This window comes from Notamacropus eugenii, chromosome 4, assembly GCF_028372415.1.
Source record: "Notamacropus eugenii isolate mMacEug1 chromosome 4, mMacEug1.pri_v2, whole genome shotgun sequence".
Lineage (NCBI taxonomy): Eukaryota > Metazoa > Chordata > Mammalia > Diprotodontia > Macropodidae > Notamacropus > Notamacropus eugenii.
Window position 1 is genome coordinate 276,922,412 of NC_092875.1, and position 144,179 is coordinate 277,066,590.

The window sequence follows — 144,179 nt, forward strand, 5'->3', positions numbered from 1 at the left end:
TTGACTATTGACTTCTCTGACTCCCTTTAAGTGACAACTAATATCTCATCTTCTACAGAAAATCTTCCTTAACCTCCTCTATTCCAGTGCTTTCTTTCTCATTATTTCCTACTTATCCTGTATATAGCTTTCTTTGCATAGATTTGTTTGCATTGTTGTCTCTCCCATTTTGATTATAAACTCCTTGGAGATGGGAACTTTCTTTTTCCTCTTTTTTGTGTATCCCCAGTACTTAGCACTGTTCCTGGCACATAGTAGGTACTTAATAAATGTTTATTGATTGATTGGTTCAGGTACTTATTACCTTATGCCTGTGCTATTGCAATACCCTGCTATTCTTGTCATAAGTCTCTCTCCCCCTCCTGTCCATTCTTCTTTCAGCTGTCATAATGATCTTCCTAAAGCCCAGGTAATATCTATGCCACTTCACTCCTTAATAAACTCCAGTGGCTTCCTATCCTGTCCAGGATCAAATATAAAATCCTCTACCATTAAAATCTTCATAACCTGACCCCCTCCACTGCCTTTTCAAGAAATGGTGGGAACTGAGCAAACCACAAACTCTATCTTATGATTCAATTCTGGATGTAGCTCATGGACCTAGGTTTCTGTTCAGTTATGGATCTAGTTCAATTTCTGTCTTGTGAAAAAAAAAAAAATAACAAGCCTATATGGGAATTGTGAGAAAACTTGACTGCACTGTTTGAACCTAGTCTGCACAGCTGGGTAGCTGAACCACCTCTACCTGTTTCTTAGAGACCCTTAACTAAGGACCTAGGTTATGCTAGGCAGAAACCTAGCCAAATTCAAAGATCAGTGCAAGGAGTTTTCTCACAAATATACATCTCAAGCAACTCATACATCTTATTTGAAAACTCATCTTGTTCTGGTCAATCAATTATTGTTTCCTCTGTTGCTTTGATTGAATCCAGACTCTTGGGGGAGTAGGACACCCCTTTTGCTTATTTCAGGAAACTATACTTGATCACTGTCCCCTTTGTACCTCAGAAAGCCCCTAATCTTTCCTCCAATTAGAAATCAAATGACCTAATTTTGTATCCTGGTTATTTTCTTTTAATTAATTGGTCTTATTTGATTAATTGTTTTTCATGTATAAAAATTTGTACCTGTACCTTTATTTGGGTCCAGGACCAAAGTTGAAGAAGGCCTGGTCCCATTTTGTTATGTAATTGACATGCATTGCTTAATAAAACAATGTGCTCAGAAGCTTGAACCTTTGTTTCCTCAATTATTTCATCTTTCACTTGCCACACTCTCCAGTCTTCTTATACCTTATGAAGATCTCCTCCCTTCTTCCTCCCAAGCAATCTTCCATCCAGCGACCCTAGTCTCCTTGCTGTTCCTGGAACAAAACACTCCATCTCCTGACTGGGCATTTTCATTGACTATTTCCATGCCTATAATGCTCTCCCTCCTCATCTCCCCTATCTAGCTTCCCTGGCTTCCTTCAAACCCCAGCTAAAATCCTGCCTTCAACAGGAAGCCCCTTAATTCTAATGCCTTACCTCTGTTGATTATTTCTGATTTATCTAGTATATAGCTCATTTGTATATGGTTTTTTTGGTATATTATCTCCCCTACCAGACTATGAGTTCCTTGAGGACAGGAATTGTCTTTTACCTTTCTTTGTATTCCCAGTGCTGCCTGGTACAGTGTAGGAATTTATTAAATGTTTACCTACTGATTGACTCAGGTTGGAAAAAGCCTATCTATACTAATATCACTGATGTCCCAACCTTGCTTACAGAAACCAGGAAGGTCCTTTCTCCCTTTGAATGGTAAGTTTACTGCCAGGGAACAGTCTGACCAAGCCAAAGTAGCCATGAGGACATTAAATGGTCAGGTAGCTGGATCTTCTGCTACTTGGCTACTTTCTACAAAGTGGCCTGAGCTTCTGATACCCCTCAAATCAGCATTTTTAATCTTGGGTAAGATCTTTTTTAAAATGTTATAGGATATTATAGTTATTTTTTAATGGCTAGCTTCACAGAGGAAAAAAGAATAAACCAGAAATCCTAATAGATAGGGATCAGGGCTAAGAGTTTCAGTGACTACCCAAGTGCCCCATAACTAATCAAAGTTTTTTCAAGAAATCTCAATAGATATTTACCTAGGACTGCATTTCTCCTATTATCACTTCAGTAGGATATGTCCCAGATAAAGTCTACCTGCCCCCAAAGGTTATGAAAATAAGTTTTGTAAACAAAGAAGAATAAAAGCAGGAAGGATTAAAAAGTGTAATAGAAAGAGTACTAGCTCTGAGGCCAGAAGGTCTAGGTTCAAATTCTTCCTTTGACACATTAGTTATATGACAAGTTACTCAGCTTCTCTGTACCTCAGTTTCCTCAGCTGTAAAACACAAGGGTTGGATTAGACAGAATCTAAGATCCCTTCCAATTCTAGATCTGTGATCTGATTCTCTATGTGAATATCTAAAAATTTAAAATTAAGGAGTGTGAGAGGAATATATTGGGAGAAGGAGAAAAGGAGAAATAGAACACTAAAACTTACTTCTCACATAAATGAGGCAAGAAAAAGCTTTTTCAATGAAGGGGAAGTGGGGAGGTGAGAGAGAAAGAGTGAATCTTATTCTCATCAGATTTGGCTTAAGGAGGGAATAACATGTACACTCAATTTTGTATGAAAATCTATCTTACGCTACAGGAAAGTAGGGGGAAAGAGGATAAATGGGGGTTGGGAGGATGATAGAGCAGAGGGCAAATGGGAGGAAGGGGTAATTAGAAGTAAATATTTTTGAATAGGAACAGGGTCAAAAAAGAGAATAGAATAAATGGGGGGCAGGATAGGGTGGAGGGAAGTATAGTTAGTCTTTCATAACATGACTGTTATGGAAGTGCTTTACATGACTACACATGTATCACCTATATAGAATTGCTTACCTTCTCAGTGGGGATGGGTGGGAAGGGAGGAAGGGAGAGAAGTTGAAAGGCAAAGTTTTAAAAACGAACGTTAAAAATTGTTTTTACATGCAACTGGGAAATAAGATATGCAGGCAATGAGGTATAGAAATCTATCTTGCCCTACAAGAAATAGAGGTGAAGTGGATGAGAGCAGAGAGGGGTATGATAGAAGGGAGGGCAGATGAGGGGAAGTGGTAATCGGAATGCATGATATCCTAGGGTGGGCAGAGGGGAGAGATGGGGAGAAAATTTGGAACTCAAAATCTTGTGGAAGTGAATGTTGAAAACTAAAAATAAATTAATTAATTTTTAAAAAAAGAAATTAAATGGGATTTTGGGGAAGTTTCATGGAAATCACAAACGAAGGCCAGTGGACGACACAGAAAAAGTTTACAAGCTAAGAAATATATGAAATATATGTATAGTATTATATAGTGTCAACGTATTTTATCTCTTAATACCATAATAATTCAAACTTCTTCTCTGGTACAAAGAGAAGGCCAAAAAATTTTATGCAGATTTTCCAGATTGAGGGGAGGAGCCTTGCCCCTAACTCCTGTAATGTGAAAGGGATAACTGTACTAAATAAAGAAATATTTTATCCATTCAATTTTGCTAAGTTCTAACTGGTGGAGAGAATGCTTATGCAATGTTTCTGGTATCTTTTTGTTTAAGTTCTTTACATTCAGCTCTCAGCAAAGTAGTGCCTCTTCTCCAATCAGCACAGCTCAGCAAAGCAGATGCAAAACCTGCCTCTTCCCCTCTGCTTCTACCTCTCAAGCCATAGAAGGCAGTAAAGAGAAACAAAGGCCAGGCACTTAAAGGTTTCCCCTCTGGCTGTAGATGGCAGAAAAGATTACTTTTCACATGCCACTTTCCTCCAAAGAGCTCCTAGCTGCTCCTAGCCTAAGTCTGTTTGTCTTCACTTGGTTCTCTCAGTCAATTCTGCCCAAAGCAGTGACTTTTATACTCTAAGTCTCCCCCGCTCTCCTTCTTTCAAACAGTAAGGGGTAGTCTCCAATACTAGCTTCCTTCTTCCAGCAGCTGCTGTGACTTTTCCTCCTGTTTCTCATATTCTCATGTCCTTATAGCTTCTAACACTCAAGTCAATGCCTCCTTGTAAATCTCTAACAGGTTAAAAAAATCCACAGTTCAATTAAGTATAACAGGGAAGGAAAAGGAGAAAAACATTTATATGGTGCCTACCCTGTGCCAGACACTGTGCTAAGCACTTTACAAATATTATATCGTTTGATCCTCACAACTCTGGGAGGTAGATGCCTTATCGTTATCCCCCTTTTACAGTTGGGGAAACTGAAGCAAACAGAAGCTAAATGACTTGCCCAGTCAAACAGCCAGTAAGTATCTGAGATCGGATTTTAACTCGGGCCATCCTGACTCTAGATTTGGCTAACATTCCCCTTGTCTCTAAACAGTCCTGTTATTCTAAACAGTTCTTTTAAAAAGCTGCAAAACTGAAAACAGTCACACGTAAATGAACTTATGGACATCGGTGCCTAGCAACCATCTCCATCTTTGAGCTGCTTTCAAATAGGTTTTGTTGGTAGTACATTTATCTGAAGGACAATTTTATCTCAGATTCTCAGAACTGTCTCAAGTTCCTTTTTTCACACAAATACCCTTTTCTTCTGCCCCTTCCAATGAATAAAATGTCCATATACAGAAGAAGCAGTTCCTTAAATAAATAACTACACAATATCCCTTACAGAAAAACAGATGTTAAATAATTAGAGAACTGTTCATTGTCATAGTTGGGCAATGCTAACATGTTAAAACGGTGATTTGTGCTGATTCACTTTATAAATTTAATATTATAGTATTTGATATTATACTAATCTAGTTACCAAAGGGATATCATATAGAAACTGATAAAACAAAAACAAAACTTTTTGGAAGAACAAAAGTTTTAGAATCTCAAAGAGAATAATAAAAAAAGAAGGAATGAGGATATACGCCATTACTGGATGGCAAACTATAATAAGTAATTATCAAAATAATTTGGTACTGGTTAAAAAAGACAGAAAAGTAGATCAGTGGAATAGGATTCTCAATGAAATCAATCTAAAATTATAAGACAAAGCAGTACTGATATGTGAAATTTGTACTGTATAGTCAATTCAACAACAACCAATGTTATCACAAGCAATGTCCAGTTGCTTTACACACTTCTCATGTTGTCAAAAGTTAAAAGAAGCAAGATCTCCATTTCTACACAAATTTGCAGCAGATAGATTTTCTGAGCTCATTCTACAGTTCCAGCTGTGTTTCTCAGACCTCCATGAAAATGTAAAGGAAATTTCCATATTTTAAAATCCATTTAACTGTGCATTTGAGGAGCTCCCACCTAACCTTCACTTGGAAGAGATTAATTTGTAATGGAATGACATGCTAAAAAACAATATCAAGAGAAGAATCTCATAGAATTCTATAAATGCCTTCCAAATGATGAATATGTTCAATTAAAATCATATGTTCATAGACTGATGTAAGTATTTGGCAGCACCAATCTGTGTGAAAAGGCATTTTCAAAGATGGAATACATAAAATTACATTAATGATCAGCATTAACAGATGAACATTTGCGATCAATTGATGATAAGGAACACTAACTTTAAGTCCCAGTTAAGCAAAATATTATCTTCCAAAAAAGAGTTCCATCCTTCACATCAGTAATCCTGTCTTACCCCCCCCAAAAAAAAACTTGTGCTCAATTATTATATTTTGAATTTTTCAATAAAAAATTTATAGAAATTTGTTTTGTCTCTTATTATGTAAGTACTTGGATAATGTCCTTGATTTTGCCTCTTGCACCACAAAACCTAAATATTTATTTTCTGAATCTTTCCAAAAATTTTTTTTACTGATCCTTGCTCTATTGACACATTAATTAATTGTTTTTCTTTGTTAAAAGGGAAAGGTAGGATTTCTAGAAATAAGTGTGACATAAAAACAAAAGTCAGCAAAAACCTTAGTTTATAATTAAAACTTATTTTTAAAACATATCTTCTCTATATTCTACCCAACCACAGATCACCAAACCTTTTCTTAAAACTCCAGTGAAAGGGAAAGTGACTAGTCCTTAGAATAGCTCATTCTACTTTTGGATGGCTTTAATTGTTGGGAATATTTTCCCACAAATTAAGCCTAAATTTACCTCTGGTACTTCCAACCACTGTTCCTAAGTCTACCTTTTGGAGATAAGAACAAATGTAATACCTCTTCCAAATGATAGTCCTGAAAATATTTGAAGATAGCCATCATGTTCCCTTAGTATTCTCTTCTGCAGCCTAAGCAACTAGGAATCCTTTCAATGATCCTCAATTGTATAGAGCATCCTGGATGCTGTCTCTGGACACTCACCAGCTTATCAATGCCTTTCCCAATATTCTATACCTAGAACTGATTCCAATTAACGTGACCAGGGCAAAGTACAGAGGGACTATCACTTTCCTAGAGACACTGTCTCCTGATGTAGCCTAAAAATGCATTGTTTTTCTTGGCTGACATATTATTGTGCTGACTCCTACTGAGCTTATAGCACACTAAAGAGACCATATTTTTATCAGACTAACTGTTGTCTATCTTTTGTGCCTGGATAAAATCTAGAAAAACCCTTCAAATTGGTAAAAATGACAAAAATGGAAACAATCATTGTAAAAAGAGCTGAGGAGGCAGAGTATGATAAATAGCATTTTTTCATCTTTCACCCTCCTGCATTATCAACTTACATGCTTCATTTTCTTTTGAAGTGTCAGAGCTTGTATGATCTCAGTCTTTCCTACTCTAATTTAAATATCCACCAAGAGCACATAAAGGAGAGCTCTGTTAATATCTGGCAATTTTTTCTGCATCCGAGTGATCTGGAATTTTCCCACAGTTAACTTCAGCTGTGCTGAGGGCTTTTCTGCCACTACTGTTTATTCTTGATTCTGATGTTTCTTATGTTTAATACAGTTTCCTCAACTCCAGTATAGTCTCCCTACCATCCCACCTCTCTCAGCAGGACATTTCTTTTATCCAACCCCACCCAAGGAGAGTTTTTTTTAATTTAATTTTTTTAATTAACAAAAATTTATTTTCTCTCTCTCCCCTCTTTTTCCCCTCTTAGAAAACAAACCCTTTTTCAGTGTGGAAGCTTATTAAAATTCACCTTTTTAATTTCTTTAGAAATATTAACAATACATATACACATTAACAATACAGTCCACACATGAAATATTTTTCTTTAAAGGCCTTTCTTTAAAAGCTGTAGAAAGCTCTTTGGAAAGGTGATAATAGCTAAAATAACAAAAAGGGGTTTTTTATGTAAATATGTAAGGATGACAACCAAATCGCCCCACTACCTGAAGTGATTGGCAGGCTAATAGTATCCATCCTTGTCCATTAAGAAAAGATTTAGGTTTTTCATAGGAAGTAGAAGGTCCCTTTAACTCTAGAAGTGAGGAAGTAGTCCAGGAGATATGAGATAATGATTTCCTTGTTCAGTTCTAAAATGGGAGCCCTGGCTATATTTTTAAATGTCTTTTTTTTTAATTCAAAATTCCTAAAAAGGTTCCCTGAAATCTTCTTGGAGTGGGTCATGTCAGAGGGCCTGGGGATCTATGCCACCTTGAACATCTCTACTGGCTAGAGCTTGGATATACTTTAAATTGAATTTTTTTCAGGCAGACTTAAGACTAAGTTACAGAGAACTACAATATTATTATCAATTTTTTCTTTAACTCTACAAATATATATATGATCAAGGAAAACAAATTCCTACATTGGCCATGTCCCAAAAATATGGCCATAAAGGAAAGCCATAGTTTTTAGGAGGTACTTAACCATGGGGAACGGAAGACCAGAGCTCCCCTAAACTGGAAGACATATTGCTGGAGTAACAGACTTTGCGTTTCATTCCCAGTGAGGAAACCAGATCTTTTCCCTGGGATTTCATTCTTTCACTAGATGAACTATTCTGGCACTAGATCACAAGGGAATATAAGCACAGCTTCTCACTTTATTATTAACTACTAGATTTTTTTTGTGACATACCATGTGGTACACATATGAAAGCTACAAGAATATACCTGCTATGTTACCTTAGTCAGCTACTGTGTCACAGCCCCACTCTGGTCTCTGAAAGATGAAACAGCACAAGATAGTTTCAGGAAACTAGCCTCACCAAGACTGGCTAGATTTGAGTGGCTTCTCTGCTTTTACTAAGCAGTCCCCAGATACCCATTCATTACATTCAGTTCAATGTGGTGGTTCGCTGTTGACTGCAGAATAAAATACAAAGCAATTGCTTGGCATTTAAAGCCCTTTACAAAAAATGTCTCAACCAATCTTTCCAGGTTGATTACACATTACTGCCAGAACACATTTAGTAGTCTAATAAAATTGGCCTATGCTCTTCCCCCTCAGCATTTCATTTCCTAAGGCTGGGATTACACAGATTGTTTCCTCTACCTAGAATGCTTTATTTTCTTGACCTTGCTTCTTGGAAGCTCTTTCTCCCATAAAGGCTCAACTCAACATCTCAAAAGACATGCCCTGATTGTTCCAAGTATTCTCCCTCCCCCAATTACTTTGTATATATTTCGTGATTATTTATGTTTATATGTTGAATTCAAATAGTTAAGTTATAATCATCAATAAAAAAGAGACAAAAATCATCATTATTTGCAGAAAATCTCATGATGTGCTTAGGAAACTCTAGAAAATTATCAAAAGAAACTGATTGAGATTAAAAACAACAAGAATAGAGGAGCCAAGATGGTGGAGTAGAAGGATTGACCTGCTGAAGTCTTCCCCCCCACAGCCCATAAAATTCCTGTAAAAAATGACTCCAAACAAATTCCAGAGCAACAGAAGCCACAAAACAACAGAGTGAGAGAATTCCACCCAAGGCAGCCAGGAAGGACAACAGGAAAGGTCTATTGCACCAGGTGTGGAGTAGAGTGCAGCAGAGCACAGCTTTGGCCAGGTCACATGGCAGGGAAAAGACTGGAGCAGACCTCAGGGAGCAGAATGCCATTAGCACCTGCAGTTCCCAGATTTCTCAACACACAAACACCAAAGACAGCTTCAAAAGTCAGTGAGAAAACTCTTTCACCTGGGTGAGAGGTCTGCCCCTGCCCCAGGAGGCAGCAGAGTCCGTTTTTGTAGGCCTCCACTTAATGACCCTGAGGGAATCAAGTAGCTGATATGGGTCTCAGCCCTGAGTGGTGGCCCTAGGGTGAAGAGGAACACTGGCTGGAGTGGTGAATCTGGTGGAGGCTCTGCAGAGGGAATTCTACACACAGATCCTGGGCAGAAAAGCTTGTGGCTGCTTCCAGACCAGAGTGCAGGCCAGGAAAGACGTTTGATTGTGCCACCTTGGAGGAACTGAGAACTTACAGGTCCCTAGAGTATACCTTCCTCTTGACAAAGGACTCAAAAGTCAAGTAACTGACTGGGAAAAATGCTTTAAAAAAAGAAAAAATAAGACTATGGAAGGCTACTTCCTTGGTGAAAAGGTATTTTCTTCCATCCTTTCTCATGAGAAAGAACAATGCATATCATTAGGGGAAGACATAAAAGTCAAGGCTTCTGCATCCAAAACCTCCAAAATAAATATGCAATGGTCCTAGGTCATGGAAGAGCTCCAAAAAAGGATTTTGAAAATCAAGCAAGACAGGTGGAGGAAAAATTGGAAAGAGAAATGAGAGTGATGGAAGAAAATCATGAAAAACAAGTCAACAGCTTGCTAAAGGAGACCCAAAAAATGCTGAAGAAAATAACATCTTTAAAAATAGACTGACTCAAATGGAAAAGGAGGTCCAAAAAGCCAATGAGGAGAAGACTGTTTCAAAAAGCAGAATTAGTCAAATGGAAAAGGAGGTTCAAAAGTTCACTGAACAAAATAGTTCTTTAAACATTAGAATGGAGCAGATGAAAACTAATGACTTTATGAAAAACCGAGAAATTACAAAACAAAACTAAAAGAATGAAAAAATAGAAGACAATGTGAAATATCTCATTGCAAAAACAACTGACCTGGAAAAGAGATCCAGGAGAGACAATTTAAAAATGATGGTACTACCTGAAAGCCATGATCAAAAATAGAGCATAGACATCATCTTTCATGAAATTATCAAGGAAAATTGTCCTGATATTCTAGAATCAGAAGGTAAAATGAATATTGAAAAAAACCACCAATCACCTCCTGAAAGAGTTTTGAAAAGCAAAACTCCTAGGAATATTGTAGTCAAATTCCAGAGTTCCCAGGTCAAGGAGAAAATATTGCAAGCAGTCAGAAAGAAGCAATTTTAGTATTGTGGAAATACAATTAGGATAACACAAAACTAGCAGCTTCTACATTAAGGAATCAAAGGATGCGGAATATGATATTCCAGAAGTCAAAGGAACTAGGATTAAAACCAAGAATCACCTACACAGCAAAAGTGAGCATAATACTTCAGAGGAAAAAATGGTTATTCAATGAAATATTAGACTTTCTGGCATTCTTGATGAAAAAGACCAGAGTTTAATAAAAAATTTGACTTTCAAACACAAGAATCAAGAGAAGCATGAAAAGGTAAACAGGAAAGAAAAATCATAAGGGACTTACTAAAGTTGAACTGTTTACATTCCTACATGGAAAGATAATATTTGTAACTCTTGAAACTTTTCTCAATATTTGGGTAGTTGGAGGGTTTACACACAAACACACACACACACACACACACACACATACACAGAGGGCACAGGATGAGTTGAATAGGAAAGAATGATATCTAAAAAATAAAATTAAGGGGTGACAGAGGAATATATTGGGAGGAGAAATGGAATGGGGCAAATTATCTCTCATAAAAGAGGCAAGAAAAAGCTTTTCCAATGAAGGAAGAAAAGGGAGAGGTGAGAGGGAAAAAGTGAATCTTACTCTCATCAGATTTGGCTTAAGGAGGGAATAACATGCATACTCAATTTGGCATGAAAATCTATCTTACACTACATAAAAGCAGGGGAGAAGGGGAGAAGGGGAGAAGTGGGGTGGAGGAATGATAGAAGGGAGGGCAAATGAGAAGAGGGAGTAATTAGAAGTAAACACTTTAGGGGAAGGATAAGGTCAAAAGAGAGAATAGAATAAATGAGGGACAGGAGAGGGTGGAGGGAAATATAGTTAGTCTTTCACAATATGACTATTATGGAAGTCTTTTGCAAAACTGCACATATATAGCCTATATCGAATTGCTTGCCTTCTCAGTGGGGATGGGTGGGGAGGGAGGAAGGGAGAGAAGTTGGAACTCAAAGTATTAGGAACATATGTTGAGAATTGTTTTTGCATACAACTGGGAAAAAAGAAATATAAGTAATGGGGTATAGAAATCTATCTTGACCTATAAGAAAAGAGAGAAGATGGGGATAAGGGAATGGAGGGATGTGATAGAAGGGAGGGCAGATTGGGGGAAGAGGTAATCAGAATGCATGGTGTTTTAGGGTGGGGGAAGGTGAGAGATGGGGAGAAAATTTGGAACTCAAATCTTGTGGAAATGAATATTGAAAAGTAAAAATAAATAAATTTTTAAAAAAATAAAATCAATCCCATCAAAAAATAAAAATAAAGAAATAAAAATTTGCAAAATAAAATTAAAAAAATAAAAACAAGAAAAAAGCATTTATAATATGCAAAGTATTTTACATATATTAGTTCACTTGATCCTCATAACTAACCTATCAATATGTATGCCAGATATATATGGGTATGACTATGTGTATTAGCAAGCATCCTGGCACACCCAGGTTGGCTTGCTACCACAAGTTCTTTAATTTGCTTTGCTAAAGGAAAGACAACTTTTAAAGAAGTCAACAGTCTTACTTTAATTACATTCACTAGTTCAGAAGAAAGGCCAGCACCCTGAACAAGGAGAAAATATAAGCAGAGAAATTAACACAAAGATCAACAGACAGGGCTCCTACTGCCTGAACAAAGCAATACAACCACCTACATACACCGCTGGATGAGAGAGCACCTCTGAATAGACAAGGGCTCTTTACAAATGGCTATTCAGAGTCCTCACCATGGAATCAAAAGGTCCTTCTCATAAGCAAATTCCCAAAGCAAAATACCAACTTTCCAATATATATGGTTTTCAACTAATAGACTCAGAGCCAGAAGACTTCACAACCCACCTGACTCAGCACAGCTATGAATGACCAAGGTTATCCTTCACATGTTTACAATTTAACTTGAGCCAGTAAAACTGAACTCCAAGAAGAAAACAACAAAAAATCCCACTTTGCTTGGGCTTACACTATGTAACATTAATTATGGGAATACAGACCTCAACAGAAAGCTATTCAGTAGAGTGTCATTATTTTGTGACCCAGATTTTTCTTTGTAATTTTGAGGTATTCTTTTTCTATTTTTATGGCTATTGTATTTTTATTCACATTATTGTAGTCATCATTATATTCTTTTCTTACTTCTTCTTACTTCACTTTGTATCAGTTCATGTAAGTCTCTTCATGCTTCTCTGTACTCATATTTGTCCTTTCTTACAACAGTAGTTTTTCATTAGGGCAACTAGGTAGCTCAGTGGCTGAAGACCTGGGTCTGGAGTCAGTTAAGACTTGAGTTCAAATTTGATTTCAGATACTTACTAGCTTGTGAACCTGGACAAGTTACTTAACCTCTATTCGCCTTAATCCGCTGGAGAAGGAAATGTAAACAATACCAGTATCTTTGCCCAGAAAAATCTCATAGATAGTATTGATATGCTAGTGTCACAAAGAGTTGGACACAACTGAATAGCCACACTATTTTCTTATGTTCATGTACCACAATTTATTTAGGCACTTCTTATTCAGTAGGTACCTGCCTTGCAGTTCTTTGCTTCCACAAGATGAATTGCTATAAATATTTTGGTTCACATGATGGAGACGTTCTGTCAGTGACTTCTTTAATGTATATGCTTAGCAGAGGAATCTCTGGGTGAAATAGCATAGAAATTGTAGCCATTCTATTTGCATAATTCTATACTACTCTCAAGAACAATTGTACTAATGCTTTTCTTTCCACAACTCCTCCAACATCGACTATTACCATCTTTTGTCATCTTTGCCAGGTTGATGAATGTGAGCTGAAATCTCAGAGTTGTTTTGATGTACATTTCTCTTATTATTAATGATTTGGAGTATACAGAATATATAGAGAGTTGGAGCAACAAGAGCCTATTAGACAAATAGAACGGTTGAACCCTCAACAGAAACAAGAAAGGTGATGAGTAGTTTTGGACATGAATTTGAGATACTGGTGGTACATCCAGATGGAGAGGTATAGCATGTGTGAGGTAGTTAATAAGAGAGATTAGGTATAGATATATAAATTTTGGAGTCATCTGAATAAAAATTATAATTGAACACATAAGACATAAGCTTATTGAGGTAAATTGTATAGAGAAAACCTATGACAAAGAATTAGAGGGAAACTACCATTTAGTGATTATGATATACCCAAAGAGATTGTTTTAAAGAGTGGCCAGACAGGTAAGTGGAAAGAAAAGTGTGAACATTTTCAAGGAAGCCAAGGGGGAGAAAAATATCTTCAGGAGGAGAAAACTGTCAGCAGTGTTAAAAGCTGAAGAGATAGCAGGGAGAATAAAGAGTAAGAAAAGTTCAGAAGATTTAGCAGCACAGGGAGATAGTAATGTTAAATGCAAAACAAGAGCTAAAGTTTTATTGACTGATATACATAACAAGGGCAAGAATGGGTTAAAAAAAATAGACCTCACCATCTTTGCTTTTTATTTTAGCTTAAATTAATTTGCCTTCTCCACCAGAGAGAATTTTGGGAATTTCCAAACTTATCAGATAATTATCTGGGACAAAGGATCTCTTCCAGAGGGATTAAAAGAAAAGATTTAATCTTAGCCTGGGGTCACTCTGCCTGGCTTTTAAGAATGAAAGAACTATCAGCCTGCTGTCCCAGTCAATGTTTCCTAGCAAACTGAAGCTGGAATGGTCCCAAGTCGCCCTGAAGAGATAAAACCCCCGAAGCTGGTGGCAGCTAACTGCACTATCCAGTAGAAAGTGCATCCCCAGCAAACATAAGAACTAGAGTAATGGTCAGCTGACACTATGAGCCCAGCAATCAGTATGTCATCGTAAGAACAAATAATATAGCAGAAAACAGTGAAAATGCAGCACCTAAGAACAGGCCCAGTGAGTGCAGCATGACATCTTCACCAGAGGATTGGTGATTCTACAAAGTGGATAGTAGCCCTTCATATTTACCACAATGCAGGAATCACAGAGGTAAAAACCTAGGTCTTATTATTATGTTCAAGCAGAGGGTTAGGCCTCAGTGAAAACCTGAACAATCATGAAGATTTTGAAAAGGCTTCTTATAGCAAAGATAACGTCAGGATGACAGAAAAATAATTCTTTTATATAATGCAGTCTTGTGCACTCATTGCTTTTAAGCTATAAAAGTTAAAGAAAAGAAAGACCAATAATCTCATATTGTTTTCAATGTCATAAAAGTTAAACTTAGTTAAACAGGCATAGTCCCATACATCCCTAAGGAAACAAACTTGACCAAACAAACTCTATGGGTAAACTGAGTCAGGTTACAGATTACATTTGGAGGATTCACAATAGACTAATTGGGGAGGATGATTTACACATTTACATATACATCTACTGTAAATGTGACTTTTGTTCTGCCACTGGACTTCGATGACTCAGAAAGAGAGAATGAAACTGATGACTTTAGGCAACTCTGCCTCAATCAAATCCAATATATGCTTAAATCAAGAGATTACCTGTGATGTCACTGGACCTCTTCAAAGAACAAAAAACAACATTTCCTAGGAGCCTGGGAAAGTTGAGATTTCTCCTCTGACTTCTTATCTAAGGCTTATGGTACATAAGTAAAATTTAGTATTCCACATGGCAGGTTTTGATCGGGTGAGATTAATATTTAGATAAACTTAGTTAACCAAAATTTGCAAGGGTAATGGCCCTGAATCCCAAATAACAAAAGAAAATTAAAAATTCCCCTAACAGGAAGAATATTCTATTACTATAGTTCCTACTGTGTTACTTCATTAATGCCTTTGCTTTGAATTAATTGTGTCCTTCGAATGACTAGGGGAAAAAAATGAAACAAGAACAGGAGTAGAGGCTTAATTTGAGTGACTCCAGGTATTTAACCCTAAATTTGGGTTAGGTATTCTTTGGGAACTGTATGTGAGTGAAGGGGATTCTAACCTTCAAGATAACAGCTTTAGATTTGTGGTGATGGTGAGCCAGATTACAAGAAGTTGTAGAATGGGGTGATGAGTGATTAGAGGCAGCAAATGAAAATACTTAAAAAATACTGACTGAATGAATGATATAGAATGATAGGATGATAGAACTAGATAAATTTAGAAGGTAGCTCAGGTCATATAATCCAATCCCTTGATCTTACACATGAGGAAACTGAGATCCAAGGAAATTAATAGACTTTGCCCAAAGTCACAGGCATTAATAATCAGAAATGAGATTTGAACTTAGTTCTTCTGCCTCCGGAGTCCATGCTTGTTCCATTGTAGTAAACTAAGATATTTTTCTTTTTTTTTTCCTTACATACACATATGAGAGTAGCTGTTAAACTTGATAGTAGTTCTTTCTGTACAGAGAAACTGAAAATAGAGAAGAGGAAGACGACACCCCTTCTGGTATATTTTAAAGGTTGTAGCTGAAGTCATTTTCAGAAATACTGTAATTTTTTAAAAATTATTTTAAAGCTATTTTGTCTATACTAATTGATTCTCCTGTGATAGCATTAATCAATCAACATTTAAGAAGCACTTACTATGTTCCTAGTACTGTGCTAAACCAGGGGTACAAAAAAAGGCAAAAGTCCCTATCCTTATAGAGCTTGTAATCTAATGGGACACAAGAAAGCAAATATGTACAAAGAAGCTACATACAGGCTAAGTACAAAATAATTAACAGAGGAAGACATTGGAATTAAGAAGGACCAGGAAAAGCTTTCATTAGAAAGGTGGGATTTTATTTGAGAATGGAAGTCACTAGTCAGAGCAGAAGAGGGAGAAAATTTCAGTCATGGGGGACAGTCAGACAAAATGTCTGAGAGATGGGGTGGGGGTGCTGTGATCAATGCCTGGTTCTGCTCAGCATCTAGTACCAAATACTATACTGTCAATACTCAGCCCAACCTGTCATACCCAACAAACAACAATAGAGGGCAGTGTAGTGGTACCTTTGAAGCAGGCTTTGTTTTTCTCCTAAGAGGAAGTTACCGTTTTGTTTTACCTTGTGGTGGAGTGACATTTATTTCTTTTTCTCTCTCTTCCTCTCTCATTAGGGGTTTGCATAGATAACCTAATCAAATTAATTGCTCAACTTTCATCCTATTTGGAAATTGGTTCTTATGTTTCTCTTAAGGTTCCTATGAAATCATGTTTGTAATATAGTCTTTCTAATCACAAAAATTGAAATTAATCAAAGTAAGTTAACATCAGAGAGTTTTCTTTCATTTCCCATATGAATCCTCCAGTGACAGGTAGCGTAGAAGCTAGGCTCCACTACCCATTCACTCCTAGGAGTAGCCAGCAAGGATGTTTGTTCAGGGGTTTTTAACTAATAGTTTTAAAAAAACAACTCCACTATCAGTTATTAGACTTGTCATTGATGCAATGCAGAAATCTCAGACCCTCCGAGACTCTTCAGATGATGGTGTGGCATGAGCAAGCAGGGCAGTACCAGGCATTGAGGACAGAGCCTTTCCCAGTCCCTTTCTTTTCTTTTCTCCCTGCTAGCTCATAAACTCTGAAGTTGGGATACATATTCAGATCTCCTAATTGCAAGCCCACTGTCTTGCCACTACAAAATAAAGACATAAATGTAGGTCATTACACCTTTGCATCTTTGCTCAGGTTACTCTCCTATCCTGGAATATCTTAATATAATTTTGTCATTTATGAAAAAATAACATTTGTATGCTAAAAGACAAAATAGCTAATATGAAATTCTCTAACTAGAATCTAGTAAGAACTCATTCATTTTACTGTCATACCCTTAATAAACTATTATTAAACCCATAACCAACCTCAATCAAGCTCATTCATCTAATAAGTTTCCATATAAAACATCAAGGGTTTGCTGAAGTAGGACAAAAATTCCCAAATAAACCCATGGATGTTTTCAATGCCTTTTTATTTCTAGCTTTTAGAAATTAGCACCAGCTATACAAAGCCAATTGGTCCAGAATTTCTTCCAAAGTATAAAAGTTTAGCTGATGAGTATTTCTAGGGTCAACATTCATTTTCCTTTCTTGAAAGGCTGGCAATCTAGGTGTATGTTCTTTTCTGGATTCTGCAAAAGTAATGATAACTACCACTGCTTTTTCCAATTCATCAAGTACTTTAATATGGAAGGTGTCAAACACAGCCCCTCCCAAAACCTGACAAAAATGGCATTGGAAAGGATTACCTCCCATTTACACTGTATATATCTTCTATAAGCAGTTAGATGACATAGGGGTTAGAATGCTAGACCCGTAGTCAAGAAGACTTTGTCTTCCTGAGTTCAAATTGGTCCTCAGACACTTACTAGCTGTGTGACCCTGGGCAAGTCACTTAATCCTGTTGCCTCAGTTTTCTTATCTGTAAAATGAACTAGAGAAGGGAAGGGCAAACCATTTCTCTGTCAAGAAAACCTCAAATGATGTCATGAAGTTATACACAACTGAAATAACTCAACAACAAAATATACATATCTAGATTTTTGCACATTTTCTTTCCCATTGCCCCCCCCCCCCCTTCAGGGCAAGGGTCTTATTTTTGCCTTTCTTTGTATCCCCAGTGCCTGACACAAAGCACAAAGAATAAATGTCTGATGATTGATTTATTGGGTTCAAATCTTGCCTCTGATGTTTTCTACCTGCATGACTTTGAACAAGTTATTTAACTCCTACTTGAATTTTTTCCAAATGTATATCACTCCAAGTCCCTGAGTCCATTGATATAGGACTCTTTTTTCATTGATAGAGACCAATGGATTTGGTGAAAGACGAGCATTTCAAACTCTTTGGGAGTCTCTTCTGATCTCTTTAGTCTCTTCAAGTCACTTTAGATTCCTCTGATTTCCAGACTCCAGCTTTGAGGGAGACAGACAAGGTTGGTTTGGTGTCATTATCTTCTCTCTTAAAGTTATAAGTCAGAAACCTTGAACTCTTGAAGAGACTGAAGCTCTCCTCATTCTGCTCTCGCCAATTCAGCCATACTCCTCCAAGAAGGCAGAGGACATTGATCTCTACCAATGAAGAGAGTCCTATCCCAGTGAACTTTAGAGTTACCTGTAAAATTAGTGAGTTGAACTAGATAACCTCTAAGGTTCTTTTGATAGGAATAAATGTGTTAACATAAGAGAAACAACTCCATTTTGGTTTTAGCTACCATTTTGTGACTGCAGGGAAAAAATAAGTGTTAATACTTTAATAAGACAGTAGGAATAAGTTTGTGAACTTAGCATAACTAATTCCATTTTGTTTCAGCCTCTGTTTTGTGAGAGAGTTGTTTCCCTATAAGTTGTTCACCAACAATAGGATAAATACCTGTGTAATATAATGTAGTAAACAACATGTGTGTATTCTTAAACAATAAACATATATAAGAGAGTTAAGAGAGACTACCAATGGAAAAAAAATTATAAATGACTTCATCAGTAGTTCATGTAATAAACTACCAATCAAATTACGTGGTAAACAACTTAGGAACATCCTTAGCTAAAAGACTAAAAATTCACCTGAGGCCCTAGATATCAGCCTGCTTGCATAAGTGCTGACAAGGAGACCTTGTTTCAACTTGGCTATGAAAGAAGCTTACTGGAACTTCTAAGAATCAAGCTGGTGATTTGCTCTTAGACGAGAATATTATTTTTAGTCTTTGATTAATGAAGTTTAATTGCTTGCATTAAGAAGGATAAGTCTAAATAGTATTTCATTCTCCTAATTAGCATAAATAAAGGTAAATCATCAGCTAAGGGTGGACCCTATGTTAGTTGGTTGGTTGTTGTCCTTTGTTCTCAAAAGGGACCAAAATAGCATCACCAATGTAACGTGAGGTTTCAGTGTGTCCAACAGTGGCTGATCACATCAATATGAGCTTGGAATGCTCTACCACAGACTAGGAACAAATAGTCTGTATGAATACTTGCGGTGGTTACTCCAAATTTGCACATCCTACATTTCCTTTGTGCTGTCTCAAGTCTGTTTTGCTTATCGAGGACAGCACCTTTTCTGATGTGGGCATATCATGCTGAGCAGTCCTGTGCCAGTGTCTCCCATGTTGCACAGTCAAATCCAAAGTTCTTGAGAGAGACCTTGAGAGTGTCCTTATATCACTTCTTCTGATCACCATATGATTGCCTGCCCCATGTGAGCTCTCCATAAAATAGTCTTTTTGGTAAGCCTACATTTTGCATTCAAACAACATGGCCAGTCCATCAGAGTTGCCCTCTCTGAAGCATAGTTTGAATGCTTGACAGTTCAACTAGAGCAAGGACTTCAGTGTCTAGTACCTAATCCTGCCAGGTGATCCTCAGAATCTTCTTAAAACAGTTCAAATGGAAGCAATTCAGTTTCCTGGCATGGCACTGGTAGACTATCCATATTTCACAGGCAGACAACAATGAGGTTAGCCCAATGGCTCCGCAGACCTTCAGTTTGGTAGACAGTCTAATATCCTCCCAAACTTTTCTTTGGAGCCTCCCAAACATTGAGATAGCTCTGGCAACACATGCGTCAACCTCACTGTCAATGTGTATATCCCTGGAAAGCACACTACCAAGGTAAGTGAACTTATCCAGAGCATTCAAAACTTCTCCATTTGTTGCAACTGATGGTTCCACATATAGATGGTGTGGTGGTGGCTGATGGAGCACCTGTGTTTTCTTGGTGTTAATTATTAGGCCAAATTTAGCACAGGCAGCAGAAAATTGATCCATACTTTGTTGCATCTCAGCTTCAGAGGCTGCATTGAGTGCACAATCATCTGCAAACAGAAAATCATGCACCAGTACTCCCTCCACTAAGTAGCTGTTATGTAAGCTGTTTTTCTATAATAAGATAAGACTTGTGTACTAAGTTTGGCCGTGACATGTGTCACCCAAATTTGGTAAATAATTTCTAATGACATATACCCCCTAGACTGATAAACACCTGCTAATAACTATGCATATATCACAATTCTGGGAAAAAACTGATAATCACTTGCTAATGACATTAAATTTGATAGTTTTCTTTCATCATAAACTTATGCAATCAACCATTAGTCAGACTCCTGAATTGTCCACACTTGGAAATGCCAGAATCCTGTTCTTTCAATAGAGCTAATTAACAATCTTGCCAACATGCTCCCCCAAAAGGAGATACACAGCCTCAAGCTAAGTAAAGACAGAATCTTGTCATGAACATCCATCGAAGACATGTTCACCTGGACCTTCAGCCATCAGGTGGGTGTTTTGTTCCTACAGAGTTTGATGTTTGTATTATGGAATAGTCAGTAAATCTTGATTGCATGCATTGATGAGTGTAAAACTTTACTCAAAGGTTCAAGTCTTAACTCAAAGGTTATCTCCTTTTTGAAGATTAAATCACTTTTCAACTCTTTAAGGAAACTGCGATGTGGCCTGGGGATACCTTGGACTAATATTCATGTTTCTACCCTATGTGAGTCTCTTTAGGGGATTGTTCTGAGTGCTCATAGCTGTATGCTAAAGTAATTTCTAAAGCCGGATTTGACCCACTACAGTTTTGCAATGATAAAAGGCCTGTCCCAAAGGCCTGTTCATCTCTTATGTGCTTGCTAAGACCAAATACAACAGAAACTGAACATTTTTTTGCCCAATTAAAGTATAACCAATAGAAAGTTAAATATTTTAGCAAGTACTATTTGTACAGAAATATCTACATAATTAGCTTTTTTCCCCTTAAATAAGCACTTTAATCTCATAGCTCTAAGAACCTCATTTCAGGTGCTCAGTTTCCTCCCCTGAGCCCTGAGCTTTCATGGCAAATGGGAGAAATTTTGGCAGAGGATATAGACCAAGTATTCCTCCCCTCACCAAAAATATGCACAATCTAGGTAAGACTCAAACAAAGGCATTCAGCCAGATAGTTTCTGCTCAGAAAAGATTTATATGCAAAACAGTATATGTGAAGGTTGGAAGTTCAATTCCGTGTAGACGGTCTCAGGCGGGTAAAGGTGGGAGCTTCTAAATCTTAGAGTTCTCACGAGGCCCCCCAGGAAAACAGCAGGGAATCGAGAAGGTCAGACCGAGCTAGCTCGGCTAGCTCGGGTATTTCCGCCTCTTCCCGGGAGATACGTGATGGGTGGAGCCTCCCTGCTCTTGAGGCTGTCCCGGATTGGACACACCTGTTGTCTCCTAACAGGCTCGATATTGATATGTAAACTACGCGACAGAGGGCTTAAGTAGGTCCAGGAAAGCCTGAAAAAGTCTCTTGGGGGAGGGCCACGTGTGAGCTTACTAGGCTCTCCATTTTCCTCTCTCTTCTCTCCCCTCCCCCTCTCTCCTCACTTATACTTCTACTTCCAATCTCTTATTGTAAGATCTTTGCCTCCTTGGGAGATCCCTCTCTCTCTCCCTCCTAAGGAAGAATCCCCTGCACTTGTAACCAAGACCCTGAGATAAAGCTCAATCCTTGTTCGACTCTGGAACGTCCTTTCCGGCGTGGCCAGCCGAAGACCTCGGGAGGTGAGGTAAGAAAGACTCGGGTAGCCCACAGGCCTCTAGGTCTGGCAAGTATATTTCATTATTAAACAATCAAATACATTTATTCAAGGGCAGATAAATGTCAATAGATTTAACTGTATTAACAAAGTAGCACTATTCAAAATTGAAAGATTATTACAGAACTGAGTAAAGATAACATAACACTACACATAATGCTACACAGACTGAACTCTGCAAAAGGACATATCAGGAGCGTGTATTAATAGATTTTACAAAGGAAGAGAATTCTAAATTACATGTAAGTGAATCCAAGCAAACTTTAGGAAATCCCAGACTAGTATCTGTAAGAATAAATCCATCCATCAGTCACAGTCAACAGAGAGAATTATACCTGGAGCCAAGAAGACCCCAATTCAAATCTGACCCCAGACCCTGGGCAACTCACTCTCAACCTCTGTCTGTCTTAGTTTCCTCAATTATAAAATAGGAATAATAATAGCACCTACCTCATAAGATTGTTGTGATGATCAAATAAGATATTTGATCACTTTGCAAACCTTAGAGAACTATATAAATGCTATCTAACATTAGGTGTAGTGAAATCAATTCAGTTTCATAACATTCTAATCCTGAGTGCAGGAATGGAAAATTTATCTGGGGGCAAGAAGGAAGAACCACAGATAAGTATTAGGAGGTTTGTAATGGTAGAAGATGAGAGGGACAAAGGATTTCATTGTAGTGGAAAGAGTGGCAGAACATGCACGATGTCAAAAATTGGTGTAGAAGCAAGTGAAGTGAGGCAGTCCTTCAAGGCTCCAAAGATCATGAGTAGGTATAATGTGACTGAGCAGAGGGGAGAAGTAGGACTGAAGACTGTAGTCAAAGAAAAGGATTTAAAAGTTCATGATTCTGTAGGTGTTTCATTCCCATAAAATGAAGGGAAATTTGTTACGACTATGAAAATGTGCAGCTGAATTAGGGTAAAGAAGGACCACTGGAGATGAGAAGGTTGAAGAATTATATGAGCCAAGGAATAGGATGGTTAATAATAAGATAGGTTATCAACATGAACACTAAAATCTCGTGGGTGATGGCAAGGGACAGGCTGTAGAGGAAAACTATGAGGCAGATAAAGTCATGGAAGAGATCTGTAGGTCTCCAGGTAGATGACAGTAATAAGGATGAGAAAGGGTGTTTGAATTGATTTCTCAGGAAGAAAAGTTATTGAAGGATAGAGGTAGAATGATTTGGAAGTGCCAGTGGGGCCAGAAATATACCAAATCCTTCATTTAATCCTGTGAATCTGAGTTTGTGGTAGAAGTGGTCACCAGTAAAGAATACTGCAGCCTTTAGTTGAAGCAAGAGCTAAAGGAAAGGGTAGAATGAATATGCAGGAGGTTTTGTTACAGATACTGGGAGGATTACCAAGAGTGCCTGCAGTGGGCTATGGTTCATCCTTTGTTATAAAGAGGCCAGATGACCTCATGAGGTGATGTCTTGACTTGTGTGTGATTAGGATTTAAGTAAGGCAGAGCGCACAAAGTTGTTGGCCTCACTCTTCCAGAGTCATCGAAGTCTACAGGCAAGACAAAGATGACTGGTGATGACCCAGGATGCAGCCAATGATCTGGGTGTTTTCGATGTTTGACTAACCTCTAAGTGCTCCACAGTACCTGCTTCAGCTGCCTTCATGGCTATTGGAACAAATTGTTTTTGTCCACCCATTCCACCAAGGAAAGTCTTGACATGCTTAGGGTAGACATCTCCTTATGTCACTGACCAGTCTGAGGTCTGCACAGCTCATCTGCTGAGAAGGTTGGGCTTGTTGTGCCTCTACACATGCTACAGCTTCTTGGGGCCACAGGTGAGAGTTGGGTGACAGGTGGACAGTAAATATGGATGAGCAGCCCTGAAAAGAGCTCAGCAAGCCCTCATAACAGTGGTGCTAATAATCCCTAAACACCTCAGATACCCCATGCAGTGGGCTATGGGAGGGAGAAACTATGATGAAATGGACCTGGGGAAGGCTGATCTCAGTAGGAAGTATAGTTTTAAGGGAAGACAGAGAGACACAAGTTGTATCTACTGGTATCTACTGATGTAGTCTCAGATCAAGGAGAAAATTAGTTTCTCTCTTTACATCCCCCTACTTTATTCTTCTGATAACAAAGCTAATGCTCATATAATAGAGTTAATCATATTAGAGAATGTGCCTTGGCCCTGTGGGAGATAAGACAGGTCTCAGGCTTCCAGCTGCCTGTTCTGCTTTGTCTTTCCTTACCTGGATAGAGGTAAACAAACAATCTTCTTGAGATGGGTGGTTCCAGTTATGTAAGCTTGGGTCCCTCAGTCAGAGCTGATTAGAAAGAGCAGAAGTTTTCAGCAGCTATATCCTTCTAAAAGGAGGATGAGCCCAAGCTATTTCTTATCTTTTCAGGAGATATGTATCTTGAGGAATTTATACTGAGAGTGTAGAACCAAGGTGAAGGTGAAAAGATTGTTTAGCAGTCTCAGTAAGAATCTCATGATTTGCTGTTTTAAATGTCAGCCTTCCAAGAGAGTATAATAGGTGTTAGGAATTACAGTTTCATATTTTAAGTCTCTGTCAATGCATGTTTATGAGTGTTTTGTGTTCAAAGTATTTCTTTCTTATGGAGAAAATAAAAAAAAACATCCCAGACCTAATCTACATTATAGATTACCCTCTGATCCCTTTTTGGGCCAACTTGAATCAACCCTAAGCTTTAAGAGATTTTCCCTAGGGCTCCAGGGTCAGGGAATAAAATGAAATCCAGAGAGGTCTCATTAAAGGCCAGGTTCCTCTAGGAAAGGATCCAGTCCTTATGTGTGCCCAAAGTTGAATATTCTTAGTGGGGAGGCTGTGTCCCCAGTAACTCTGGGTGAGTGCTCTTTTGTTACACTTGGTTACATTAATGAATTGTAGTCCAAAGAAAATCCAGAGTATCACATCACAGGAACATTCTGTACAAACACAAAAGGGTTGTTTGGCTTTATTTAACCTCAAAAAAAAAAAAAAGCAAGCCAAAAACTCAAGGAGGCAACATATCACAAAGATAAGATTTCCTACTTCCTTGAACCTTAGTTCTTTCAAGTGTCAAAGTACAGTAGCAGAAACACTGAATTGGCAATCAGGAGCCCTGGGTCTTAACGACCATTTATCAGTTATGTGACCCTTAGTAAATCTTTAGTAATCTTTCTGGGACTCAGCAAGTTAAGTCAGCAAACATTTATTAACAGCCTACCATGTGCCAGGCACTGTGCTAACTCCTGGGTGCACAAAGAAAGGCCAAAACAAAAACCCCACCAAGTCTCTGCTCTAAAGGACCCCAGTTTAACAGACGTAAGCAAACAGCCTTGTGCAAAGAGGATATATGCAGGGTAAATTATGTCATCAGCAGTAGGAAGGTATTAGCATTAAGGGCATCAAGAAAGGTTTCTTTCAGAAGCTGAGCTTTTACTGGGATTTGAAGAAAGTCAAGGAAGCTAGGAAGCATAAATGAGGAGAGAAAGAATTCTAGGCATTGGGAACAGCTAGCAAAAATACTTGGGTATCAGGAGATGGGAGTGTTTTATTTGAGGAAACGGCAAGACAGATTGCTGATCCAAAGACTCTGGCTCCTCTGAGTCATAGAATTGGGGGTGTGGTGTGTAAATATGGAATAAGGTGTAAAAAGATGAGGAAGACAGGAGAAAACAGGTTATAAAGAACTCAGAATGACATAGAGTTTCACATTTGATCTGGGAGGTTAAGTGAAGTCACTGGAATTTACTGACTACAGGGGTAACATAGTCATATCTGTGCTAAGGAAGATCACCTTGATAGCCTAGTGGAAGATGGGAAGGTTAAATTTGAGGCAAGGAAGTCAAACAACAGTCCAGGTATGAGGTGATGAAGGACTAGACCAAGGTAGTGGAACTTTTCTGCAAAGTTAGGGTTCTTAATTATCTTTAAGGTTCTTTCGAACTCGAAAAATTCTTTGATTTAAGAATTGCATCTTCTGGCTCTTTCACAATCTTACTTTTCTGACTTTGGGAATAAGGTGCAATTCTTTAATTAAGAGTAGTCTAAGACAGATTATTCACTATTTTCAGCCACGCATGCTAATGTTCTCCTCCATTATCATAGATAATTAGGAGTTAATCATATCCCAGTTAAGGTCCCTTTTTCAAAATTATTGCTACAAATGTGCACTGCAGATTTTTATTTCATAAAGCATTTTCCTTTCTTTTTCTCTCTGGAAAAATATAAATGAGATCATTTTAAAGTATTTAAGAAACCAAGAAACACATAGGTTAATTTTTCAAGTAGGAAAAAGAGCTGCCAAATTGTAATTAACTGCTCTAAAAATGTGTGAAGAAAGCATTGGCCATATTAATGTTATGCAAATGAAAGTGAGGGTGAAGGGTGCCAAATTTCTATTCCCAGATGTCTGGAACTCCATTAAACTTCCCTGAAAAGAAAATGTCATTTCCAGTGTAGGTAAGATTCATTTGTCAGTCTCAAAACTAGAAAGGGAAATCACAAGGGATAACAGTACAGAAAAAGGGACTTTTCTCTTAAGAAAGGGTCCTTCACCCTATTCAGCATTTAATATCTTAACAAACTGTTTCTTTTAGAATATCTACCAGTTGGTTGCCATCTATTCTAACTGATTACATCATTCAGCAGTAGAACCAGAAGTACAGTTTAGACAATAATAACATTGTAAAGAAAATAGCTTTGAAAAACTGAAAAACTCTCACTGATGTAATGACCAAGCTGGACTCCTAAGGACTGATGAAGAAGTATGTCACCCACCTTCTAAGAGAGGGGTGATAGAATCAAGGATCACAATGAGATAATTTTTGCACATGGCAAATAAGTAGGGCTTTTTTTTTTTGCTTCACTATGCTTTTCTGCTACAAGAATTGTAGGGGGTTTTTTTCTTTATCTGGGAGTTAGTTATAAAGGAGAGGGGAGCTAACAATAGTATTGTTAAAAAAAAAAAGGAAAGGAAGAAGATCATTGAAACATTTTAAAAATTCACAAAAGGAAACAGACAAGCAAAATAATTGAAAATAATGTGTTGAATTTGTTACGTACTTTTTTCAAAAGACCAGTTGTACATAATAGAAATTTGCAGCTTCACGTATAATTCTTTTTCTGTTCTATTTTGTATAAACATTTTTTTTAGTGTTCTTTAAATTCAGAATCTTTTTAGAGAATATTTTTAAAAAGAATAAAAAACTGTCTTGTTCAAGGGAACTAACATCCTTTCTCAGGCAAAAAAATGTAGTGTTCTGAGGGATGAATGAAAGTCTGTCTACCTTTTGTTCTTTTCAATCATCAAGCATTTATTAAATACCCACTATGTGAATGAATCAATGAATGAATGAAAAAGAAGGCAAAGAAGTCTGAGAAACAACAGTCACATAGGTAGAAAGGGAAGAAGGATGGATCTGTCATAGATTCCAAAGGAGAAAAGAGTATCCAGAAGGAGGAATGATTGACGGTGTCAACTGTTGTAGTAAAGTAAAGTAGCATGAGCACTGAGAAAAGACCACAGGATTGAGCATTTAAGAAAGTATTGGTAATCTGAAATCATCTTTAGTTGGATAGGCAGACTGCAAGGTGAGTGAGAAGTGAGACATAAGGAAGAAACAACAGATTTTCCCCAGGAATCTGGCTGTGAAAAGAAGAGACGTAGGGTGAGGGCTTGAGGGGGAGATGTCAAATCCAGTGAAGTCTTCAAAAGATGGGAGATTTTTGCCATATTTCTAGGGATATAAGAGGCATTATATTGGGAATAAAAGATTGAAACTAGAGAAACAGAGACACAAACGAAGACAGTTAATCATCTAAAAGGCCAACTCCTGTAGGAGATAGAAATGTTGGGGACCAAGGGCATCAGAAAAGGGGTTATCCTTGGTAAGGTGTCTTCCTAGACTACAGAGGAAGAGAGAATTGGGGGACAGGAGAGTTATTAGGTAAGGGGCAGGAAAGTGTACCTCAAATACTTTCTCCAAAAGTAACAGTTGGAGCCTACAGTTCAGAGAGATGAAAAGGGGTTGGCAAAAGGAGGTAAAGAAGTGGGGCTTGAAGAGAGAGTTGAAGGTGTGGTAATGTGAGTATGGTAACATCAAGGAAGAATTAAAAGATAAAATAAGAGAATAAAAGGTGCTACAATTTTGCGATAGAGAAGACCAACTTGAAGTTGCAGGGTTGTTGTGAGAAAAAAACTTTTGTAACTACTAAAAAGGTATATATTAAATTAGTTAAAGTAGCAAAGCAAATTAGTGAAGTCTAAAAATACAACTACTTTTAAGTTTGTTTGGTTGCCATGTTGCAACGTTAAGACAATAAGCTTGCAGTTCACAAAGACTTCCCAGGTTTAAATTTGTCTCAGACCCTGGTTCCATGATTATAAGTAAGTGACCTGATTTCTCAGAGCCTCAGTTTCTTCATCTGTAAATGAAGTTAGTAGAATTTAATCTACTTACCCCACAAAGTTATTATGAGAAAAGTGCCTGGCAAGTTTTTCTGCAGTGTTATATAAACATAAATGACATTGTATTATTAACTTCCGTACCTCAGCCAGAAATTACAACAAATCTTGGCAACAGATATTTATTAATTTTGCTGATTTCCAAACTCAAGGCACTGAGCTGCTATTTCCATTTATGATTCTGAGTTATCCAGTTTGCTTGTAAGTGAAAGGATAGGGTGATAAAAGCCACACAAAAAATCTTTTCCTCTCTGACCAGTTATATTGGCTCTGATATAATTCAAAAGAGGAGTACCTCACACATGGTTTTGTTATTGGATATTGTATCACAGCATCTGGTATACTGTGATAACATGGATAATGCTGTAAACACCCTAAAGGAGAGTAAAAATCTTTAGTTTGTTATTTAATTACTTAAAAGAGCTTGATTTTTTAAAAAATATCCTTGCAAAACAGATTATGTTTGTTTTTTAGAAAGGTGACATTATTAAGTAATCCTAAGACTATTTCACTTTCATACTCATATCCCCAGGATCTAGTATAGTGATGGGCACACAGTAGGCTCTTAATAAATACTTACTGATAAATCCAAATCATAGATCTGGGAATGGAGGTAAAGGGTAATACTTTTGTTTCCTCATCAGTCACCATCCCCAAACCCGTAGAAAGTGAGGAAAAGTGCTGAAACATTACTGTTATACATCAGATAAGGGGCTTTTCCTACATTAAAAAGGAAAGTTGAAGAGTCGTCTTTGAGGATCACAGCCTTCCTAAGGTGACCTATGACCATAGGCACCTAGCTACTCCCCAAAAGATCAGATACATGATGCAGAACAAAAGAACCCCAACATTCCCCCCTTTCTCTCTACTTACTTAGGAAACTTCTGGGGCTGCCCCCCAAAAAAAATCCTTCCACAAACCTCATTAGAATAAGTTTTGCTTTTCCAGAATGCTACTCACTCATTTAGCGAGCTTGTAATAACAGCTAGTATTTAAATAGCATTTTGAGGTTTGAAAAGCCATTACAAACCTTATCTCATTTAAATTGGATGCCTTTATTTTACAGATGAGACAACTGAAGCTGAGAAGTTAGGGCATTTACCCAAGGTCATACAGCTTAGTAAGTGTCTAAAGGCAGGACTTTGACTTAAGTAGAACACTGATTCCAAGTCCAAATTCTATATATTGAGCTACCTAGCTTTTGCTGCTAAATGATGATTGCCTCTCCTGCACCTCTAAGAGCCCTCTGAATGCCAAAGTTAAATGAATGTCACCCCTGAGATGTTAAATAATAAGGACAAGGTCTCCAGCTAGTTGGGGAGATTTTATATGGAGCATAGAAAGGAAAACATAAACAAGATCACTAGATTGAGTCCCCTCACTTACATTCATTGATCCACCAAAGTATCACATTTATATAATACTTAAGATAGATTATCTTATTTGATATTTACAATAATGCTATGGCTAAATATATTATTATGTCCATTTTATAGACAGAAACTGTGTGGCCTTAGTCTAAATAGTATAATGGACAGAGAGATGGATTTGTAATCCAGACAAACCTGAAATCAAATCCTGCCTCTGATGCTGACTAGCTGTGTGATCCTGGGCAAGTCACTTTATATCTCTCAGACTTGTTTTCCTCATATGTCAAATAGTAATAACTAATCTTAAAGGGTTCTTGTGACAAACAATTCAGACACATGTAAAGTATTTTGCAGACAGAGATAAAGGAAAGATAAAGGGAAGGAAGAAGGAATGAAAGAATGAACAAAGGAAGGAAGAAAAAAGAAACTGCCCCTGTATTATTATTATTTTATTAATCTATCCCTCTTTGCATTACTGAAGTTTATTTGTGTTGGTGGTTAAATTGATTATTATTTCAGGTAAATCCCAATTCGAATGAGTCACATTAAGTACATACAGAAGTCACATAGTCAGTCCTAATCACAGGTGAGTAAGCTTTGCTTTCTGATACAACAGACAAACAGTACCAGTATACATTGAAAATGTTCTTTATTATCACATTCCTTTTATGTCTCTTTTAGGGTCTATTCTCAGGGGGGAGGACAGCTACCCAGACCCTCATCTGGCACCCAAACCTCCTTCCAAAGAAGCTCCCAAAGCAAAACCTCACCTCAGAGTATATATACACTTTTCTGAGGGCATATACTCCTGACTCAGTGCCTCATTAGCAATTAACAAAAGGTGTGGTCCTTCTGGAAAAACAAGACTCCCCTAATCTGAGGCCCATTGATGGGCAGGGAAGATCTTTCATTAACATAAATCTCATTAACATTACACCAAGCCAAAACTCATTATCACACCCCATTCAACACCCTCACCCCAAACCTCACAAAGTTCCCCATTTCTACTGATAGCCCAAATAGTCTCACAGGTAATCATGCTTAAAGCCTTAGAGTCACCTTTGAGTTTTCCTTCTTTCTCACTCTATACATCCATTAATTCATCAAAACCTGCCAATTCTATCTAGAGAGCTATTATGGTGTGAGTTACAACCTCCTTACCCTCAGTTTCCTCATAAGCAAAGTGGGAATGATAATGATACAGATAATGGTACAGAAATTCCTTTCACTGATGAAAATCAACAACTTTCTAATTTAGAGTCTCAGAGAATTTATTAGGCCATGCACAGAGTTAAGTAATTTAACCAGAATCATACAGCTAAAACATATTAGAGATAGACTTTGAAACACTTCTTTCTGACTCCAAGGCTAATTTTATGTACTATACCATGGTGCCTCTCTTATAAGGGTAACAGACATCTTGAAATTTTCAAAGGAAAAAATAAAAAGCAAAACAAAAAAGCTTTCAAAGCAGTCTATGTGTAATACATCTAAATACATTATTTCACTTAAGCCTCACAAAAACCTTGTGAAGAAAAAACTAAAGGGATTATTACTTCCATTTTACAGATGAGAAAAATGAGAAAAGTTAAGGGATTTATGCAGTCACACCAGTATCAGAAGTAGATTTTAAGCTGTCTCTCTTGACTCCAAATCCAGAATTTTTTTTATGATACCATTTTGCTTCTCTAATAATGATAACAAATATCTTACAGGGTTCTTATGGAGGCACAAATGAGCTATGCCTACTCTCTCAGTAATCTTATCAACTCCTATGGATTTAACTACCATCTCTAGGTAACTGACTTCCAGATATATGTTCAGTCCCAAGCTCTACCCCTAAGCTTCAGTCTCAATAAATGATTGCTTATTGGATGTTTCAAACTGTATGTCCATTCTTGTGAGCTCCTTGAGAGCAGGAACTTTTTCGGGATTGGGAGTTTGGGGGGGAAGGAGTACTGCTTTTCTTTGTATGCCCTGATGCTTAGGTAAAGTGCCTGGCACATAGTAGTCACTTAATAAATGCTTGTTGACTGACTAAATGGTACAAAATTGAATTCATTGCCTTTCCCCTTAAATTTTTTCCTTTAAGAGACTTCCCTATTTCTGTCAAAAGCATTTCCAGTTTTCCAGTCTCTTGGGTTCATAATGTCAACACCCCTTCATATACTTTTTTATTTCAGGCAAATTGGACTGCTTTCCACTCCCTTTGTCCTTTTTAAGTTCTTCTAACTCTAACTCATCATAACTCTTCATGCCTGGAAGAGACTCCTCCCCATCCTACTTCAACCCCATCCGTTTCAGTTGAAATCCCTTCCTTTAAGTTGTAGGTCAGGTGTTACCTTCTTCCTGAAGCCTTCCTAGATCCCTAAATTAAGTCTAGTCTGATAAGGCCTTTGATGAAAACAGATTGGCCAGGCTTATGACTCTTCGACTGTTCCCCTTAAGGCATGAATTACAGTCTCTTTTGGAGAAGGATGAACCAGATTCCAAAGAGATTTATGCCTCCGGGCAAACTATATTTAGACACTACCCTTGTGGATATATATAATCTTCATGGTTATGCAAGCAATTTATCTCTCCTCAAATCTCAGACTATTTCTGTACCACCACGCTACATCTTACTGTTATTTGTGTATTTATTTTTTTCCCCTCTACCCTTCTAAACTATAAGCTTTTTAATGGCAGGTAGTATGCCTTAATCTCTGTATCTTGTTGGAGCAGCTGGGTGGTGCAGTGGATAGAGTACCAGTGCATGAGTCAGAAGGACCTGAGTTCAAGTCTCACCTGTGTGACCTTGGGCGAGTCACTTAACTCCAATTGCCTCATCCTGGGTCATCTCCAGTCATCCTGATGAATATCTGGTCACTCAAAACAAAGTCAAGTGCAAGTCACGTCTTTATTTCTCTGATGGCATGGTCTTCTTTGGTAACAAAGGAGGAACACACACACAATTCAACTAGTACAGTGCCTTGCAGATAGAAAACATTTAAAAAAGAAAACATACTTGTTGATTAAAATTTTAAAATCAGTTTAATTAAAATTCAAAAAATGTAAACCCATTGAGAGTTGGGTTTCTTTGATTCTTTTTACTGGTACCTCCAGAGCCTAGTACAGTGTTTCGCACATCCATGTATCTAGACCTATCTCCTCAAAAATAATGTTTATGCTGGACAAAAATGATTGCTTTATTATTACCAGAAGCTAGAAACTATCTCTGGAATGGGTCCCTGCTTCCAGTATGGGAGCGTGTGCCTTGAAACCAGTTGAGGGGCTCTTTCTGTAATAGATATGTACGTATACACATATATATGTATATACACCCCACATACATACATCATGTATCTATAGCCGATTGCATTTTAACGTAATTGGCTACTTCTGTAACACAAATATTGCTCTGCGGAGTCCCTAGGCTTTACCCTACTGGTAAGTGTTACGGACCCTGCTCCAGAAGGTGAAAGCAGTTGTTACAGTATCAAACACCGAAGTCTGGACGTCCCGGCTCCTCGGCCCCTCTTAGCCGAGCTGGGCAGGAGCCCCGAGGGGGCGGGGCCCGGAGGCAGGTGGGGTGACGTCAGGGTTTGCGGGGTGTCCCCGCAGCCATCCTAGGAAGGAGCAAGCGTGTACTACGCTTCCCTCCCACCCACCCCGGGAAAAAGTAGGGAGCCGGAGCCCGACCCCGGGCCAGCTCCTCCAGCGCGGTGGAAGGGGAGGCGCGGCGGCGGGAGCAGGTGCGTCCTCGCCGGGTGGCGGCGGTTGCCCGGGTAACACGCTCCCCGGAAGTCCCCGGAGCCTCGAGGAGAGCGAGCCGGACCCGCGGCTGCACTGGTCCCAGCGGAAGATGGCGGAGGGCGGGGCAGCTCGCCCGGGCGAGGACCGGGAGGAGGAAACCGCGGCCACCCCGGCCTCGGCCCCGCCGACCCCGGGTGGGCATCGCCAGGAGAAGAGGCCTTCGGGGTCGCGGGCTGGGCCCAGGCCTCCCACCGCCCGCGATTTGCAGGTAGGGAAGGAAAGGAACGGCGGGGGCAGCCTGGGCGGAGCCGGGCCCAGCAGGGGGTCGGGGCCCGAGAGGAGGGGGGAGCGCTCCCGCCCATTCTCCGCACCTCCCCCACCAGCTGGTGCCCTGGGCGCCTCGTGCGGGAGGGGCTCGAGCTCTGAGGTCCCCAGCCCCGGGAGCCCCTCCCCGGCTCCCGCAGAAAAGAGGGCCCTGGTGGAGGAGTGGGCAACGGAGGAACGAGCGAGGGAGGCCGGGCCGGGGTCTCCGCTGGCTCCCCGAGCCTTTCCCGTGGTCACCGCGGGAAGGAGCCGCGTGTCTGGATGCACGAGGGTCAGTGGAAGTTAAAACTTGGTGGAGATTCGCTCCCGGACCTTATGGCCCTTCCCCTTCCTCCTCCTCCACTCCCAGCCTGTTTTCTCTCTGTCGAAACCCTGTTAGCACTCCTCTTTTGCAACGTCCGGGCTCTCTGGTGTTGTACACATCTTACCAGAAGAAAGCCATCGTGTAAAAGACGTTCACCCAGAAGCATGGCTACTTAAAAGAAATTCTCGTTTCCCTGCAGCCCTGGACTGTTTTAAAGAGCACAGATTTTAATAAATGTTTTATCTAGGAAAAGATAGCCTTTTGTTTCTTCCATCTTAATAGTGGTGGTTGTGACTTAACCCCTTTTCCTCGAGAGGCTGTTGAGTGGGTAGCCTGATCAATCAGCAAACATTTATTAAGTGTCCGCAGTGTGGCAGGCAGTGCTGGGGATACAAAATGTCTAAAGAGGGTTCCTGCGCTCAAAGAACTCACAACGTAGTGGAAGAGACGAACAAATACGGACGAACAAGCTATATGTAGGAAAAATAGAAAATAATTAAAAGAAGGAAGGCATTAGAATTCAGAAGGGTTGGAAAAGGCTTCCTGTAGAAGAAGATGAGACCCAAAGGAAGCCAGGAAAGGCAGTAGGCAGAAAAGTAGTGGACAGAGGTGGTAACTTTTGGTCAGGAAGATCTGAGTTCAAAGCTCACACTACTGAAATTCATTAGCTCAGTGACAGTCTTTGAGCCTCTATAGATCTTTTCACTATGCTGATAAATTTAGAAACGAAGTGAAAATATAAACAGTTGAAAAAAACATGGTTGTGCTGGAAAACATCCGAGAGAGAGAAACAATTTGATATAATAGATTGTTACATATACATGCCGTGTCCAGGAAAGCTCACACTCTAGTAAATTTCAATGCTTTACCTGCTGTGCCAGGCAAATACTAGTAAACACATGGGTATGTTTTCCATCCTTGAAAATCTGTATCATAGGAAAGAACATTCAGTCAAGGTCACTAAGCCATTTTAGAAATAGCTACAGTTTTTAAGTAAAAAAAAGGTTTAATTGATCTCATTAATATATATAATATGCATGTTTTCAACTCATCCAGCCCTTCTCGTCCCATGCAATTCTAATTACATCCTGTCATAAACCTGTCTTAGAGCATCTATCCAACTCATTGAAGATTCACAGTTATTGCCTGCCTTCACTATGATTGTCACACTTACTTTGCAAATAATACATTTCTTACAATCCCTGAATGATATCTTTTACACCATTCCTTGTGTAATTTTACATTCCTTTGCTTAATTAAAAATATTTTATTGATGCATTTCATGTTTTTTACACCACAAGCACTCCTCAAATAACCTTTTCTCCTCCATAATACTTTATTAAAAAATTAAGCATAACTGATTTAGCAACCAGGCCTCACATCATAAAGAGAATGTAGTATTCTGTACACATAGTCTACCAACTCCAAGAAAGAGGATCTTCCAACATCAGTTCTCAGTGAATAATGTTTGTTGCAGTATCTAGTCTGAATTACATTGTCTTCATTTACATTATGATTGTTCCTTTTACATTATATTCTCCTTGCATTATAATCATTTCTTTGTTCTGTATCTGTTCTTTGAAGTTTTCCCCGGTTTCTCTGAATTCCTCATATTCATTCTTTACAGCTCAGTAATATTTTAATAGTATTCAAATACGACAGTACATCCAGCTGTTCTTTCCATTGCCCTTTGGGCCACTCACAATTTTGATTCTTTGAAATTTATGATATTCTATGATTTATAGCTATATAGCATAGTATCAAACTAGAGTTTAGTAACTATTCTATTAGAGAATATCCTTTTTTAAAAATTTATTTTTGTGTCAAGAAACAGTTTTTCATTAAGGATACTGTATAATTTCCCAGAGGCATTCTTTTCTTCCTTCCATTGTATGGAAGATTGATTAGAGTAGGGAGACCCTTGAGTCAGATAAATTAGGAAGACATTGCAATGAGGTCCTGAACTAAAGTGCTGGCTGTGTGAATGGCAAGAAAGACATAAGTGGAAGCTCTTTTGTGGAGGTAGAAAAATAAGATTTGTCAGCTGGCTGGATATGGTGGGTGAGAAGGAGAGGGAGAAGTCAAGATTATGACCTTTAGAGAAAAGAAGGATGGTGGTACCTTCTCTAAAAATAGAGACACTTGGTAGAGATACATACAGGTTGCGGGGGGAGAGGAGGAAGATGATAAGTTCTGGTCTTTTTATGGAGTTTGGGACATCTATTTTGAAATATTCAACCAGCAGTTGATTATATTAGACTTATTGATATATGAGTCATCTGCATAGAGATGTTAATTAAAGTCTAGGGAGCTGATGAGGTCACTAAGGGAGAGTTTAGAAAAAGAAGAGTGAACTCAGGGATAATAAATGTAAAGTGAATCAGTGAGACACAGATGATAAGGAGACTGAGAAGGGAGCTAGTTGAATTGGTAGGAGAACGAAGAGAGCACTGTCATGAAAACCTAGAGAAGGTGGTCATCAAATCTTGCAGAGCAATCTAGAAGGATGAAGACTGAGAGAAGAACATAAAATGTGAGACTAAAGAAATGGTTATTAACTTTGGAAAAAGTAGTTTTGGTTGAGTGATGAGGTCATAAACCAAACTGCCAAAGGTTGAGAAATGAGTTAAAAGAAAGGAAATAGAGACTAATTTTAATAATGTATTATTAAATTCTTGTTGCATGATTGTTAAGGTATCAGTTTAATTTATGTGTATCCCAAAGCGGAACATTCCACTTTAAAATATATCTAATTACTAGAAATTGTACTGTTATATTAAATCTAAATCTGCCTGCTTTTAATTTCTACCTGTTACTTCTACTTTTGCCATCTGGGCCAAAACAGATTTAAGCCTAATCCCTCTTCCTGGGGACAACCATTCATATTGAAGAAGGCTGTCACATCCCCCACATCTTTTCTTCTTGTGGCTAAATTTCTTCTGTTCTTTCAACCAGGCATCTTATGGCATAATTTTAAGACTATTTGTCAGCCTTTTTGCCTCCTAAACATTCTCCAGCTGATCAATTTCTAATTAAAATGTGATGCCCAGGACTGAATATGATACTCTAGATGTGTTCTGATGAGGAAAGAGTGTCAGCAGCATTCATTTGGTAGTGGACGTCCTTCACATGGCTACTCAGTTTTCTTAATGTACCATATTGTAAAACCTTACAATGCAATGTGATTCCATTATGCTATAAACATAGTTATGTTACTCAATTTATTTTTATTTTACAAACTTGACACTTTGCAGTTATATCTCAAAAGTATTTATGGGAACTTGCTATTTAAACAGTCTTTGTGGCGAAATATTTTTCAAGCAAAGAAACTTTCTGTTCACTTCCTAATTTATTTTCTAAGTTCCAATTTTGGGGGTATTGTGTTTTGTTTAAGCAGGACACAGCAATTTACCAAGTCTCCATCATACTTAATATAGTATGTATATTATATATATACACATAATATAGTATGTATATAGTATAGTAGCTTAAATTTTTTTTTCTTTTAAGACTGTGTTTTGCCTAAATTTTGACTTCATCACTTTTAAATTGCCATTACTTTCTAATGACATAAAATGAAAGTGATTTAATCCAGGAATCTGATTCACTGTGGGAAACTACAATAAAGGAGCTCAGACTTTGAATTCAAGTGCTTCCTTAAGTGTTTAGTACAGTTTTAGTAATAATGAATAGTCTACTTGGATTGCTTTCCAACCTCCAGCACTGCAGAGGTAAGGGGGTAGAGGGAATTGGGGTTCAAGATATTTCTACTGGATTAAATGTTCTTTGAATAGATTTTTGGATTAGTTTTATCCAATCTATTATTATTAGATATCTGTATCTCTGTATATTTTGTTGTCATTTCAGTTGGGTCTGACTCTTTGTGACCCCATTTGGGGTTTTCTTGGCAAAGATACCAAAATGATTTGCCATTTCCTTCTCGATCTCATTTTGCAGATGAGGACAGAGACATACAGGGTTAAGTGACTTGCCCAGGGTCACACAGCTAGTAAGTCCGAGGCTGAGTTTGTACTCAGGTCCTCTTGACTACAGTAGGGTGAACACTCTATCCAGTGCACCAGCTAGCTGCCATATTATCATTACCATTTCCTATTGGACATTTTAAATTGGCTATGCTGGAGACTCTCAAATTCATTTAAAACTGAATTCATCCTCCCCCCCCCCAAAAAAAAAAAAAAACCTGTCCTCTCTTACAAACTTTCTTATTTGTCAAAGGCACTACCATCTTTCAATCAGGTTCATAATTTCAGCATTTTCTTCAATTCTTCACTCTCCCTCACCCATTTGGAACCTTTCTTGCTAACTAACTAGCTGTGTGAATTAGGGTAAGTCATCTGTGGGCCTCAGTTTCTTCCCCTGTTAAATAAGGAAGTCCAAGTAGATCTCTAAGTCTTCTCCCAGCACCAGAGTTCTATTTTCAGTTTCTTTTTTATATTTGTGTGTATACACACACGTATACATATATTTATATATATACACGTATGTATGTATACATACATGTATATACACATATGTACACACATATAGAAAACCTTTTGGAGTTTCAGTTTCAAAAACAAATTTATCTTTCCACTTGTAAATATTTGGATCCATTCACTCTACAAATATTTGTTAAGCAGTGACTGTGTACCTACTTTGCCAGGTGCTAGGGCTGCAATGATGAAAAAAATGACATAGTCCCTTTGTGCAAAGAATCTATTTTATGTTTGGTTGGAAGAGAAGTAAGAGATGTACATAGGTGAGTATTATACATGGTGTTGGAAATGGTAGGGGCAAAGGAGAGGTAAAGACGAAATGCGCTAGGAAAATTAGAAGAGGTAAGGAACACTTTTACCCGGGAGAATAAGGAGCCTACCCTTTCCATCCTCTGCTGTTCAGCCCAACTAGCCTTTTTGCTCATTGTCTCACAGGATCACATCTTCCACCTCCATGCCTTTGCCCTAGCTGTCCTCCACTCTTAGAATTCATTTTCTCCTGACTTCTGACTTTTAAAGTCCTTACAAGTTTCCTTCCAGGCTCAGCTCAAGCATCCTCAAATTACATTTATTTTGTATGTGTTTATAGGTACATGCTGGTTTCGCCAATAGAATGTGAGCTCCTTGAAGGCAGGTGTAGTTTTATTTTTTGCCTTTTATCCTCAGTGTCTGGTTCATGATAAATGCTTAATAACTGCTCGTTGACTGATTGAATTAGAATAAGGTGAAATAGGACTAGTAAATTAAGTGATAGCCAGATGGGGAGGTACTTAAATGTCTGCCAGGCTAAGAGGTTTCTGTTTGGTCTTATTAACTCAGGAACTTTGGAAGATTTTTTGAGCATAGGAGTACATAGTCAGATTCATACCATAGGAAGTTTCTTATTTTGGCAGCATTGTGAAAGAAAGGAGAAAAATTGAAGGAAGAGAGATCAGTTAGGAGTCTACTATAGCTATTTTAAGTTGAACTAGGCTATACTTTTGTGGTGAGATGGTGGTATGTTAGTTATAACTACATGTGTTATTAAATTCTTAATTACTTTCTTAAACTTAAATATAAGTGATACAGTATGATTAGTAAATAAAGCATAAGGAATTTGAACAATATAGTGTTACTACACTTCAGTAATTTAATAGCTTAGTTAAATGATTTTATAGAATTTAAGAAAAAAATTAAAATCTAGGAAAAAAATTTACAAAGGCATTTAAGGGAGTAAAAAGTTGTTTAATTTAATAAAAAGTATTATTCTTGCTTTTAGTGTTTGGAAACATTAAACAGAAAAATGAATATAATAGAATTTTTATAATTTTTTTCCTCATGGTCTATTCCTAAACTAACCCATTCAATAGTAATTCTATTTATATATTAAAGAAAAATGTCCCTTTCCTCCTTTATATAAATAGCATCAAGTATTCATGTTCTGATTGAAAAGGAACCTTTACCACTTCATTAGCAATACATATTTGCGTTTGTGTGTGTGTGTTTGACTTTTTACTTGACCAGAAGTTTTTTTTCTAGTGCTCCATATTTTTACAAGCCTTTTCTGTCTTGTAGTTGGCCTTAGCAGAATTATATGAAGATGAAGTTAAGTGCAGATCATCGTTTCAATCTGACAAACCCAAAGCTAAAGTATTTAAAAGCCCAAGAACACCACCTCAAAGGTAAGTGTTCTTTAAGTTCTGTGATCTTTTATTATTAATCATAAGTTTAGAGATTTAAACTAGAAAAAAATAACTTCAAATCACTTTTCACTATAGTATAATGAACATGAGTCATTCTCGTACCTTAAATTTTTGCATATGTTTTAACATTATTTCCTATAGGCAAAATATTTTTTCATTGTTTGTTTTAATCCGTTCAGTAATCCCTTTTCCTTTTGATATCAATCAATCAACATTTATTGAGCATCTTCTATGTGCCCAGCACTGTAAGTAGCATGAACACTTGACTCCCTCGCCTTCCTGCTTATTCCTAATATCGTTCTTGTTCTGGGATTGCTCCCTCCTTGTTGCTCTGATTTTGTTTTCTCTTCACTTGATGTGTATAGCTCATATTGATTTACTCTACTTAAGCCTCATTCAGTAGTTAACTCAAAAATATTGCTGTGGTTTTTAATTCCCCTGTGGTAATGTAATTGAGGGAACCCTTTCTTTCCACATTTGAAAAGTATACTTGTCAATTACAGCATGTATTACCCATACTGCATGAACAGTCAGGTGCCACAAAAGAGATAAGTAGTCCCCAAAGCCTCAGGAATAGCAGTTTTCCTAGACTCCTGTCCCTGCTTCCAGACTGGTCCTTGCAACATTAATCAAGGTTGTGACTCTGTGGAGAAGGGACCCCCAAAACAACTGACAGGTTAGCTGAAGCAGCAAAGCTCCTAAGTGCCAAGTGGATCAAACCACCTTCACCACCACATCCTCTCAGATTGTGATGAAAATAACCTAGTATCATAAGTCCAAGAGCCTCATAAATAGCAGTGCTCATCTTGAGACCACCCTTCCTCCCACTTGACCTCTGCAAATATGATTAAAGGTAGCCATCATTTTGGAAAAAGATCTCAATATCTCTACTAGCACCAACACCAGTTTCTAGTTAACTTCCACGAACACATAAGGAAGACCCCTGAGATCATCAGTACCATCTTGACCATCTGCCCTACTTCAAGCCTAACCCTTCCTTGCTGAGAGTTCTGTCCACTTGCAGTCTGCCCTTTATTGTAAGTATTTGGGGGAAATTTTCTTATCTGATTTCCTGAAATATCTTCTTTTCATTGTAGCATGGTGCTATAGAATGAGTGTTAATTTTGGAGTAAGTATCTACAGTGAGAATATCTGTAGTATCTATCTCCTTCAAAGGGTTGTTGTAATGAGAGATAATATGAAAATATATAGATCCTAGAGGAGAGATCCTGAACCCCTCTATTAAGGCACTGAGGACAAGCAGTCCCAACTAAAATTGAGTTTGGCCCTCATCTTGGTCCTTATCTTATGAATTGTAAAAACTTCATCCTATCTCATGGAGATCAGGCCCTTAGAACAAGATGAGCCCCCCCCCACTGCCATGCCTGAGACCCATCCTCTACACCCACACTCCAGAATTTTATCTCTTCCATGTTGTCCTATTTGTGAACAAGAATAAAGTAATTTGAAACAAGGTATTTTACCTTAACAAAAAGCTCCGAAAATATTATCCCATCATAATTTCAGAAACTATATGAGCTACTCGGCTGTCTTTTTAGTGCTGAAGAAGAGGCAGAACTATAGTAACTGTAGAAATAGCTTTTATTTTCAGTGCTGCTTCTTCAGGGTCATCAATTTCTTCATGGAAGCCATGGCCCCTGAAGCAGGAAAAGACTTTTTATGTGGCTCATGTAACCAAACCAGACCCCTGAGTAAGTGAGAAGAGAAGTCTCCCCTTAAAGCTCAGAGTAGAATAGTTCCTGAATTAATAATAGTGCCATATTTTACCTATCTAGGACTGTCTGCTAAAATAGTAAGAGAAGCATGATTGAATTAGAAATACAATTAGTGAGTAAGGAGGAATCTTATCTTTATTACCTTTAAATATAGCTCAACTTTAACACTAGGAACTGTGGAAGTAACCAGAACTCTTAACACTAGAAGAGAACCTTATTTGGACATCAGCCTAGATAGCCGTCATCAACCTTGGTTACAGGGACAGAAATACCCTAGTATTTGACCCCAGATTGGTCTTCCAGGAGAATGGTTAGATGGTAACCATAGTTCCTTGCCCAGGCCACTTACATGGGACTGTAATTGTCAAGTACTAAGAATGGAAAAAATATAAGAAGAGTTAGAAAAATAAATCAGTTAACTCTCTGTGATTTGGAAATAAATGCATAAATGAAGCCTCTGATCACTGCAGTCATATACCCAATTCTCATAGTAACACCTTGGAATTGTAAGAGGGTAAAGAGAACCTAGTCTGTCATACTCTGGCTCTAAACGAGAGGGCAGCTCAAGAGACTACCTTTCATTTTTCTGACCAGTTAGAATTCCTCTCTGACTGCCACATAGACACAGAGTTGTTCTTTCTACTTAAACGGACTGTGGATCCCTTTTTGGAGTTACATGATTTCCCTTGTACAGCACAGATGAACTCATGGATCCACCTTTGACCATCTGTGGCATAGAAGATATGGTATCTTTATAGCCAGTACCCATTTAAGGGATGAGGTGCTAATGACTATACCCCCTTGTCAGTTTGAGGCATGTAGACATTTCTGTGATGACTAAATGGATGTTTCTCAGGCTGTGAGCATGGTCAGATTCTCCTACATGGCTACTTCCCTCCCTATTTTGGAAATACTTTATTTGTTTATTATATTGTCCTGGAAACGCAAGGGGTGTGGGAGTAGAATAAAGATGAACCTGGGCCTGCCTCAACATTGATTAAGTTTCTAGAAACAGATTTCCTCAGACATGGGACCATGTAGGCCAATGTGTTTCCGTACCTCACCTTCCCACTCTCCACTTTCCCATCTCCATCTGGAGGTTCTGTGCAGTAGGATTCCTAGGGCCCAGCTAGGTCTTATTACCTCCCTTTGTACTGTGTCCTCCATTAGGTGAGAGATTGAATATTCTTCTACACTAGAGATGCAATAAAGAAATCTCGGTATATTTACTTCGTCAGGTTGTTCTAAAAAAAAGACAATGTATTGAAAGTGTTTTTCCGGCCTTAAAGTGCTATTTATGTAAATGTCAGAAGCTAATTATTACTTTTTTTCCCAAAAGTCTCAGTAATTCTTAAATTTTCCTCTTTTCTCTGTTTTTTAGAATTGGCACATTTGTATGTGCAGCTTTCACATCTCTATCTAGTGGGTTGATTTCCTGGGCTTATTTTTCCTGCTCCCTCTGTTATGCCTTCCATTCTAGTCTTCAGTGAAATAGTTTGTGTTTTGGGTTTTTTTTAGTAAATCTATTGTCCAAAGTTTTATTAATCATACTCCATTTTGTTTTTATTGTCTCATATTTTTGCTGATTTCACTTTAAATTCTTTTTCTTTTTCTGTTTTTTTTAGAGAACACTTTAACTCTGCTTTGGTGTTATTGTTGATGTTTCAGATATTTTTTCTACATTTTTGCTTCCATTTTTTTTTCTGGTATGAGGTGTGGGTGTGGGTGTGTTTATGTGCAAACCTGTGATTTCATTAGAGCATAGCTTCTGACATGTGAACATCAGTAATGCAGAGGAAGAATTCTTATTGGTCAAGAAGACTAAGAAATTTAGTCACTTTGCCATGGTTAAACAGATTGTTTATGTCAAAGGTAGGATTTGAACTCACATCTTTTTTATTCCAAGGTTGACCTTCTATCCATTATACCATACTGCTTCATTTCTTTTAATCCATACTGTTTATTTTTTTTCATCATAACAAAACTTTTGTTTGCTTATTTTGATCTTTCTCTTCCCCTCCCCTCCCCAAAGTACACTCTTAAAGTAAAATGGCCAGTGTTATGCAGTTTTTAGGTTTCTCTGTGAACACAGAGGAAAAAAATTTAGATTGGAATATGAATGCAGCCTTTTTTAGTGGGAGAAGAGTTTCAAGTAGATTTCTTGAGTCTTGTTCCGCTCACAACACACAGTTTTGCTCAAAAAACTTTCCTGAAGCTTACCTTCTGTGGTGTTTTTCAGAAGCTCCTTGGTAACAAATAAATTAATGAATTTTGGAGAAAAGAAAGAAAATAAGGAAAACTATTGTCACATTATTATCACTAAAATATTAATGTTTTCATTGAGAAAGGTGTTTTGTACTATTAATAAAATGAAAGAATATTTTTAAATGAAAAAATGTTTCTGCTAAATGTATTTCAATGTCAAACATGTGGCTGTAAATTTCTTGAACCCTGTAGTTATAATATCCCCGTTGTGTGTGTGGATTGAAGTTATATATCAGACAGCTCTGCAAATTCTCATGTTAGTGATAGTGGTATACCAACACTACCTCCCCTAATAATGTGTTGGATGCAAGAATCTGTTTGCTAGATCCCTATTAGTTCCCAGAACAGATATTCCATGCCCCATGCCTTCACATTCAGCACATCACCACCATCCTCAAAAAGACTCCCTTTCCCAGAGAGAGAGGTCTACATCTACCCCAAATGTCCATATGGTCAGCACTACCATGCCAGTCGGAGTATAGAAGATGTCATCGAAGTCTCAGTGAATCAGCCTCTGTGAATTTAGCTCTGTCCAGTAGTACAAACAACCTGAGTCCAACTGGCTGGTCTCAGTTCAAAACCCCTGTTCCAGCACACAAAGAAAGAGCCCCAGAATCCAGTACACAAAAGGGAAAAAAATTAGGCCACATGGATAGAGAGATTCAAGTTATTACAGAGAAATAGAAGCCAGTGAAGTCATGCTATCAATCAGAATAGGGTCAGGTTCGTTTGGGACAGAGTACAAGAGTAAATGGCACAGAGACGTTGCTGTGAAGCTAGTAAAGGTCATTGATCCAACCCCAGAGCAGTTTTAGGCTTTCAGGAACAAATGACCATCATAATGTTAACAATTCTGTTATTCATGGGCTATATGACTAAAGATAACCTGATAGTTGTGACACAGTGGTATCAGGGGAGCAGTCCTTAAAAATATCCCCTTGTCCAGGAGACCAAACTTCAAATGTCCATGTCCAGTTGCCATAGAATTAGTGTACAAAACCTCTGTTTCTCATCATGGTAGCTTTTAATTTTTTAAATATGGATTTTTATTAATATTTTGTTTTTAAATGATCTACATTTCCCTAATGCACAGTCCTACCCAGAGAACCATACCTTGTTAAGAAGAATAACAAGCCACCAGTACATCCAGAAAGGCTTCTATGCTCACAGTCCCCTACTTCCACAAAGAATTAAGCAATGCCTTCTCATCTCTTTGTGGCTAACTTTGATCATTATAATTTTTTAATATGAATTTTTGCTGTTATATTGTTTCAGCATTCCCAATACGTTCCTCTCACATCCCTTTATGTAGAGGGAAATAAGATCTTGCAAAACTAAACAACATATCAGGAAAAGTCCAATATCTTATACAGTATCATATATAAGGTCTCCCTACTTGTGCAAAGGAACAAAGGAAGGTAAATTCTCCTTTCTCTTAGTTAGAGCCAAGCTTGGTCATTATAATTTTACAGCATTCAGTTTCAGTTCCTTCCTATTGCATTATTGTAGTTGCCTGTATCTGTTGCGTATGTTGTTGTTGCATGTTTCCTGGATCTGCTTACTTCACTTGGTATCTGTTCGTGTAATAATAATGACCACAATTGCTAGCGTTTCATATGATGCTATGTTCCAGATGCTGTGCTAAGCACTTGACAATTCTCTCCTTTGGTCCTTTCAACAGTCTTTGCAGGTAGGTGCTGTTATCCCTCTTTTACAGACCAGGAAACGAAGGCACCTAGGTCAGGTGTCTTACAGTCACACAGCTAGCTAGTAAGTGTCTGAGGCTAAATTGGAATTCCGGTCTTCCAAATTCCAAGCCCAGTGCATATTGCACTACAGCAACCTCTAAGTGTCATAAATATGTCGTAAGTTCATATGTAAGTCTCATCATGCTTCTCTGTAGGACCACTTAACAGTACAGTAATACTCATAACATTCATGTATAACAGTTTATTTAGCCATTTCCTGGAAGATAGGCATCTGTTTGGTTTCCAGTTAAATTACCCCATGAATTTCATTCATTTCAGTTTAGTGGACATTTATTAAGGACTGTCTATACGCAGAGCACTTTGCTAGACACTAGGGAAGATGTAAAGACAAAACGGGGCCTGTGTTCATGGAGCCTGAAATTTCATAGGTAGGGACAATACAGAGATTATAACCACCTGAAACACTTAGTGCATTGGGCTCTGTTTTTGTGTGTCTTATTTAAGACTAAAGCGCGGAAGATCATCTCTTGACTGGAGGGATCAGAGAAGATTTCTTGGAGGAAATGGCATTTATTCTGAGGTTTAGACAGTGAGAGACTATTCCAAAGATCAGGACAGCATGCGCAAAAGTATGGAAGTCAGAAAGTGAGTGTCAGGGTGGGTAACCATCCTTTTTGGGTGGATCATAGGATTAATTATACAGAATGTGATTTTATACAAATGAAAGTTATTTGACATAATAAAGCAAATGACAAAATGAACATGTTTGAAAAAAAATTGGGAGTCCATTGGAAGGGAAGGGCTCAGAAGTTCATGCAAATTCTTCTGCTTCATGATGATTCTGAAGAAGTTCCAGGGGACTGCTTGTGGTACTCTAAAAGCTGGGCCTATAAAGGCCTATCCAATAGAAATTATCATGATTTCTATAGTCTTCCAATAGGAGAACTATAAGGAAGGCATTGGAATTTAAGATACAGTAAGTCCTGAATAATTCGAGTAATTTTTAACTTTTACATTCTCTACTTTTTGAAGATACAAATTACCAAAAAAAAAAAGTATCATAGATTCAGTTAAAAGTAGCAATTTCTGAAATATTGCTTAGAATCAGTATACATATAGCCTAATCTGTTATAAGGGAAATAGATTTTTTAGAATATAATTGCCATGCTCAAGCCTTTGGTTTTATTTAACTCCACCTCTGACCTCTGATCATCTCCCTCTATTAGAGTGTTAAGCAATTTTTTAAAAAAAGAAAAAGAGTTGACCCCCAAAGCTTTTATAATTAGAATCACTCAAATATTCCAAATAATTACGTTTGGCCACTGTTTTTATGTATTCACTTGACAAATTATGTATTTTGACACTTCCTTTTGAATAATGCTTTAGTTTCAGATTTTTATATTTTTGTGATTATGTCTACATGGAACTAATGAGTCAAATGCTTTGGTCAAAAAAAGTTTTGTTTTTGATGCTCTATGTACAGCAGCCAGAAAATGTGTGTGTTAATTTGTGTGTGGATGTGTATGAAGTTCTGTAGTCCTACGTTACAGAACTCTGCAGTATCTGAGTTTAAGCTACTTCAAGTAGAAATCTTATCTTTTTGAACCAAATAAGAGTTGTGCCTCTTTTCTGTATGAAGTGTATCTTTATGGCTCTGTGGTCTCATTGATGCCAGCAGTCTTTCTAACAGTGCAGCTTGGAGCCTGTCATCTGTGCCAACCCCATGCTCCTTCCCCCATTTTAAAGATGAGCAAACTCAGATTCCAAATGATGATAAGACTTGGTCCAGATCACCTCAGAGAAAAGCTGAATTTCCTTGCATGTTAAAGATAATTGTTTACGTAATTTTTAAAATGTGTGCACATTTATTAATGTGTGTATGCTATGTTCCTGACACACAGAAATCTTAATTTTGAGAATCAGCAAAAATAACAATTATAATAAGTGAAATTTATGCGATACTTTTAACATTTCTAAAAAGCTTTACATATATTATTTCATTTGGACCTACTGGCAGGCTTATGTGGTAGGTACTACAGATGTTAGTAAACCCCATTTTCCAGATGAGGATATTGTGGCTCAAAGATGTTAAGTGACTAGCCATTGGTTGTACAGCTGTTAAGTGTCAGAGATGGGATATAATAGTAATAATAAAAATAGCTAGCATTTATATGGCATTTACAGTGTGCTAGGCACTATGCTAAGCACTTTATAGTTACTATCTCATTTGATCCTCACAGCAACCCTGGCAGGTCGGTGGGATAATTATTGCCATTTTACAGATGAGGAAGACTGGGCAAACAGGTTAGGTGACTTGCTCAGGGTCATAGAGTTAGTGAGTGCCAGAGATGGGATATAAATACAGATCTTTTGACTTCCAAGTCTAGTCCTCTATCCACTGTACTGCATGAAAAATACTTCACCCAGACTTCCCTGACTTCTGGCTAGATGACCAACTATAAGAAATCATTAACTTCAAAGAAACAGGGATTGTACCAAATAGGAAAAAGCAGTAGTAGCAAAAAGCAAAGAACTTTATTATGGATACCATAGAGGGGAAAAAACAACAGAGGTTGATAAACAAGAAAAACGGCAAACAAATTAGGAAAGAAATCATTAAAATAAAATGCTCTAGTGTGAAAGAATAAGTGCAAGAAATCTCGGGTGCACAGGAAATTGTTTATAATAAATTATGACTATCAGGGTGAAAGAAATGAAAGATCTTGAAGAAACCAAAAAAGGCAAGGGAAAGAGTAGAGTGAACAATAAGAGAGAACCTCTCCAAAACAGTCAATTTCCTGAAAGAAGAAAACAGTTGATATGAAATTTAAAATATGCAGAGAGGGAAAGAAAAATTTAAGGAACAAAACTGGAAGATACAACTGGAAGAATGAATGCATGACTGTAGAGGGCACTACCGTCCTTGGTCCATCATGCTTACAATCTCGGAGTCATCCTGGATTCCTCACTCTCACCCCACCCAGAACCAATCTGTTGCTGAGTCCTGTTGATACCACTTTTGCAGCATTTCCCCAATCCTCCCTCTTCTCTCCTTCACTGACACCTCAGTCCTGCATTGCTGCAACATCCTACTGGTGGATTTGCCTGCTTCAAGCCTCTCCATAAACTCCGGTGACTTCCTCGTTCCTGTAGGAGCAAATACAAAGTGCTGTGTTTGGTATCCAAAGCCCTACAGAACCTTGTTCCCCTTTACCTTTCCAGGTCTTCTTACTTAATCCCCAGAATGTACTTTTCAGTCTAGTGATGTTGGCCTTCTGGGCTTTCCGTGGACAAGATACTCCACCTCTCAGCTCTAGACATTTTCTCTAGATGTCCTCCATGCCTTGAATGCTCTCCCTCATCAGCTCCAACTACTAACTTCTCTGGCTTCCTTAAACGCCCAACTAAAATCCCATTTTTACAGGAAGCCTTCCTTTTTAATTTCAGCACCTGCAGTTACTTCTGTTTGTCTTGTATATAGCCTGCTCTCTATATATTTGTTTGCATGTTGTCTCCTTTAGAGTATAAGTTCCTTGAGGGCAGAGGACTGTCTTTTGCCCTTTTGTGTCCTCTGTACTTAGCACAGTGCTGGCACATAGTGAGTTTTAATATTGATTGATTGACAACATCTTATAATCCAAGAAAACTAAGCTCAGTGGTAAGCTGATAATAAAGATTATTGAGAAACAGTGTGGTCAGTGTTCAGGAATAGTTACTGTCAAGTCACATAAAATGATTGCTTGTTTGCCAGAAATCAAAAGGAAAGAATTGTAATATATTCTGAAAAGCAAAAATCAGTTTCATCCCCAAATAATTTAGGCTATATATCTAAGTTGAGTCATCAAAGAAGAAGAAGTGCAGTTTCAAAGAGGAATTTCAGTCTTTTATTTAGAATTAATAAACTGATAGGAGCAAAGCATTAGACAAACTCTTCAAACAATAACCAGAAAGAAAAACCATAAAACTAAATGAATGTAGTTTTCAAAATACGTAATGAAGTCAATATTTGAGTGTTTTTTTGAAATTTTCATAGCTTAAGGGCAATTCTAAAAAACCAAAATTGCATATTTAGACAAAGAGGGTCAGAAGAAAAGGGAGAAGAAAGGAAGAATTTAATTCACCTTTCTTTAACTAGAAGCTAAATTCCCTCATTAGTGAATCAATATTTTGTGAGGCCTAATACACAAAAAGGGATTTTATAGTTTCTGTCTCCTACCACATCTTAGTTGATGTAATCACAGATGATGAGACATTAATGTTGTAATATGGTACTAGTACCTGGTCGTCAGTTTCATAGTAATAATAATTTTCTCTAAGTCAAAGTTGTGAGTAATTTTGGTGACAGCCATCTGCCAAAACAGAACTTGACCCCTGACCTGATCTTGGAAGTGGGAGGAAGAGATTTCTTTTTCACACCCACCCCTCATTGGCCATGGTTTCTGCATTCCAGAAATAAAGATAACATCCAGTAGTTGGAGGATCGGCTTCAAAAAGTCTGAGGCAAAGACACGCTCTCCTGACAGCCGGGGTGGGGGGGGAAGGGGTTGGGGCGAAGTGTGGGTGTGGGTATGGGGGTGTGTGTGTGTAGGCAATAACCTGACAGCATGATGAGGAACAAGCAAGAGAAGGGACATCGAGGCCCTGTAGTAGTATTGGAATTATGAATTGCCTTGGCCTCAAGCGTTCTCTGTGTATGCCCAATATTTCCACAGATACTACACATGTTTTGGGGAGAGTATATCCCACTCTTCCAGGGGGAAGATTTGGGGGAGAATGTTTCATTACTACTTCTCTTCTTGTGATATCTTAGTAAAAAATTTACTAAGACCAAATTGTGTCTCCTGGCTGATTGTTTATGGGAAGCTCTGGCTCATGAACTATAGTCTTGGGAGTTTACCTTGAACCTGAGGTTAGTAGCACTTTTTTGGGGACCAATCTACCAATGTTAGTTTGGATTGGGGGAGCATACCAGAGAGGTTTGCTGTATCCAGAAAGTCAGATGGTGGAGATAACCTGAGACTTGCCAAGGCAGAGTATGAGAAATGGCAGTATCTGGGGTGTGGGTGGGGGTTGGGCACTTCAGTATTGGAGCACAGTGTACGTAGGTTAATAGGTCCACTACTGAATCAAGACTGAAAAAGAGCTGCAGTATTAGACTGGGCCAACGGGGAGGAATGGAAGGACTCGAGATCATTGTGAGGACAAAGAATGAGTTTAGGAGGATTGCGCCAAAGGGAGAGAGAGAAGGATATTTTAGAGTTCAGTATTTTGGAGATAACGTAGTAATAGATGACATTTCTGGGTAACAGTTACCCTGAAGATGACACACCAACTATGGGTGATGGAAGTGAAATGAAGAGATGCAATGAATGTTCAGAAATGATATACCAGGATACTCAAGATCAAAGAGTTGAGCATCAGCATTGAAATTTTGAAATCTCCAAGTGGCAAAGCAGGCAGAACAAGGATCAGAACTCTGATAAAAGTGAGAACATGAGTCTGAAAGGATAAGAAGTTGTAAATATTTCATACCTTTTCAATAAAATATTGACCTTTTTCCTTTTTTGATTTAATGTCTTTTTCTGGTTCCTCAGACAGGTATAGTCTTGAATTTAATTTAATCTTTAAATCTTGTCTTGGTGTTAAACTCTCAGTTTGTTTCTGATAATCTGAATTCTTGCTTTGGCTTCCATAACTTTCTTAACATATTTTTACATGTCTGCATACACAGTGCCTCTTTAACATCAAACATCTGAATAAAAGCAAAAAAAAGCTATACTACTGAATATATTGCATAATTTTACCATCCGTTTGTGCCCTCTGTCAGCTCTCTACCCATTGAGTAAACTCAGAAAAGAATTCATTCGTTGTTCTTGTTATTTTCCTTACAGTCTTTAATAAACATTATCGTACATTACAAAGCTCCAAGAAAATCAGTGAAATGACTCTCCTTTTATGGAGGGATTGGTTATAGGTTAACATTTGATAATGTTATGCAAAATTAGGTGTTTTGATTAAAATGTGATTTACTTCCATTGTTAATAGTTTCTAACCATAGACAATATTTAAAGGTTATATTCAGGTGAACATGAGTACAGTGGGCTCCATATATCAGGACCTTCAAACACAACTGGAAAAATTGTGAACGAACTTTTCAAAGAGGCAAAGGAACATGGAGCAGTTCCTCTGAATGAAACCACAAGAGCTTCAGGTGATGGTAACAAATCTAAAGTAAGTGACACATACCATGTTTTCATTTAGAACTTAACTGAAATCTAGAAGTTACAAGATTTGCATTTTGATTACTTGCTCCACTTTTGTAATCTTTGTGCGTTGTAATGTAGGATCTTTATACTTATTTATTTCTTTTTTTATTCTTATAGATATTTAAAAGTTGATTTTGTTCAGATTGTCTCCAGTGGTTTCATAATTATTGAGAATGGGACATCATGGGCATTTCAAAGAGGAATACTTGTTATCTTCATGCTTGTATAATTTATATGATCCAAATGAAGCTTAAGTTTTAGTTTTCAGTTCACTACTAACAATCACACTGAAATATTCTATTAAGAGTTTTAAATAATTTCTTGTCAGTGTTGAAGAATAGCTAATGGAATTATGTGGTCTCAAGAAGATAATATTTAATATTAATCAGTAACCATTTTGAAGAATATGAATTATGAATATAAGATGGATGAATTCATTATGCATGCCATGTTTTTAGCTCATAAACGAAATTACCTTAAATTAGAAAAACTACAGATATAGCTGCAGATATATCTACAGATATGTCATACTCAAAAGTATTAAGTATGAGTTCAGTGCCTGTTCCCCAATATAATATGTACAACCACATGTAAAATTGAAGCTTTTCCTGTGGTATCTCCTTAAAATTTGATTGGGGTATTTATTCCTTATACCATTACTTTTAAAGTTTTTGTGATGAATTTAATTTGATGTACCATACATTTAATAAATGTCAGTGTTTACTCCATTCCCTTTTCTGTATTTAAGATTGTTTAAACTGAATCATCAGCTTTTAAGTCTCTTGGTTTTTCCTCCACAGAAAAATTAACTTATTGCTTTAGTTCTTTATACCACAGGGCCTCTGGTCTAATATTAAGCCTCCTTATTAATTAGATAAATAAGCCTAATTACAGATAATCTAGTTTTTAAATGGTTGTGTTAATTAACATTGAAACTAAATGAAATTTTAGCTTACACATTAATTTTTTTAGTCATTTTCGGGTGGTGGATATCGATTGGGTGACTCCTCTCGAAAGAGATCAGAATATGTCTATGGAGAAAATCAACTACAAGATGTAAGTGAAATATTTGAAATTTACAAATTTTTAAAAATTGACTTCTAGTTATCAGTATCTTACGGTTTAAGGAATATCGTGATTGTACTTCAGACGGAAGTTTTTTTGTTTGGTTGGGGGTTTTAGGGTTTTTTATATGTTTAAGAATGTTTATAGTAGTTTTCAGTTGTTCACAGGGTCTTAGAATCGTAGCTTTAGAGCTGGAAGAGATATTGTTGTTCCTCTTGTCACTAGAGCATTTCATTCCCTGTCATTTTACAGAAGAGGAAACAGGCCAAGGAGGATTAGTGACTCGCTAAAAGTCGTACTGGGAATAAGTGGAAAAGTTAGAATTTGGAACTTAGGCCTTTTTCTACAAACCTAGTACACTTTTCACTACATTACACTCTTCCTATAAAGCTTTATTTTGAATCCTTACCACTAACTCAGTCTCATTCTTCTTTAAATTGTTCAAAGTAAAATTTATAACTAAAAATAAACTTTAAACTGTGTACTCTGCAGGTCTGTTATTTATTCATTATTGATTGGGTCCAGTTTAAATAAGGCTTAAATAAGCACATCATAATCTCAGGCTGCCTGTTGATAGTGAGGTCCTTTTTTTTAGCTGTCATTTCACAGCCTTGACGCTAGCTGTTATTAGAACTTCAACGTTGCCATGATCTGCTTTCCCTCTGTAACAAAATCTATCAGGACCCTAAATGAAACTCAGAACATTAACTACAGAGATATTTTGAATAATTCAAAGGGAGGAGAAAAACTAATATTTTGAAGTTTTATGAATAAATCAACAAAAATATTTGGGAAAGACTATTTACAAATGCCTTATAGTGTTGCAAAAGGCAAAACCCCAGCTATTCACATCAATTACTGCAGTATTTTAAAAAATGATATCCAGTATTCATAGCACTTTTAAAGTTTATAAAGTCATGTTGTATGTGTGTGCATGCATCTGTGCGTGCGTGTGTGCATGCTTGTGCAGGGGTGTGTGTGGGTGTGGGTATGATTTGATCGTCACAAAAACTCTGTGAAATAAATGCTGGAGTTATGATTCTCATTTAACAACTGAGGAAATGAACTGACAAAGTTTAAATGAATTACATATACCTAAGCCAGTCTCAGAACTTGAGCCCAGAATTTCCTGATCTAATTCAAAACCAGTGCTCTATGAGTTGTGTTCTAAGGTCTTTAAAGTCACTTTGAACACTAATTCTATTGTGCTTAAATACATTTTCAAATTCCTCAATTTCTTGTTTGTAGCATCAAGCTGATTGATCTCATTTATTAATTATAAGGACTGTTATAGCAGATTGTTGGCTTGCCTTATAGTCTTCAACAGTTTGCATCTTCCTACAGTGAAGCTAGTAGGAAATAATGTATTATGTATTAAAAGCTGTTCATCCCAGAATATAAGCTATGAGAAAGAGATCCTGTTGTCACTATATTTTATGCAAATTCTACCATTTATCAAAATGGTTTTGAAACTGATGGCAGGAATTGCAAGTCTTGACATGGCATATTAGAGGACCCCTGGTTAGTTCTTAGGCCGAGTCATGGGCTCAGATTTAAGCTGGGCTTAAGATGCTTGAACATAACAGATGATGCTTTTAAGATATAGTGGCCCCCTCTTAACACTAAGTTATCACTGACCAGATGAATTGCAGACCTTTAAGGAATTTTAGGAACTTTATGATTCCTAAAGAAAACAATCACATTTTAATGTTCCAGTTAGGGAAGAATGTTAAGTGCAGTTTAGGAATGATATAAAGTTTGAATTTGTATGTTTGTACAATTTAAAATTATGCTCTGTTAAGGTAAATAAATGAACTATACAGATAACAGATACAGATTGTACAATTTAAAATTATGCTCTGTTAAGGTAAATAAGTGAACTATACAGATAACTGCTCCCATTTTCTCTAATTTTGATGCTAAGAAGCAAAAGGAAAAAAAATGTAAAAATTAGAGTGAAAAGAAGAGAGTTGGGGTGGGGGGGAACCTTGCATCTACAATCTTAATGATATCAATGTCATGCCAGTTCATGAGAATGTAGAAGTTCTTAGAACTGTTTTTAATTGCCCGTAATCACTGTTACAGGAAGTTACCTTAACTAGAACTTTCTGTACCATTAAAATCCCCCCTGCAAAAAATCCCTGTTCTACGTGTTCTATCTCCATTGACCCTCAGGGGCTTCATGTTAGAGTGGTGGGAACTAAGTTCCATAATGTGATGGATGGTTGTAGAAACTGCTCTTTGCTGTCTCCTTTCCAGTGTCATTCAGGGATTTTGAAAGGTGGTAGTGTGAGCAAGATGAAATATAGTTTACATAACTGATAAATTCTGCAGAAGAGGATATTATTCTTGTACTACCTGGTTCAGAGAATTGTGAGGGAATAATGTATAAATTATTAAAAACATATATGTGTGATATATCATCTGCTTCATTATTATGAATTGATAAGCTAGCTCTGAATAACACAAAGTTGAATGTTTACTCTTGATTGCTTGATTGCATTAAACAATTAACTTGAAACCATGAAGAATACTTGAAAAACTGAGTACATTTAGCTTAGTGGGTAAGACTTCGATGTATCCTAATATCTGCTTCAAATATTATAGTCAGCAAGGTGGTACATAGAGTGCTAGACTTGAAAGACCTGAGTTTGAATCCTCCTTTAGGTCATATACTAGCTGTGTGACCCTGGTTAAGTCATCTAACCTTTTGTGCCTCAGTTTCTTCATCTGTAAATGAAATAATAGTAGCACCTACCTTTTAGGATTGTTGTGAGGACCAGATGAGATGGCCTACATAAAGCACTTTGTAAAATCTTACGTGGTCATCCAGAAAAAGGATTAGACATTTTATGTAGCTGCAGAGGATAAGACTAAGGCTAATAGGTAAAAATCACGGAGAGACAGAAATAAGAAAGAACTCACTAACAATTAAGGCTATCCAGAAATGGAGTTGGCTTTCATGGCAAGGTTATGAACTTCTCATCGTTGCATCATAGATCTAGAACTGGAATGGACCTCGGACCATCAAGTCTGGTGCCTTTATTTACAGATGATGAGAGTGAGGCATAGGGAGATTAGTGACTTGCCTAAGGTAGCAATAAATTTCACAAATTTTGTACACGCTTACTATCGTAACACCTTCCCCTTCCATTATTCCTCCAGTTCCCACTCTGAAGGTGGAACCTAAAAGGATATCTACTGCCCTCAGATTCTAGGGATAACTTTATGGGGTTTTAACTTCTCCCCCTCAGTCCCTTGGACCCTCACTGGGGTGCTTCCCATTAACAAATAATTAGTAAGCTTAATTAGCTTTTAGGGAAAGTACTTACTAAAATGGTGTGGTAAGAACACTTGGCCTTACAGAATAGCAAATATACTCTACATCCATGGGAAGAGTAGATTGAAGCTTAGAGTTACAGTGGCAGTGAAGCACACAAGGAGGAGATACCTGTGGCCTGTGGGTAAATCACAACTTCTGGTACTACTGGTAGACCTTTCTTCCTTCACAGAATCCTTTTACAACTCTCCCTAAGTATGGATATCTGATGGACAGGCTACTCATCTGGGCCCCAAGGATGAATTTCTTTCTTAGGTCCATAACCAGTACTTTTCTCTGCCGTGAGGAGTGGTATTCACTGTAACAGCTCTTCTTTCTGCAGCCATCTGACTTCATTGTGTCTCTGTACCCACAGTTCAGACATTTCCCTTGTCATCAGCCACTGCCACGCAGTCCTACCCGAACATTTAGACCTCTGAGAACTTTTAAGATTGCCTGGACACTTCTAACTTGAGATGCTTATTTACCAAAATTCAAAAAATAATGAATACAGAGAGGTAGTAACATTCTTGGTGTTGCCATGGTCAGATGAAGGAATGAGGCTAACTAACTGTCCCTCCTTCCTGCCAAATTCTTGGTAAATAGCTAACTCACAGCCTTGAAGGAAAAAAACACTACAGAGAGGCAAGTTGCTCTTGTTGTGTATCTATTGAGTTCTGTTTCAGCAATCAGTTAGGGAACTCTCTGACATCTCCCATTGCAAACTCCTGAGTCATCTGCTCTTCCAGCTCAGTAGCCAAGTGCAGGACTCTTCATCATTTCACAGTATAAATCTTTCAATCACAAATGACCAAAAGTATGACCCCAAAGTGTCATGGGTAAACTGGACCAAAGCAGAGAATTTCTATACATGCTGTGTGGGCCAGGCTATCCAAATTATATGTTTCATATTTCAGGTATATCTACTAGAGTGCTCTCTGCCAAAAGTAGAAAGATTATTTACCCTAATCATTATTTCATCCTTCAAAAAACTGAAGTACAAACATCAATTTCTCTTGGATCTGCTTTACCACCAGGGAAGAACTAGTTGATCGGATAGAAATTATAAGACCTTGAGGGCAAATTGACTACATCATCTTAAGAGTTTGTGACAGAAAAAGAAAAAAAGCCTGGAAATGCCCTGATATGCACCCTGTATTTTGGAGAGCATATTTTAAAGGTTTCAAAGAAAGGGTAGGTACAATCCTATGACCTAACATTCTACAAGAGAATTTGGAGGTATGGGGACCTCTGAAGAACAAAATCCTCTAGACTTAAATAATTCTAATAAAGAGGAAATGGAGGAATTGTCTAAAGAAACCAGTGTGGTTGCATGGGGAATTCCTTATTCAAACTAGATTTTAAATAATTCAAATCTCTGATCACACTCTTTTGGAAGTTCCCTCCAATGAAGCAGATAGCTGCCCATGTATTCCTCTCTATCTTGTGCAAGTCTTGTCTTGCTCTCATATAAGTTTGCCATTGTCCACCCAAGCAACCTTCCTTACAGTCTCCTGGCAGTATGAGGATAGCAGTAAAGCATTCCTGCTGTCCATCTGCCATCCCTTGCTCTTGCCATATAACCAGACTATCTTCTTTCTTCTGTCAAACAATTCTTTGATGATGTCTTGTACTCCTGCTCTCCTCAAGTTCTTCATTGGTTATGTGTGGCGGCCTCTTCATATCTACCATGAGCATTTCCATTGCCGTTGTTGTAGTGTTCATTTTAATTCATTGGAGAATATCATATTCCATGTCTTACTCCTATATAGCAGCACTGGGTAGAATATAGATGTTGAAAAGATGTGCCTTTGCTTACATGGGAGCTTTGGGGTCAGTAAAGGAATTTTGCAGATTTTCTGAATGGTATCCAAGTTGCTCTCCTCCTGTTTAACTGTGAACCTCCTGTTTAACTCTGGGCATCTGTATTATCTGCTTCAGATGTAGATGTTGATGAACAAGCTCTATAGGTTGTTTGTCCAAATATGTTTTATAACCTGAGCAATAGACATTCTTCATCAACTTGGTTTTACCTATGTGCATAGTCAAGACAAATTCTCTTGAGTGATTGTAGATCTCTTCCAGGAGGCTCTGCAATGTTTTGGGGCTTGATGCAGTCAGCACAGTGTCAGTCTGCAAACAGGAGCATATGGAGGATCTCATCATCCCTAAGGAACTCCTCTTTGACCTGGACTCTGCACTAAATCTCTTCCTTCACAGTAGTGAATACTTTTGGTGAGCATACATCTCCCTGTTTTATGCCTCGCCTGATGTTTATTGTCAAATGACTATTGAAGAGGATTATTTCTTTTGTTATATCGTCCAGAGAGTCTTGAATGATTTTGATGAATGGAGGGAAAACAATATGTTATAAAAGAACCTGTAAGAAAGTGTTTGGTTCTGCTGATTGAAATGCTTTTTCATAATCAGCCTTCAGTAAGCACAGGGATCTAAGGGTCATCTGTTGTTGAATATCACTGCCATAAGCCTACTTGTTCCCAAATAATACCCTCAAGGACACCCTCAATTGTGTACAGATGACTCTCATAAGGCTTTTGTTTAGATAGGAAAATAGGGATATAATTGAATAGTTATTGATATTCTTTCAGTTGCGTCTTTTAGTATGAATAAAGTCTTAAAATTTTTTCCATTCTTTTCATTTTTTCTCCTCTTCCAGATACCTAGTATATAAACCTTCATTGCCCCATAATTACATCTCCTTCAGTCAGCATGGATCTCCCCCTCTATACATTGATATATTCCAGTTGCTTTCTCCATCTTTGTCCTCTATAATGCTATTTCTGTTTCCTTTAAAAGTATATCTGGGGCTGCAGTATTAGGGTTCAGAGGTGGTAGTTTCATTGTCCTTGCTGATGAAAATTATTAAATGATTTTTAAAGATCTTTTCTATTTTTCTTCTATTCATAGTCTTCCTTCTGCTTTCAATCCTTTAATGCACCTGAGATAATTTTGATAGATTGGATATCTTACCGAGCTTTCATTAAACTGGTTTTTATCCTACATTGCATCTCTTTGCTTTACTAAATGATACTGCTCATAATTATCCGTCATCTTCCATGAGATTTTACAATTTAGTTTTTATTCTTACTTAGTGTTGCCTTAGAGATGGTTGACATCCATCTCAGTTTGGCAAATAAGTCACATGTTGCTGACTAATGTGCTTTCTGGCCCCTTTTTGGTCTCTTTTTTGTGCCAATTTCTTTGCAGAATTAATTGAATTTCATTCTTAGCAACCAGTGTGTTAGATGAGCTGCAGCTATTTTCATAGTGTTCTTTTTGCAAGTATTTATCATTTGTGCTGTCATACATGGATAAAGTGTGTCTTATTACTTTGGGGCATATGATAAAATCTACTCCATCAAGTCCTTTCTTTGTATCTTCAGAAAGTATAGTAATGAACCATCTTTCCATTTTGCCACACTTTCCCCCTTTCTTCTACTTTCATTTACAGCAAGAATGTCTAGATCCTTTGGATTGGATATTTTCAGTAATATGTTCTTGTTAGTCGTTGGACAAGCATCTCACATTTAGAATACCAAAAGGCAAATTAAAGTTTATTGACAAAGCAGAAACTGATTTTTAGCACCCTTTAACACCTTTTACCTCTCTATCACCATTCCTGAAGATGTGGAAGCAGGGCTACAGAAAACTAAGAAGACACTTTTTTCTTTGTTTTATTGGTTGCTACCCCAAACAGATTTCATTACTAGTTGGCCAGCCTACTGATCTTTCCTTACTTGGCTAAACCGACACTCAGAAAACAGACTCATTCTTTTGTCAGACCTATGTGCTAAGCCTCTCCAACATAGTAGAGTCTACCAGAGCTTATGGTCTGCTTGCCTAGCCCTAAAGAATCCATAATCGCCTCTACATCAGAGTAGAACTTTGTGTTAAATGTTAAATGTTCAGGTACAAAAGGTAGAATGAACAACAGGAAACAGGTTCAATTGACAAACAAATCTGTATTCTGTAGCAGACCCTATCTTAGGCACTAGGGATATAAATACCAAAATTGAAGTAATCCTTATACTCAAGGAGAGTACATTCTAATGGAAGAGAAAAGGTATATATGTAAGTATGTACAGAGTATAAGGAGAATAAATACAAATAAATACATAGTAGTTAAGGAGGGAAGGCACTAGTAGTTGAGAGGATCAGGAAAGCTTTATGTAGAAGGTAGTACATGAGCATAAATGTATGGCATAATACTGTAATGGTAGTGTCAGGAACGCTGAAGCTCAGAATGAGCCAGGACTAATGGAGAAAACAAAGAACAACAAAGATGTTGGCGTTCTTTTCTCTTTGGGGGGCTAGAGTGTGTTTTGTTTTGGGGGTGTTTTTTAAAAAGTATTTTTCAAAGAAAAAATCAAATAAAGGGCAAGGACCATTTAAATTGAATGGAATAATAACTAGGGATTTTGAAGCGGAGGCAAATGACTAAGTCCTGTTACATTGTATAAGGAATTATTTTTCAGGTTTGCATTTTACTCGGTGGATATTAACGTCCCTTCCAACTCTGTTACACTGGAAAATTATGAATTTAAAAGTATGTGTATATTTCAGCACAGATTATATAAGGCACAGTACCCAAAAAAAGTGTCACTCATTTGACACAGTGCACATTTTATAAAATCTATCCTTATTAGCTATCTCCTCCAAGTTCTTGATTGTAAGACTGAAGTTGATATTAATTTCCTGAGTAAATTATATAGTTTATTATATGACCCACAAGTAATTTTGGCAATTTTAGATTATATAATCTGCCAAGCAGTAGAATGGTTTCTGATATGTTTTGTCTTTTGGCTGTGACAGAAATAGTAGTATGTCCTCTCTTAGATTAAATGAATGACTGTGTGTTGTTAGATAAGTTAATATTTGAAGTATAGTTATTTAGCCAAAGTGTTTTATTTTTACATGTTTAATTATTTGTTTTTGCTCAATAGGTTCAAATTTTGCTCAAACTTTGGAGCAATGGTTTCAGTTTAGATGATGGAGAATTAAGATCTTATACTGATCCAACAAATGCTCAGTTTCTGGAGTCTGTTAAAAGAGGGTAAGATATATATATATATATGTATATATATACATATTGGTGATCATCTATCTTTTGTGCAGTATTGAAAAAAATGGGGATTTTTTTAAAGAATTATTATGATCTAGTAGTATACTTAGAGTTTTCATGGAGTGGCTACTGAAATGTCAAACATTTGAGAATACTAGGAAAAATCATTATGTGTTTCTCCCTATTCAAGTGGTTACTTCCTGAATATGTAGTTTATTTTACTCTTTAATTTATTCATTATAAAGCTGTCAGTGTTTCAAATGCTTATGTGCTATAGGAACTCTTGTCAGAGTTTCTGGAATACCTTTGAGAAGTAGGATGGAGAATAATTGCCATTTCCTGAAAATTCACAACAAATTGTTTCATGAGAAGTGGTTTGTTTCTAAAGAGAGAGACTTTTGTTTATTTTGTGCCAAGTCTGTTTAATCTTGATGATTTAGTACTATTCACTAAATGGATTAGTATGTAGCTTCCCATACACTAAGCCACTGTCCTGCTTACTATTGACAGGGTGACTCTCAGTGCATGTATGCCTGAAATTCAGCAACTTATGTTAGAAATCTATTAAGTGGCATTTACTACTGGCAGAAGATTTCAAAAGGTTAGTGCGAGAAGAGGATAAACTCTAGGTATTTTCAGTTTCTTTTAAAGTATAAACAATCACATTATACTCAGATACTCTGCAGTTAGGGACTTCGTAGGGGGTTATTTTGAAGCCCTTATCAAGTATTAGTTGATAATAATATAATTTATATTGCACTATTTTTTTCATTGAATTCTATTTTATTTTTTTGTTTCAAATTCTCTCCCTCTTCCTCACAACCTATTCCATCCATTGAGAAGAAAATAAATAAAAAATCCATTGCAAATACAGTCATGCAAAACAAATTTCCACGTTAGCCATTTCTCCTCCCCCCAACAAGAGAGAGAGAGAGAAAAAATTAAGCTTCAATATGTATTCCATCAGTTCTCTATATGGATACGAATAGCCCTTTCCAGTGTGAGTGCTTTGGGATTGTGGTGGGTTATTGTGTTGGTAAGAATCAGTCTTTCATAGTTGATTATATTTACAAAATTATTGTTACTGTGTAGATCTGGTTCATATTTTTTCCTGAAACCATGACCTTCATCATTTTTTATAGCACAATTACATTCTGTCACATTATGTACCACAACTTGCTCAGACATTCCCTAATTGGTGGGTATCCTCTGAGTTTCCAGTTTTTTGCCACCACAGAAAAAGATGCTATGAATATTTTTGCACAAATGGGTACTTTTGCTCATTCTTTCATCCCTTTGGGTTATAAACCTTTTAGCAGTATTGCTGAGTTTTCATTGAATAATATCATAGCTTTTGGGACATAGTTCCAAATTGCTTTTCACAGTAGTTGGATTAGTTTACAGCTCCACCAGCAATGCATTAGTCTACCTATTTTCCTATATATCTTCCAGCATTTGTCATTTTCCTTTACTGTCATTTTTGCCAATCTGATGAGCGTGAAGTGGTACCTCAGAGTTTTTTTAATTTGTTTTTTCCCTGATTTTTAATGATTTAAAGTAGTTTTTCTTATGACTATTGATAGATTTGATTTTATCCTTTGAAAACCACCTACTCATGTCCTTTGACAACTTACTGGTTGGAGAATGGCTCTTAACTTGGTGCATTTCCCTATGAAATGAGACCTTTATCAGAGAAACTTATTGCAAAGATTCTTTTCCCAGTTTCCAGCTTTTCTTCTAATTTAGGCACATTGTTTTCGTTTGTGCAGAAGCTTTACTTTTATGTAATAAATATTATCCATTTTACCACCTTTGAAACTCTTGATTGTGTTGCACACTATTAAGCGCTTCATATGTGTGAGCTATATTTACTTTTGCTTTTTACAGAGCTATAACAGTATAAAATTGTATTTATCTCTAGAAAAAGTATCAAAATCAGACATTTTTCTGAAGGCTAAAGTGGTTTAAAATATTCTCTTGAAGCAGGAGAGAATTTATATAATCCCTCAACAGCTCTTATTGTATTCCTAGGATGCCACTAGAATATCAAAGGGGAGGAGACTTTGTATCAAAGAGGATAAGAGCCTAGAAGAGAATTTTAACTAAGTTTTCTTTACCTTGAAGAGTGAGAATGTTGAGAGACTAAAGAAATCCCTGACACAGTTGAGGTAATGCCAAGTCAAAAAAACTTGGCCCTTTTTCTGCAATATAATATAGTCACCTGCCTTCACTTGTGGGATACAGATGGAAATTTCCCATGGTTTTCAAGAGCAATGATTTTAGCCCCTTAGAAATGGCAGAAGTTTCCAAGGACACTTGCCAGGTTTCATATTATGAGTGATTGAGCTAGAATACTTTCTTTCCTTTCTTGATTACAGAAGAAGCCTTGGGACTTCCATCTAAAAAGTCACACACCTCAGTTGTTGACTAGTATTTGTCAGACTTCGTATTAATTTAGTTCCCAATCTTGTTGATTATATTCCTCAAAATCCCTTTGATTCATTACCTCTTCTGCTTACCCCAAACAAATCCTGGTCTAGACTGTCTCACTTCTTCTCTGAACTATTGCAACGTTCTCCTAATTGATCTCTGTGCTCTCCCCTCTGCAATTTATCCTCCAAACAGCTGCCAAATTGATACTCTTAAATTGCGTGTTTAATCATGCCGCTTCCCTAGTTTTTAGACTAAAATACGTCCTTCTGTTTGGTATTTTAAAAAGGCTTTTACAAATGGCTCCAACTATCTATCCCTTCTTTCTTAAAAAAAAATTTTTTTTAATTGCGTGTATCATTAACATTCATTTTTTAAAGTTTTGAGTTCAAATTTTTTCCTTTTTTCCCTCCTCTCACTCCTCATTGGGAAGGCAAGTAATTTGATGTAGGTTATACGTGGGCAGTCATACAAAATGTATTTCCAGATGAGTTGTGTTGTAAAAGAAAACACAGACCACAAAAAAAAAAAAACACTAGAAAAATAAAGTTAAAAAAAATGCTTCAGTCTGCATTCAGACCCCCTCAGTTCTTTCTGTGGAGGTGAATAGCGTTTTTCTCCATAAGTCCTCCAGAGCTGTCCTAGATCATTGTATTGCTGAGCACAGCAAAGCCGTTCACAGCGGATCGTCAAGCAGCGTGGCTGTTACTGTGTGCACTCTTCTCGTGGCTCTGCTCAGTTTGCATCAGTGCGTAGAAGGCTTTCCAGGTTTTTCTGAAGCGTCCTGCTCATCATTTCTTACAGCATCACCATCATCTGCAGCTTTTATACCCATTTCCCAGTTGATGGGCGTCCTCTCAATTTCCAGTCTTTGGCCATCACAGAAATAGCTGCTATAAATATTTTTATCCATCTAGATCCTTTTCCTTTTTTTTTTTTAATCTCTTTGGGAAACAGATCTAGTAGTGATATTGCTGAGTCAAAGGATACACAAGGTTTTCTAGCTCTTTGGGCATAGTTACCATTTATCAATTGGGGAATGACTTGTATTCATATAAATTTGACTGTTCTCTATCAGAGAAAACTCGCTGTGACCTTTTTTACAGTTATCAGTATTAACTCTGTATTTCTCTCTATTCTATTTTCACCCTGTTTATTTTCTCACCTCTCCCCTAGTCCCGCCACAGAAGTGTTTTGCTTCTGACCACCACTTCCCCCTGTTTTCCCTCTCTTATATCATTCCTTCCCTTTCTCTTATTTCCTTTCCTTCCTACTGCCTTGTAGGGTAACATAGATTTCTATATTTACCTGACTGTATATTATGTCCTCTTTGAGCCATTTCTGATGAGAATAAGATTCAGGCACTGTCCATAACCCCTCCCCCACCTTCCCCTCCACTGTAAAAGCTCTTTGTGATTCTTTTTGTAAGATAATGCACATCATTCTACCTCCGCCTTCTCCCGGTGCTTTCCTCTTTTTCACCCCTTCATTTTATTTTTTTAGTTATCCCATCATAGTCAGCTCATCCCCATGTCCTCTGTCTGTGTATAATGATAAAATTCTTAGGAGTTACAAGTAACATTTTCCCATGTAGGAATGTAAACAGTTTAACCTTGTTGAATCCCGTATGATTTCTCCTTCTTATTTACCTTTTTATGCTTCTCTTGAGTGTTGTATTTGAAAGTCAGATTTTCTATTCAGCTCTGGTCTTTTTATCAGGAATGCTTGAAAGTTCTCTATTTCAATAAATATCCATCTTTCCCCCTAAAGGATTATACTCAGTTTTGCTGGGTAGGTGATTCTTGGTTGTAATCCTAGCTTCTTCACATTCCAAGCTTTGTTTATCCTTTAAAGTAGAAACTGTAAATCTTGTGTTATCCTGACTATGGCTCCATGTTATTTAAATGATTCCTTTCTGGCTGCTTGCAATATTTTCTTCTTCATCTGGGAGCCCTGAAATTTGGCTGTAATATTTCTGAGAGTTTTCATTTCATTTCTTTCTGATGGGTCGGTGAATTCTTTCAATTTCTATTTTAGCTCTAGAGGATCAGGGCAATTTTCCTTAATTATTTCTTGAAATAAAATGTCTGGGCTCTTTTAAAATTTTTTATTGATCATGGCTTTCAGGTACTCCAAAAATTTGAAAGTATCTCTCCTCAGTCTGTTTACTTGGTCAGTTGTTTTTCCAGTGAAATATTTCACATTTTCTTCATTGTTTTGACTTTGATTTATTATTTCTTGAAATTTTGTGCAATCATTATATTCCACTTAACAATTCTAATTTTTAAGCAATTATTTTCTTCTGTGAACTTTTTAACATCTTTTTCCATTTAGCTAATTCTATTTTTTAATGAGTTCTTCTCTTAAGTAGATTTTTGTGCCTCTTCTCATTTGGCTTGTTCTGTTCTTAAGGTGTTATTTTCGTTATTTTTTGTACCTCCTTTACCAAGCTGTTGACTCTTTTTTCATAATTTTTTGCATCATTCTCATTTTTTTTCAATTTTTCCTCTCCCTCTCTTATTTGATTTCTAAAATCCTTTCTTAATTGTTTCAGGAATTCTTTTGGGGCCGGAGATGACTTCACATTTTTCTTTGAGTTTTTGGATGTAGCAGTTTTGACTTTTTTGTCTTCCAAGTTTGTGTTTTGAACTTTCCTGTCACCATAATAACTTTCTGTGTTCAGGTTCCTTTTTGTTTGCTCATTTTTTCAGCCTATTTCTTGACTTTCAAATTTATGTTAAAGTTAGGCTCTGCCCCCAGGGCACAAGCTTCAGGTTTTTCATGCTGCTGTTTTCAGAGCTAATTCGGTGGGGGCGGGGTCTGTAAGTTTTCAGTTCTTTCAAGGTAAGATGAACTGAGAAAAGGCATGATCATTGCTCTTCTGACGTATGCTCTGGTCCTTGAATGACCATAAGCACTTTTTCTGCCCTGGAACTATGACCAGGGTACCCACTTTTCTGCAGCCACAAATTCTCAAGTTCTAGGGCTCCTCCTCACTCCAAGACTATGACCTGGAACCAAGTATGGGCAATGCAGCAGAGTCCTGTACCTCATGTCAGCAGGGGGTCTACTGTAATCTGCTTCTGACCAGTTGTCCAACCCTCTTTACCATCTGTTTGCTCAGAGCTTTTGAAGCTTCTGTTGTTGATTCAGTCACCTCCAGGGCCTGCTACTGGCTTGCAAGGGCACAGCCTACGCTCCATTCTCACCACAGTGAGATGGACCTTTCTTACCAACCTTCTAAGTTGTCTTGGGCTAGAAAATTGTAGGTACTATCAGAAAAGGTGACATCTAGAATGCCAGTAATCCTGGGACAGAGAAGCATGGTTAGAGGTAGTATGGGTTAGTTTGAAGCCTGGAGTTTGCCTTCTTGTCATTATCAAGACTTCAGAAAATGGGAAAAATGTCCCCTTACTTTTATTATAGTTCATATTCCTTTTCCAAGCCCTTTAAGTTTTCTCTGTCACCTATGTGCTGTAAATACCCCCATTTTTAGCTTCATCTGTGTTACTGAAGAGCAATCAAATGGTCATAAACAGAATGTTAATTACTGTATGAAGAGTGGCCAAATCTGATGTCCTTTTCTGAATCCTCATGCTTCTTGAGCTCCCAGCAGCCTTTCATACTGTCATTCACCCTCTTCTTTATAGTCTTTTTAGGTTTTCATCACACTTCTCTTATCAGACTGACCACTCTTTGTTAATCTCATTTGCCAAATTTTCATCGTCTGTACATGATTTTCAGATCTCTTTATCCAGCTCATACTTCTCTTCTGATGTCTGGTCTAGCATCTCCAACTTCCTATAGATATCTCAAATTGCTTGTCCCATTGGTCTTAAACTTACTGTGTCCAAAACTGAACTCATTATCTTTACTCTTAAACCTTCTCCTCTTCCAAACTTCCTTCTTCCTCAATGTTGAGAGCACTACAACCTAGGTGAAATTTTCTACTCCTCATTCTTACCCATCTCCTACTCCTTATTCAGTCATTTGTCAAAGCCTGTTATTTCTACCTTCATACATCCCTCATACATGCCCCTTTCTTTCCTTTGACTGTGTCACCACTCTGCTCCAGGCCTTCTCTCCTCATATCTGTACGACTGCAATAGCTTTCTCTTTGGTCTCCTTGCCTCAAGTCCTTCCCCATTCCAGTGGGTTCTCTGCTCAGCTGTCAAGTTGATCTTCATTAAGCACAAGTCTGAACCTTTGCTTTGCTTTGCTTTGCACCACCTCATTGGTTTCTTATTGTCTCCAGATTAAATATAAAATCCTTGTTTGGCCTTTCTTCTTACACCCTGCCTACCTCCATGTACTCTGTGATTCAGTGACATTGGCTTCCTTACTGATCTTACACAGAATTCTCCATCTTCCAATTCTGAGCATTTTATGTGGCTGTTTCCCAGGCCTAGAACTCCCTCCTTCTTAGCTTCCCTGGCTTCCTTCAGGTCTCAGCTAAAGTCCTAACTTCTGCAAGAAGCCTTTCCCTGGGCCTCTTTTCTACGAGCACTTCTTCTCTGAGATGATCCCCAATTTATTCCGTATGTATCTTGTTTGTCCACAGTTGTTTGCATGTTGTTTCCCTCATGAGATGATGAGCTCCTTGAAATCAGGGATTGTCATTTTGTTGTCATGGTTTGTTTTCACTCTGTATCTTCATTGCTTGACACAGTGCCTGGAATGTTGTAGGTTTCAGATAGAAGTTTGTTGTCTGATTGAAAGTCTCTGCCCTCAAGAAACTTAGCCTTCAAATAGAGGGGGAATTCGAACAGGAAAGTCAAAGAGGATTGTGATTAGAGTTATAGGGGAGTATACTGACACATCCTTTTCCAGGAATGGTGTATAGATTTGATTTTTGCATTCCAAACTAGAGTTATACGGAAGACAAGGAGTGTGGGACATGGAATGGTATACCTATATGTTATAGAGATGTCTAGGAAGTAGCATGTTGGGTTTGGATCAGGCAACCTTAGATTATGCTTAAAATTCTTGCAGATCAGAAGGCCAGGGTCCCAGGAGTCAGAACTCACTTGAGTTAACAGCTTCCCAATTTCCCTAGAATAGCTTTTATTGCTCAAGATTGTTTTTAATCTTATCCTGACTTCAAGAGAGAGAGACCTTGGTAGAATCCTACCACAACAGCTTTACAATATAAACAAATATTAATAAGATATTTCCATTAACAATGAAGTGTTTATTTTTGGTAGTTTCTCAGATTGTTTTGCTTATTTGTATATTAAAGGAGCTTTAATTAAAATTTTATTCTAAAATATTAATAATTGAGTAACATGAAAAAAGAGAAAATAACTCCTAAATCAGCAATAAATTTATATTCAGTAAAATGAATGAGACAGAAATACAGGTTTGATAAAAAAAATTTAACTTTGTTAATACATACTTTTATCTACAAAACACAGAGAAAATACTTTTTATTTTAATATTTGATTGATTTATTTTTTATTTTATTTATTTAGATCTGCAGAACACAGTTTTTGTCAAACCTTACAGAATCATTGATTACAAACATTCCTGGAAATTCTTCCCTTGTTTCTTAGAGAATAGATAATTTTTAGTGTTTGTGTTAGTATGTCTTATGCAAGTGTCAAAATAAAAACCTTTGTGATCAGGGTCAGGTCATTTAGCTTCTGTGAACTTCAGCTAAAATAAATTGGCTAGACTTTCTGGCCTCTCAGGTTTCTAATACACTTCAACACCATGTCTCAGCTGCCTTCTCACTTTGGAATTTCTCCTTATGTCTGTTGTTCTCTTATCCCTAGAATATCCTTGTGGTCTTCTTTTTCTGTTGACCAATAATGTTTCATCACATTTATATACAATAATCTGTCTGGCCATTCCCCAGTTGATGGATACCCGTGGCCCCACAGCAGCCCAAGAAATCTATCAGCATCATGAGGGCACCAGTCCCAGTCAATACATAATACAATACATTATTGTATTATAAGAAACGATGAAGAAGATGGTTTCAGAGAAACCCAGGAAGACTTATATGAACTGGTGCAGAGGAAATGACCAAGGCCAGGAAAAACAATTAAAATACAGTGACAGCAGTATGGCAGAGATAAACAACTTTGAAAGAATTAGGAGCTCGGCGTAATGACCAATGACAGCTTAAAAGATTAATGATGAATTATCCTATTCACTTGCTAATAGAGGTGTGAAGGATTCAGAGTGCAGAATGAGACTGTTTTTCTTTTTACCATGGTTAACATAGAAATTTATGTTGCTCGACTGTACATGTTTATAACAGAAATTTTGTTTTCTTTCATTCTTAATTGGGAAGGGGAAGGTTGGGGGGCAGGGAGGTATTGTTTGTTTAGTTGTTTCAGTCGTGTCTGGCTCATCATGACTCCCTATGGGGTTTTCTTGGTAAAGATTCTGGAGTAGTTTGCCATTTCCTTCTCCAGCTCATCTTTGAAGATGAGGAAAATGGAATTAAGTGACTTGCCCAGTGTCACAACTAGCTAGCAGTTGAGGCCACAGTTGAACTCAGGAAGACTCTTCTCCCTTACTCTAGGCCCAGTCCTCTATTCACTCTACCACCTAGCTGCCATATTGGGAGGAGGAAGAACACACACACACACAAGTACACACACACACATGAACACGCACACACCCCTATACATACAGGTGTGTGTGTGTGTATATGTGTGTATTCATACATACATAGATTTATAAATTTTTTAAAGAGTACAAATTGGGGGCATTGGCCTGGAGAAAGATGGAAAGGACAATTTTTCTCTGAGACAGGAGGGAAGGAGATGAATGTATGTGAAGAAGATAAAAGTGAAATTTTGAAATGGGGATAAGTGTATACTTTTCTAAAGAATTAACTTTCATTAACATTTTGATGTTCTTTTTAAGAAACATCTGTCACTTCCTAGTGATGTCCTCTGCTACCACCTTCCCTTTTATCAAAGTACAGTTAGGCAGAATAAATGAAGACAGAACCCATATTTGACATTGATCTCATTCTATACCTACAGATTGTCACTTCTTAAGGAGGAGACATGATTAGTTATTCCTTTTGAGGTCAAGATTGAAAGCTGCATTGATTACTTTCAGTGTTGTTTTTTTCTTCCTCCTGTCATTGACCTCCATGGCCCATGTGCCAGTGATATCAATAGGTCAAACTGATGTACAGTTTAGTGGCTTCTAGTATACTTCCAATCTGCCTTCCACACCCCTCCAACATTTACCATTTTTCATCATTTGTCATCTTTGATAATCCAGTGGGCATAAAGTAAAACCTCAGATTTGTTTTAGTTTTCATTCCACTTATTCTTAATGATTTGGAGCATTCTTCCAAGTGGTTGTTGGTAGTATGTCTCTTTATATCCTTTGGTCACTTTATGTTGTGGGGAATGATTCATATTCATATGTACCTGTTTCAGTTCCCTATATGTCTTGGATGTTTAGTCTTTATCATGGACATTTGCCCTAGTCAGCAGTTTCTCTTACTCTGCCTGAATTGCTTTTGTTCATGTAAAATTTTTTAATTTGTGTAGCCAGAATTATCAATTTTATTTTTTATAATCACTTCTATGTGTGCCTTGTTTGGTTAAAAATTCTCTTCCTAACTGTCTTCATGCAAAGTATCCCCTTCCATTTCCTTTTTTAAAAAAATTGGGGGGAGGGGCAATTTCAATGCTACCAAAACATTTTTGGTAATACTTACATATGAGATCCATTTGTTGCTTATCATACTTTATGGTGTGAAAGGTGTTGATCTAAACCTAATTTCTGTTAAATGACTTTCCAGTTTTCTTGACAGTTGCTGTTGAAGAGGAAGGTCTTATCCCAGTAGTTTATTTTTGGGTCTATCAAACATTAGGATATTATGTAAGGAAGGAATATGCTCAGCAGATCAGTGGGGATAGGAAGACGTGGGAGAGTGTAAAAAGCGTTACAGCAGCTGATGTTGGGAACATGAAACAGATAATCAGAGATAAATGAAAGCTAACAAGCTTCATTAAGGCTTCTCCACTGAGGATAGATAACATGAATTTGCAGTCAACTAAATCACTGACTCAGAGCCAGAGTGATGCAAGTTGGGAATTAACAGGGAAAGTGTGGGAGAAAACTTGAGGGCAAGCAATATTGAGTTTTTAAAGTAGCGAAATGTAAATTTTGCCGTGAATAGGAAGGTAAGTAAAGCTAGAATAAGGACTGGAATTCTCAGTGAGGGTCAATAATAGATTCAGATAGGTGTGAAAGAGTAATAAGTGAAAAAGGTTCAGTTCAGTTTAACACTTCAATACTTTTTAAGTATCTATGACACTTACTATGTCAGGCCATAAAAATTCAAAGTAACAGATTCTGCCTTCATGATTGATTATAACAAGGAAGAGGATTTTCAGAATTTGGGCAGTCAGCAGACATTAAGTACATGCTATGTAGCAGGCACTGTGCTGAATGCTAGGGATATAAAGAAAGGCAAAAATATGATCCCTCCTCAAGGAGTTCACATTCTAATAAGTTCAACATCCAGCAGTAGTGCATTCGAGTGATGATGCCATCTAAGGTACAGTTCTTTTTGTAGGTGTCTAAAATAAAATGGAGATAAAAGTTAATAAGTTCAAGATCGGGAAATCTTGAGGCTAGAGTATTAGATTGTCAGCATAGGCGCTGAATATCAGAGAGTATGAAAATGACGTCAGTTGGGAAGGAAAATTGTGACACCCCCCCCCCCCCCATCTAAAGTAATTGAGAAAGTGTTGAGAATGTGGAAAACTAGTAGATAACAACTCTGGTCATCTTTTGATTTAGTCCTTCATTTGATGATAATAAAAATGTCTGATTGAGTATCTTAAGGTCACAAAGTATTTTGCGTATGTTATATCTTTATAACCCGGGGAGGAAACTGCTGTAGGCTTTACTATAACCATCTTAAAGATAAGGAAGCTGAGGTCCAAAGAAGGGTTAGATGACTTTCCTATAATCTTGCATTTTGGAAGTGCTATGAGTAGGAATGTGAATTTAGGTCACTCCTGACTCCTTGCTAGCCATTCTTTCCATTACACCATGATGCCTGTCAACAATCATGAAGTCCCTAATATAGACAGAACACTGTGGTAGATATTAAAGGTAATAGAAAGTTTAAATTAAACATATCCCTGCCATCACAGACTTCAAGACAACAGATTCTTAGCTGACATTGACAGTGGAGAATAAGAAGGTTGTAACTTGCCTTCAACTCATTGCCTTTCCAGAGTTGGGTAAGAATGAAGGGAAACTCTGAAGAGGCATCAATGAATTCTTTACCATGTCAGTTGGTTCCAAAATCATTTGGTTACTTTTCCTAACAGTTTCCATTTCGAAGCAGTGTAAGTGGAAACGTAAATGTTTTCAAATTCATTTTTGAGGCTGAGTGCTTGGTCAGGTTTAAAATTTTATTAGTCATGTTTATTTTATTTGTATTAAAGTCTTCCATTATGTTTTCTTTAATTTATCAGGAAATCTCAGACATTAGAAATACTCCTTTTCCATAAATTATCAGGAACTTTGGTGATCTGCATTTGTACTGTTCAATCATCCCTGAATGTATCTGCAAATTTCACTGTTCTTATCTTTAAAATCTTACTGGTTTTTGTTTGGTATTTTATAAATATGAATGTACAAATAATCTTCTTGTTAATACTGTCAACGAAACATAAGGTAAGTTTCACTTAGAAGTCTTAGAAGGAAATATAGTATCCAAAGCTTTTGAACTGAGATGAGTAGAGTGCCATGTTACTCCATGTTTAAATTTGCCTTTAATTTTTAAAAAATCTTTCTCTGAGTAAAAATACTTGTGAACAAGCTACAAGAAGTCCTTACTTTTCTAAGTCCTGACCCATTCTCCCACTATCAAGTAGTGATAATCAACAAAGCACTCCAATGCTACCAGGGATCAAGACTGAAGGTTGTTTTTCAGCCTTTTGGATGCAGAGGCTCACCAGGAGCAGTAGTGATGTGAGGCAGAGCCAGGGGCTGGAGGCAGGTCAGTGCCACTATTCAGCTAGTCAGCTGCTAAGTGAAGAGCAAAAGCAGAAATTGGTACTGGGGAGAGGGAAAACAAATCTGCTAGTGTTGTATAAATTTAAGTGAGCTCCATGTGAAATGTACTTACCTTGATATCACAAAATAATTTTTAAAAAATCAGAATTTCGTCATATTTTCTCTCATCAACAAAAATTCAGGTGTGACTTGTTCAAGATTCTGCTATCCAAAAAATTAAGGGTAGTCCCTAGAATGAAATTATGAATTAACGTAATTTTAGGAAACATGTTATCAACCTGTAATTTCCTTACGGAAAATTTCTACTTAAGGCTAAAACACTTTTGCCCTCTTCACCCCAATTTGGTTATAATAACAATCAATTAAATTTTCCCCCCCTCAAAGTGAAATTCCTCTGGAGCTTCAGCGACTGGTCCATGGTGGACAGGTGAATTTGGATATGGAAGATCACCAAGAGCAAGAATACGTAAAACCGAGATTGCGATTCAAGGCTTTTAGTGGAGAAGGGCAAAAACTTGGAAGGTAAAACATGAAAGAAGAAAACACTTTTTAATATATTTAGCATTGGGTTGGGAGGGAAAGGAATATGAAGAGGAAAAAAAGAAATTTTAATGGTGAGAAATTGGTCTTAAATTATGAAAGCCATTCCATTAAAAATCTAAAGACTCAGACAGACAGCACCAAAGCACCATTGACTTTACAGATAGGAAGAGCAGTCTTTGATCAAGATTAAGGCTACTTGGATTGAGCTCTACTAGGATTTACTCCCTTGAAGTTTTCCAGCCTTTACTCATTTTTAATTGTGTCTGCCCCATAATCCTGCTTATATAAGCCTAATAGAATTAATTAATTCTAAAACCAGTGGACAAGTTGAACAAAACAACAAATTTCTACAGGCTTTTAAGGTATTAACTTTCTAAAGCCAATTGTATACAATTAAAAATAATTAAGTTCTCCTTGGGCAAACTGTTGTGCTATAGTTATACCTCAATTAAAGGACCTTCTAGGAATGAAGATCCTTCATAATAGACTCAGTTATATTTTTAAAAATTTTATTTGACAAATCATGAAACAATATTGCCATTTTTTTCTGTGCTCAAGCAATCTTCCTGCTGTATGATACATATGCATTTCTGTACATTTCATCTGTATATAATTGTCTGTATACAGACAGTCTTCATCTGTATGTAGTTGAAAGTAAGCAGACACAATTATGAGGACAAAAGCTATTTTCTACTGCCCAATTATCCGGCTCCATATCTCTAAGATTATTAGATTGAGTTCAGTGTAGTAATTAAATACCCACCAATTCATTTGTTCACCTGAGAAGTTCTGAGCTGGCCTAAGTAGCTAAAACCTATTGATCTTCACATGTTTATATGAAGAATAATCTGCATAAATGTGCTTTAGTTGCTTCTGTAGTGTGTCAGCTAATTTCACTGGGCAAATAGCACATTAAGAAATCAATAATTTAATAATTAAAGAGGGTCTTAATAACTTGTAAATTCTTAGCACCTTCTATCCCCTTTTTTGTCATTCTGCCATTAACTCTGAAAACAGGACCATCTAGACCACATTCTTTTGTTCTGTGGGTTGCCATGGCAAAACATATATAGGTATATATGTATACACACATACATACACACATACATGGATACATGTGATCACTTTGTGTCCAGGCCTCTAATGATGGACCTTACCAGATCTTGAATTGACAGCTGCTCTGGACAGTCTGCTATGAGACCATAACTAAGATTTTCCCCATTGGCAGAATGCCCAAAGAATTGTGATTACATAATGTAAGAATTCAGGGTCAGCTCTGTAACTTAATGAGGCATTACTATGGGTTAATAGATGTCCATTTTAAATGTTATTAGAACATTTTTACAAATAGTGGAATAAAGCAAAGGTACTTGGCAGCATCCAAACTTTTCCTATACTTGACTGTTTATCTCTCTGCTCAGACAATATTTTGATTAACAGATTAAGAAGATAAAGGTTTTTGATAATAGTTCAAGTAGATGAATGCTCCACATTTCGTAATTAACATAAAATTTATGTTTGAAACCCTAAGGAGAGGGTGAAAAACAGCAAACTCAGAAGTTGCAGTGCTCATGACCGTTTCCACTGGGGAGAAGCATTGAGAATCATCAGCTACGATGTTAGTTGGGAGAAAGTTGATCATCTCTATAGCTATGTTAATGTTTTATTTAACTACCTTTTTGGTAAAACACTGGGTTGTGGTTTTTTTGCACGTTCTGTTTTAGAAGTCTTTTTATTTTCTGTCTTCTTCTAGTCTGACTCCTGAAATAGTCAGTACACCTTCTTCTCCTGAAGAGGAGGAAAAGTCAATCATAAATGCAGTCGTTCTTGTTGATGATTCAGTGCCAACAACAAAAATTCAAATCAGGTTAGCAGATGGAAGCCGCTTGATACAAAGATTCAACTGCACACATAGGTAAGCTAATACAGTCCTGTCACACTATCAGTTACAATAAGCATATATTAGGCTGTCTAGTTTGAAATTGTACACAACAGTAAATGGCTTTAATAGTGTAGAAATATAAATGGTTTGGATAGTACCTTTGAAATAAATATTCAGTAAAAAAGTGAAATTGTCCTTAAGTGTGTAAGAAGCAAATGGTTTCACATGACAAATATTTTTCTGCACCTTATTACTCATACAAAAATAAATCGAGGCAGAAGGCATAGTTTCCCACTGATTCTAAAACATGAGAACTGGAATATATAGAGGCATTATTGATGAGTGAATGTATAAGAATTATAAATATCTGAATTTTTCTGAAAACTATATTTAGTAATATAACCTTTACTAATTTTGATCTTCACTAATTGGGAAATTGTGGTCAACCTAAAAGAGACTGGCTTGAACATTGCTTTTTTTTCCTTAAAATAGTATCTGCATAGTGAAATTAGCCATATAAACAAGATTATTGGGGAATGTTTTGTGATTCTGTTTTCAAGTATCCTCACCCTCTTTAGAATAAACAAATCTTTTCAACCATAACTTACGATGTCCTTTCTTCAGGATCATGGATGTCCGTGAATTTATTGTACAGTCGCGCCCTGAGTTTGCAACTCTTGGCTTTGTTCTTGTTACATCATTTCCAAACAAAGAGCTAACGGATGAAAGCCTGACACTTCAAGAAGCAGATATACTTAACACTGTGATTCTTCAACAACTGAAGTAATCTTCCTCCTCCTGTCTCTGCAGTAGCATGTGGGATAAATAATGTGCCATGTTTTTTAAAAAGAAAAAAAGTACTTCAGAAAAAAATAGGAATCACCACAACTTTTTTTTTCCTATCTTGGTTTTATTGTTCTGTCTTGCAGCTCCAGTGTACCTAAATATGTTTCATGAATGGACTTTTTCTATTCTGTGTTGGTCCAAATATAGGCCACACTTTCCCTCCAAATATGGCTTGCATAAAACCTGAATGTAGCCAGCAATTCCCTCCCAGTATTCAGCTGTAGATCTTTTTGAAAGGAAAAAAAGGAGGGATACAGCTTGTATCCGGCAGTAGCCAATATTTGGTCCAATACAGTAATTGTTCATTTGGACTTTTTAGACTTTTTTATAACTGAACCTCCTTATATTTATAAATTCCATATTCCTCAATTAAAAATGAGTTACTTCCACTGTGACATGACAGTTTTTTAAAGTATGCATAACCCTTGCAAAATAAAACCACCTTTTTGAATATATACCTTATATTTGGTAAGATTTACACTGAAGTATTTTGATGCGAAGTTGACAAACAGCCATTCAAAAATTTCTTGATCAGATTAACTGAAATTTTCTTTTACTATAGTTTATATTGAAAATATAACTATGTTCTGATTTAGAAGCAGATTGATCATGCAGAAAGTAATTTTTCAACACATTAAATTTTTATATATCCATCTCTATCAGTTACATTGGGTGTTTTGGTGATATCAGATAATCTGGTTTGACCTTCAAGCACATGCAGTTTTTTCCCATTATAATTATACTGCTCTCTCAAACACCAAACAAAAACACATAAATGTAAGTAGTGCTAGAGGTAACAATGTAGGCAAGTGTAGTAGAACTCACTGCTATTTCCTAGAGTCATCTGCAGTCATGTTCAAACCTAGAACACGCTACCTCCTGCTGCTCCCCTCCCTGCCATCCCCCAGCAGAACTGCCAGAGAAAGAGGTCTCCTGTAACCTCTTGGAAATGTACCATTATAGTGATTCTTTTCAGGCATTTCTAGCCTGAAAAACTGTCCACATAGGTATTCAAAATAGTTATTAGAACCATGATATAGGAGGGATAATTGACAATATGAATGACAACATTTGAAGGGTTGGGATAGTTCTTTTTTGTTTCTTTCCAAGTCACCATTTTTGCTTATGTAGCTTTTCCCTTGCACATTCTATGATAAGGACACTTAAGAATGTCTATCTGTGCTTTGTCACTGCCATTTTACTAAATTTATAGCACTGAGGCAAGTGAACTTTACAAAGCTAATATGAAAACAGTTAGATATTTTCTTCCCTTGGACATAGATCGAGCCTAGCTCTGCTAGCAGTTTTAATAATGAGGCTGCTAGCCTTTCCCTTTGAGAGAAACTCCCCCAACCCCAAATTATATTCAGAATAGAGAAGATACTTCCTCCTTGCCAGTAGTTGAAACAGCTATGTGGTGATAAGCAAATTAAAATTGTGAAGAAATTTAGCCCAAACCCTGTTGTATTCTTTGAAATTTTCTTTTTGTGGTTTTCCTTCTATATTTTATGACAGTGGCCATAGCTGCATGTATAAAATTGGCTATCATGTTTGTGCATAACTGTCTTCTAAAATACTTGGACCCATGTAAGAAGAAAAAATTAAATCCTCAGAAGGGATAACATTAGTTTAACAAATACTTCATAATATTTTACTTTATTGAATGCTGTTTTCCTGAAGACCTTTTACTTATTAAGTTAATATAATTTATTTTAAATTTTGACCTCAAAAAGTAGTTTTGCATGATTGTGTAAACAATGTTTTTCAATTTATGCTAATCAATAAAGAAGTTTGTACTTGATAAATTCACTGCTTTCTCTTATTCAAGATTTCTTTGATATGGATTTTTATTTGAGTGGAGTCACAGCATTATATGTATATATGCAAGTATGTCTTTAATCAGCTTTTAAAAATATGTGATGACCATCTTCAGCAAAAGTGCTGCTTTGATGCCTTATTAGGATAGATCCAGGGTGGGCAAAACACAAGTTTTGTTAGGTTCTATCAAGCTGGAAAAAATTTGAATATGGTCCCAGCCCCAGACTCTGTTGTCCAAATACTAAAGTCCTAGCAAAAATCACATAGGCCAATTTACTGAATTATTTAGATACAGCAGCAGATAAAACCAACCAAAAAAAAAACATAAAAGATGTCCTTGTGTCCTTTGTAGCCCCAATCTATTTTTGTAATGCTAGTTGTAAAATGGTAGAAAAAGGTGTAAAGTGTCCTAAGAAAGAAAATAATCTATGTTGGTCAGCAGTATAGAAACATTAATTTAGTTATTTGATGTTCCAAATGTGAAACCTTTATTGAATTGACAAACTTTAGAGTACGTCTGTGAAGTTGTACACGATTGGAGGGGTTGAGGGTATACTGATTGGTGAGACTTCAGTATATCAAACAGGCCCAGATCCCACCATACTTTTTTACTCCAGCCATTTTCTAGCTTTTCACCTTGTATCTATACATAGCTTTCCTGCTTTCTCTTACTCTGGGAACTGTAATTGAATGAACCCTACCACTAATTCTGGAAAGTTATTATCCATTGACTACCTTATTGTGCCAGAGACCAATCAGTGACCTTCCAGTCCAGTACTCTTCCTTGGCTACCAATCCAATATATGTGTTGTTTTCCCCATTAGAGTGTATGTTCCTTGAGGGCAGGGACTGTCTTACTTTTCCCTGGAATCAGCACAATGCCTGGCAAATATTAATATTTGCTCTAAATATTTAATAAATACTCTTTATTCATTCATCAATACTGATACGCTTGCTTTAATAAGATGCAATTTTTTAAAACTGCAACTGAATGGAATGGGAGCTCACAAATTCACTTAGGAGAGAAAAGTGAGAGTTGAACAAGTTCATTTCATTGAACATATAAATGAAACATTTTATGGGACCCTTGTCATCCTTGACTTTGCAGCTGGTGCTCGTGATGAGCATACATAAAAAAGACAACCATTAAGAGAATTTTAGCTAACATTACTAATATTTGTTGCAGAAGATGAAGTAAAGAAACTGAATCATTGAAAGGCATTGCGGTATGTAGAAATTTAGAGGTCCTGAATTTGAACTCTGGCTCAATCACTTAGTAATTGTGAAGTCACTTTGCTCCTCTAGACTTGAGTTTCCTCATCTTTAAAATGAGGAAGTTGAAAATGTTCGCTCTGAGTTTCTCTTGAAGCTCTAAATGCGTGATCCTCCAAACCAAGTAAAAAATATATATCATGCTAACTTTCTGACTTCAATTTGAAACTAGGAAAGAGAATGGGCGGATATATGTATATATATATGTATATATTTACATATATATGTCATGTATAGATAACATATATTTGTGTGTTTGAAAATATGATTATAGATTGAGAAATTTTTAAAAGGCCAAAAGCTTTTAGATTTCTCAGAATCCTGATGGCTGTTTATTATGAATATTGACCCTCATCATCTCTCACCCAGACACTTAGAATACTCTTCTAATAAGTCCCCCTGATTTATCTCTTCCCTGGTCCCTCCATCCTCCACTCAACTGCCAAAGTGTTAATCTTAAAATGTAGATCTGTGTTACCCCCCCCTTAGTAAATTCAAGCTGTTCTCTGATAACTACAGAATCAAATATAAAATCCTCTGTCATTTTTAAAAATTCTATTTTCAGTTCCAAATTCTCCCTTTTTTCCATATTCCACTGAAAAGACAAGAAAAAAAAAACTTTATACAAATAGGATATACGAAATCCATTTCAACGAAAACAAACACAAAAAAGGCAAGAACACTACTGATTTGCTGATCAGGGTAGCCAGGTTAGTTCTCAACCCACCCAAGTACCACTCTGGGTACTCACCAGGTCCTTACAATACCCAGTTGCTTTTCACTTTATTTTTTAATTTTAGTTTTCAACATTCACTTTTGTAAGATTTTGAGTTCAAAACGTTTTCCTACTCTCTCCCCCAAAATGAATTGCAGTCTGACATAGACTGTACATGTACACTCACATTAAACATATTTCCACAATAGTTATGTTACAGTGCCCAATTTGATCCTATATTGATCATCCTTTCATTCGGGGTAGACTATTGGAGATCCTACTTCTGACACCAAAATTGTTGAGAACAAACCCCATACCTAAAAAGCTTTTTAGAAAAAATTGTATTAAATCGGGTGAGCACAGGAAAGAGTCAGAAAAAAAGATATGACTCTCTGGAGTTTCTGCAAGTTTCACATATGGAATTCAAACAAGGGCATTATGGACAAGTAGTTGGTTGGCTCACAAGTAGGGAATTGGATAATTTCCAGAAAAGGACAATTTCCATGTAAAGTTGCTTGAGATGTGTATCAGAAGGTAAATATAAGCATTCAATAAAATTTGGGCAAATCAAAAACACAAGTGTTTTGAGTTGATCTAGAACATGCACTCTCCTTTGCTGAAACATCTCTGAGATCAGCTATCCAGGTTAGACAGTTTTTAGCCACATAAAGCTAGTTTCATGAGCAGCTGGGTGGCACAGTGGATAGAACACCCCCTTGGAATCTGGAAGACCTCAGTTCCAATCTGGCCTCACACTTAATACCTGGGTTACCCTGGGCAAGTCAGTTAACTGTTTGCCTCAGTTCCTCATTTGTAAAATGAACTGGAGAAGGAAATGGCAAACCTCTACAGGATGTTTGCCATGAAGAGTTAGACATGACTGAAACAACTGAACAATAAAGCTAAGTTCAAACTATTAATAAATAATAAAATATTTTCATCTCATGTGGTACTGAATAAATTAATTTAGATAATTAATTTCATTACATTGACTTGTCCTATTCATGAGCAAGTAATATTCTTTCCAATTATTTAGTTGTAACTTCATTTGTGTGTTTTGTAATTGTTTTCATATAATTCTTTTGTGTGTATATTGACAAGCAGACTCCCAAATATTTTATACTAATTATTTAAAATGGAATTTCTACTTCCTACTGGGTTTTGTTGGCAATATGTAGAAATACTGTTTGCATGTGTTTATTTTATATTCTGCAACTTTGCTAAAGTTATTGTTTCACATTAGTTTTTTGATTGACTCTAGGATTCTATAAGTAAACCATCTTCTCATCTGTAAAACATGATAGTTTTTCCCCTCATTGTCTATGCTTATTCTTTTCATTCTTTTCCTTGTCTTATAGCTATAGCTAGAATTTCTAGTACAATAATGAATAGTTGTCATGATAATAGACATCCTTACTTCATCTCAGATCTTATGGGAAAGGCTTCTAGTTTATCCATAGTATACATAATGCTTACAATTGGTTCTTACATAAATACAACTTAGTATTTTTAGAAAATCTCCATTTATTCCTATACTTTCTAAAAGATTTGCCTAAAAGACTATTTGACAGAGAACTTGTGCAAGGAACATGCTCACATGGTGGTCAAAAGAAGTAATACAAGGACACTTTCAAGGTCTCTGGGGAATTGATTGTGTGACATGGGAGACGCTAGCCAAGGACTGCCTAGTATGGCATGTGTACATCAAAGAAGGGGCTGTGTTCTATGAGCAAAATAGAATTGAAGCAGCTTAAAAAGAAACATGAGATGCACAAATTTAGAAAATCTACACTAAATAGTCACATGAACTATTTGTGCCTGACCTGTGGTAGAGCATTCCAAGCTCGTATTGGTCTGATCAGCCACAATTGAAGACACGGTAACTTGACTCTAACATAGTTTTTAGCCCTGTTTGAGAACAAAGAACAACAACCAGTAAGAATGGGAGTTATATTTTGTCAAATATATATGTGTATATAAATATATATATATATATATATATATATATATATATACACACACACACATGTATATATATATATATATGTATGTATTAAATGTCTATATTTCTATATTAAAATAATCATGCGATTGGGCAGTGGGGTCTTTTGGTTATCAGTATCATCAATTAAAGTTTCCTAATATTGAACCAACCCTGCATCCCTAGTGTAAATCCAGTCTGGTCATAATGTTTGATCTTTGTTATATATCACTGTAATCTCCTTGCCAGTATTTTATTTAAAAGTTTTGCATTGATATTCATTAGAGAAATTGGTCTATAGCTTTCTTCTTCTGTTTTGACTCTCTCTGATTTAGGTATCAGGACCATATTTATAATCAAGGAAGGAATTTGGTAGAACTCCGTTATCATTTATTTTCAAATGGGGTATGTGTTGTGGAATTAATTGTTCTTTAAATGTTTAGTAGAATTTGCTTGCATATCCAGTTGGTACTGGGTTTGGTTTTGTTTTCCTTAGGGAGTTCATTTATGGATCATTCAGTTCCTTTTTTCTGAGTAGGGTTATTTAAGTATTCTATTTCCCCTTTTGTTAATCTGGGCAATGTATATTTACGTAATATCCATTTCATTAAAATTGTCAATTTCATTGGCATATAGTTAGGCAAAATTGTTCCGAAGAAATGCTTTTGTTTCTTCTTCATTGGTGTGAATTCACCTGTTTCATTTTTGGATGCTAATAATTTGTTTTTCTTTTCTTTTTTTGAATCTAATTAGCCAATGGCTTGTCTTTTTCTTTTTTTCAAAAACCAGCTCCTAGTTTTATTTCAGTAATTTTTTACTTTCTTTTTTTATAAGGATAATTTTTAAAATTTATTTTAAGTTTTCAACATTCATTTTCACAAAATTTTGAGTTCCAAATTTTCACCCCATCTCTCCCCTCCCCCCACCCCAAAGTGCCGAGGATTCTAATTACCCTACCACCAATCTGCCCTCCCTTCTAACATCCCTCCCTTCCCTTATCCCCATCTTCTCTTTTGTCCTGTAGGGCAAGATAAATTTCTATACCCCATTACCTGTATTTCTTGTTTCCCAGTTGTATGCAATAACAATACTCAACAGTTGTTCCTAAAACTTTGAGTTCCAACTTCCCTTCCTCTCTCCCTCCCCACCCATCCCCACTGAGAAGGCAAACAATTCAGTATAGGCTATATATGTGCAGTTTTTCAAAAGACTTCCATAATAGTTGTGTGGTGTAAGACTAAGTATATTTCCCTCCATCCCATCCTGCCCCCCATTTCTTTTATTCTTTCTTTTGGCATTGTCCCTGCCTAAGAGTGTTGACTTCTAATTACTCCCTCCTCCCATTGCCCTCCTTCCATCATCCACCCGCACCCTGCTTATCTCCTTCTCCCCCACTTTCCTGTATTGTAAGATAGGTTTTCATACCAAAATGAATGTGCATTTTATTCCTTCCTTGACTCAAATGTGATGAGAGTAAGCTTCATGTTTTTCCTCTCACCTTCCCCCTTTTTCCTTCCATTGAAAAGTCTTTATCTTGCCTCTTTATGAGAGATAATTTGCCCCATTCCATTTCTCCCTTTTTCCTCCCAATATATTCCTCTCTCACCCCTTAATTTCATTTTTTAGATATGATCCCTTCCTGTTCAACTCATCCTGTGCTCTCTGTCTCTTTCCCTGTCTCTATGTGTGTGTGTGTTTGTGTGTGTGTATGTGTATGTGTATGTGTATAATCCCACCAACTACCCAGATACTGAAAAAAGTTTCAAGAGTTACAAATATTGTCTTTCCATGTAGGAATGTAAAACAGTTCAATCTTAGTAATTCCCTTACGATTTCTCTTTTCTATTTACCTTTTCATGCTTCTCTTGATTCTTGCGTTTGAAAGTCAAATTTTCTTTTCAGCTCTGGTCTTTTCATCAAGAATGCTTGAAAGTCCTCTATTTCATTGAAAGACCATTTTTTCCCCTGAAGTATTATACTTAGTTTTTCTGGGTACGTGATTCTTGGTTTTAGTTCTAATTCCTTTGACTTCTGGAATATCATATTCCATGCCCTTCTATCCCTTAATGTAGAAGCTGCTAGATCTTGTATTATCCTGATTGTATTCCCACAATACTTGAATTGTTTCTTTCTAGCTGCTTGCAATATTTTCTCCTTGACCTGGAGACTTTGGAATTTGGCTACAATGTTCCTAGGAGTTTCTCTTTTTGGATCTCTTTCAGGATGTGATTGGTGGATTCTTTCAATATTTTGCGCTCTGGTTCTAGAATATCAGGGCGGTTTTCCTCGATAATTTCATGAAATATAATATCTAGGCTCTTGATCATGGCTTTCAGATAGTCCCACAATTTTTAAATTGTCTCTCCTGGATCTATTTTCCAGGTCAATTGTTTTTCCAGTGAGATATTTCACATCATCTTCTATTTTTTTTATTTTTTTGGTTTTGTTTTGTGATTTCTTGGTTTCTCATAAAATCATTAGCCTCCATCTGTCCCATTCTAATTTTGAAAGAACTATTTTCTTCAGTGAGCTTTTGAACCTCCTTTTCCATTTGGCTAATTCTGCTTTTTAAAGCATTCTTGTCCTCATTGGCTTTTTGAACCTCTTTTTCCAATTGAGTTAACCTATTTTTAAAAGTGTTATTTTCTTCAGCATTTTTTTTGGGTCTCCTTTAGCAAGTTGTTGACTTGCTTTTCATGATTTTCTTGCATCTCATTTCTCTTCCCCATTTTTCCTCCACCTCTCTTACTTGATTTTCAAAATCCTTTTTGAGCTCTTCCATGCCCTGAGACCATTGAATATTTATTTTGGATGTTTGGGATACAGAAGCCTTGACCTTTATGTCTTTCCCTGATGGTAAGCATTGTTCTTCCTCCTCTGAAAGGATGGGAGAAGATATCTGTTCACCAAGAAAGTAACCTTCTGTAGTCTTATTTTTTTCCCCTTTTTGGGGCATTTTCCCAACCAGTTACTTGACTTTTGGGTTCTTTGTCAAGAGTAGGGTAAACTCTGGGGATCTGTAAGATCTCAGTTCCTCCAGGGTGGCACAATCAAGCACATACACTGGTCTGGGAGCAACCAGAAACTTGTGCCCAGAATCTGTGAATAGTAAAATTTCTTCTCCCACAACCACCTGGCCTCCCGTTCCATCAAGCCCGCACTGGGTGCTGAGATTCAGATAAGTGGCTCAATTCCCCCAGGGGTTTTATGATCCAGCAATGGATGTGGGCTGCTGACACCTCCCAATGCAGCCTCTGCTGTAGCCTCCTGAGCCTGGAGCTACAGGAAGACCCTGCTCCCTTTTTAGCCAGCTGAAAAAACCTTCTCACTGACCTTTGGTGCCTGTGGGTTGAGAGATCTGCAAACCGCAGCTACTGCTGCTGGGGGTTCCTCCCCCGAGGCCTGCTTGGGTGGTCCTCCCAGCCTGTGCCATGCGGACAAGGCTGGGTTGATCTCTGCTCCACGTCTGGTGCGACAGACCTTTCCCGTCAGCCTTTCAGATCACCCTGGGCTGGAAATCTCCTCCACTCCATTGTTCTGTGGCTTCTGCTGCTCTAGAATTTATTGAGAGTCTTTCTTTACTGGTATTTTATGGGCTGTGGGGGAAGAGCTAGTGTATGTGTGTCTTTCTACTCCACCATCTTGTCTCTGCCCCCTATAAGGATAATTTTTAAAATTTATTTGTTTTTACTTTTCAACAATCACTTCTATAAGTTTTAAATTTTCTCCCCTTCCCTCCTTCTTCTCACCCAAGGCAGCATGCAGTCTTATATGGGTTCTACACATACGTGCCTATTAAACACATTTTCACATTAGTCATGTTGCATAGAAGAATTAAAATGAATAGGAAAAACCATGAGGCAAACCAAAACAAAACATAACAAACAGAAAGTAGTCTGCTTCATTCTGAGTTCCAACTCTATGATTCTTTCTCTGGATATGGATGGCATTTTGCATCAAGAATCCTTTGGAAATCATTTAGATCCTTGCATTGCTATACAGGGCTAAGTCTATTAAAAACAGCCCTCTTATAATGTGGCTATTACTGTGTATAATGTTCTCCTGGTTTCTGCTCATTTCAATCAGCATCAGTTCATATAAGTCTCTCCAGGTTTTTCTGAAATCTGCCTGTTCATCATTTCTTATAGCACAATTGTATTCATTCATATACCACAACTTGTCCAGCCAATCCCCAATTAATGGGCATCCCTTTGATTTCCAGTTCTTGACCACTACAAAAAGAACTACTATAAATACTTTTGTACTTGTGGGTCCTTTTCTCATTTTTGTGATCTCTTTGGGATACAGCCCTAGAAGCGATACTGCTGAGTCAAAGGGTATGCACATTTTTATAGCCCTTTGGACATAATTCCAAATTGCTCTCCAGAATGGTTGTATCAACTCACAGCTCCACCAACAATGAATTAGTGTTCCAACTCTCCCACATCTTCTCCAACATTTATCATCTTCGTGTTTTGTCATATTAGCCAATCTGATAGGTGTGATGTGGTATGTCAGAGTTGTTTTGATTTGCATCTCTCTAGTCAATAATGATTCAGAATATTTTTTTCATATGATGACTTAATTTCTTCCTCTGAAAACTGCCTGTTCATATGCTTGGATCATTTATCAATTGGGGAATGACTTGTATTGTAAATTTGACTCAGTTCTCTGTATATTTTAGAAATTAAGTCTTTTTCACAGATACTAGTTATCAAAATTCCCAGTTTTCTGCTTCCCTCCTAATCTCAGTTGCATTGCTTTGTTTGTGCAAAAACTTTTCAATTTAATGCAGTCAGAATTATCCATTTTACATTTCATAATGTTCTCTATCATTTGTTTGGTCATAAATTCCTCCATTCTCCATAAATGTGAGAAACTATTCTTTGCTCCCCTAATTTATTTATAGTATCAGTTTTTATACCTAGCTAGTGTGCCCATTTGGACTTTATTGTGGTATACTGTGTCAGGCATTGATCTATGCCCAGTTTCCACTACACTATTTTCCAGTTTTCCCAGAAGTTTTTGTCAAACAATGAGTTCTTATCCCAGAAGCCAAGGTCCTTAGGTTTATCCAACAGTAGGCTGCTATAAATATTGACTACTATGTCTTGTGTACCTAACCTATTCCACTGATCTACCCCTCTATTTCTTAGCCAGTACCAGGTGATTTTGATGATTGCTGCTTTATAATGCAATCTGAAATTTGGTAGGGCTAGGCCACCTTCCCTAGCATTTCTTTTCATCAATTCCCTTGATATTCTGGACTTTTTGTTCTTCCAGATGAATTTTGATATTGTTTTTTCCAGCTCTAGAAAATAATTTTTTGGTAATGTGATTGATATGGCACTGAATATGTCAAATAATTTAGGTAGAATTGTCATTTTTCTTAAATTAGTTCAGCCTACTCATGAGCAACTGATGTTTTTCCAATTATTATTCCAATTATCTGACTTGACGTGCAAAAAGTGTTTTGTAATTGTATTTGTATCGTCCCTGGGTTTGTTTGGGCAGATAGACTTCCAAATATTTCATGATGTCTAATGTAACTTTAAGTGGAATTTTTCTTTCTATCTTTTACTGTTGTGCTTTGATAGTAATATATAGAAGTGCAGATGATTTATATGGGTTTATTTTGTATCCTGCAACTTTGCCAAAATTGTTTATTATTTCAATTAGTTTTTTACTTGATTCTCTAGGATTCTCCAAGTATATCATTATATTGTCTGCAAAGAATAATAGCTTAGTTTCTTCTTTGCCTATTCTAATTCCTTCAATTTCTTTTTCTTATTGCTGAACTAACATTTTAATACCATATTGAATAAAAGTGGTGATAATGGGCATCCTGGTTTTACTCCCTATCTTACTGGAATTGCATCTAGCTTATCCCCATTACATATAATGCTTGCTGATGGTTTTAGGTAGATACTGCTTATTATTTTATGGAAGGCTCCATTTATTCCTGTGCTCTCCAGTAGTTTCAATAGGAATGGGTGCTGTATTTTGTCAAAAGCTTTTTCTGCATCTATCGAGATAGTCATATGGTTTTTCTGTTAGTTTTGTTGTTGATATGTTCAGTAATGGTGGTTGTTTTCCTAGTATTGAACCAACCTTGCATTACTGGTATAAATCCTACCTGATCATAATGTATTATTCTTGTGATAAGTTGCTGTAATCTTTTTGCTAATAACTTATTTAAAATTTTTTTATCTGTATTCATTAGGGAAATTGGTCTATAATTTTCTTTCTCTGTTTTTTGCTCTCCCTGGTTTCAGTGTCAGAACTATATCTGTATGATAAAAAGAATTTGGTAGGACTCCGCTGATTTTCCCAAATCATTGATATGGTATTTGAATTAACTATTCTTGAAATATTTGATAGCATTTGCTTGTAAGTCCATTGGGCCATGGAGATTTTTTCCTAGGGAGTTCATTGATGGCTTGTTCAATTTTTTTTTTTCTGAGATGGGGTTATTTAAGTATGTTACTTCCTCTTCTGTTAATCTGGACAATTTATATTTTTGTAAATATCCATTCATTTCACTTAGATTGTCACATTTATGGGCCTACAGTTGGGCAAAAGTAATTTCTAATTATTGTTTATACTGGTAATTGGTTTTTCTTTTTTTAAATCAAATTGACCAAAGGATTTTCTATTTTATTGGTTTTTTCATAAAACCAGCTCTTAGTTTTATTTATTAGTTTGATAGTTTTCTTAATTTCAATTTTATTAAACTCTCCTTTGGTATTTCTAATTTGGTATTTAATTGAGGATTTTCAGTTTGTTCTTTTTCTAGCTTTTTCAATTGCATGACCAATTCGTTGATCTCTTCTTTCTCTTTTTTTATTCATACAAGCATTCAGAGATATAAAACTTCCCCTAAAAACTTCTTTTGCTGCATCGCATTGGTAGGTTGTCTCACTATTTTCATTCTCTTAAATGAAGTTATTGATTGTTTCTATGATTTGTTGTTTGACCCACTCATTCTTTAGGATTAGATTATTTGGTTTCCAATTAATTCTTGGTTCATCTTTCCATGGGCCTTTATTACATATAATTTTTACTGCATCATGATCTGAAGAGGATGCATTGACTATCTCTGCCTTTCTGCACTGGATTGTGAAGGTTTTATGCCCTATTACATCTGGTCATTTTTTGTATACCACTGAGAAAAAGGTATATTCCTTTCTATCCCCATTCAGTTTTCTCCAATGGTCTCTCATATCTGTCTTATACAGAATTCTGTTCACCTCCTTAACTTCTTTCTTGTTTATTTTGTGGTTAGATTTATCAAGTTCAGAGAGGGAGAGGTTGAGGTCCCCCATTGGTATAGTTTTGCTATTTTTTCCTGTAAATCCCTTAACTTCTTCTCTAAGAATTTGGATGCTATACCACTTGGTGCATATATGTTTAATAATGATATTATTTCATTTTCTATGGTGCCTTTTAGCAGAATATAATTTCCTACCTTATCTCTTTTGATTAGATCTATTTTTGCTTTTGCTTTGTCTGAGATTAGGATCACTACCTCTGCTTTTTTTACATCATCTGAAGCACAATATATTCTACTCCAGCCTTTTACCTTTAACCCATGTATATCCCCCTGTTTCAGATGTGTTTCTTGTAAACAACATACAGTAGAATTATGGTTTTTAATCCATTCTGCTATTTGCCTCCATTTTATGGGAGAGTTCATCCCATTCACATTCACAGATATGATTACCACCTGTGTCTTTCTCTCCATCCTATTCTACTCACCCCCCTTTATGCTTTTATTTCTCCTTTCCCCTCCTCAACAGTTTTAGTTTTGACCACCACCTCCCTCATTCTGCCTTCCCTATTAGCCCTGCTCCCTTTTATTTCCCTTTTTCCTTACTATTTCTTCCTTCTAACCACTCCCCCCTTTTTTTCCCCTTTCCCCTCCTACAGCATGCAGGGCAAGTTAGATTTCTGTACTTCACTGAGTATGTTGTTCCCTCCTTGAACCAAATCTGAGAGTAAAGCTCAAGCAATGCTCATCTCTCTCCCTTCTTTCCCTCTACTATATGTTTTTGTGCCTCTTCCTGTGGTGTAATTCACATTTTTCTGCCTCTTCCTTTCCTCTTCTCCTGTTATAATCCTCTGCACTCTTTAATTACATTTTTATCATCACATCAGTTCATTTTTTCCCACTCCCTCTATCTATGCATATCCCTTTTAAATGTCATAATAAATATACAATTCTCAATATTAACAAGTATCATCCTCCCATGTAGGGATGCAAAGAGTTTGACAATATTGAATAACAAATTTTTTTTCTTTTTTTTCCCTGTTTACCTTTTTGTGCCTCTCTTGAGTCTTGTATTTGAAGATCAAATTTTCTGTTGAGTTCTGGCCTTTTCATCAGGAAGGTCTGGAAATCCCTTATACATTGAATGTCTATCTCTTTGCCTGAAAGACTGTGCTCAGTTTTGCTGGTAATTGATCCTTGGTTATAGTCCAAGCTCCTTTGCCTCATGGAATATTATATTCCAGTCCCTCTGATCTTTTAATATAGAAGCTGCAAGATCCTGTGTGATCCTGACTGTAGTTCCTCTATATTTGAATTGTTTCTTTCTGGATGCTTGTAGTATTTTCTTCTTGAATTGATAGTCCTGGAATTTGGCAACAATATTCCTTGGTGTTTTCAATTTCGAATTTCTTTCAGGAGGTGATCCATGGATTCTTTCGATGACTATTTTGCCCTCTGGGTCTAGGACCTCAGAGTAGTTTTCCTTGATGATTTCTTGAAAGATATTGTCCAGGCTCTTTTTTTTATCATGGCTTTTGGTAGACCAATAGTTCTTAGATTTTTCTCTCCTGGATCTGTTTCCCAGATCAGTTGTTTTTCCAATGAGATATTTTACATTTTGTCATTCCTTAGATTTTGTTTGACTGATTCTTGATGTCACATGGAGTCATTAGCTTCTACTTGCCCAATTCTAATTTTCAACAAATTGTTTTCTTCAGGTGGCTTTTGGCTTCTTTTCCCATTTGTCCAATTTTCCCAGGTAGGTTTTGTACCTCCTTATCCATCTGGACAATTTTACTTTTACAAGAGCAATTCTATTCTTTTCAGTGAATTATTTTTTTCATATTGTCAATTGCATTTTTAAAATCATTGGTCAGTTTTTCTTCTACCTCTCCAATTTGGCTTTTAAAATCTTTCTTGAGCTCTTCCAAGAATAGTCTTTGGCACTGAGACCCCAGTCCATATTCCCTTTTGAGGTTTCAGATGTGGGTGTTCTGTCAGTGCTGTCTTCTTTTGAATTCGTATTTTGATCTTCCCTTTCCCTGTAGTAAGATCCTGTTGTCTTTGCTTTTCTGATTTGCTTCTTGCTCATGGTGATTACCTTTTTCCTGGCTTTTAAAGTGAATCTCTGCTTTTGGGGCACAGGATACTCTATCTGACATTTCTTGTTCTGAGAGCTTGAGGCTTGTTTACTGGCTTTGTGTGTTGTGACCTCTGGTTCTTTTAGCTAGAAGCCATATAATGCTGTAACTTACCTGGTGCTGAGCTGGCTGATGTGTGCCAAGGCTGAGGCCAGGTGAAGTCTTTCTGAGTTTCTCCGGGGTCTCTCTGAAGTTCATGGCATGAGATGTTAGGGAGGGGTAATCTACCCACAAGAGGTCTCCTCCCTTAAGGCTGAGCTAGAGCACAGGCACACTCAGTGGCTGGTGAATTCCAGTCTGCGCTGGTGTCTGCCCAATTTCCCTGACTGTGCTAAGGCAAGCCTGGTTTCCTAGTGTTGCACTTACCAGCTCTACTGCCCTAGGGCTGAGAATCTCTTCCTAGTCTGCTGAGCTGAGGCTTGCTAAGACACCTCCAATCCTACACTGGTACCCATCAGCCACAGCAAGATGTACTCTTCCTGTCTATTTCCCTAGCTCCCAAGCTGAAAGACTACTGTACCCCTTCTGCTGACTCCACTATTCCAGAATTTTTCCTGGGGAAATATTCTCTGGGTTTTTCAAGATCAACAAGGGGAGGATAAGAGCACTTACACTTTACTCTGCCATCTTGGCTCCTGGAAGTTCAAGTGGGTGAGTTCAAACATTTAGTGTGTGGGTTGGTAGGCTCAGGAATAACTGTTGTTGCTACCACAGGCCCTGCACTTCTCTCTCACTCAGTTCTGCTGGACTCCTGTCCTGTGCCAAAATGTTTGAGAATCCATATTGCCACTTCTGATTCAGTCATCCCAAGACTGTTCCTGCTCTGCTATGGCCAAGTCTGTGCTGGTGGAACCTGCAGGCTTTGCACTCCCCCACCCCCATGTAAAAGATCCTTTCCATTGACATTCCGGGCTGTTCTGGGCTGGAAATCTGCCACACTCTGTCTCCTGGTAGATTCTGGTACGCTAAAATTTGTTCAGATTCTCACTCATGTTTACTTTATTTGCTTTTCTTGAGTCCTATATCTGAATGTCAAATTTTCTTTTCATCTCTGGTCTCTTCATCAGAAATGTTTGAAAGTCCTCTCTTTCATTAAATATATTTTTCCCCTGTAGGATTACACTCAGTTTTGTTGGGTAGGTTATTCTTGGTTGTAATCCTCATTTTGCCCTCTGGAACATCATGTTCTAGGCTCCTTATTCCTTCAAAGTGGTGGCTAAATCTTGTGTAATCCTGACTGTGGTTCTATGATGCTAATCTAATGATTCTTAAATTGAAATATTTCATATTTCAGTTTTTCAGTTTTTTCGCTTTGTTTCATTATTGCTTCATGTCTCATAGGGTAATTTACTTCAGTTTCACCCATTTCTAATATTTATGAAGTTATTTTCAGTAACATTTTGTACCTCTTTTACCAAGCTATTAATTCTTTTCATAGCTTTATTACACAGCCTTCATTCGTTTTCCCATTTTTTCTTCAACCACTCTTATTTTGTTTTCAAAATCTTTTTTTGGTCTTTTAAAAAAAAAAAACCTTAACACTTTTTTGAATTCTTGTTGACCATATGCCCAGTCTATATTTTTCTTTACTTGTCGATGTTTTCAAGTCTTCTTTGTTTCTGTCTTGAGCTTCCCTGTTACCATAGTAGCTTTTTATGGTTGAATTCTTTTTTTTTACTTTGTCAGTCTCCAAGCCTACTTACTGATTTTGAACCTTATGTACATGTTGGGCCTGTTTACTGTCCTTTTGCTTCACAAGTTCTTGACTCAGGTTTGGGTCTGTTGGCTTGTGTGTGATAGTAGATTGTTGCTGGGCTCACTGTTAACATGCTGGGAGATTCTATAAGTCCAGAGCAACTGAATTGATGGCTCTCCATTGGTCTTGGTCTTCTGCCCTGATTATTCTATTGTAGACTCATGTCCTAGGTTAAAGGCTAGAATTGAGTTGCTGCTTTGCTCCTGATTCAGTCACCATGCTTAGCTAGTCCCCACACTCACTCAGGACTGTTTCTCTCTCCTTGGATCTGTGACCCTGAACTGAGAAATGGGTAACAGAACCACCAAATGACACTTGTTTCTTCTCCCAGGGATAATTCAAGAGTTGTCCGAGATCCCTTTCTGCCCTAGTGCCCTGATCTTAGCTCACTTTCAGTTCCTGGATACTGCAAAGCTTCCCATTCCCCACCATGTATCTCCACTCCCCATCTAGTGTCTTTTTCTTCCTAAGCTGCCCTAGTCTGGAAAAATGACTCACTCTAACTTCTTCTTGGCTTTCCTAATCAAATTTGGTCTGGTAAATTTTGTAGGTTGTTGTGGAGGTGTGTTGCTGAGTGAGCTCAGCAAAAATACTTCTTCTCACTGTGCACCTTGATTCCACCTCCTTTTTGTATGATAGTATTTAAAGCCCTTCCTACCTTTCTAATCTTCTTACATTACTTCTTTCAATGTACGTTGGATCCAAATACACTGGCCTGCTTACTGTTCCTCACCCCAGACACTTCATCTCTCAGGTCCCTGCTTTTTCACTAACATTTATGGAGTGTACTCTATCTTCACCCCATCTCTTGAGTGTCCATGCAAGATTCAGCTCAAATCCCACCTTCAGTGAAAAGCCTTTCTTGGTTCCCCCTAACCCTCTCTCCTGAGGGCTCCCCCATATTTATGCTTTCCTTTGAGGTTACTTTTTCACTAACATTTATGGAGTGTACTCTATCTTCACCCCATCTCTTGAGTGTCCATGCAAGATTCAGCTCAAATCCCACCTTCAGTGAAAAGCCTTTCTTGGTTCCCCCTAACCCTCTCTCCTGAGGGCTCCCCCATATTTATGCTTTCCTTTGAGGTTACTTTTTCACTAACATTTATGGAGTGTACTCTATCTTCACCCCATCTCTTGAGTGTCCATGCAAGATTCAGCTCAAATCCCACCTTCAGTGAAAAGCCTTTCTTGGTTCCCCCTAACCCTCTCTCCTGAGGGCTCCCCCATATTTATGCTTTCCTTTGAGGTTGCTTTCCATTTATATTGTATATCTCTTCTGTGCGCGTAGTTATTTATATCCCCCTTAGAATGTGAACTCTGATGGAGCTTACCATGTTCTTTGTTCTTCACCCCAGCAATTGGCTTGGTATCTGGCACATAAAAACTGCTTCATAAATTCTTGTTATCTGACAAATTGAACCGTATACCTCTGGCCCACAAGCTAAAGAATGTGGTAGAGCCCATACTTACTCTTATGGGAAACAGATAGCACCTCAATCAAAGACTCCAACCACAGCCAAAAGGAAAAGAAATTTCACAAACATATGCCCAGTGGAATGCTGCCTGACAGTGATTGTGACTAACAGAGCACTACCCATCAATAATCATCAGACCGGTGAAGAATTATCAAGAAGACACTGTATTCCATCCAAGCCCATCAGGAATTGGGAGAAACTCCATGTCGTCCCCAGAATACATCAGCAGTCTTATGGTATTAGAAACATTGTTTGCTTCTCCACGTGTCTACCTTGACTACTCGTGTGCATATGATCAGTGCCATTTCCACATGTGCACCATGGCCTCGAGTGTTCCTTACAAGTTTGCCCTCCACAATTGTTCTTTAGGTATGTCCATTCTTCTTACTAATAGTATATGTGTGGGAGGGGTTCTGCAGGTTTATGGGGAAATAGTCTATTGTTATGTTAAAACAAAAACTGTCATTAAAGGCTTTTAATTCGACCTGTGCCCTCTGGCTAACTGGTAAGAGTGAGCACAGTTGTGGGAGAAAATCAATTTTATGTGAATGTGAACCCAGAGAATCCCTTAAACTTGAGGTAACTTTTTGGGGGGATCCCAGCTGCCACACTGGTAATACTTTGAATTTTCTCTTTTAAATGTTATAGCACATGAAGTCACTGGTGTTTTATTAGTACTTTAAGATTTACAGAGTGTTTTCTGATATCTCAAATCAATATGAGGTTAATAAAGGTTAATGCTAATAAACTGTGCTAAAGTACAGACAATAACTTAAAAATAAACAAAGTATTGTAGAAAATCAAATGGCATTGCAGCTGCACTCATGTGTGACTCATAACCAAGACCAGCCAGCTTGAAGTGAATGTTGGCTTTGTCAACAGGTCCCTTTGGCTGATCCTATGAAGAGCTTGCCACTTGTCATGATTTGTTTGTCATTCTTTTTTTAAATTGACTTCATTGCTTAATCTTCCACGCAAGCAGTAAAGATAGAGATGTCCTGAAATTAGACATTTCCAAAGAGCATTAATTAATGGACGAGAGCAATACATGTTAGTTTCCATGTTTTTACCTGGAAAAAGTTTATGAAGTTGCATTAATATTGGTATTCTTATATAATTATTATTTCTTATCTTACAAGTAACTAAATATTTGGGTTATTTTTTTCAAAATATTATGTCTTAAAATGTGACATTTTGTCATTTTAAAAAAATTTCAAGATCAAGAGGTAAGCAAGTACTCAAGAGATTTTTGCTCATCAAGAATTGGTTCAAATAATATTCAGAACACATAGTTTCTTTCAGCAAAACCTGGCAATAAGAAATAACAGTCACTGAATTTGGGAGCTTGTTACAGAATGCAGTGAGTTTGACTCATTTCAAAGCTTGTTTTTCCCCATAAGAATTTCATGAAAGCTTCCCACCAAGAGTACCCACACAGAAATTTCCAGAAAGAAACAATACCCTAATGAAATTTTCCTAAATGAAGCAGCATATTGTATGGGTAAGCTAGGTGGCACAGTGGACAGAGCTCCAAGCCTGGAGTCAGGAATTCAAATTCACTGACTGGAGTCAGTGAGTTCAAATCCAGCCTCAGACTTGCTAGTTGTGTAATCCTGGACAAGACAGTTTGCCTCAGTTTCCTCATCTGTAAAATGAGCTGGAGAAGGAAAGAGCAAACCATTTAAGTATCTTTGCCAAGAAAACTCGAAATAGGGTCAAAAAGTTGGGCACACCTGAAAATACTGAACAGCCACAATTGAATGAGGTATGTGAATTTTGATTGCTGGTACTTATATATTTTGAGTTTCCCAAAGGGTCAGGTATTAATCAGCTATACCAGATCCTAGAAATTCAGATGAATGAGCTTGACCCAGTAGCTAAAGACATATTCTACATGAAACATGATGTGAATAGCAAATGATGTCACTGTTTGTGAATGGAATTTGTGAAACCACGTTCTGTCCAGTATACATCCATTCAGTCTTTGGGTTATTTAATTAATGGAATAAAATCAGATGGGAATTATTGGACTAGTTACAAGCCTCCAGAACCAGAATTTTCTTACATTAGTTTTGAAACTACTCTAAGTCAGACCTCTCACAATGACCTAATCAGGAAAGTAGTAAGTCTGGAAAATTTGTGACTACTGTCTGTAAATCAGAATTCTAAATGTCACACGTTATTTTCATTAGCTCAAAAGACTGAAGAGTTTAAGTTCTTGATAGCCATATAACTCAGTTCAGTGCTTACAGTGTCATTCTTACCACTTTTGCTAGGAATCAGTAGCAGCAGTAGAGTTGATTAAGAAAAATTCAAAAAGCAAACACAAATAGAAGGCTGCTTTCTAGTTAGTGATACAAAGGGCCATGCTTTCCATATCCACCACCTTGTGGTTGCAGAAAGCCCCAGTTATCATAATATAGTTATTTAGAATCATATGCAAACATATATAAAGCAAGCTATATACAGGATGAATAGGAAACAATTGAAGGAAGGCCTTGGAATTAAGAGGGATTTAGGGAAAGCATTTTGTAGAAGATCAGATTTTAGTTGGGAAGCCAGAAAAGTTAGTAGTTGCATATAGGAGGGAGAGCATTCAAGGCATGAGGGAGAGCTAGAGAAAATACCTGGAGTCCAGTGATGGAGTGTGATGTTTGGAGGGCAGGCCAGAATTCTTACTTAACATATAAGTTTCTTTTTACTTGTGGAGTTAAAAATTTTGCCTTCTTAAGAAAATTAATGATAACTATGTCTGATGGTTTTGCTTATTACAAATTTTGAGTGTTAGAACATTACTTTTGCTCCCTGTATCTTTAGTTCTTTAAGCTCAGTGATTCCCACTCCCACTTTATAAAATGAGCAATATACAGGGAGTTGATACTAGCTTTTCACCTTTGGGGGGAAAAATCCTTGGCTCAGATCTTAATTAGTGTCATGGTGGGTTTAATGGTCTCTTTTATGTGTGACTGGCAAGGTTGGTGGTAGGCAAGTGGGTCATCAAAGTTTACTTCAATATATTTTGCTTAATGGTAAAGTGCATTGGCAGAGTTATGTCAAGGTTGTAACTATGCCATTTCTATACTCCACTGTTAAAAGAACACAAATGTATAGTCACACATTTAAAATTCTTGCTAAGATTTTTATTAACAATTTTTTCTTCTTTTTTTGATGTATAATTTATTTTTCAGTTCTTAACATTCCACAAGAATTTGAATTCAAAATTTTCTCTCCATCTCTCCCTACACCCCACCCGTGGACAGCATGCACCCCATCTACTCCTTCCTCTAGTCTGTGCTCCCTTCTATTACCCACCCTTCTTCCATCCCCCTTCCCTTCTATTTCCTGTAGGGCAAAATAGATTTCTATGCTCCATTGCCTGTATGGCTTAATTTCCAGTTGCATGCTAAAAGAATTTTTAACATTCATTCTTAAAGCTTTGAGTTCCAAATTCTCTCCCTCCATCCCTGCTCACCCTCGTTGAGAAAACAAGCAATTCAATATAGGTCATACGTGTGTTGCAATGCAAAGTACTTCTATAATATTTATGTTGTAAAAGACTAACCACATTTCCCTCTGTCCTATCCTGCCCTTCATTTATTCCATTCTCTCCCTTGACCTGTCTTCCCACAATAGTGTTTGCTTCTGATTATCTCTTTCCCCAATTTGCTGTCCCTTCTAGTATCTTCCCTCTCCTATCCCCTTCCCCTTGCCTTCCTTCAGGGTAAAATAGATTTCCATGTCCAATCAAGTGTGTGTTATTCCCTCCTTAAGCCAAATCCCATGAGAGTAAAGCTCGATTATTTCCTTACATCTCCCCTCTCTTCCCCTCCATTGTAAAAGCTGTTTCTTCCCTCTTTTTTGTGAGATGATTTGTTACATTCTACCTCTCTCTTTCTCTTACTCCCAGTACATTCCATTCAACAGTAAATGTTATTTTTTTAGGTATTCTCCCTTCATATTCAGTTCACCCTGTGGCCTCTATGTGCATATGTGTGTATATATGTATACATACATATATACACACATGTACACATACATGCCTACACATTTATAATATACACATATGTACATATGCATACACACCTATATATGTATAATACACACACATATATACATATATGTATATATGTGTGTGTGTGTGTATTCCCTCTATCTTAATACTGTAAACGGTCTCATGAGTTACAAATAGCATCTTTCCATGTAGTAATGTAAACAGTTCAACTTCAGGGAGTTTCTTAAGGCTTCTCTTTCCTATTTACCCTTGAATGTTTCTCTTGATTCTTGTATTTGAAAGTCAGATATTCTATGCAGCTCTGCTCTTTTCAATAAGAATGCTTGGAAGTCCTCTATTTCAATGAAATTCCATTTTTCCCCCTGAAGTATTATACTCAATTTTGCTGAGTAGGTGATTCTTGATTTTAATCCTAGCTTCTTTGACCTCTGGAATATCATATTCTAAGCCCTTCCATCCCTTAGTGTAGAAGCTGCTAAATCCTGTGTTATCCTGATTGTATTTCCATAATACTTGAATTGTTTCTTTCTGGTTGCTTGTAATATTTTCTCCTTGACCTGAGAACTCTGGAATTTTGATACAATATTCCTAGGAGTTTTCCTTTTGGGATCACTTTCAGGAGATGTTTGGTGAATTCTTTCATTTCTATTTTACCTTCTGGTTCTAGAATATCAGGGCAGTTTCCTTGATAATTTCTTGGAAGATGATGTCTAGGCTTTCTTCTTGATCGTGGTTTTCAGGTAGACAAATAATTTTTAAATAATCTCTCCTGGATCTATTTTCCAGGTCAGTTGCTTCTCCAATGAGATATTTTGCATTGTCCTCTATTTTTTCATTCTTTTTGTTTTGTTTTATAATTTCTTAGTTTCTCATAAAGTCATTAGCTTCCATCTGCTCCATTCTACTTTTTTTTAAAATTTATTTATTTATTTAACTTTTAACATTCATTTTCACAAAATTTTGGGCTCCAAATTTTCTCCTCCCTTGTCCCCTCCCCCCACCCCAAAACACCGAGCATTCTAATTGCCCCTATCACCAATCTGCTCCTCTCTTCTATCATCCCTCTCTGCCCTTGTCTCCATCTTCTCTTTTATCCTGTAGGGCCAAATAACTTTCTATACCCCTTTACCTGTATTTCTTATTTCCTGGTGGCAATAACAGTACTCGACAGTTGTTCCTAAAACTTTGAGTTCCAACTTCTTTTCCTCCCTCCCTCCCCACCCCTTCCCTTTGGAAGGTAAGCAATTCAATATAGGCCAAATCTGTGTAGTTTTGCAAATGACTTCCATAATAGTCGTGTTGTGTAAGACTAACTATATTTCCCTCCATCCTATCCTGTCCCCCATTACTTCTATTCTCTCTTTTAATCCTGTCCCTCCCCATGAGTGTTGACCTCAAATTGCTCCCTCCTCCCCATGCCCTCCCTTCCATCATCCCCCCCACCCTGCTTATCCCCTTATCCCCCACTTTCCTGTATTGTAAGATAGGTTTTCATACCAAAATGAGTGTGCATTTTATTCCTTCCTTTAGTGGAATGTGATGAAAGTAAACTTCATGTTTTTCTCTCACCTCCCCTCTTTATCCCTCCACTAATAAGTCTTTTGCTTGCCTCTTTTTTGAGAGATAATTTGCCCCATTCCATTTCTCCCTTTCTCCTCCCAATATATTTCTCTCTTACTGCTTGATTTCATTTTTTTAAGATATGATCCCATCCTCTTCAATTCACTCTGTGCACTCTGTGTCTATGTGTGTGTGCGTGTGTGTGTGCTGTGTGCTGTGTGTGTGTGTGTAATCCCACCCAGTACCTAGATACTGAATAGTTTCAAGAGTTACAAATATTGTCTTTCCATGTAGGAATGTAAACAGTTCAACTTTAGTAAGTCCCTTATGACTTCTCTTTGCTGTTTACCTTTTCATGCTTGTCTTCATTCTTGTGTTTGAAAGTCAAATTTTCTTTTCAGCTCTGGTCTTTTCATCAAGAATGCTTGAAAGTCCTCTATTTCATTGAAAGACCAATTTTTCCCCTGAAGTATTATACTCAGTTTTGCTGGGTAGGTGATTCTTGGTTTTAGTCCTAGTTCCTTTGACTTCTGGAATATCCTATTCCATGCCCTTCGATCCCTTAATGTAGAAGCTGCTAGATCTTGTGTTATCCTGATTGTATTTCCACAATACTTGAATTGTTTCTTTCTAGCTGCTTGCAATATTTTCTCCTTGACCTGGGAACTCTGGAATTTGGCCACAATGTTCCTAGGAGTTTCTCTTTTTGGATCTCTTTCAGGCGGTGATCTGTGGATTTCTTGAATACTTATTTTGCCCTCTGGTTCTAGAATCTCAGATAATTTCATGAAAGATGATCATGGCTTTCAGATAGTCCCATAATTTTTAAATTGTCTCTCCTGGATCTATTTTCCAGGTCAGTTGTTTTTCCAATGAAATATTTCACATTATCTTCCATTTTTCACTCTTTTGGTTTTGTTTTGTGATTTCTTGGTTTCTCATAAAGTCATTAGCCTCCATCTGTTCCATTCTAATTTTGAAAGAACTATTTTCTTCAGTGAGCTTTTGAATCTCCTTTTCCATTTGGCTAATTCTGCTTTTGAAAGCATTCTTCTCCTCATTGGCTTTTTGAACCTCTTTTGCCAATTGAGTTAGCCTATTTTTTCAAGGTGTTATTTTCTTCAGCATTTTTTTGGGTCTGCTTTAGCAGGGTGTTTAATTGTTTTTCATGCTTTGCTTGCATGTCTCTCATTGCTCTTCCCAGTTTTTCCTCCACCTCTCTAACTTGATTTTCAAAATCCTTTTTGAGCTCTTCCATGGCCTGAGCCCATTGAATGGGCTGGGATACAGAAGCCTTGACTTCTGTGTCTTTCCCTGATGGTAAGCATTGTTCTTCCTCATCAGAAAGGAAGGGAGGAAATACCTGTTCACCAAGAAAGTAGCCTTCTATAGTCTTATTTTTTTCCCCTTTTCTGGGCATTTTCCCAGCCAGTGACTTGACTTCTGAATAATCTCTTCACACCCACTTTGCCTGCAGATCTGCCCAGCCAGCTCTTGGGGTCTGAGATTCAAATGCTGTTTCCCAGCCTCAGGGCTTTGGGCGGGGGTGGGGCTGCTATTTAGTGTGAGATTAAGTTCTGGTGCTCAGGTGGGGGCAGGGCAGGGGGTTTATACAGAGACCTTCGACAATGGATCCTAGCTTCTGCCTGCTTGGGGAGCCCTGGTCTGCTCCCGCCTCCACTGCTGCCTCCCAAGGGGGCCTGAGTTATGGGGGCACCCCACTCCACTCTCGACCCACCAAAGAGACCCTCTCACCAACCCTTGTGGAGGGACCCGCATGGCTGCTGGAGATTCTGTCCCTGTAACCTGCTTGGATCTGCTCCTCTTGGCGCTGCGTGGCCAACGCAGGGCTGGGCTCTGGTTCCGCAGCGTGAGTACCTATTGCGAGAGGTTTTCAGGCTTTCTGGAACAGAAATCTCATCCACTCCATTGTTCTGTGGCTTCTGCTGCTCCAGAATTTGTTCAGAGTTCTTTTTTACAGATATTTTCTGGGCTGTGGGTTTGGAGCTAGCGTATGTGTGTCTTTCTGCTCCGCCATCTTGGCTCCGCCCCCCTCCATTCTACTTTTTAAAGAACTGTTTTCTTCAGTGAGTTTTTGAACCTCCTTTTCCATTTGGCTAATTCTGCTTTTTAAAGCATTCTTCTCCTCATTGGCTTTTTGGGCCTCTTTTGTTGTTTAGGTTAGTCTATTTTTAAAGATTTTTTTTCTTCAGCATTTTTGGGGTCTCCTTTAGCAAGATGTTGACTTGCTTTTCATGATTTTCTTGTATCGCTCTCATTTCTCTTCCCAATTTTTCCTCCACCTATCTAACTTGATTTTCAAAATCCTTTTGAGCTCTTCCATGGCCTGAGACCATTGCATTTTTTTTTGGAGGTTTTGGATGTAAAAGCTTTGACTTTTATGTCTTCCTCTGATGGTATGCTTTGTTCTTCCCCACCTGAAAGGATGGAAAAAAATACCTTTTCACCAAGTAAGTAACCTTCTATAGCCTTATTTTTTCCCTTTTTTAAAGCATTTTCCCAGCCAGTTACTTAACTTTTGAGTCCTTTGTCAAGTGGAGGGTATACTCTAGGGACTGGTAAGTTCTCATTTCCTCCAAGGTGGCACAATGAAGGGAGAAGTGTTTTTTCCTTTCCTGGCCTGTTCTCTGGTCTGGCAGCAACCACAAGCACTCTTTTCTGCCCAGGAACTGCAAGTAAGATTCCCTCTCCACAGCCACCACAGCTCAACCACTCCAGAACTCCTCCTTACCCCAGAACCACCACTCAGAACTGAGACCCAGATCACCTGTTCGAGTCCCCCTCAAGTATGTGGGAGTAGAGACCAATATCAACTTGACTGGTGATTACTGGTTGTCGAGCAGAAGAGTGAATGGCCATGCCTACCTAGGTCGAGGGCTCCAAAAGTGGATGATGCTGCAGCAGTGGCTGCCACCACAATGGGACCAGACCCCACACGCCTCTCACCCAGGTGAAAGAGCTTTCTCACTAACCTTTGAAGATATCTTTGGTGTTTGTGGGTTGAGAAATCTGAGAACTACAGCTACTATTCATGATTTTGTGCCCTGAAGTCTGCTCCAGTCCTGTCCATACTGCATGGCCCATCCTGGGCTGTGTTCCACTTTGACCCTGGTGCAATAGACCTTTCCTGTCAGCCTTCCAGGCTGTCTTGGGCTGGAAATCTCTTTCACTCTGTCGTTTTATGGCTTCTGCTGCTCTAGAATTTGTTTAGTCATTTTTTTAGAGGTATTTTGTGGGTTATGGGGGGAGAGCTGGAGCAGGTCTGTCTTTTTACTCTGCCACCTTGGCTCCACCCCTCTGTCAACAAATTTTTTAGAGAGATTTAGTGTAAAGAATATGGAATTCCCCAGACTAGATAAGATGGTCAGCTTGGATTACTTATCCTAACTTTTTCCTTAGTAGTTCTGATTGTGATTAATATACTTTTTTAACCTAATCTTGTTGTTGGAAGCAGAAACAATACCATTTTCTCTTGTGACTAAAAATCTTTTAATATTGTGGCACATACAATTATTATGCCATATTTGATAGTGCTGTGACTTCATGTGCTGTTTCTCTTAATTAATGTGGTAATTCCTTTAACCAGTATTTGATGGCATCAAGTGAATGCTTGTACAAAGTGAAAACTACCTAGGTTATTAAGATAAACAGCGAAACAAAATGCTATTCACAAAACAAGACTTGTTCATAAATGGTCATTTAATGGATGACTAGAAGAGGCAGGCTTTCAAGAGTCAACATTTTCAGGGATTTTGGCAGTTGTGGGATACAGCAAAATTAACTTAAATTTTATATTTCCCTCTTGTCTTTACAATATTGTTTTGACTCTATCTGGAATGATGTCGTGGTGTTTTGTTCCTTGCATATTTGTAAATGAAGCTCTCTTTTTTAATATTTATAAACTTTGAAATTTGCTCAATTAGTAATCAAGTGAGTTGGAACACTATTTTAACTTTTGTTGCAGGCATGTTGTTGACTGAAAGCTTTGTTAAAGAAGAATTCCACCAACATGGTCAATTTGATTCTGAAATCTGCAAGTAATATGGCATCTGATACTTTTTGGTCCTTTATATTTTTGAGAAACAGTAATTCAAGTGGATTTTATTCTTAAATAACATCCCAAGAGATTTAGTGTTGACATTCATTGGTTCAAGTTTTGATTTTTAAAAGTATACTGCAGATCACTTTCTAGCTAGTTGAAAAATACAAAAATTTATATAAATCTGAAAACATAATCCACTGACAGAAAAGTAAATGCTGTTGAATTAATATCAGTCTAGAATTTATTTGTCTTGATAGTTGTGATCTAAAATTTATAATCTAGATATTAATCTAGGATTAATTTAGAATCTAGTATAATCAGAAGAGGAAAGTTTTGGTGTCATAATTTCTCTCTTCATCGTGAACTTTAGTGAGGTAAAATGTGTTTTAAAAATCTATACCATCAGACTTAATACTTCAATAAAAATTTGCTTAACTAACTAAAAAAATAACTAGATGGTACAAGGCCAAGCACAGATATCTGAGGCATTCCAATGGAAACCAGTCAAGTTGATATTGGACCATTAAACAAGTATTCCTTGAGTCTCACCCCAGCAAGCAGTTTCTCACTGCCAGTGAACATCAGATACATAGTAGAATTTCCCCTAGTTTTTCTGCTTTTTGAAGGATGAAATTATCATTAAAAGCAAACAAGAATCTATTGACTGCTCTCCTTCTAGCTCCAGTTCATTCTAAATACCTGAAATCTCTCCTTTCTACTATCTGATGTCTGTTCTAGACTTGTGATCTCTTTCCCAATCTTCTAATCTATTGCCTCTTTCTGTCCCCATGATCTGTAATATGCTGTAATTACAAAATAACATGTTTCTTTCCACATTGATCTTCACCATGCTTCCTTCCCTTTGGTTCCTGGATTTATTAATAGCTAACATTTATACAGTCTTTAAGGTTTTCAAAATGCTTTATGATTATTATCTCATTTTACCCTCATAACCATCTTGGGAGGTAGAAGTTATTACATTCCACACTTTATATGAGGAAGCTGAGGCATACAGGCTAAATGACAGCCAGGATCAAACAGCTAGGACGTTCATAAGGTTGGATTTGAACTTTGATCTTCCTGATTCCAGGTTCAGCACTCTACCATCTAACAGCCTTGATTTTTCTCCCATGAGTATTCATTCTTAATATACAATACTTTTACCTACTCTGTTTCTTTTGGGGGTGGTTGGGGGGAAATTGGGCAATTGGGATTAAGTGACTTCCCCAAGGTCACATAGTTAGTAAGTGTCAAGTGTCCAAGTCTGTTAAATCAACTATACCTATCCAGAACCATATTTTGAACCTAGACTGGGCTAGGGTTAGAAATCCAAAAACAAAAAATAAGTCTCTCCCCTCAAGAAATTTAGAGTCTAAGGGGACACAGATAAGTAAAGAAGAAAGCATTAATAATTATAGTAATAAGGAAAAGACTTATAGAGGAGGTAGCAACTGAAGTAAGCCTTAAAAAAAGAAAAGGATTCTGAGAACCAGCAAGAAGGGAACTTGTTCCAGGCTTGGGCCAGCTCATACACATGCCCAGAAGTGAGAGAGATGGACTGTCAACTACAGGGAAAAGCTAATAGTTCTGCTTGACTGGAACATAGAGTCCATCGGGGAGTCAAGTAAAATAAACCTGCAAAGGCAGCTATAGCCAGATTGTTCAGGACCCTGAATGAATGGGTTAAAGAGTATATCTTGAAATTAGGAGGAAATTGCTGAAGGTTGTTGAGCAGAGGAGTGAATGGCCATGCCTGCCTGGACCTTAGGAAAATCTTTGAAAGCTGTGTGGTAAATGGATGAGGTAAAAGGAGAGAGACCATTCAGAAGGTTATGACAGAGTCCCCACTGTCTTCTTTCCTTAGTGCTGCTTGGTTTCAGCTCCAGACTCTTGCTAATTTCTTCCCCAACTCCTTTCCAGCTTACTTTTGTGTATTGTCTTCCACCATTTGATTATAAGCTTCTTGAGGGCCAGGACTGTCTTTCTTTTTCTTTGTATCCCCAGTGCTTAGCACATTGCCTAGTCTATTAAAGGTTTATTAAGTTTATTTTTTTAAAGGCTATCACAATAGTGCAGCTGAAAAGGGGATGAGATAATCTGGTTCAAGAAAAAGGATGAGATGATAGTGTAACAGCCCTGAAGTCAGAAGGACCTGAGTTTAATTTCAACCTCGGCCACTTACTAGCTGTGTAACTGTGGTCAAGTCACTTAACTTCGATTGCCTCTGAAAGAGAAAAAGAATAGGAGATGCCATTGTGCTTCCCAGGCTTAAAAACAGTTTACAAGAATGGCTATATCTGAAGGAAAAAAAAAACACCTAACATTGAAAAAATACATGGCAAACTTCTTGAGAAGATTGAATTTCTAGAAAGAACTGAAAGAGTAGATCATCATCCTCACACTCCACAACAAAAGTTCAAAATGCTTATGACAATTCATGAAGTGTGTGCTTTTGATCTTTTTTTTCCAGTTCAGTTCAACAAGCATTCCTTAAATGCCTACTATGATCAGGTACTCTGTTAAATCCTAAGGATACAAAGGCTAAAACAAAAATAGTTCCTGCCTTCAAAGAGCTTACATTCAGCTTCAGTGATTGAGAGGAGTCATTATGTATGAAATAAATAAATAAAAGAAGTATGTGGGGAGAGAGAGAGAGAGAGAGAGAGAGAGAGAGAGAGAGAGAGAGAGAGAGAGAGAGAGAGGGAGGGAGGGAGGGAGGGAAGAAGGAGAGGGAGAAAGAGGAGAGGGACAGAGAGGAGAGAGAAAAGACAAAAATACAAAGTAATTTTAGGGGGGAACCAACAACTGAGGCGAATCAGGAAAGGTCTTCTATAGAAGATATTGTGGGAGACACAAAGGCACAAAGTCCAGGATATGGAATGTTGTGTTCAAGGAATGGCAAGTGGGCCTATTTCACTGGATTGTAGTGAATGTCAGGAGAAGTATGGTGCAATCAATTTGAAAAGGGAGGCTGGGAACTATAATATGAAAGGCAGGAGTGTGTATTTTATCCTAGAAGCAATAGGAAGCCACTAGAAGTTCTTGAGTCTGGGAGTTCTGTGGGCAGATTTGTGCTTTAGGAATATCACTTTGGAAGTTGTGTGCAGGATGGATGGGAATGGTGTGGGGAAAGGAGGTGAGGAGACCAATGAGAAGGCTACAGCAATAGTTCAGGGGAGAGGTGATTAAGTTCATGAACCCGGGTGGTAGAAGAGTGAATGGAAAGAAAGGGACTGATTGGAGAGATAATATGAAGGTAGAATTGGCAATTCATTGGATATAAAGGATCATAGAAAAGAAGAATTGAAGTTGTAACTATGGGTGCAATGATGATTGATGTTGAGTTAGGAAGCATGGCAGTGCCCTTGACAGAAACATGGAAGATAAAAGGGGGTGTATTTGGGGTAAAAGGTAAAACTTTCTGTTCTAGGTATGTTGAGTTTGAAACGCTTATGAGGCATCCCAGTGGTGATGTCCACTGGGACAGTCATTGAAGAAGGACTGGAGTGCAGAAGTCATAAGACCTAGATATGTAGGTTTGTGAGTCATTTTGAAGAGAAAATAAATTAACATGAAATTCAGTGAGATCCCCAAGAGTGTAGAGAGAAAAGGGCCACAAAGGTTCGACATGGGTGATAATCCAGCTCATCCCTAGGAGCATAGATTTAGAGATCATCTAGGCAAACCTCTCCATGATATAGATGAAGAAATGGAATCATATGACAATGAAGTCACTTTCCTAAGGTCACACAGCTAGTAAAGAGGAGAATCAGAATTTAAACTGAGGTCTTTGACCCTAAATCCTGACTTCTTTCCCTTGTACTGCCTTTCCTCTTGGGAGGTTGAGTAGAGGATAAATAAGTAGAAAGAGAATCAAGGGTAATACAGTGACAGAAACCTGAAAGGAAAGTGTCCAGTAGGAGTGGTCAGAAGTGTTAAAAGCTGCAGAGAGGTCAAGAAGATTGAGGTGTGAGAAAAGAACATTTTGTGAAGTATGAAGAGTGCTGGATTTGGAGTCAAAGAACCTGGTTCAGATCTCAGCTCAGTGACATGCAACCCAGGTTTGAATCTCAGTGTCTTCCTCTGTAAAATGGCAGCATTGAAGCAGATGACCTCTCCCAAATATAAATCTATGATCTTAAGATCTTATAAAGACCTGAATTGAATGGTGGCTAAATAAGTGGAGAGAATGGGACAGATACAAGAAATGTTATGGAGAGAGAATTGAGAAAGCCTGAGAATTCATTAGATTTGGGGTAAGGGAAAGGGAAAAGTCAAGGATGACTCCAGTTATGAACCTGAGTGACTGGGGAACTTGCAGCCTCTAGACCACATGTGGCCTTCTAGGTCCTAGGGTGTAGCCTTTTGACTGAGCCCAAGTTTTACAGAACAAATCCTTTTATTAAGGGGATTTGTTCTGTGAAGTTTGAATTTAGTCAAAGGGCCATACTTGAGGACCTAGAGGGCCACATGTGGGCTCAAGGCCACAGGTTCCCCACCCCTGAACTAGGAGAGTATTAATGACCTCAGTAGAAGTAGGGAAGTTTAAGAGAGCCAGATTTAGGGGGAAATGAGCTCATTTTGGTCCTGCTGAATTTTTGGATGCTGATGGAACATTCAAGTGAAGCTGTCCAGCAAGCAATTGGTCATGTGGGATTGGAGTTTAGGAGAGAGATTAGGGCAGAGATATACATTTGGCAGGTGATTATTAAGCCTACAGGAAGAGGGACCAGGACTGAGTTTTGAGAGGCACCTGACTAGTTCAGAAGTCAGACATGTAGTAGTAAAAGATAGGAGACAGCAGTGTCATGGAAACCAAGAAAGGAGAAAGAGATTAACAGTCCAAAAACGGCAGAGATGTCAAGGACAGTTTCAGTATTGACTATATGAATATTCTCAATACTTAGCATGTAGTGAGCTTAGCACATAGCGAGCATTTAATAAAGGCTTTTCATTCATTCAGTGTAATCATAAAACAGAATTTCAGGTTTTGAGATCTTGAAGATGACACAAGTATGTATGACAGTGACATTCACAACATTCAGATACACTCTTAGGTGCCTGAAGTGGTGTAAAAGTAGATGTTACAGGTGTTGCTTAGCCTAATAAAATAGGTGACCTGAGTTTTTAAGACCAGGATGTGTGAGACATCAGTTTTTATATTGATAATATCAAGTATAAGCATAGTGGTTGGAATGAAGGAGACTGACCTAGGAACTGAATTCCTTGAGAAATGAATGATAGTGCCCCCAAAGGAAAGGAAAGTACAGCTGTGAAGGTAAAATTAATTTAATGGGAAAGCAGAGAGTTCAAGGGAACATTTACATATATGTTGAAGTCCTCCAGTATTAGGAGCCAGGTCTCAACTCTTTGAGGAAAAAGGTGAAATGACATACAGACCAGTAGATTATGAGCAGGTTTTAGGTAGGGTAATATAGATGAATAAAGTGAACCTAAGGTTTCAGAATAATAGGGAAGGCTCCCTAATGCCCCCAGGATCAAATACAAAATCCTTTGTTTAGCATTCAAAGCCCATCATAGCCCAACCCACCCTCCTCCCTACACCCCTTTCAAGTCTTCTTACACCTTATTCCCCACCACATATCCTTTGATACGGTGAGACTGGCCACCTGGCTGTCCCTCAAACAAAACTCTCCATTTCTTGGCTCAGGGAATTTTGTCTGCTTTGCCTGCAATGCTCTCCTTCCTCATCCCTACCTACTGGTTACTCTTGACTTTCTTCAAGTTCCAACGAAAATCCCATCTTCTATGAGAAGCCTTTTCCAACCTGGCTTAATTCTAGTGCCTTCCTTCTTTTAATTATTTCCTGTTTTTTCCTGTATATAGCTTCTTTGTGTATATTTATTTTCTTGTTTTCTCCCCCTATTAGCTCATTAAGCTCCTTAAGGGCAGAGACTGTCTTTTACCACTTTTGTTTTTTTTTATCACCATGGCTTAGCACAGTCCTTGGCACTTAGTAGGTGCTTAATAAACGTTTGTTGATTGACTGATTATTACCTCATAGAGTCATTGGCTTCTATTTAGTCCATTCTAATTTTGAGGGAGTTTATTGTTTGGGCAAAATTTTGGACCTGTTGTGTCAAGCTATTAATTGCCTTTCCAATTCCTTCTTCTATAATTCTCATTTCTTTTCCAATTTTTTTTCTTTGGCATCCTCATTTCATTGATAAAAATATCTTAATTCTTTTTTTTAACTCGTTTCACCTCCTCCAGAAATTCTAGTTGAATTTGTGCTCATTCTGTGTTTTCCTTTGAGGTTTTGTTTGTATGTGTTTTAGAGTCATTCTCTTCTGGAATTGTGTCTTGAGACCTTTTTCTTATAATTTGCTCATTTCTCCAGCCTGCTTCCTGAGTTTGGACTTGATGTTAGGGTCAGGCTCTTCATACACCTGAAAGAAAGGTCTGGCCTGGTCCTGCTGCTCCTGCTTGAAATATCAAGAGCTGTATTATTTCAGGATCTCAAGGACAGCTCAGGCTGGGGATCTGTAAGTTTTTAGTGTTCCTGAACACTAAAGCCATGAGGTATTTCAACTATGGAGGCAGTTGCTGGAGGGGTGTGGGTGTGGGTGTATGTGTGAATGTGTGTGTGTGTTTGCACAGCACTTGATAAATGTGTGATTTGCCCTAATGTTAACTTCACCCTTTAAAAAGATGATGAAGCAATAGGGGAACTGCTCTTCTGGGATTGCTTCAGACCAACAAGGACCATTGCGTTGCTACAGTAAAAGTGACAGGAATCCTAGTGACATGTGACTGCTCCATCAAAGGGTTCATGATAGAGGAGCAGAAAGCCATATATACTTGGACATGGACCCCAGATTGAAAAACTCTAAGAGCAAAGTCTGATTTGATTCTGTCAAAATAAAAACAAAAAATTGAGGGGTGGTGTGTAAAGGCGAACTTAGACCTTCTGGTTGAGAGTAGTCTGATTGCTGCTTCCCTGGTCTGAGCTCTGCAAGTTTCCGACCTGGGTTAGGGTCTGAGCTATAGTGACTGCTGCTGGGTTCAGCCTCTGTCAGCCAGTCAGGAAGCCCTGCTGGTTCAGAGTGACAGATCTGCAAGCTTTATTTAAGGTTTGTGAGTCTTACACTGGTTATTCCTCTGTAGGGTTCAGTCTGGTCTAGAAACTGGAACAGAGACTTTGCTCTGCTCCCATGGGTCTGAGCCACACAACTACTGCTTGCTTCTAAACTGGTTACTTGTCAGTACACTGCCCAAGCTCTTTCTCAGATTCCTGTTTTGGGGGGAAAGACCTTATACGTGAGTCAAAACCAAAACTTCAAATAAATAATCCCCAGGGCCCTGAGATGAGATGGTAATGACCTCAAAAGAATAAGAAAAGGGAACCAATCTTTATTAGGGGCCAGGCATATTCCAGAATTGAACCCTATCATACTGCATGCATGGACCCAGCGTAGATGGGCTCCTAACTGGAGAGGGATTGGGCACAATGCCTCAGTCCCTTTGACCTAGCACTAGTTTGTTAGTGTTATTATTATTTTTTAAATTCCACCTGAATTGCCTTCTAATTCCTGCTAGTTAAATGTTTAATATCTCTTCTTCAATATAATGTTCTAGTTTCAGATTAAGTTGGAGGGACATCTTCAGCAAAGATGTCCTCTCTCAAATTTTCTATGGTGGCTTGTCCTTGTTTTCCTTATCTGGTACCAGGAGTGGGGAGGGGGGGACAATATCCTTTTGTTTTCAATTCAGTTCAATAAATTGTATTAAACATAAGTCTGTTATTGTAATTAGGTAGTGCAGTGGATAGAGCAGGAGTCAGGAGGACCTGAGTTCAAATCTCACCTCAGACACTTGACACTCACTAGCTGTGTGACCTTGGGTAAGTCACTTAACCCCAATTGCTTCATCCTGGGTCATTTCCAGTCATCCTCATGAATATCTGGTCACTGGATTCAGATGGCTCTGGAGGAAAAGTGAAACTGGTGACCTGCACAGCCCTCCTTCACTCAAAACAAAGTCAAGTGCAAGTCATGTCATCATTTCTCTGATGGCATGGTCTTCTCCAGAAATGAAGGATGAACACACACACACACATACCTTTACACACCACCCCTCAATTTTTTGTTTTTATCTTAACAGAATTAAATCAGACTTTGCTCTTAGAGTTTTTCAATCTGGAGTCCATGTCCAAGTGTATATGACTTTCCCCTCCTCCTCTATCATGAGCCCTATCATAGAACAGTCACATGCCACCAGGATTTCTGTCACTTTTACTGTAGCAACCCAGTGTGGTCCTTGTTGGTCTGAAGCAATCCCAGAAGAGCAGTTCCCTTATTGCTTCATCATCTTTTTAAAGGGTGAAGTTAACTTTAGGGCAAATCACATCACATATTTATCAAGTACCTTGCAAACCCACAAACACACACACACACCCCTCCAGCAATTGCCTACACAGTTGAAGTTCCTCATAGTTTTTAGTGCCAAGTTCATGACTAGTTCCCAAACACATAATCTAATTCTTCATTCACTTTTTCTTATTGTATTTTTAAATTTTTTAAAATTTTATTTTAGACTCAAAGGTAAGAACACAAATACAGAATAGAGAAAAGAAACAAAAGCATATTATAAATTTAAATATTGGAACTTAAATACAAAATGAGAAAGTAAAAAAGATAGTAGAACATAAGAGAGGTTTCAAAATATGGGACAATAAATTTTCGTTTCAAGAAAGTCCGTATGATAAATAATACACTTTGTGCTGAGAGTTGTCCAACCTTCCTGTTTTCCTTTGGTTCTCTGCTGTGTATTTTTTTACTTTGTTCTTTTTTCCCTCCCACTACCTTCCCCAGAAGGTTACAGTACAGCTTAGATATGTTTCTCTATAGCTATATATATATATGTATACACACACACACACACACACACACACACACACACATATTCATATATACCTATATAGACATATACTTTCCCAAACACCTTCTACTCCTGATCTTTGTTTTTGTGTTTGTAAATATCTCGTTTCCTCTCCCTCCTGTCTCCTCTATTTTACTTCTACCCACTAGCTTGCCCTCCTGTTACATGCCTACCCCCCTCCAAGAATCTCTCCCCTATCGTCCCATTCCCATAAATCCCACTTTCTGTACCCCACTTTTACCTATTCCCTCATCGTCCCCTTTAAAGATCTCTCCCTTATCCTCTCACCCCTCCCTATGCCCCTACCATTTTATTTCTTTTAAATTTAGACTTTTATACTCTTCTAAATATATATGTATTGTTCCCTCTTAAACCCATTTCCGATGAAAGTAGATTACAGAATGACTGGCCTTCCTCACCCATCTAATTCCTCCGTATCCATTCTCCTTCTTGCACCTCATTTGCATAAAATAGTTACTTTTTTTGGCTGTTCCTAAATAGTTTTACTTTTTAAATTCATATCACACTCACGTTTACCCCAATCTTTCTTATGAGCTACCCAATTATTAACAAGAATCTTAGATATACATTTTACATTTATAAAAAGTAAACAATCTGTCCTTATGAATCTCTTATAATCAGTCTTTGGTATGTACCTTATATTTCTCTAGGTTCTTGTAATTCGAATCTTCTATTAAATTCAGGATTTTTTTAAACAAAGTCTTGAAAGTCTGAGAGTTTATCAAATGTCCATTGTTTTTCATTCAGGATAATACTTAACTTTGCAGGGTATAATATTTTTGGCTGATGCCCCAGTTTTTTTTGCTCTTTGATATATTGTGTTTCAAGACCTGTGGTCCTTTAATATCTCTGCTGCTAGATTTGGTGTGATTCTAATTGTGGAACCATCATATATAAATTGTTTTGATCTTGATGCTTTTAATATTTTATCCTTGAGCTGGGAGTTTCAGATCCTCACAGGATCTTTTTTAAGTAGGGATCAATGGATTTTTTTTCTATTTCTACTTTCTCCCCTTGTTCTAATGCTTCAAGACAATTTTCTTTAATTATTTCTTGTATTATTGTATCAAGATTCTTTTTTTTTGCTCATATCTTTCAGTAACTCTGATTATTTTTATATTTTCTCTTCTTGATATATTCTCCAGACCTGGTTTGTTAATAAGATGTTTTGCTTTCTCTTCTATTTTTTCTTTATTCATAGTTTGTTTAATTATTTCTTGATGTCTTATAATTTTTCCCGACTTCACTTTGCCCAATTCTAATTTTCAAGGTGTCATTTTCTTCTGTAAGATTCTGGATCTCCTTTTCTAATTGGTTGGCTTTCATTTCATAGCCTTGTTGTTTTTCTTGGGGTACTCTTCTCTATTTCTATATTCTTATAATTGAATTTATACAAGTATTTTGTATGCTTTGCTAGATGGATTCCCAGCTATTTTATTCATTTTACAGCTATTTAAGATGGGATTCCCCTTTCTATTATGGCCTCTTGGATTTTGTTAATATATAATAATGCAGTTGATTTTTGAGGGTTTTTTTCTGAAGTCTGCAACTTTGCTGAAACTATTGTCTCACTTAGCATCTTTGTTGATTCCTTAGTAATATTTTAAGTAAACCATCGTATCATCAGCAAATAGGGATAGTTTTATCTCCTCTTGCCTCTAATTTCTTTGTCTTGTGGCTGTTGTTGTCATTCCTAGCAGTTAGGTGGTGCAGTGGATAGAGTCTCAACTTCCTGAGTTCAGATCTGGTCTCAGATACTTTTACTAGCTGCATGACCCTGGGCAAATCACTTAAACCTATTTGTTTCAGTTCCTCGTCCGTCAAATGAACTGGAGAAGAAAATGGCAAACCAATCTTCTTCTTTGCCATGAAAACCCTCAAAAATGGGATCCCAAAGATCTGGACATAACGGAAACAACTGAACACATCATTTCCAGAATCATATCAAATAATCATGAGAATGAGCAGCCTTTCTTTAGTATTTATTGGAATGTTTCTAGACATCCCTATTGCATATAATACTTGCTTTTGCTTTTAGATAATTTTATGATATGAAGATGAAAGGCACCTAGGTGCCAACACTTTGTAAGGATTTTAGCATAAATGAATGTTGTACTCTGTCAAAAGCTTTTTCCATAGTCTAGTGAGATGATCGTATGAGTGAGATAATGTCAGTTTGGAGTGTTTTTGTTTTCAATGTAACTAATTATATTGATTATATTCTTGATGCTGAACCATCTGTGCGTCTATAAATTCAATTTGGTCTGAATGAATGGATATAGTCTGTTTGACATGATTCTATTTAAACTTTTTGGATCAATATTCATTAATGATCTTGTTCTATAGTTCTCCTGAGCCTTATCCTTCTTTGAATTTGGTATTAGGATGACATTTGTCTCATAAAAGGAATCTGATAGGGTCCTTTCTGAATTTTTGAGAATAATTTGTCTAGTATTAGTACTAACTGTCCTTTAAAAATCTGAAGAATTCTCTTACAAATCCATTAGGACTAGGAGTTTTTTTCATTGATAATTCCTTATAGGCAATTCTATTTCCTTTTCTCAGATAGGAGTACTTTATAAACTCCATTTGATATTCCCTTAATATGGATACTTTAAATTTTTGAAGGTATTCCTCTATGTCTTTTATCTCCCAATTTTGTTAGCATATAACCAGGCATCGGAGGTTCTGAAAATTCTTTTTATTTCTTCTGGTTTTGTTTTGATTTCACCTTATTTTCTATTTTGTTGATCTGATTTTCTTTCCTCTCCTTTTTAGTCAGGTTGGCTAAAGGTTTATCAATTTTATTAGTCTTTTCAAATAGACAGCTTTTAATTTTATTTTTCACTTAGGTGTTTTGTTTCCAAGTTATTTCTTCTGTATGTTATAATATCTCCCCATTTGTGTTTATTTTAGCTTTCTTTCTTTCATTGGCTTTCTAATTTTTGTTAATGTATGCTTGTAGGGATATGATTTTCCCCCAGGAGGATTGCTTTAACTGCATCACAGAAATCTGGTGTGTTGTTTTATCATTATTATTTTCACCTAATGATCAAATGTTTCTCTGATTTATTCTTTGACTCACTCATTTTTTTAGGATTTCATTGTTAAATCTCCATTTAGGTGACACAGTGGATAGACCACTAGGCCTGGAGTCAGAAAGATCCTTCTGCCTCAGATACTTAGTAGATGTGTGATCCTGGGCAAGTCACTTAACTTCTCTGTCTCAGTTTTCTTATCTACAAAATGAGAATAATAGTAGCACCTACCTCCCAGGGTTATTGTAAGGATCAAATGAGATGGTAATTATAAAACACTTAACAGAGTACTTGGCACATATAGCACAGTGTTATATAAATGTTAGCTAGTAGAGTATATATGGTATTGCTATTTGTTTATGCTCCCTGAACTGGTCATTATTTTAAATTTCACTGTGGTCCTTAAGCAACTTGTTTGCTATTTTTGCCTTTTTACATTTGTCCGCAATATTCCTGTGCTCTAATACGTGGTTAATTTTTATAAAAGTTCCTTGCTATATAAACTCCATCCCTGGCTAACAGCTCTTCATTTCTATATTTTAAACAGTGCCCCAGAAATAGAAATTATATTTTAGACATCATCTCATTTAATTATCCACTTTGCAAATACTCTTTGTTTTATGTATCCTTTACAATCAATTTGAAATAGAAATAAATACATTGCCTCTGCATGCCCCCAAGGTATTATTTTTTTTTGTCCAAGACTTCATAGTTCTCTCTGCAAATCATGACAAAATTCTCTTTGCCCTTTTTACTTTCTTGAAGCAAGTTCCGCAGTCCTTTGACATCTTTTCTCTAAGTCTCTTTGTCCACTTCTGTTTCATACTTCCTGTTTGCAATACATGAGACTCAAGAGGTAAATCCAGAGAGATTCACTTACTTTACCTTGCCAATGATTTACTAATATGTTCCTCTGTTTTCCTGAACCCTAAGTGCTGGACTTGGGGGATGAGACTTAATTTGTGTAGCCAACTGGCACTCACAATTCAGTGACATAAAGCAAAATCAAATTATTAATATTATCTACATGCCTTCTTTAACATTATCATCAGCTCTCCATAATTTCCCTCGATGTTTGGCTCTTTAGCTAATCTACTCAATCCCCTTTTTTTACAGATAAAGAAACTCAGACCCAGAGAGAGGATATGACTCTCTTATGGTCAGTTAGTTAGTAAGAGGGATAAAATATGAATTCAGATCTTCTAACTTTAAATTCACTATTCTTTCACTATATTATGCTTTCTTCTTTCCTGTAAGCAAACGTTGAGTGAGCAAATATTATTAATGTTCTACCTATTTCAGGATGATGTTCCCTATACCACAAAAAAAAAAAAAAAAAGAGTTAGCATCAGCATTAGAGGCATCCTCTGAAGTACTGTCCATGGGTGATGAATCATAGTAGATATAACGCTATACATTGGCAATAAGATCTGAGGAGCTATGAAAAGCAACCTCCCCAATCTCCCTCCTCCTTCTAATCTGCCTCACTCCCTGCCAAACAAACTCACTATTAGAGAGTCATTCTTTTGGCTAATATATTGCCTTCCCAAGGGTTCTTTTAAAACACTGATACCCCAGGTAAGGATAATACTTTCACTGAGATTAGCTATGAAGGTCTGGGTGAGAGTTATTTTATCAGATTTGTTTCTTCTCTAACAGTTGGTTGAAAGCTGGTTGAAAAATAGTAAGGATAGGGATTTTGACTGGCGTTGAGTGGGAGCTGGCCATATGCTACTTTCCCTTAGATGGCAGGCTTGGTGAGTTGTGCTACTTTGGGAGACCTCAGAACAGTAGAATTAGAAGCACCAGGAATATAGAAGAGGTATAAGAATTGTGGGGAGGTAGAAAGGTATCAAAGACAAGTTTCTGAGCATCAGACTCAAAAAGGCAACATGAACCCCATGCAGTGGGAAGACCAGTAGATATGATGATAAAAGAAGGCCTAAGCTACAGACCTTGCTCTCTCAGGCCTTTAAATGTCACCCTATGGTGAAGAGTAGACCTCAGATCTTATTCCTATAGTGTTACACCGTGGGGGTTAATTCCTACTTTGAGAGGTGATAGGTTCACCCTCACTGGAGGTCTTCACCTGGAGATCAGATGACCACTTGACCAGTAGGTTATAGCAATGATTCCTTTCATGTATAGGTTGGACACTGAGGTCTCATCCAACACACAAACTCTGTGATTCCTATCCTTTCCCATTCCTTCTCTACTTCTATCTCTGAAAAAGTATGTGGGCAAAACCCTCAGGTAAGGACAAAGATAAGCCCAGATGTGTCTACACCCACAGTTCTTGTTAAAATCCTAGATCTCCTTTCTGGAATTGCTTGGGGTCAAATAGGAGAGACACTGGGGAGTACACTCCCATAACTGTTTCCTTTGCTTGGGTGGTTTTCCTAACAAACAAAAAAAGGAAGTAGTTCAACTGGAAGGATGCAACATGGAGTGAGGAAGGAAGACTGTGAACCCTGAGGAATGAAGGCAATCCTTTGGTTGGTGTGTAGGACTGACACGCCTTGGGCACCTCCAACCAAGATGATGTCCACACTGCCTCCAGACCTTTCCTTTTTACCTGTGGAACTTGATTCATCTTAAGGAATTCTGAAAACTAACAACAGGTGAAGATCATATGAGAGAATGAGTAGGAATGCTCCTTATAAACTAAGGCACTTTGCAATTGGCAGCAAGGCAACACAGTGGCTAGGGTGCAACACTTAGAGACACTTACTAGCTGTGTGACCCTGGGTGAGACACTTAATCTCTGTCTGCCTCAGCCTTTCATCTGGAAAAAAGTGAGAATAATACTATCGCCTGCTTCCCACAGATGTTTCTTGTGAGGATCAAATGAAATCATATTTGTAAGGCATTTTGAAAACCTTAAAGTGCTGCATAAATGCACTTTGACAGCCACGTTTGTGCTGTTCTGAAAAAAATAGAGAAAGACCCAGGGTATTTGCTAATATGAAGAATTAAGGTTATCCAGATTCCATTGGCCCTTGCCTCAGTTGACCTCAGTTTCATGGCTAAGTGGGAGTTTCACAAGTCTATCCCTCCTCTCCATGTCTCCATTTTCTCATCAATAAAAAATTAGAGGGTTTTTACTATTTGGTCTCTAAAGTCCTTTCCAACTCTGAATTTCTCCAGTTCTATTCTATGAAAAGTGCTAGAATTCTATATGCCTATGGCTTAAGTGTCAACATGGATGGAGGAGAAAGAGGAGGAGGAGGAGGAGGAAAAGAAGAAATGCTAAACCCAAAGGACCCTCAGTGGCACAGTGGAGAGCGCTCTGGACCTGGAGTCAGGAAGATTTAAGTCCAAAACTGGCCTCAGATACTTACCTGCTGGGAGACCCTCAACAAATCATTTAATCTCTGTGACTCAGTTTCTTCATCCGTAAAAGAGGGATAACAATAGCTCCTACCTCCCAGGGTGATTATTAGTAATAATATTAGTAATTATAGTAATTATTAGCAATAATGATTAGTAATAACACTAGTAATTATATTAGTAATAATAACCTCAAAATGCTATATAGATGCTAATAATTATTTTTATTAATAAATGAAATTGCAGCACATACTATTTGTTCCAATCCATTTCTTTTCAGGGAATCTGTATATGAGAGCATTCCAAGTGAAATTCTCCAAAAAGCATATTCTTAAAGTTTCAGTCTAGGAACACCAGTGAACTGACTAGAAAAAAAATACCTAAAACTTGTAAATATGGGAGGATGTGTTGGTTCATGAATTTATTTAGATTCTGATAATAAAGCATAATAGTCACAACATTTCAAATTGTATGCTGCTCTTCGTTTCCTCCAGCTTCGCAGTACGATACACTAAGAAGGACCTCAGTTTCCTTATGTAAAATGGCGCTGTCTAGGTCACAGGGTTTTCATAAGGAAAACTCGATTAAAAATCCCAAACAAAAGTGAGTTCTTGTCATTGCCACTCATGCTCAGAGTTTTCTGAGTCATATGCATGATTTTCCTTTTCACTGCACTCAAGAATCTTTGGCTGCTCTCACCTTTCTTGTTCTTTGAGACTATCCTCTGAGATGTCTCTTATCATCGGTGCTAGCTTCTTGAGGAATCATTATCTCAATTTCACTTTACATTTACTCCCTTCTATTTCTTCTTTACCTTTTTAAGTTACGCACCAATCCTTAGCAGCTTGTGGCTATCAGTAAATGGATTAATGCTTTGAATTCTTCCTGATTGCCTTGCTTAGCCAAAAGTCTCTTTAGGTTCTCCTTTTACAGAAATCCATTACCTTACTCTTTTTCACTTGCTTTTTTTCTTTCAAGAAAGTGATCATAAAAAGCCTCTTGCTTTGCAACGTCCTACCCCTTGTGCTCTTTCCATGTTTCTTTGAATGTCCTTTAACTAGATTTTAAACTATACTTCTGATTTTTTCCCTGCAAAATACCTAGAATGTTACATATTATGTGTACCATCCACCGCAAGAGGGCAGTCTGTGCTAAAGGGCCAGTCTCCCTGCATCTCTTTCAACTCTTCTGAACAGCTTGCTGTCAGTCACCCCTTAGCTCTGCTCCTTTGTGGTTAAGATTAGGTTATTTCAGTCTAGGAGGCATAACTACATCTTTGAATCAGAGCTCATGACTTGTGTGGTCCTTTACATTCTGACCCAACCAACCCATTGGCCATTCTCAAGTGATCAATATTTTTAAGTGCCTTCTGTGTGCCTGGCACTGTGCTAAGAAGTAGAGACACAAATATAAATAATAACAGACAGCCCCAACCCTTGAGGAGTTTACAGTGGGGAATGGGGAAGACTACACACAAAAGGAAGCCAGAAAAAGAGGGAGAGGGAGAAAGAAAAAGGTACCAGACCAGGCCTGAAAAGTGCTAGATGCAGTCCCAAAGCAGCGTAGCTGGTAGGAAATGAGAGATTCCTTCATCCCTTGCTTGTGTTTTATATGAAATTATTTACAAGGACTTATTCTGAAAAGACATTTAGTCAGAAGAGCATGGAAGCAAATCATGATAAGTTATTACCAATCTACCTGGTGTGATTATGTCAAGCTCTTGTACCTCTGGGTCTCAAGTAAGTCCTCCAAGCTGTAGGGGGCATTAAAAAAAAATCTAGACATTCAATTATTGCTTCTGGTTGCAAACAACAGCTTTGGCTCAGAACTTTTTTATTTGCCAATGATTGGCAAACGACTTGTGGAACGACTTCACATTAATGCAATAAAAAGGGTTGACTCTTTCTAGGAATCTCTCCTGAAGGCAGCATGGACTAAGTGAACAAAACAACATGACCACAGTTTTTGCTTCAGAGCACAAGGATTCTTCTTCCTATTCCCAACTATTAGGTATTTTTATTTAATGATGTCTCTATCTCTTTAATATTAGACAAATCTGAGTTGTCTCCACCCTACTATGGCGGTTAAAATGCCAAGGCAGTTGGCAAGGGAAACCAATGGATGCTTACAAAACCTGGAGGGCCATTTCCCCATACTTCTGGATCTCCCTCCTCAAGTTTAAACTTGATTGTTTATTCAGTTCCTTACTCTGGATTTTTTTTGTTAATCACAAGTATGGCCACCAATACACTCCAGAACATTCTTATTCCTAGTACTATATGGAAGAAACATGAGCTAACATTTTTCTTACACTATACATACTCATCACCTCAACCCCCCATCCTGTAATTCCCTTCTGGACACTTTGGAATCTAGCTTCTTTGGCTTCAGTCTATTAAATCTATTCAGATTATCTATTACTAAAATAAAAATTTAAATATGTACTTTTAAAAGACATTTACTGAGTGTCTACTATGTATAAAGCATTGTGCTAAATCACTAGAAGAGATACTAAGTTTTTCCATTGTTTCAGTTGTGTCCAACTCTTTGTGATCCCATTTGAGGTTTTCTTCACAGAGATACTGGAGTGGTTTGCCATTTTCTTCTGCAGTTCATTTTATAGATGAGGAAACTGAGGCAAACAGGGTTAAATGACTTGCCCAATAAGTGTCTGAAACCAGGCTTGAACTCAGGAAGATGAGTCTTCCTGACTTCAGGCCCAGCATTCTATCCTCTGTGCCATGTAGCTGCCTCCATACTAAGCTTAGATAATCTATATTCCCTGACCCAAAAGGGTTATATTTCAGTACAGTGATATGACATATACACAGATAGCTACCATACAAAATAATGAGAAAACTTACTTAGAGAACAAAATATTTACTTTGTCCCAACTTCAGGAGAGACCCTGTCACCAATTCCATGTTCAGATATGATGACCATAAACTTTGGTATTTTTTCCCTCTTGATATTTAGAAAAAGTATCTCTCATGGAAGGGAATTCTTCCCTCTGGTTCAATAAACAACAAAACCCACCAATTTCCTCTTCAAGATCTCTCAAATACTGAAGAATTTTCCTTAAACAGTAGAGTACCCAAATCACCTAAGAAGGAAGTACATTTGTGGGAGATAACAGAATCCTGCTTCTGGAAGACTGGAAGACTGGCACAGGTATGGACATACTGATTACTAAATGATAAGAAGCAGCCTTCTTCCATTGACTCAGTAGCCAGAAACAGGTCCATTTAAAAAATTAACTAAACAAAGCCACTCTTTTTCAAGGTTATTCAGGACTGAAGGACTCGTTCACTCAAAGCAGGTACTATGCAGTAAGGGGCAGTGGATGGAGGGAGAAGGGCTTAAGGGATAACTCCCCCTCCTCTTGGTCCACATGGCCCCAAGAAACAGGTTTGGACTTTTGGTTTTATTTCATTTTTCCTTTTAAGTTCTAGGTACAGGGAGGGGAGTCCCTGACCCAAGAGCTCAAGCCATGGTTATGTTGGAGCCAAGACTTCTAGGATGAATGTTGTTGTGTTCATCCTTTGATTTTGAAGAATACCATGACATCAGAAATGATGATGTGACTTGCACTTGACTTTGTTTTGAGATCCAACTCCCAGGGGAAACTGTCATCAGAGGGAAGGGAGTCAGAAAGTGAGCAAGAGGGGGAAATAAACCAAAAAAGATTAAAAACACCAAATATCTCAGAAGGAAGAAAACTCAAAGAATTTGAGCATAAGCAGGTAAACCAACAGGAAAGACATTAGCAACAAAAGACAATATGGCTTCTAGATGTAGTAAAAGATCTCAGGCATTTATGAATAAATACTGTAGAACAAAGGCAAAAGATTCAACACCTGATGAAGCAGAGGATCCTATGGAATTTGAAGAGAATATGGAACCACAGCAAACTGTTCTTGAATGATAAAAAAGAGATATGAGAATTCTGCGAACAGAATTCATGCCTTGCACAGCAGAAATAATTGGCAGAATAGAACAGCATGAATCTACAGTGTCACGTCTCACCAAAGAAATAAACAAGAGGATAAATGATTGGGAAAGCAAATACATGGACATAAAAGACAATTTAGAAGAAGAGAAGCAAAAAGCAATAACATTAAAAGAAAGTATAATCTTCGTTCAAGCACAAAGTGCATGAGATGGGAATAACATGAGAAGTCTGGAAAGGTATATATCATTGCAGAAGGCTTTGAATGCATGATAGAAAAGTTTAAACTTTATTTGGTGAGCAATAGAGAACTAGTGAAGATTTTTGAGCAGACAAGAAGCATAAGTAAAGCTATGCTTAAGTAAAATTAGTCTGGCATTAATTGATTGATCAATTGATTGGCAACAGTATGAAGGCTACTTAGAGGGAGATAGTCTGGGATGGATTTGAGAGATACTTTAGATATAGAATCTATGGGTCACGGTAACTGCTTAGATATTAGAAATAACTGAGAGGGAAGAATTAAAGCTTGGGTTAATCATAGTTATTCATGACATGAATAACTATGTCACTAACATGAGTATTAAGGTCAGAAGAGGGAGCAAGTTTGGTGAAAAAGCTAACAAGCTTAATTCTAGACAGATTTAGTTTGAGGTTTCAATGGGATACACAGAGATTTTCTACACAGAGGTAGTTCTGGAACCAAAAGAGAAGTAACTGCTAAAAATATAGATTTAGGAGCCATCTGCATAGAGAGGATGGTTAAATCAATAAAAAGGAAGGAAATTCCCAAGTGAGAAAGCTTGAACAAAAGCAGGCTGAAGACCAAGGCTTGAAAGGATACCTACTTTAGCCATCAAAAGAGGACAAGAAGTCAGCAAAGAGGACAGAAAAGGAGCAGTTAGAAAGGTAAGAAGAGAATCCAGAGAGGAGGCGCTTCTGAAGTCACAAGGATAAAAGGGGATTTAGAAGGCTGAGAGACTCAGCACCTGCATGCTCCAGAGAAGGCATCTGTATCCATCTTATTTTGAACAAGCTCAAATTCGTCTCCTTAATCTTCATTTTGCATGACTCCTGCCTTTGATGCTGTAGTTTCCTATTGTGGATTTCTTTTTCGTGTAACTTTGTGTAACAGTCATTTTATGGTTCTCCTCATGCCTCCTTACTACTTTTTCAAGTATCTCCTTCATAGAATCAAAGAATCCAGAGCTGAAAGGACCTTCGAGGTCATTGTGTCCAACTCTCTGATTTTGCTGGTGAGGAAACTGAGGCTTAGAGATGCTGAGTGGCTTGTCCAGCATCATAAGTCAGCATGTGCCATAGTAGGAAAAGAGATGGCCTCAGAGACGGGAAGAATTAGGTATGAATCTCACCTCCGACCTTTGCTAGCTATCAGACCTTAGGCAAATCACAACTTCTCTGTGCCTAATTTTTCTTTTTCATAAATGAGAGGGTTGGATTTGATGGCCTCTAAGGTCCCATTCCCATCTAAATCATGATCTTTTAAATGAGGATTTAAATTCAGGTCCTCTGACATTGCACTCTTTCCACTGTAGCCCATCCAGATTTACTGCTATTCCCTGCTACTCCCAGGCTTCTTACTCTTTTCCCTTGCTCCCTTTTATACATGGATTATTTACCTACTTCCTCACCAATTGAACCATTCCCAAATCTTTTCTTTTCCATATGGCTAGGTTATAGAACAAAACTACTCCATCTGCTGGAGCAAACACTATGAATTACCCATAAATAGACCAGTTAATCAACCAATCAATCATTAAACATTTGTTAAGCACCTATTATGTGCCAAGAATTGTGCTAAACTAAACAACAAAAATCATTACACATATGTATGTAGGTAGGTAGGTATATACCTATTCAGTATATATACATGTATGTATATATTCATATAATATGTTATAGCATATATGTACTACATATGTATATATGTATAGTATAGCAATAACATGTTATAGGAAATAACTGGCCTCAGAACCAGGATCTTGGTTCAGCTCCCATCTCTGACACATCGCTGCTGTGTGACCCTGGGCAAGTCATTCAACTTCTCAGAGCTCTAAGCACCTCTCTAAAACTAGAGAGAGTTTCCTAGAGAAATGGTCTAGTCTGTATATGTAAGCATATACATATATACATACACACATTTACACACATATCAATGCATTTGGGTGCATGAAAGATCAAGGTGAAATGATGTTCAGCTTGTTGTTATGATGACCTAGATAGCTGGAGTAATAGGAGAACCTTCCCAGAGCTGTTCAAGGCCAACTCTTATCAGGAGATAGCCTTGATCTTGGCTGCTGGGTCCAGAGTTTGGTCAGCCTCCGTATATAGCCTTATGGGCTCTGTTGATTTTGGAAGAATTACAGGCTCTTAGGTGATGATAAAAATGTTGGCTTTTTTTGAGCTTCATTATACTTAAAAAAAATACTCCAACTCATCGCCACATTTGTACTAATCAATACTTTTCAATAATAATAGGCAGTTTGATGGCTTTATCTCTCCTTCTGTGTAGCAAATCTTTCTCCGTAAATCTTAAAACAGCTATGTCACTCCAATATAGAACAGAGTCCTCATGCTGAACTAGGAAAGAACTCTGAATTTGAAATCAGAAGGCCCCTTACTCTGTATGGGACAATACTCCACCTTTCTAGACTTTCGTTTCCTAATCAGTGAAATGAAAACCTTTCATTGGATGTTCTCTAAGGTCCCTTTTCTAATTCTATGGAAACCAAAAAAGGAGAAAATTCCCTTCTGACTCAATTTCTATGAAAACTAAAGCAAAGATAGGCTACAACCATGGTGTACAGGACATGAAAGACTTTGGGACAGTGGAAGAAGTTTCCACTTTCTATTGTGGGTAATTGAGAGATTTTGAGCAAGGAAGTGACTTTGTGAAGGTGAATGTGTTTGTGGGGTTTGCAGTACACAGTGGAAGTGAGAAGATAAGGATTTTTCAATAACCCAGGACAGAAGGAATGAAGCCTTTAAATAAAGTGGTAGAAGGAACAAATAGAGGAAGGAAATCCAAGAGATATTGTAGGTATAGAATGGGCAGGACTTAGCAACTACATGGACATTCAGAGAGGAGTCAGAGGTTACATAAAGGTTTCTGGCCAAAAATAGTGGTGTCATTGACAGTGGATGAGATTACCAAAGGAGAGAGTAGAGACAGAAAAGAAACAAGGAGTAAGGATAGAACCCTGTGTGTACAATGCTTGTATTTAGGGAGTAGAGAGAAAGAACAGCTAGGAAAGGAAGAAGAAGAATTCCAGCTAAGAAGCAGAGAGGTAGGAGGAGAATCAGGAGAAAGCAATGTTAGAAAAGACAGAGAGAGGGAAAAAGAGAGAGAGAGAGAGAGAGAGAGAGAGAGAGAGAGAAGGAGAGAGGGAGGGAGGGAAGGAGGGAGGGAGGATGTGATTAACAGTGTTAAGTGCATCATAGAGTCAAAGACGATGAGTACTGAGGAAAGCCCAGTGAATTTCATAGAAGCATAACTTTAGAGCCAGAAGGAACTTTAGAGGACAGTGAATCCACACCCCTCATTGTACAGATAAGGAAACTGAGATAGAGAGATTTACTGAGGATCCCACATCTAATGAATATCTGAGGCAAGATTTAAACCCAGGTCTCCCTAATTCTAAATCCCTTGTCCTGTTCACTTAGAACAGTTTCAATAAAGTGTTGAAGGAGGAAACCAGATTACAAGGGGCTAAAGAGTGAGAGTGCAGAGAAGTGCTAGCACAGAGCATTAACCATTCTGTGATCAGGTAACAAATTGGAGAGAAACTTGTTTTAGACTAAGTGACACTGGAATACATTTCTAAACAAAGGGGAAGGAGTCAATGGAGAGAAAAGATTAAAGATAAATCAGAGAGAGGAGATAAATTAATGGATTAAGGTGCTGGAGGTACTAAAGGAAAAAGGAAATGGGATACACAGGTAGAGGAACTGGACTTGTCAAGGAACAGATGTTTCCCCAAATCAGATAATCAATCAACAGGCATTTTTCATGCCCACTATGTGCCAGGTACTGGGGAGAAACATTGCAAATATTGAAATGATCTCTAATGGAGGAGTTAAGAAATGTGGATAAATAGAAGGATAGAGAGATCTCTCTGTCTCTGTCTCTCTGTCTCTGATTCTCTCTGTGTGTGTCTATCTCTATACATGTGTGTGTCTATCTTTCTGTATAGATCTAGATCTATCTTTATCTATCTCCCTATACATACGTGTTGTCTCCTGTATTAGGGATGTTTTCATTGTTTGCTTCTGTATCCCTGATTGCCTAGCACACACGTAGTAGGCATGAATAAATAAATGCTTATGGTTTGATTGTTATGTCTGATATATATCTAGACCTAGACATAGACCTGTTTCTATATGTAAGTGCAGCCTCTTGTTGACAAGGGGGCTGATGGAAAGCATGGTTTTTCCCAGTGAGAAGGCCTGAAGGATCATGGAAAGGGACTTTCACTCTCTGGTAAAACTGGGGGGACTCCTGGCATAAGGGTGCCATCAGTAAGCCAGGGGCAAGAAAGGGCATTGCTTCTCTGAAGTGAATAAACTCATAAGCAATTAGAGCCTTGTCTGGTTCACTGAGCCATTCAAGGAGTATCCACCTGTACAAAATGTGCAGTTTACTTGAATGTAACCACTTGCCATCCTTTGGGATATGATGAAGTTATCCCCTCCTCACCTCATCACTGGCCTGGTCAGGTAGTATTGCCACCCTCAAGAGTTTCCTGATGTATTTAAACCTTATTTATTTTTTTATTGTCTGTACTTTTATAAGGAGTTTTACTTCCAGAGAGACATAAGATTATTTTTTTATGCATTCTGAGAGAGTGCCTATTATAACCCCTCTGTAATTTAAAGTCTTTGAGACTTGCCTGGGGAGCTAAGCAGTAAGGAAATTATTTAGGATCATTTAGCTAGCATGTGTGTGAGGCAAGACTGGAACCGAGGTCTTCCTGGGTTAGACTATGGCCAACCAATAGAGTTCCCAGCCAATCTGTATTCACTATGCTACAATGTCTCTGTACTTCCTTTTATTTTTTATAAAAATTAGCTCCTTCAGCATTCATGGGACATTTTCTTCTTGTATTTTAGAATTTGATGAACGCGTATTTCAACAAGTATTAGAGGCTACATGTTACAGAGTAAAGAACACTGACTTTGGAGTCTAGGGACCTCCATTCAAATCCTGTTTCTCCCACTTACTTCCTATGTGACTTTAAGCAGAGCATTGAACATCTTTGGGACCTGTTTTCGTCATTTGTAAAATGAAGGGATTAGACCTGATGCCTGATCATTGTCTGGATCTATGGTCTTATGAATATATTTGGGCAATTTATGTCATCCTCTTTGATTTTATAGGTGGGAGTCATATCCCTTTTCAAACTTTGAGTTACAGTAATTATTGGCTTGATTTGACTTTGTTTTGGAATACTGAAAATCTTAATTTTTCTGCCCTCTTACAGAACTCACTTTATGCCTTTAATTACCTTTCTTTTGATTTTTCCAGCTTCATAATGTTGTTCTTGAAATTCATAACCAGAAGTACATCCAGGTGTGGATGCCCCATGATTTATACAAGTACATAATTATACTGTCTATTTGCTTTCAACAGAGTTTCTAAACAATTCTTAGGATTTGATTAGATTTTTTGGCTACAGAAGCATAATGAGTTGCCATGATCAGGGAAAAGTTGAACATTGTTTAAACATCTCCTTAGATTCCTCATCTCATACTTATGCATAGAGAATATTTTTGCCAGAATGCCAAGTTTTGTGAAAACTGCATTTAGATGAAAAATTATTTGTCTAGAAGACTGAGAATGAATCACACCTTCCTACTCCTCCCAGAGAGGAGATAGGTTTAAAGTCCAGAAGGAGACATACAATTTTAGATATGGCCAATTTATTTTGGGGAATTTGATTTACTGGGTTATGTGTTTGTTATAAGATTGGTTTTTTTTTTAATTGCTCAATGTGTATGTGGTGTAGGGGGAGAAAAAAAGAGAACCATAGATATTTACAAAAATTCATCTAAAAAAGAAAAAGAAAAACATTTCATGAAATATCTACTATCCTATTTGACATTAAATCCCTGGCCTTAATCTCTGTTCTATTTGCAATTAAACAACTCTACTGCTTGGGCCAAGGACCAACTCGTAAAAGCATCCTTAACACTTTGTACTCATAGAACAAAATTTATGAGGACATAAAATACTTTGGAAGTCAAAATTCATGAAGATTGCTTCATACTAATTTAAAACAGGAAAGCAGGCACCCCCATGTTACCATCACCAAAGATTATTCTGGATTGGGGTTATGAGCAGTAATATAAATAATCCACGTTTAGCATTTTAATTGAAACCAGAGGGAAAGGAAGAAAATAGTACAGATATTTTTATCACCATTTTAGGTCTGAGAAAACAGACTCAGAGATTTGAAGTCTTGCCAAACCTGGTCACCTGTCAAAGGCAAGATTTCAACTCAAGTCTCCCAGTACCAAGGCTCTTTATAGCACTCCATGCTGGCCCCACACATCAGTAGACAATTTTTGCTTTCTGTAAGACAGTACTTTACAGGACAACTCTATACCCAGTTTCTCCCTGTCCTCTCACCCAGATACCTACAGTGGTCTTAAGGACATGAGAACTGTCCTAGATTTTAAGGTGTTTGTCATTCAACAAACATTCATTAAGCGCTTTCAGTGTGTCAGGAATCATGAAGCATAGACTGCATCGCTTTTACACTAGCAATGCCAGGCAACACATTTCAACCTCTTAAATTATTTTGAAAAATGAAGTTAATTAAGAACACTTTTAGGGATAACATACTATTCAACTAGTCCTTTGTCAACAGGTAAGAAAATAATGTGAGGAAAGATAGAATGTCCTTTCATCCCTGGTGGTATGCCTTTCAAACCAGAATTGAAGTCCCTTTGAAAGTCAGGTAGAAAAGCTGTATCTTCTTGGTTACCCACCCTGAAAGCCAGTCTATAGAAAAATAAAAATTTTTAAATAGCTAATTTCCACAATTTATTTTTCAATAGAATCACATTGTAGTTATCAAATGAGGTAGCATATGTAATATATTTACAAAATTTTTGAATGTCATGTAAATGCTAGCTAGTATTATTATTCTGTAGTGTTATACACTATCCAATAGCATTTGTGATATGTTAAATGTATTTTTCCACTGTGAAACCTGGGAACCATAACTCAATGTCATCTTCACCCTTAGACCCAGGGGAAGTATGAGAGCATATGAGGATGAGTCATTAAAGATCCTCAGGGTAGAAAGTACAAAAAACAGCTCCCAAATGTATCTTATGACTTAGCTCTGCCAATAACTGGGAGCCAAAGAATCTTAAATAAAAATTTAATTGGAAGCTCATCAGGAGACATGATTAAGAAAAAGCTCAATCCAGAGGAAGAAACATGCTGAAAAATAGTCCTGGAGCTTAGGGAAAAGGATGATAATGGCCTAAAATACGCAATCCTGGAGGTTGATGGCCTCCAGAGAGGAAAAGGTCCAGGTAATGATCTGGGTCTAGAACAATAGGTAGAGAAGTCAACTTCACTATAAATAACAAGAACAATTGTCAGATCTTGTTGTCAACCTAACTAGAAAGAACCAGGATGCAAAGAGTGGGTCAAGGTGTTCCAAGGGCCAGAGTCATGAACAGCTTCAGAATAGACTCTTCCACAAGACAAGCCAGGGAGGACAAAGACAAAGGAAGGAAGTCTTTGGAAGTCAGATAAGGAGGAGTCTTTCTTACTAATTCAATGCAGTTCATTCCAGCAAACCTTTGTATCTCCTGGGTTTTAGTATAGTGCCTTGCATATAGCAGGAATACTAATAATATTTGTTAAATTGAAGTGAAATAAGTATAGTATTGGACACATGGGGCAACCAAGACAACAAACATTTATTAAGTGCATCCCATGTGCTAGGCACAGTGCTAAGTACTGGGAATACAAATAGAAGCAAAAAGAAAGATGGTCCCTGCTCTTAAGGAATTTACATTTTATTGGGAAAAGACATAACATAAAAGGAAACTGAAAAACTGGGCTACCTTTATGAGATGCCACATGGAGGAGAAACAAGTCCAACAAGTGAGAAGCAGGACTGGAGAAGAATGAAAAAATAAAGATAGCTAGCCTGGGCGCTTCCTTAAACAGAGGGTCTAAGAACTGATCAGTCAGAGGAAGAGACAATAGGAGTCAGAGGAATCTTGGTGCCGCAGAAGGCTTCAGGGACAGAAGGATCTTCCAGATTGAGAAGGAGCACAGTGGAGAACTTCCTCACTAGAGAGCTTCCTATACCAAAGAAATCACAGGTCTGGTCAAACATGGTATTGGTAGAATGTGATAAGGAGAGGTCCAGACAATATGCTACGAGAAGACAACTTGGGGTGGGGGAAGTTGATGTGTTTTAGGGAAAGCTTCATGATGAAGATAACATCTAAGCTGAGCCTTAGATATCCATTCAGCCTACAGAGATGTGAAGTGAGGACACTGAAGGCCTGGATTATGTTCCTAAGGGCTCATGGAAGAAGGGTATGAGAGGCTAGCACAGGAATGCATCTAATTAGCCAGTTTGACTAGAAGGTCTTTGAGTACATGAGAGGCGATAGATGTAGAGGATGGAGCACAGGACTTGAAGGCCTAGGTTCAGATCCTAAGGCCAACATTTATTATTATCTGTGTTGTCTTGGGCAGGTCACGTGTTCTTTCTAAACCTCCATTTCCTCATGTGTAAGGTGAGGGAGCTGAACTAGATGCTCTCCAATCCTATGAAAGAGGATGAAATAAAGCTGAAAAGGGAAGTGGGAAACACATGATGTAGGGCATTAAATTCCATGCTGAAGAGTTTGCATTTTATCTTAAAGACAATGAGGGGCCAGTAAAATTTTCAGATCTGTGCATTCTAGAAAACTAGAAACCTGTCTGGTAGAAATTAGGTTTAGACTAACATCTCATATTGTATACTACAAGTCCCAAGTAAATACATGACCTAAGCATAAAAGGTCATATATGTAAGATATTAGCAGGGAAAGAGCAGGTCCTCCGGACTCCATGTCCAGCATTCTACCACTGTGCCACCTAAATGTTCAATATATTTTTACATGCTGAAAATAAAAGTTTCGAAGAATCAAGATATGATTTCTAGGTATGGGAAGAAGACAGTATTCTGTCTAATCATAAAAGAAAGCATGACATAGTCAGGAATGGTGTTGGACCTGGAGTTGGGACGTTCTGTGTTCAAATCCCACCTGAGTTATTTAAGGGCTGTGCAGTCCTGGGCAAGTTACTTAACATCTGCCTGACTCAGTTTCCTCATCTATACAATGAGGAGGTTGAATTGGATAACCTTAAATGTCCCTTTCAGCTCTAAATCTATGATCCTGTATGTGTCCATTCTTGTGAGCTCCTGTGAAATCAGGCTCCCTCTTTGTTCCCCTTGGAATCAAATGTACCCAGAAGTCAGCATATTACAGATATGCTAACATATGGAATCCATTCCTGTTGGCTTCAGTTCCAGTGTTGCTTCAGGAACCTCATGTGAATTTCCCACATGGAAAGAAGATTCTTCATTTGGAGGAGAAGGCAATGTTAGTTCAGGGAAAAAAAGTCCTTATATTTATGTCTTCACCCTTCTCCAAATACGTACATAATGCTAAAAAAAGGTGGGGGGGTCTCTACATGTATTGGCACTTTTGTTTTATCTGCATTCATTCCTTACTCTTGTTTATCTGTTTTTTCTATCTACTCTCTCAGGGTCGCAGGATCAACAGCTGGAGACCAGATTGAGCTAATCAGCTGTCCTTCAATGCATAATTTCTGTGAGGTTCAGAGTCTTGCACATAATTCTTACAAATTCCAAAGCAGCAGCCTGAACACGACTGATCAATCTTTTAGGGAACTCTAGGTCACTGAAGCTCTGTGTTGGCACTTTTGGAATCAAGCCACTGCTTGACACAATCCTACTGTGAGTAGGCCTTCTACTTAGTAAGTCTGCATTTGTTTTTCCTCCCTGGGAGAGGTTCTGGTATGGTGTGATCTTCCCTCTCCATAGTTTCTGAAGCCAGAAGTAACTTCAATGCTGCCAAAATTATCCTAATGTCTCTGTACGGCCGTATTAACAGGAATCAGGCTCTTAGGATTGAGAATGAGGTCCAGAGAGATAAAGTGATTTAAGGAAACAGTCATTAAGTAGCAGACCTTAGCACTAACAAAATGTTTTATTTTCCTTTTGTTAATATTCTCAATCAAATACCTTCATTCAAACCCATTCAGGTTTGAAGCGGGACAGATTATTTTAAAGTTACATGATAATTAAAAAAAAGCAGACTATGTATAAAAAAAGACTAATCATTTCATGTACAATCCTTGTTTTCTCTTCTACCGTGTAGATGTCTGTGCTCGTTTTAGATGGTGTTGGTTAATGTAAAAATTTTATAAATGAGAAAAAATTAAAATAATTAAAAAACTAAATGAAAAAACACATGAATTTGTTCTGCAGGCAACGAACACTTCAAAAGGTTTTTTCCGATGTGCTGTAGAAATTAAATAGCAAAAGAACAAAGGGCAGATACTTTTTCACACATAAAGAGAGAACAAAAAGAGACTGAGATATGAATACACTGGAATGTCATAAAGGGCATCACCTAAATTATATTTCATGATTGGATTTGGTGAAGAAATCAGATTTCTTGTTTTATCCAAAGATGGAAAGGAATGACACTGTTTGCTATTATCATGAATTGCTCTTGAATCTGAGTTAATATCTGAATCTGAGTCCTAAGTCTGAGACTTTTATTGGTCTACTCGTTTGTCCTGTGTCCTACTATATCTCGAAGTGAGAATATGTCATACATTGTCTATGCTCCTCCCAGTATTCCACCCCCCCACCCCCAAATCCCTCAACAATTCTTTTAATGGGTCTTTTTCTGTTCTATTGTCATATCATCCAGCCTATAGGAACCCAGACTATGCTGAGATTCAAGACTGGCAAAGATAGGAAGCTGTTTTATTTCTATTCTCTCCTGGATCAACCAAGTTTACCTATCTAACTTAAATCAGATCATGCTTGACTTTTTATTTGACCCCAAAAGCCAATTAAATTTAACAAGAACTTATTAATTGGGTACAGGCCATTTGCTAGGCCTGAGGATACAAAGAAAAAACCAAAGGTGGTTCCTGCTTTCAAGTATCTTATATTCAATTAGAAGAATATATGTTGACAGAAAAGAAAATACAAGCTAATTGGAGGGGGAAAAGAGGGCTAACACCTTTCTTGGATCATTATCCTACTCCTACCTACAGTATCCCCCAAGTCTCTTGACTTCAGCTGGGATCAAGAAAGTAACCTGAGGGGGCATAGAAGGTGGGATCTAAACTGATCCCCAAGAAGCAAAGGATGCTAATAGACCAATGAAGGTAGTGCACTTTAAAAATGGGAAGTAGAGCAGTAGGAGATCAATTTCAGATAGCAGCAGAAGCTGAGGTGATCAAAGTTAAGTGACTTGCCCAGGGTCACACAGCTAATAAGTGTCTGAGGCTACATTTGATTTCAGTTCTTCCTGTCTCCAGACCTGGTGCTCTCTCCAGTGGGTCACCTAGCTGCCCGTGGCCAACCTAAGACCTCCTTGTAAGGGACCTTCTCTAGAGAAAGGGAGGATGCGAAAATTATTACCCTTAATACAATTTTCTCAGTTTGGAGATACCTGCCTCTCACTAATCCTGAACCTTTCATGACCTGAAGACTGGGGATTAAATCTGATGACTTCTTATTCCTTCTCACAGTGCTATGATCCTCACATTCCTAAATGGATTACACAGATCACAGGATCATAGATCTAGAGCTGGAAGAGACTTGTATAGATGGGGAAAACGAGGCCCAGGGAAGATAGTGTCTTTGAACTCAGGTTTTCTCACTCCAAATCAGTGCTTTTCCCACTAATCTCATAAATGTGGATTTCCCTCTCCAGGAATGTTACTCACATTTGCCTGTGTTGTCCCATAAATTCATCATAGAAGTTTCACTCACCACAATAAGAACCTTCCTCAATTTCACCAGACATCACAAAGACACCAAGAGAGCAATGGGCTGTCCACCTCCCCTTGCCATTTGATCAGTCTTTCCTTTCCAGTCATAGTTTCTTATTAGACATCCTTAGCTTCAATGCAATTCAGTTTTGTAAGGAAAGGTTATCTTGCAAAATGCCATCCACATCCAGAGAAAGAACTATGGAGTCAGAAGGCAGAATGAAGCAGATTATTTTCTCTTTTGTTATGTTTTGTTTTTTCTTGTGGTTTCTTCCATTTGTTTTAATTCTTCTATGCAACATGACTAATGTGCAAATGTGTTTAATAAGAATGTATTTGTAGAACCCATAGAAGATTGGATGTTATTGTGAGGAGAGAGAGGGGAGGGAGGGAGAGAAAATTTAAAACTTTATGGAAGTGATTGTTGAAAACTGAAAATAAATAAATTATTAAAAAAAGAAAATGATATCTTTAGGCTTTAATAATAAAAAGGGAGGACAGTGAGGATCTCTCTCTTGGTACATGTATTCTCTTCTGTCCCTTTGTGGTATTGTTCATTCTTTCCAAGAAGTTTGGGCTCTGAATTTCCATATTTCTACACTTTGCCTTGTAGGTAAATCAAAGTAAAACTCACTGGTGGGTTATTGGTTTGGTTTTTTTTTAGTGCTGTCTCATGTTGTTTTGCCTGGCAAAAACCCAGCCTAGTTCTAGAGTCAATACTGACTTGCAGAGATGTGTTTGCTTTGATTTATTTAGGCCTTCTTGGATTTATGTAAGCTTCTGCCTCTTCTCAAATCTAAAATTTTATAGGGCATTTTCCCTCTTTTCTTTTCTTTCCTTTTCTTTCAGTTTTCTCATTTGAAAGAGGAACCCAAACCATTAATAACAGAACAAAGTTATTTACTTGGAATTTCTAAATTTTTACTTGCAATTCTTAGGAATTATCTTACGGGATCTTCCAACCAGTATTCTGTTTCCAGAACTGATACCAAGAGATGCATCCTCATTTTTTCTTTCTTATTGTAATCATTAAAGACTGCAATATATTTCTTCTTCTGCTAATATTGAATTTGGAAAAGATTTGGTCATGTAAAGACTTGAATCTTTTCTGAATTCCTTCCAGTACTGTCTTGTGGCAATGGGTTCCATGTACCACAGTGATCTGTGATTTCATGAGTAGAAGTACTCTTTCTGCTTATGCACATGACAACCTTCCCAATCCTTCTCATTGTGTGGTTCTCGTCCATCTTTTCTCATAAATACTACTAGAGGGCCCATCTTGTCACTCTCTTAATAACTGTAGGGTATACTTGTGTCATTTGGGCTGTCCATCTATTTTCTCTTACCTTTGCTACATGGCTCAGCCTTCTCCTTTTCTGGTCATATAAGTATGTTCTTAATCATTTATTTTATTATCATCTGCTGACTTATGCTTGCTAAGTTATTTTTAGTCACCTGGACTCAGGCAAAGAAACACAAAGTATAAAAGGCAACCAGGGACTTCAGATCCCAACTGAGGCTCCCTTGGGTGAGCATATGTTCTAACTGTCATATGAGAACAGCCAACATTTCTGCCAGAAAAAGTTCTAGGCTGCATATTCAAGAAGAGAGAGAAAGAGAGAGAGAGAGAGAGAGAGAGAGAGAGAGAGAGAGAGAGAGAGAGAGAGAGAGAGAGAGAGAGAGAAAGGACAAACAGAGAGAGATAGAGAGAGACAGAGAGCGACAGAGAGAGACAGAGAGAGACAGAAAGATAGAGAGAGGAGAGAGAGAGATAAGGAGGGAGGGAGGGAGAGAGGGAGAGAGAGAAAGAGAGAGAGAGAGTATCTCTCTCCATAAAGGTGATAGAGTACAGGGAGGAAACCAGGGAATCAAAGGACCTCCTAGGGTTTGTGGTATCATCCCAATGATCATCCCAATGTACCAAGTCTTTCAATGTTGAGCCTGAACTCATGCAGCCTTTTCCAGTGGCTTAAGGTCCAGCAAATCAGGAGCCTTTCATGATTATCCTCCATTACACTTGTAAATATAATAAATAAACCTGGTCCTAACAAGGTCTTTGAGAAGTCCCTAATCTTTTCTTTCCTTCTTCTTGTTTAACTCTACCTTTGTTTCTTGCCCATAAGATATTCTAATTAGCTATGACAATCCTTGGCAACTCAAATATTTTTAATAGTTTTTGATGAAAAATATTGTGAAAAGGTCTTTCAATTTCAAGGTCTTCAAGGGTTTCAACTCAATTCTCTACATACCTACTTTCCTTCTCAGAGACTTTCACTTAGTCAGTTACAATTTTCTCTTGAAGAAATGATATTGTTTTTCTTCTTTCAAGTTTTTTTTTAGTGTTCAGTTTAGTTTAGTGTTCAGTTTAGTGTTTTTTTAGTGTTCCTTTATTATAGACTCACTTCAGCTTTAATTACCCATGTTCTCTCTGGAGATCTTTTTAAAAAATGGTCACATTTGAATCACGAAATTTTTAAGTCAGACATTATCTCATCAGTCATGTAGCCTAATCTCAGAATATAAAATCTTCCAGCCCCTTGGCACAGTTTACAATTCTATTAAGTACATTTGAGTCGAGTTCCCTCACTGCATTTTTTACTTTCTTCAGAACACACAGGTTCCCTTCTGCCCTACCTCCCTCCTCTTTCATGTCTCCTCAAGCAGGTTATCCCCACAAACTTCTTTCTCTTGATATGTCAATTTCTTTTATCTACTTGCTCCTTTCCCTCTACCAACAAATCTGTCCATCTTCCCTAACCCTTAAAAAAAAATCCAACATTCACTTGACCCTACAATTTCTTCATGCTATACTTTGCAGCTTAATTCCTAGAAAAAGCAATTTACATTTGTCTCTACTTCCTCTCTTTTCACTGATTTCTCCATCTCTTGAAATCTGGTTTCTGATCTCATGACTCAAATGAAGCTGCTCAATGCAAGGTTATCTCAATCCTTGCTCTTGCCCTCCCCAAAGCGTGTGACCTTGTTGATCATTCTTCCTGTATTTTCATAATATAGTTTTCTCTTAGTTCTCCCACTTCTGTGGTCCTTCCTCAGTTTTCTTTGCTGGATTATCTTCAATGTCCAGTGCCCCTTGGTCTCCCCAAAGCTATGTTCTGAACCCTCTTCTATTCTTATTTTAAACCCTTTCTCTCCATAATCTCATCAGTTCCCAAGGTTTCAATAATATCTCTGAACAAATGATTTCCAGATCTGTGTATCCATCCAATGTCCCACACATGCCAGCCATGTGTCAACAACTGTCTAATGGACATCTCCAACTGGATGTCCCATAGGTTTCTGAAACTAAACATATCCAAAACAGAGCTCATTATTTTTCCCCAAAAACTTTTCTCTCTTCCTAACTTCCCTATTTCTACGGAGGGAACTCCAAACTCAGAGTAATCCTTGAGTCTTTTCTCCCAACACCCTCCCCTAATATCTGTTTAATTGCCAAATCTGGTCAATTCTCCATCCCCTTATCTGTACTCAATGGCTACCACCCTAATTCAGTACCTTATCACCTCCCTTGGACTCATAGCTATCTGGAGTCAGCTAAGTAGTACAACAGGCATGGTGATGGAGTTGGAGTCAGGAAGACCTGAGCTCAAATACTGCTTCAGATATTTAGTAGCTGTATAACTCTGAAGAAGTAACTCAACCTTTCCCAACTTCAAGTTCTTCATCTATAAAATCGGAATAATAATAGCACCTACCTCAACGAGTTAAGATCAAGTGACATAACAACATGTAAAGTGATTTGCAAATCTTCAACAGCTATATACACATGCCAGCTATAGTTCTTCCTGGCTTATCTTTTTCCACTTTAATCTGTCTTCCACAAAGCAACCAAACTGGTATTCCTACGGCATAGTCCCTCAAGTTAGGACTCTCCATTTACTTTATGTGGCCTCAAGGATATAAAAGAAACTTCTCCTTTTGGCATCTAAAATCCTTCACCATCTGGCTTTAGCCTACCTTTTCCAGCTTATTGCATATTACTCCCCTTTGCACACTCTATACTTCAGCCTAGCTAGCCTAATTACTGCTCCCTATACATGACGTACTATCTCCTCTATCTGTGCTTTTGTGTAGGTTGTCCCTCTGTTTGAGATCTTCCCCCCTCCTCATCTTATCTCTCAGCTCAAGGGTCACCTCCTATGGTAGAGATATCCTATTCTCCTAATGTGCTAGTGCTCCCCTCCCCAAAGATGACCATACACACACACACACACACACACACACACACACACATCTATGAAAATGTTTCTCTCCCAGGAGAATATAAGCTTCTTGAGAACAGAGACCAGTTCACTTGTCTTTTTGAATCACCAGGATCTGGAATAGTAGCCAGCACACAGCTACTTAACAAATGCTTTTAGAATCAATGCTGAAAGGTGGGTGTTACCCGGTCTCAGCAATTTATCTACCTTTATTTTTGTTCATTTGGATTATTTTGGCTATTTGATCTGATACCCATAATCTCTCCATTTTCCAGAGAACAATATGGAAATGAGAATCTCCTTAATGCTTTCCTTCCTTAAAAATTGATTCAGTCTTTCATGATCTCCCTTTCAATGATCTCTCTCCCAAGAGCATTATTGTTTCTACAGTCAGCAAGAGGTCCCACAGAGTCTTTAACTGGCCTTTTCCTTTTGGTACATTTAAAGGCATGAGACGAAGCTTCTGGACAAAGAGGCAGCCTCAAAGGTAAGAACGCCTTGGCTTTAAGTCCCATCTCTGACAAATACTGTCAGTGCGTCCCCACAAAAATCACTCCATCTCTCTGCAGCCCAGGAAATGCTCTAAGACCAGACATTGCAGGTTATGTGCTTGACTGCACCGATTCAGGGTGTCCTCTCTGAGAAGTCCTTATCATAGATCTGACCTAGGCCAAAGGAAAGAATCAAGCATTTATTAAGTGATTCTAGTGTACCAGGTACTTTGTAAGGTACTGGTGATTCGAGAGAAAAATGAAATAGTTCCTGACTTCAAAGACACAATATTCTGTGGGGGGGAAATAACATATACACCTTTAAAAAACCCAAAAGAAATATATTTGTAGCATCTTGAAATATATATATATATATATATATATATATATATATATATATATATATATATATATATATATATGTATACACACACACACATATATATGTTTCTGTGTATATATACATATATACCTAATTGTTAGTTTCCACCAAATCTGTTATAATTCCCGAGTTTCCTGGTCTCTTTTTTCTTCCTCATCATTCTACTGTAGGTCTGGAGTTTGTTTTTTTAAGATTTTTTTCCCTGCACTTTTTTTATGTAACTAGGATTATTCATACGACATTGTGTTCACTTGCTCTTTGGCCTCGTTCTATTTGGGAAAAAGTCCAAATCTGAAGAATTCTACTATTCAGCATTGCCCCTAAGTGACTCGGGATTTACCAGTTGTTCACTTTATCTTTGGATATAACTAAGTTACATCATTCAGCAGAGCTAATCAAGGTGAACACTTAGCAAATCACTATTGACTTACAGTCTCCTTCCAAAATCACAAACACCATGAGACAGCACTTCGCAGTGGTCCAATGAGACCATTTTTCAATTGGTTGTCCTGGAGTAAGAAGGGAGAGAAATGGTTTCTTGAATATGATTTGGGGAGCAAACAGGAGTAGAGAGATGTGCTAATTTTATTGAAAATCTGTGGATAATCTTCATCTGTCATGAGAAGAGTGGACCTGATGATTTCTAAGGTCCCTTCCAGCTCTCAGTCCCATCATTCTGTAATTCAACAGTCTGACCAAAGAGGAGTAAGCATAGGTTAGTAGATTTAGAGCTGGGAGAGACTTTAGAAAGCATCAAGTCCTCATTTTATAGAAAGGAAAACTGAGGCTCAATGAGGTTAAGCAATTGCCTAAAGCCACACTTTTATCAAGTAACAGAACTTGAATCTGAACCCTGCTCCTCCACCTCTCATTCCAGCACTCCTTCCATAGCACCCCAATACCCTTTTACAGGTATAGATAAGAAGGAAGTCTTCCTAAGACAGAAGCCTCACTAAATGCAGATTTCATAGTACAGATGTTACCCATCACCTACAAAGGAGAGAGAGAACACATCAGAAAGAGGTGGGGGAGGCGTGGGGCAGACCATGGAGGCACCGCAGACTAACTTTACAATTGTGCCAATGTCAAGACTTGTTGTGAAATGTCAGTTTAAAAAAACACTGGATTTGATCCAAAAGCACAATGTTGCTATAGTGCCACCTGTTTTGAAAGCCTTTGAAAGTCAGTTCAAACATGATGTCAATCTTTCTACAAGAAAGAAACCTTAATCTCCACTTTGAGTTTCCTTGGGTACCAAGGTACCCCCTTAGTACTGTCATCTTCATTCCTATTTAAGCTTAATAATCTGACTGCCAATGAAAGTGACAGTTTGGGGTGTGACCAGAACTCTTCTTTTCCTAGGCAGACAGACAGAATGTGCTGGAAGCTATAGCTGGGACAGATTATCTTAAGACAGTTTCGTGACCCCCTATTCCATTACTTATCAACATTGTGCGTGCGTGTGTGTGTGTGTGTGTGTGTATCTCTGTGTGTACGTGTGTGTATGTATGTGCATGTATGCACAGATACACAGGGTTAAAGATTGTTATTAGAGGTCATAAGGAAACTCCAGATAGCCTTACTGTCAGGGACAAGCTAGTACCATAAAGTAGACCAGTCTAGTTCTCAAGAAGGCAGTCTAAGCTAACAGGTAAAACTTTGAAGCCCATTGGGTTTCTGCCAGTTTCGCCTTGCCTTTAAAAGTGCAGGCTAATTCACAGGTGTGGCGTTTTTAAAAGTTCAAGAAACATAGGTTCTGGGTAATTTAATCATTTTATTTGTAATACGAGCGTATTTATTAATAAAAGGATGGTCATATGACTGTCTCTCTTAGACCAAAAACCCCTCATGGTGGTGGGTTTACAGTTTATATGCCCTTAGAAGAACAGATGTTCCTGAGAATGGCAGCCAGCTCTGGGTGGTTAACAATTAATGAGAGAATGAATATTACAATTAGAGACTGGGCTATATTACAATGAGGGTCTGGGGCTATGTGACTTGAATCACTCAAATCTTGGTCAATGAGACTAACCAATTTCTATATCACCTGTCTGACAAAAGGGAGAATCAACATTTTTCCAGATCTGTCTGAGCAAACACAATGAAAATGCTCCCATTAGCCCAAACTTAGAATTGCTTTTACTGTCTGATTAGATCTTAGCCTGGGTAAATCTTTTAGAAAAATTTCCCACATTTGTTGATTTCTGGATGAGGAAGCAGAAAAGAGGAAAACTCTTGATTCTGATTCAACAATTAGCTAATACAAGACAGAAATCATTATTTTTTTCATAGGTTATGGTCCGAATGCTCATATACCCACCCTTATAAATCCCATAACAATCGTCATATTCCTTGGTGTCTAGCTATGGCCAAAGACCATAGAATCTGGCCCCCTCTTTCATGTGAAGGTGGCCTTCAATCAATCAGCTTTG

At 37.6% G+C, this 144,179-nt stretch overlaps 1 protein-coding gene and 1 pseudogene across 3 annotated transcripts; both read left to right on the plus strand.

Moving 5' to 3' along the window:
- The first annotated feature begins 32,846 nt into the window (after window positions 1-32,846).
- Window positions 32,847-79,075, plus strand: UBXN2B (UBX domain protein 2B). Of its 3 annotated transcripts, XM_072604638.1 has the most exons (8): window positions 32,855-33,574; window positions 39,985-40,091; window positions 51,894-52,053; window positions 53,061-53,144; window positions 61,437-61,546; window positions 74,384-74,521; window positions 76,296-76,457; window positions 77,049-79,075. In XM_072604638.1, exons 1-8 carry the CDS (start codon window positions 33,416-33,418, stop codon window positions 77,209-77,211), a joined length of 1,083 nt encoding a protein of 360 aa, XP_072460739.1. In that variant the 5' UTR covers window positions 32,855-33,415; the 3' UTR covers window positions 77,212-79,075. The 3 variants fall into 3 exon arrangements, with proteins under 3 accessions (XP_072460741.1, XP_072460740.1, XP_072460739.1); XM_072604640.1 differs by lacking the exons at window positions 76,296-76,457; window positions 77,049-79,075 and adding an exon at window positions 62,066-62,156 and having other exon boundaries at window positions 32,847-33,574; window positions 74,384-74,466; XM_072604639.1 differs by lacking the exons at window positions 76,296-76,457; window positions 77,049-79,075 and adding an exon at window positions 62,066-62,156 and having other exon boundaries at window positions 32,847-33,574; window positions 63,587-74,437.
- LOC140501261 (RAF proto-oncogene serine/threonine-protein kinase pseudogene) lies at window positions 40,100-50,344 on the plus strand (annotated as a pseudogene).
- Window positions 79,076-144,179: the final 65,104 nt, after the last annotated feature.

Bases quoted from the DNA above. Each gene is read 5' to 3' on its own strand.
- UBXN2B (XM_072604638.1), top strand. From the start codon at position 33,416: ATGGCGGAGGGCGGGGCAGCTCGCCCGGGCGAGGACCGGGAGGAGGAA. The intron at 40,092-51,893 runs GTAAGTGTTCTT...CAATATTTAAAG, and splicing joins CCAAGAACACCACCTCAAAG to GTTATATTCAGGTGAACATG. The intron at 76,458-77,048 runs GTAAGCTAATAC...TCCTTTCTTCAG, and splicing joins AGATTCAACTGCACACATAG to GATCATGGATGTCCGTGAAT.